The following is a 143,822-nucleotide window of genomic DNA, read 5'->3' as shown; positions in this document are numbered from 1 at the left end:
TATATTTATATTACAAATAGATAAGTACCTTCCTAAGTTATAAAAATAACTTTGTAATTATGCTTACCTACCTACCTAGCTATACCTAAGCACATTACATTATTTGCATTCTTGGCTAAAATTCTTATTATTGAGAAAATGTTTGATCCTACCTTACCTAATAGAACTACTTACAACAAATAACAATAATGATTCATAGTAGCCAGTAGGTATCTAGGTACCTACCTACCTACCTAGAATTTTGATATAAAATAGGTAGGTATAGGTACTGAGGTACGTAAGAATAAGAATAGTTATAATTTGTTTAGTAAAAACTTAAATTATTCTTATGTTAATCTAATTTCCATGACTCTACTAGTAACTAGGACCTACCTACTTATGTTAATACATACCTACCTACCTATGTCTTGCTCGCGACTTCATCAGTGCGATATAAAAATAAGTTGATAGCCTAGGCAAGTAGGTAGGTACCTTTAGCACTCGGGAACAATGTAGATACTTATTTAATAACTTATTTATCTAAGTATCAGTGAAAGGATTTTCGGAATCAGATCATACCTACCTAACTAAGTACCTATTTACCTACTTACCAGAGACTACCTACCTAGGTAGGAATGATTTGGGTAAAGGATTTTTAATAATTACTAGCTGATACCCGCGACTTCGTTCGCGTGGATGTGGGTTTTTTAAAATTCCCGTGGGAACTCTTTGATTTTCCGGGATAAAAAGTAGCCTATGTGCTAATCCAGGGTATAATCTATCTCCATTCTAAATTTCAGCCCAATCCGTCCAGTAGTTTTTGCGTGAAGGAGTAACAAACATACACACACACACACACACACACACACATACACATACACACACACACACACACACACACACACACACACACACACACACACACACACACACACACACACACTTTATAATATTAGTGTGATTTATACCTACCATAGATCTTGACAATCTTTCTTATTGTCAATTTTTCTTTGTTCATTAAGAAAAGTGGAAACAAAATAGAGGCAAAAAAGCGTTGTCCAATTTTATCAATTTCTTATGAAAAAGGTTTTAATTTAGGGTTAGTTAGGTTAGGTTCAAAATTCGACTCTACGTCTACTTGAATCCAAAAAAAATATTATCTTTTATAGACCTCATATTACATTATGTACCTATATATTGATTTAATATGTAAGTAGGTAGGTACCAAGATACTACCTACAGGTACTTAGTACCTATTAAGTACATTGTCATCCTGTTGATAAGTAGGTACTTAGACTGGTAAAGAACCTTGTTTATCTAACAACCTACTTACAAGTACCTAAGTAGGTACTTAGGTATAAGTAAGTAGGAACTTACTTAGTTAAACGTTGGAAATTATGCTATTAATTTCAGTGACTAAGTAACTACTCAAGGTACTTAGATGTCTATAGGTATAACCAAATTCTGTCTCCAACTCGAGAAAATGTGCAGAATTTCATTTTTCACAGTAGGTAAGGTTTAAAAATTAAATGCTAATTTATTATGGATAAGCCAAGGTAAAATATACCTACCTATTTAGGTAGATAAGTACCTAACCTGTCTACTTAGCTACCTTTGTCGCTTGCAATAACACCTAAATAATTATCGCAGCAATTACAAAAATGAAAACAATCTTTGCTCTTACATTGATTTTTGCCGCCTAGGCAAGTGTCCGTAGATCCACTGGTCCACTATCCTTTATTATAAAACTACTAGAAGATGCCCGCGGCTTTACCCGCGTGGATTTCGATTTTTTTAAATCCCGTAGGAACTATTCGATTTTCCGGGATAAAAAGTAGCCTATGCGCTAATCCAGGATATTATCTATCTCCATTCCAAATTTCAGCCAAATCCGTCCAATAGTTTTTGCATGAAAGAGTAACAAACATACGCACATACACACAAACTTTCGCCTTTATAATATTAAGAGGGCACTCTCCGTCACTCGTTTCCACTTTCCACTCGTTTCATACAATCGTAGTTCCCATTTCATTTGAATATTAAGCAACCTAAGTCCATGAAATTTTGCAGACATATTCTAGAAACTAATATCTATGCCTTTATAATATTAAGTGTGATTAGTGTGAAAAATAATAGGTATCTATCAAAACCTTTATTACGGATATACCTTACCTATCCAGGTTACTAATTAGGTAGACACTAGGTACTACCTACTGACCTAGGCAGGTATGTTATAAATTATAATATATTGTTATCAGTAGCTCTATATTTCAGAATCAATGACTGTACGGGTATGATTGTCAAGATAACGTAATTACGGCCCATAGGACTCAACAATAGGGTCGAAAATTCTTTGTACTGTCTCTATACGCGATTTGAACAGAATAAGTGAGGAAAGCGAGAAATCAAATAATTAAGAATATAATTTGAAATATAGCACTAACTGTGAAATGATCGGATCCAATTTGCAATAGCTCAACGGTTATAGGAGCGGACTGAATTTCGAAAGGTCGGCGGTTTAAACCCCACCCGTTGCACTATTGTCGTACCCACTCCTAGCACAAGCTTTACGCTTAGTTGGAGGGGAAAGAGGAATGTTAGTCATGATTAAAATGGCTAATATTCTTTAAAAAAATATTAAAAAAAAAATTTAACTGTTTTACACCTATGGTGAAAGTTACGTCTTTAAGAGCTTTATCATTAAAGAGAAAACCCCAAAAGTCTAAGGTTTTAGACCAAACTTCTGAATTTTTTTCTATCGAGGAAAGATTGTCCAATCATGTTTTTATCGGATCCAATCCTAGGGAATATAACGAAAAATATTGTACTTATATTGATTTCAAATTTTTTGATCCACGCGTTCCGAACTTATTTCGATTTTAGTATCGACGAAAATGGAGACTGCCCCGTTAATGCTAAAATATAAAGGTAGTTTATAAAAACCCGGAGAGTAACATAAGCTACTTTTTATTCCTGACAAGTGTAAATTAAAAAATTATAACACCCCCGACAAGTGAAGGTTACAGTAAGAACTAGAAAAGAGCTGATAACATTCAAACGGCTGAACCGATTTTCTTGGATTATAGCTAAGAACACTCTCGATCAAGCCACCTTTCAAACAAAAAAAAAAAAACTAAATTAAAATCGGTTCAATAGTTTAGGAGCTACGATGCCACACACAGATACACAGATACACACGTCAAACTTATAACACCCCTCTCTTTGGGTCGGGGGTAAAAAATCAGAGAGTTCCCAAGGATTTTTCAAAATCTGAAGTCACGGGTATTATTTAGTTCATAGTTCATACCTAATAGGCACAGCCTGTTCAATTGTAAATGATAACTGTTTAAAAAGCTCGCAAATGACACATTGACATATGTCATGTGTCAAAGAATGACAGCTGCCATTTATGTATGGAGGGCAATAGAATATAATATACGGCAAATTACGAAAGCACTTAATAAATAGACTATTATAAAGTTATCTAGGCACTCAAAGAAATGGTTTTCAATGTAATTTTAATTTTGTTTGTTTTGAGATAATTATAGTGTCATAACATGCTTTTAATGGTTGATATAAAAGGAGTATCAAGACTGATTAATATATTACACTAGATGATGCCCGCGACTTCGTTCGCGTGGAAATAGGTTTTTTAATAATCCCGTAGGAACTCTATAATTTTACTGGATAAAAAGAAGCCGATGTGCTAATCCAGGGTATAATCTATCTCCATTCTAAATTTCAGGCAAATCCGTGAAGGAGTAACAAACATACACACACACACATCCATACACACAAAATTTCGCCTTTTTAATATTAGTGTGAAGTGTGATACGTTACATAGGTATCAAAAGTGTAGATAGACTAAGAGCGATTACGCACTGCATCCGATCCGAATCCGTGAAAATACGTTCCGAAGTAGTCATAGAACTATTTGTATGGTAGCTTACGCACTAGCTCCGACTTCCGTCATCCGAGTTCTCTCCGTCATCCGTGAGAATGTCTCGGATGTGCCTCGGATTCAAATCGGACATAATATGACGTAGATATGTGACAGATGTCCACTGAATAGCTTGGATTCGGATCAGAGATCGGATTAGTGCGTAAGCAATATCCGAGTTCGGAATATTATTGTAAATTGAAGAATTGAAAAGAGCAACCGCCGAGTTTCTTGCTGGTTCTTCTCGGTAGGAACGGCATTCCGAGCCAGTGGTAAATTATTTGACGACTCAAAAGCACTTGTAAAAGTCTATTTGAATAAAAATCTAGTTATTCTATTCTATTCTATTCTATTCTACCGAGTTTTTTATATACGTTTTTCACGGAGTTGGATCGGATATACTTACCGCTCTTAAAACTCGGACACTTGGTTCACATTTGTTCGTATAACTCTATCTCTTCTACACTCATTGCGTTTTTATCTTCTATCTTTCACATCACCGAGCACTAATCTATACTAATAAATAAAATTGGAGTGTCTGTCTGTAATTTCGAAATAACTACCTCATATTAAGCTCATATGGTTATTTGAACGATACCATAACTGAATCACACGTTTTTAAAATTTTTGTCTGTCTGTCTGTCTGTCTGTTTGAAAAGGCTAATCTTTGGAACGGCTGAACCGATTTTGACGGGACTTTCACAGGCAAGTAGAGGATTGACCAGGGCGTAAAATAGGCTACTTTTTTAACCGACTTTCAAAAAGGGAGTTGTGTTTTTCTACCTATGTACACCGAAATCTCCGATATTTCTGAACCGATTTGCGTCATTTCTTTTTTAATCGATAGAGGAACTTTGCGACATTGTTTCATAAAAAATTTGGAGTCCAACTCCTCAATCCTGATGCTGCAGGGGATCTGACCAATCCACGCGGGCGAAGCTGCGGGCATCAGCTAGTTATGAAATATACCATAGAAGCCTCAATAGCTCAACGGTTTTAAAGGAGCGGACTGAAATCCGAAGGTCGGCGGTTCGGATTAGTAGGTACAAAAGCAATATCCGAGTTCGGTCCGAGTTTTTTTATATCCGTATTTTCATGGACTCGGATGAGATGAGTGCATAACCGTTCTTAAAACTCGGACACTTGGTTCACATTTGTTCGTATAACTCTATCTCTTCTACACCTATGCGTTTTAATCTTCTATCTTACACATCACCGAGCACAAATTGTGAAATATACCATAGAAGCCTCCGAGCGGACTGAAATCCGAAGGTCGGCGGTTCAAACCCCACCCGTTGCACTATTGTCGTACCCACTCATTGCACAAGCTTAATTGGAGGGAAAAGGGGAGTATTAGTCATGATTGGCATGGCTAATATTCTTTAAAAAAAAATGACGTAGGTATAGATAACGAAGGTTTCCTCACGAAGTGGTATTTAAGTAAGAAATAACTTTATTATCCACTAAACAGGAATTTATTAGTAACGGTTTATAAATTCATAATCCATACAATAAAATTATTTAGATAGTAAAATTAACTGTAGGTAGGTCGTAACTAAAGTCATGTTTATTTTTAGTTTTGGTTTTAAATCCAATAATTGCAAGGGGACGATACACACTTAACCGTGTCATGTTTAGATTTGCTACTTAGGTACCTATTTATAACCATAAGTTTATATCAATTCATTTGTCTTAATTCTTTATATTGGACACTAACACTGTTTTGTTTGTTGTGCTTTCATAAAAACCCCAAGCATTAATTTAAGCAGTTAAACTATTATAGAATTAAGTATAATTTTCCTTCAAAGTTCAAGACATGGGGTCTGGTAGCTGTTACAGATTCCTGGGTGACTTGATTAGTGCTTAGTGCTTTATTTTGGCCATACCTACAGAGAATGAAGTTAAATCACCTTGTATCTATTCATTCCAATTTTAGGTAGGTATACTAATTGTAGTAAACGTTGTATTACAATTAGTATACCTATGGGTATTATTGAAGCACATATTTATTTGTCAAGTAGTTTATGAAACCGATTGACTCCGTCAAAGTGTGGGTTGACCCTCAAAAACACACAAAAACCCGTCCGTACGAGACGAAATGCTAATACCCGTGACAAATTGATTTATACGTATGAAAACAATTAAAGTCATTATCAATGGCGAAAAATGTATAAAATCATTGATTTTTGTAATAAATCCTGTTTGTAAAAGTAACACGGTACCTACATCAGTAATTCTTTTTTTTTTAATAACTTATATACCTTTTACCTATACTACCTACTTATACATAAAGCGGTCCCTTTCCATATTGGTCCGTGTCTGTCTTAAACTGCATCATCACTTACCACCAGGTGAGATAGTAGTCAAGGGTTAACATTCATTTATGTAAGTACCTATAAGTTATCTTACTTTGAAAATTGAAACACATTTCAATTTTTTTACTTGATGTAACCACAAATTCACGGTTATCGGATTTATTCCTTTACTTGTGCTATAAGACCTACCTATAGGTAGGTAGGTACCTGCCAAACATGATTCTAGGTCAACGGGAAGTAGGTACCCTATAGGTTTTCACGGACGGACAGACAGACAGACAGACACACAGACAACAAAGTGATCCTATAAGGGTTCCGTTTTTCCTTTTGAGCTACGGAACCCTAAAAAATGTGATATCGCAAGTTTTTCCCTGTGCTCTACAATTATATGAGTTTTGCTTATCTAGCTTTATAATACCTTTGCTTTAAACTTTTTTAAATTTTACAGTTATTATACGAGGTTGCGGTCAATAACTAAACACAAGTCAGGATTTTATTACTATTAGTCAATAAACTTCTCTCGGCGCCGGCGCAGTTGATTCATTCCTAGAAACACTAATAGCCATTTTATACGTTTATTGTTTATTTATTTATTCGCCCCTTCTCTGGAAATGTAGTTTATTATAAGAAAATGTAATTAATTTGGATATTAATGAACTAATTGTGAAACGCGTTCTTTTGGGCTTGGTTTATTTTTAATTGGTAAGGGTTTGTTTAATAAAACAATCAATGAATTAGTTCGTTTTGTGTTTTGGTGAAAAAAAGATTTTTTTTTTCATTTTGCGTCTATATTTCAAAATTCTCAAACACTGCTTTCGTGCACACTAGATAATGACAAGGGATACCTAAGTACGTACCTATTATTTTATTTCCTGTTGCAAAATCAAAAACTCTAACTCAAAATCATTTATTCAAAGTAGACTTATTATACACCTTTTGATGGTCAGAATTGTTAGATTTGTAAGATTATATAATGGTGATAATTAATTACCTTTACTTAAAACTAAAGCTATGAGGGTTCCAAACGCGCCCAAGTCTGAGAAGAGCCCACAACGAACTCAGCCGCGTATAAGTAGGTACTTAACAAAATTCGAGAAAAATATGAAATAACTAAAAACTTAATTAAATATTGCAAAGCAACCTGGACAAGATAAGACGAATAGTCCAAAAGATATTTAAAGAAAAACTCGCAACAAATTATAAAGGGTCCCTGTTCACGCCTCATAAAATAGATAAGGAGCCTATTCACCTTACGACCAACAAATAATAAATGTCACAGACTATAAATAAAGTCGGCATAACATGAAATACAACCTTATTTAAGGCTTTATTGACTACCGTTGGGATTTTGACCGAATTCTGTTTTGTGAATTGTAGCGGAGGGGCAGGTAGTCAGATTTCTTATTTGCAATTTATTGCATTATATGTAGGAATAACGATATATATCACACTAATATTATAAAGGAGAAAGTTTGTATATGTGTGTGTGTGTATGTTTGTTACTCCTTCACGCAAAAACTACTGGACGGATTCGGCTGAAATTTAGAATGGAGATAGATTATACCCTGGATTAGCACATAGGCTACTTTTTATCCCGGAAAATAAAAGAGTTCCCACGGGAATTTTAAAAAACCTACATCCACGCGAACGAAGTCGCGGGTATCAGCTAGTATTACAATAAAACTTAAAGCAAGCCTTATCTAATTACTATGCAAATCATGCCCGTGTGGAATGGTGCCAAGAATACTGGCTGCATTTCCGCGCTGGACAGCCAGGCTGATCCGTTGCGCAAAAAATGAGCCAGCCCTGTACGGTGCTATGGGTGACACGAAATCAAAGAAAAAGAGGCTATTCATAGGCTACCTAGCGTCAAATGTAGATAACTTTGACGTCTGCCAGTGAAATCAAATCTTCGACATTTTATTACTGAGTAACTAGGTACCTACCATCTGCCGTAAACTGCGGTAGCATGCAGGTTTTAAAACTTTATTAATTAAGTAGGTAGGTAGGTACCTACTAAAACAATTGAGTTGAGTTCACAGCTAGTCAAATTCAAATTCAAAATATTTTTATTCAATTAGACTTTTACAAGTAAGTAGCTACTTTTGAATCGTCAAGAGCATCTACCACTGGTTCGGAATGCCTTTCCTACGGAGAAGAACCAGCAAGAAACTCGGCGCTTGCTCTTTTCAAAGATTTGATATACAATATTATGCCATGTATAAAAATAATTGCAGTCAAAAGCATACTTACAGATAGGCATAGGTAAGTACTAAGTAGGTACTAGTTAGATTTTCCAACTAAAATGCGGGCAAAGTTAAAGGGCAAAAGCTAGCTGCCAATTTATATTCTTGTGGTGTCTATAGAAAATAATTACTTATGTTTCATAGGTAGGTAAATATTTCTTTAATTACTACACGGATGTATAACATAATTGCTTCTATACAATACCTACGAAGAATATCATAATATGTAATTATGAAATAGAAAAAAAATAAGTTGACATATACGAGTAGGTAGGTATCTATTATATCTAATAATAGTCCACTAATTATGTAAGTTCATGTTTTTGTTACAGAATAGTTTTGCGTTTTTGTTTTTAAATAAGTTAATGTTAATGTTTTTCTTTTGTTTTCCAGAGAAAACAGGAAATGCTTCGTTGTCTGTCTGTTTGTGAGACCCGTCAAAATAACCATACCCTATAGGGTTACTACTCGTTGACCTAGAATCATGAAATTTGGCAGATAACACCGTCTTATAGCATAATATGTATACTTATATGAAAGGAAAAATCTCAAACCGTGAATTTGTGGTTACATCACAAAACACGACGGACGGACGGACGGACGGACAGACAGACAGACAGACAACAAAGTGCTCCTGTACCCCTAACACATGATGGCAGGAGTTCTCTTGGCATTTAATAATGTGGTGGGTTCCCAGATCCTTCCTCATACAACCAACTCACTCAGATTTCGATTCTTAGGTTGTACAGTTATTATCATATGTTTAGTGATAACAACCGAGAAAAGGTCTTTGGTTTTCCAAAGTCGGTCTTCCATCCAGTTACCGACTTGGGTCAACATTGCTTGCCAATCGCAATCGATAGATATGCGTTGTCATAATTATGCCACACGTCCATAATATGGCTATAGTACCTATTTAACCCTCACCTAATTTTACGTACCTATCTACCTTTTTAACCCCCGACCCAAAAAGAGGGGTGTTATAAGTTTGACGTGTGTATCTGTGTGTATCTGCGTATCTGTCTGTGGCATCGTAGCGCCTAAACGAATGAACCGATTTTAATTTACTTTTTTTGTTTGAAAGGTAGCTTAATCGAGAGTGTTCTTAGAGCTATAATCCAAAAAAATTGGTTCAGCCGTTTAAAAGTTATCAGCTCTTTTCTAGTTTTCTTGTAGAAAAGAAGGTTAGATAACCGTTAGGTTCATAATATTATGTCAATTGACAAATGTCAAGCTGTCAAGATCGACGCTGCCTAGATACATGATTATTTATTTGAGAATGAACCGATTTTCTTGGATTATAGCTAAGAACACTCTCGATCAAGCCACCTTTAAAAAAAAAACTAAATTAAAATCGGTTCATCCGTTTAGGAGCTACGATGCCACAGACAGATACCAGTTACACGCGTCAAACTTATAACACCCCTCTTTTGGGTCGGGGGTTAAAAACGAAACGCCATGCGCCTAAAATTAAAAGTTTGTCAACCCAGCGGTACTTTTATCCCATTTAAGGATCTCGAACTATTATTTGCCCGTCAAAACGACAAACGGGATCGCTTTTGCGAATTTTTTCACCCCATATTAACGACGCTATTCATCTATTGTAATGTGGGGTCTATTAGACCCTTGTTGCAATTTTTTTGTACTTTTTCGTTCGACACAGGTGAGTGCGGGTTAGAAGGGTTCTGTAGTGCCCATTGTACCGATTTATTGGAGAATAAACTAATAATGCACTCAATTTTTGTATATTGTACCTACCTAAGTAAGTAGCGCTCTTTTAGTGGCTTTATCTTTTTGTAAGTTCGGTATTTTGCGTCATGTTTTACCATAGATATACCTTGCATCCTAGGAACGGGCATAGACTAAGTAGGTACTTTTTATCCCAAAAATCGAAAAAAAAACCACTGGATTTTGAAAAAAAACACTTATCAACCCAGCGCAAATCCTTGGACCTAAATTACCTGTGTGTGTGTAAGTGTGTTACCTACATTAAAACTACTTAATATCTGTGATTTTGTTTAATAAAAATGTTATCTTAATAAACTTAATTCGACATAACCTTTGTTTTATTTAAAATCCATACTAATATTATAAATGCGAAAGTGTGTCTGTCTGCTACGTATTCACGGCCCAACCGCTGAACCGATTTTAATGTTTAGTACAGACTTGGGATACATCCCGGGGAAGGTCATAGGCTACTTTTTATTCCGGAAAATCAAAGAGTTCCTACGGGATTTAAAAAAAACCGATATCCACGCGGGCGAAGCCGCTAGCATTCTCTAGTAATTGCATATAACTAGCAGAACTCAGTAGATAATATCACAAAATGAAGAGATCTGTAGAAGAACATAATATCATCGGGTTGCAAAACTAAAGTGGCAATGGGCAGGGTACATAGTTCGAATAACCCATAGATATTGGGGTTCCAAGGTGCTAAAATGGTGACCTTGCCCATCGAATTATGCCACTACAGCTTCGCGATCCGTTGAACTATGTCGGTTACTTCGGTTCTCTTATTACGTTGAATTACATGAACAATTATTATTTACAACTAGCTGATGCCCGCAGCTTCGCCCGCGTGGATTGGTCAGATCCCCTGCAGCATCAGGATTGAGGAGTTGGACTCCAAATTTTTTATGAAACAATGTCGCAAAGTTCCTCTATCGATTAAAAAAGAAATGACGCAAATCGGTTCAGAAATCTCGGAGATTTCGGTGTACATAGGTAGAAAAACACAACTCCCCTTTTGAAAGTCGGTTAAAAAAGTAGCCTATTTTACGCCCTGGTCAATCCTCTACTTGCCTGTGAAAGTCCCGTCAAAATCGGTTCAGCCGTTCCAAAGATTAGCCTTTTCAAACAGACAGACAGACAGACAGACAGACAGACAGACAAAAATTTTAAAAACGTGTGATTCAGTTATGGTATCGTTCAAATAACCATATGAGCTTAATATGAGGTAGTTATTTCGAAATTACAGACAGACACTCCAATTTTATTTATTAGTATAGATATATGCCTTGGTTATAATTAAAACTGTGGTAGGAAAACGAGGGCCGGAGCTTGATGCTAGACCGAGGTGTTGCGGTCTTGATGATCTGAAGTGAATTGGTTGAATGCGCTGCCCGGGGTTCGTCCAGCAGGGTTATGCTGTATCTCAGTGGCACACTAATTTCGTGAAAATTTCTAATAATTAAATGTCAAACTCAAATTTTCTATTCGCTAACGTCAGTTTTTAACCAAGATGACGTCATAGACAATGACTCTCGATCATAGCCATTAATGGGATGGAATAGAAACCGGAAATGCTTTTTCACGTATGTTTTCGTATCGATAGTTTTTAAAACTCTATTCACTAAGCAAAAATGACAGTTTGTAATTAGAAACTTTATTAGGTGGCTACGATCGTTTTAACAACTAGTCGGGACCAGTGTTTTACGACTCGCCACTATAATCCGTCCGTTTTATAGAGGTAATAATTTTTTAGCAATCTCAACGAATGTAGAGATGTTTTAATTTCGAAGGATTTTTATTAATTACAAATCGGCTGAATTCCGCTCGGTTTTTCAGAAAAATATATTATAATAAAAAATTGATACCTAGTACCTAGGTACTTACCTATTAGTTGTAAAAAGGTAAGTACTCGTAATATAAAGTAAGGTTGGTTCGTCGGAGTTAAATTATTGTTATTTTGTAAGCAATTTATTTTGTTACTCCTTCACGCAAAAACTACTGGCCGGATTTGGCTGAAATTTGGAATGGAGATAGATAATATCCAGGATTAGCACATGGGCTACTTTTTATCCCGGATAATCAAAGAGTTCCCACGGGATTTCAAAAAACTTAAATCCACGCGGATGAAGTCGCGGGCATCATCTAGTAGATAATAATTTTAAAAAAATATGGCTCGTGCCGTATTGATGGGGCATGCTGAAGAGCAGCGCCAACAAACGGCGCTACGGGTCCACAGGCGCAAGCTGCGCGATATGTATAACCCAATGGAGCTGCCAGAAACAGAGTTCATTGCGAACTTTCGTTTGAGCAAGGCTGGCTACCAGCAGGTGTACTCGGGCCTCACCTCCAAGCCGCTCGACGAAGGACAGCTGTTCGCATTGAACTAAAGGTGTCTCATGTAGGTACTAAAGTACCTATTTTTATCTTTGTACCTATTCTACTCCCTTTACAACCTCTCGCACTGCCAAGGGTCACTGGTAGAGATCTCTTATAGAGTGCTTCCCTGTCCACTTTTACTTTCTTTGTCTCTTAATTGTTACAACTTTCTGGTACAAAATAAAATAACAAATAAAAATAAAATTCTGATATTTATATTGAGGAAGAAAATATTGAGATTAATTTAACACAAAAATTGGATTTTATATTTATTGCAGATCCTAGCAGCTCTGCATTTTTATGCCACGGGTACATATCAGCGCCCAATGGGGACATCTATCTTCAATACGATGTCCCAACCATGTTTGATCCAATGAGATGACCCATCGCAATATCGCGATGGGTCTCTGCAAACTCGACCAAGAGTTCGAATTGGCGCACAGAGACTTTTCTTCTTGGAGGCATCTAAATAGACAAAATATGCTTCATGATTTCGTTCAAATTGTGTGCTGAAGGAATAATTAGGTAGGTACACAATAAAAGCACTCAAGAATACTGTAATTCTATAGTCATTCTATAGTCATAATTCAAAGTTAGGTACTACAAAACACTAATCTATGCAAAACACGAAACCATTTAAATCTTGTTTAAATTCAAGTCAAAGTTCAAACTGATGTAATGTCAATGTCAAATGTCCATAGATAATAATTAAAAACTAGTCGAAGTCGTACAATTTAAAAAGTCTTACATTTCTACTACGCTACCTGTCAGGCAGAGATATTTAATTTGGCCATATAAAGTCGATAAAATACGCTACTATGTTAATGTTGGCCAACTGCCAAGTGTTAGATACTCGTAATTAGTTAGCCACGCATTCGATACGGAATAGAAAAACACGTGACATAAATTTCATGGATTTCTAACTGGACTCAGTGTCTAACGAAAACTTTCAAAGATACAGAATAGCCATGCAGGCCAGCAAGATATTTTGAATCGTTCCGAATTCAAATTGTGTTCTCTAAGTGACAGCTGCAAAGTGTGTTGCTTTCTTCGCAGCTGCCGGTCTTAAAAGAGGCTGCATGCCTCTACACTCTTACGGATCTCCTCATGTCTGATTTGATCACGTAGAGAAACTCCAAGCATAGCTCTCTCCATCCCCGCTGAGTGGCTTTGAGCTTTCTTATGAGACCCATAGTTAGCGATCATGTCTCGGATCAATGTGTTTGGCAACAGGCACTTTTTTTTTTCAAATTATATAGACTAGCGCTTGTCTGCAATCAGACCTGCTAGCAAGTGATGATGCAGCCTAAGATGGAGCGCGCTTGCCTAGAAGTTGCCTATTCACTCTTGACTCTAAGGTACCCATATTATAGGTGGAGGGGAAAACTGATGCCGGAAGGGCGTTCAAAGACTTTTATCTTCAAGCATACAGGAAATGATTAAAAGACATCTCGAAGCTTTCCGAACGCTGCCCAGCTGAGTACCGGATATCAATCATTATTATCATCATCATGATCAACCCAGTGTCGGTTCACTACAGAGCACGGGTCTCCTCTTAGAATGAGAAGGGGTTTGGCCATAGTCTACTGCTGGCCAAATGCCGATTGGCAGGCTTTACACACCTTTGAGAACATGGAGAACTCTCAGGCATGCAGGTTTCCTCACGATGTTTTCCTTCACCGTTCAAAACACACTTCTTCATAGTCGTATTCCTTCATTACTGAAGAGTCGTAACTCCTTTCCATTCATACATACATACATACATATATACATAATGGCAGGAGTTCTCTTGGGATAATAATGCGGTGGGTTCCCATAATCCTTCCGCATACAACTCACTATAAGAGAATGAAATTTCGATTCTTAGGTTTTTACAGTTATTATCAGATGTTAGTGATAATAACCGGGACCGACGGCTTAAAGTGCTCTCCAAGGCACGGAGGAAACGAAAAGGCCAAATACGGACCTCCAAAGTCGGTCACCCATCCAGTTACCGACTTGGGTCAACGTTGCTTAACAATCGCAATCGATTCATATGCGTATTCACAACTAGGCCATGTACGTCTCCTCATAAAACACAGATAACTCCGAAACGTTAGAGGTCATGCCCGGGATCGAACCCCAGACCTCGATACGGATATCATAAGCACATTAAAAAGGTAACAAACTAATCGTCCGATGTCACATAACATTCCCTTGGGTGGTCATAAGATTAAGAAAATCACCGGAAACGTTCAAATATCGAACGCAATTAAAAAAAGATCAGACTAAAATGGCGCTAACATGCCATTTCACAGATTACACAAATGAAAAAACCCATAAAGACGCCGGCCGCTCTACAAAGGATCCCGCTAAGTAAAAAAACAAAATTAACGCTGGTTTAAAAATAATTAAAATTCACCTTGTTAGAAGTCCCTTTCAGGTTTGACATGTTGAAATGAAACATACCTGGGCAATCGGCGTCCTTATACCATAGACTGTAGAGTTTATTTTTAAAGTTGAAATAAAAAAAAAGTTTTGTCTATCACTCTTATTATGGTAGAGCCAAATTGCTTTTATGTTTTATTGTTTATTTGATTGTGTCCGGGAAATATAAATATTTCTTTATTCAAATTTATTTAAATGTAAAGACTTTTGGCTACCTGTTAAACTCAAAATATTGTTATGGTTGTTTAAGCGAAAGCCTAATTTAATAAAGTTTTTAAGATAAAATAAATTATCTTAACACATGACGATTTGTGATCTAAATTAGATATGTTTAAAAAATATGCCAATAAAATATTTTTTTTAATGTTTAATTTTTTTCCTGGAATTTATCTTATTATCAAGTAGTAGAAATTATCCATACCTACTAATATTATTTTTCAAATATAATAAACATGAAAGTGTGTCTGTATGCCCGGCTGTCTGTCTGTCAGCTTTTCATGGCCCATCTGTTTGACCTCTTTTGTCGGGTACAGAATTACAGATACTTATAGCTTATCTATGCTTGTCGTACAAGCCGATTCCGAATCAGTGGTAGATTATCTTGACGATTCAAAAACACTTGTAAAAGTTTTTTTGAAGGAAAAATCTATACTATTCTATTCTATCCCAGGGATGGACATAAGCTACTTTTTGTCCCGGAAATTAAGAGTTCCTATAGAATTTAAAAAAAATCTAAATCCACATGGACGAAGTCGCTCATCACCAGGTATCCACTACTTTCTATTCTTAGCCAACCCATCCGAAGGACCAACGAGTTACGGGACATCTGTCTGTCAGCGGGCTGTATCTCGTGAACTGGAATAGGTAGAGAGTGAGGTAGAGAAAAAAAATTAAAAAAAAAGAAAGAAAACTACTAACCTACTAACAAGATGAATAAATGAATTTTCTTTCTTTCTTTCTTTCACTTCACACTATCACACTTCACATCACACTATCACACTAATATTATAAAGGCGAAAGTTTGTGTGTATGTGCGTGTATGTTTGTTACTCCTTCACGCAAAAACTACTGGACGGATTTGGCTGAAATTTGGAATGAAGATAGATCATACCCTGGATTAACACATAGGCTACTTTTATCCCGGAAAATCAAAGAGTTTCCACGGGATTTCAGGATATTATATATAATATGTATAATACATAGTGTGGTAGTGTGATGATTTGGTACCGAGGTAGCTTGCGTGATGCGTCCCTATAATTGACAGGCAACTTTTTATCCCACGGGATCCTTAAAAACCTAAAACCACGCGGATGAAGTCACGGGCATCCTCCAGTTTTAAATCATACTTATCAAAACCTCTCGCTTTTACGTATTCGCATCGCTTCGCCGGTGCCTGTCCACAGTTTTTCTCGCTGTCGGCTTTCACCACAGGTCGGATCTCGGGTGAAAAGTTCTCCCGCGGTGTCTTGACAGTTGTTATGATTGATGTGCCGTGGCGGTACATCACAGACCACGTAACAAACGAAACGCCGCGAACTAGTTAACGCAGACAGGTTTGTGCGAGGAAGGGAAGCTATGACGATAAGATTTTAAATAAATAAATAAATAAATAAAGGTTTATTCAGCTCATATACAGAATCACACCCAAAAACAAAAAAAAAAAAACAAGAATAACAACAAAGATAAAATCAAACTCGAATATAAATCAAACTCAAAACTAGAAAACACCATTATCCTATTGCTGTGTCTGTGAGCTAAAAGGGCTCTGTCTCAGCAAGATGCTGCAGTATTTGACTACTGCAGCGCTGATTTTCAGGCAGATCTGATTTTTCTGATTTTCAGCATGATTTTCATTTTGTCATTTGCTTTGATTTTCCAGGACAAATATGTAATCACACTATCACATTAATATTATGAAGGCGAAAGTTTTTGTGTATGTGTGTTACTCCTTCACGAAAAAACTACTGGACGGATTTGGCTGAAATTTAGAACAGAGATAGATAATATCCTGGATTAGCACATAGGCTACTTTTTATCCCGGAAAATCAAAGAGTTGCCACGGGATTTCTAAAAACCTAAATCCACGAAGTCGCGGGCATCGGCTAGTAGATAACATAATATATTCTTCCCTGGGATGCATGCTATCTCTGTAACAACTTTCGTCAAAATCGGTTTAAACGGTTTAGGGCGCTAAAAACTAGCAGACAGACAGACAGAGAGACCACACACTTTTGTATTTATAATATTAGTAGATATTGAAGTATGGGTACCTATTCTTTCGTTTTGACCTACTTACTTACTACCTATGGCTATGGTAACCTGCCGGTTCCATAGTTTTTGATATGTTCATATTCAAAACTTTTACCCCCTTAGGGTCGAATTTCCGAAAATCTTTTCTTAGTGGATGTCTATACGGTCCTGGAGTTATAGCTGTGGTTTGATGGATCAGTCAGTCAGTCAGTGAGTCAGCTTTTCCTTATAGGTATAAGCATACTAATTACTATATCTAAGTATACTTAGATTATATGGATAGGTATGGAAGTATGGATTTAGTTTTTTTTTGTACAAAACCTTTAGATACCTACCTGGCTTCACTTGGCGCCACGTGTAGACATATTTAGATGTTTTCATTTGCTAAAACCAAGTGGCAGTAGAATAAGGAACGCAAGTCACTTAATGCATTTAAAACCATCGTCACTATACGATATTGCTGACTCATGCATCCGACAAATGGTAGCGAGTGATGTCTCACTTGGTACCTGTCAAAATATTTTGGAAGATTCATTTCGTCATGATGGATAGTGTACTAAGTCAATAAAGGAAATTTTACAAGTATTTTGAACTCTTCATAAAGAGGGTTCTCTCCGTCACTCGTTTCATACAATCGTAGTTCCGATTTCATTTGAATATTAAGCAACCAAAGTCCATGAAATTTTGCAGACATATTCTAGAAACTAATATCTACGCACATACACACAAACCTTCGCCTTTATAATATTAGTGTGATAGTGTGATGAATGAATGAACGAAAGAAATGAATTATTTTATTTATGACGTTCAAAAAGTGTACATTTGTACCTACTTTGAATAAAACATTTGAATTTGAATTTGATAGTGTGAAGTGTGATGTGATTTCTACTTATATATTCTATTTTCCCATTACTTGTGCTATAAAATATTTGTTACTTGCCAAACTTCATGATTCTAGGTCCTCCAAGTTCCCTAATAGGTTTTGATTCCTTTGGAGGGTCTTGATAGACAGACAGACAACGAAGTGATCCTTTAAGAGTTCCTTTTTCTTCAGAGATACGGAACCCTAAAAACACACACTGTCAGTATGTCACACTAATCACACTAATATTATAAAGGTGAGAGTTTGTATGTGTGTGTGTTTGTTACTCTTTCACGCAATAACTACTGAATGGATTGGGCTGAAATTTGAAATGGAAATAGATGATATCCTGGATTAGCACATAGGCTACTTTTTATCCCGGAAAATCGAAGAGTTCCTACGGGATTCAAAAAAACCGAAATCCATGCGGGGATCTTCTAGTTAAAAAATATAAGTTCTCACGCGCCATTTTATCTTTATATGTCAAATGTCATATCAAAAGTACGATGTTAGTCCTTATTTTAAAGATAACCATAGTTTTGACATGACAGAGTTACAAGTGTAAAGTAACTAGAAAAGAGCTGATAACTTTCAAACGACTGAACCGATTTTCTGAGCTAAGAACACTCTCGATCAAGCCACCTTTCAAACAAAAAAAAAACAAATTAAAATCTGTTCATTAGTTTAGGAGCTACGATGCCACAGACAGATACACAGGTACTCACGTCAAACTTATAACACCCCTCTTTTTGGGTCGGGGGTTAAAAATGGCGCGTGTGAAGTTATTGTGTACGGACTATACCTATTATCTAATATTGTTATCAAGGCAACAACCAATTGACATAATAAATGGCAACAAATAGTTCTAATGTCGGAGCATTGTGATGACAAATGGTTATACAAATCATGTGAAAACGTATTAATAGGGCTCTCTCCGTCACTTACTCCATACAATCGTAGTTCCAATTTCATTTGCAATAAGCAATCAAAGTCCATGAAATGCAGACATATAGGTACATAATTCTAGAAACTAATATATAAAAAACTAAACTAATATATTTACTAATTCCCTGCCTGTGGTGTTTTAGATTTTTCTAAAAATATGTAGTTTTAAAATTACAGGGGCTCAAAGATTTGTATGTGAATTTTTAAGACCGTGTAACTTTGAAACCGAATATTTTAACAGAAATCTGGGAAACCACAGACATAGATATTAATTTCTAGAATATGTCTGCAAAATTTGGTTGCTTAGTATTCAAATGAAATTGGAACTACGATTGTATGAAGCGAGTGACGGAGAGACCCCTCTTAACAGGTATTACTGTTGAATCCAAATAGGTCTAGGTGAATGGCAATTTTTATGCGCTTTTCTGTAATAGGTTCGTATCATGCTATGTTACGGAATCAGTATTGCAACGCGATGGGGAATGAAGATTTTTCTAAAGTTGAGATCTATCGTCAACCCATGTAGTGAACATGGAAGGGAAAATTGGGATGATGCCTTTTTTTTTTTATTCACTAGTGATGTGGTCTAAGATGGGGGACGCGTTTACCTAGAAGGTGCCTTGTAATTGCCTATGTCAAAAATAAATTATTTCTTAGCATGGCCGTAGCCAGAGGGGGGTTTTGGGGGTTCCACACACACAACCCCCCCCCCCCCATTCATAATATTAGTATGGATTATGGAAGTATGAAGTTTGTTTGTAGGAAGTAATCTCTGATTTTGAAAATTCTTTTACCAGTAGAAAGCTACATTATTCCTGAGTAACATAGGCATATATTTTATTTTCAAAAAAATTAGAGATCCTTATGAAAATTGTAATAAGCTACCCGAGCGAGCCCTACATAATAATATTCTAAGTGTGAAAGTTTGTATGTTTGTTACTCCTTTACGCCACAATGCCAGAAACGATTTACCTGAAATTTGCAATAGAGATAGCTTATATCCTGAAATAACAAACAAATCACACGGGAAATCAAATAGTTCCCACAAGATTTTCAAAAACCTAAATTCACATAAAAACCTAAAGTCACAGGCAGGTCTTTATTACAATGTACAAGATAAAAATTCAAATTAGTTAAATTCAGTAGCCCAAACTTGGTCCAAGAATCTTTTACAAAGGCAAACAAAATCATTCAACCCTGCTTTGCTTGTATGGGTTCACCCAACCGCGGGCAAATGTGATTATTGGTTGTTTTCGGATTTTCTATTTGAAGTTATATACCGTTACGGATTACGTATTATAACCGAGTTGGGTTTCAATGTAAAAGATACGTTTCTGTTTATTTATTTTTTGTTTTTATAGAATTTTTGGTACGGTATACAGAAGCAAATATGTCAAAAAGAAAATATCTATTAACTACTAAAGGATGCCCGCAGCTTCACCCGCGTGGATTTCAGTTTTTGAAATCCCGTAGGAACTCTTTGATTTTCCGGGATCAAAGTAGCCTATGTCCTTCCCCGGGATGTATACCATGTCTGTACCAAATTTCATTAAATTCGGTTCAGCGGTTGGACCGTGAAAACGTAACAGACAGACAGACAGACACACTTTTCCATTTATAATATTAGTATGGAAGTATGGATTATATTGTGCCTTCTTATCATTTTAAGATGAGGGACGTACCTACCTACGTACCGTTGATCAAAAAATTTAAAATTAATCTACACTTAAAATAAAACTGCATGAATGAATGAATATACTTTTATTGTACACCATAAAATTAATACAGAAAAAAAAACATACAAAGAAAAACAAAAATATATACTTAGGCATCTATACTAATAAATAAAATTGGAGTGTCTGTCTGTAATATCGAAATAACTACCGCATATTAAGGTCACATGGTTATTTGAACGATACTATAACTGAATCACACGTTTTTAAAATTTTTGTCTGTCTGTCTGTCTGTCTGTCTATCTGTCTGTCTGTCTGTCTGTCTGTCTGTTTGAAAAGGCTAATCTTCGGAACGGCTGAACCGATTTTGACGGGATTTTCACAGACAAGTAGAGAATTGACCAGGGAGTAACATAGGCTACTTTTTTAACCGACTTTCAAAAAGTGTTTTTCTACCTATGTACACCGAAATCTCCGTGATTTCTGAACCGATTTGCGTCATTTCTTTTTTAATCGATAGAGGAACTTTGCGACATTGTTTCATAAAAAATTTGGATTCCAACTCCTCAATCCTGATGCTGCAGGGGATCTGACCAATCCACGCGGGCGAAGCTGCGGGCATCAGCTAGTGTACAATAATAGGTACTATATGATAACTAGATAAAAATTTAATCAGGAAGAAACACTAGCAATATACTTAGACGCCAAAACAATTTCTATTTATGCACGTTTCACGCAGAAACTATTAAACGAATTTGAACTTAACTTGGTATATTATATACTCCAAGTTAACATACCTATCTAGGATAGTTTTTATCCCTAAAAAACACTAAAACGTCTTCGGGATACGGGATCAAAATTTCTACTAATTTTAAAATTTTTCTTTCTTTACAATGGATTGTCAAGTTGCTCTCATGTAAAATTTGATAAATAGTTTAGAAGTAATAAAAGCATACTTAATACATAACACATTTTATTTATTGTATATTTATTAAACTTATTTAAATACAGGGCATAAGGTGCATATATTTTTATACATCTTCATTTCTTCTCTAATAGTAACAGGTTCGATTGCGATACCTTTTTTTTGGTAGAGATTGCTCCAAGCAATAAGGCCGCCGTAGCACACAATTGTTTTTTCTGTTTTCTTCTTTCTGTGTTGTGTTTGTTCCTTTACATGTGTTTTTGTGTGCAATAAAGTGCTCTATTTATCTATCTATCTATCTTTTTGTTTATGAAACTGCTAGGAAGTGTGTAAAGTATCGATTATTTTTATCGAAAATCCTTCTTGAAAAAAAACTTTTCGTGTTAACAGGCTCAATAGATCCAAGCCTTCGCCTTTCGTCTGAAAAAAAAAACAAATGTCAAACTCAAAAATAGGGCGGCAAAGATGGCGTCCGATTTTTTACAATGCCAAAGCCACAAACGGAAAGGAATAATATAAAAAGGCTCGCGTGTCTCTCGACGGGCACATAGCCGGTACATGGCTGGCACATGGCCGGTACATGGCCGGTATAATTGTACATAATACCTATGTATTGTAACGTAATTTGCGTCTGCGCTCCGCGTATAATGACAGGGCGCGTAGCACGCATGCGCGGGGCACACGGGTTGGTTTTTTACTGTGTTTAGATTTGGATTTACATTTTTCAAAATCACGCGGGAACTCCTAGATTATCCGGGTTAAAAGTAGCCTATGTCTTAATTCAGGGTATAATCTATTGTATCTCCATGCCAAATTTCATCCAAATCCTTTTAGTCGTTTTTGCGTGATTGAGTAACAAACATCCAAACATCCACACTTTCACATAAGTATGGATGATGGCAAGAGACCTGATGGATTGACGCTGGTTCTCTGGGAACGGGGACGGGCGCTAATGTGGGACGCAACGTGCGTTGACACATTGGCCCCGTGTCATATCAGGGAGACACAGCATCAAGACTGGGAGCCGCAGCAGAAATGGCTGAAAACGGCAAGCGGCGCAAGTATGCCTCTCTTATCGAGAGTTTCATTTTTGTTCCGTTTGCCGTGGAGGCCCTGGAGCCATAGAGTCAGTACAAAAATCTTTTTTTTATTCACTATAGGCAAGCGCTTGACGACAATCACACCTGTTGGAAAGTGATGATGTGGTCTAAGATGAGACGCGTTTACCTAGAAGGTGCCTATTCACTGTTGTTTTAAAGATACCCGGATTGTAATTGGTAGGAAACACAGATCGCGGAAGAGTATTCCAAACCTTAGCCATGCGTATGAGGAATGAAGTCGCAAAACGTTTCGTGCGTGTAGATGGAATGTCGACGACATAAGGATGGAAACTCGCCCGACGTCTTGCGGTTCGGTGGTAAAATGGTGAAGGGGGGACAAGATCGAACACACATTCCACACACACACTGTCTGTGCACACTCTCCGAAATCTTTTTAACCCCCGACCCAAAAAGAGGGGTGTTATAAGTTTGACGTGTGTATCTGTGTATCTGTGTGTCTGTGTATCTGTGTATCTGTCTGTGGCATCGTAGCGCCTAAACGAATGAACCGATTTTAATTTAGTTTTTTTTGTTTGAAAGGTGGCTTGATCGAGAGTGTTCTTAGCTATAATCTAAAAAAATTGGTTCAGCCGTTTAAGAGTTATCAGCTCTTTTCTAGTTTTCTTGTAGAAAAGAAGGTTAGATAACCGTTAGGTTCATAATATTATGTCAATAGACAAATGTCAAGCTGTCAAGATGGACGTTGCCTAAATACATAATTATTTATTTGAAAATGATGTTTTGGAAAACTCAAATACTTTGGATCGTCGGGGGTGTTATAAATTTTTAATTTACACTTGTTACGAGATGTTTTGATATTTAAACTTCGATTCGCTCCAGCAATGCGCAGGACTTCAATTGCTTTTATACATGGCATAATATTGTATATCAAATCTTTGAAAAGAGCAACCGCCGAGTTTCTTGCTGGTTCTTCTCGGTAGGAAAGGCATTCCGAACCAGTGGTAGATGCTTTTGACGATTCGAAAGAACTTGTAAAAGTCTAATTGAATAAAAACATTTTGAATTTGAATTTGAATTTGAATTTGTTATTTTTATCTCAGCTTGAACAATAAACTGGCAGTGTGTCTCGACGCTTCTGAAAGACGTAAAAACAATCGCGTTTCCTCCCGCAGACGTGATTCAAGTCGTCTATTTAGGTACAGTCGGCCACAAAAGTCGTTATCCCAAAGCCTAAACACGAAAGCACAGTTCATGACATTTTATATTGTAGACTAGAGGATGCCCGCGACTTCGTCCGCGTGGATTTAGGTATTCAAAGATCCCGTGGGAACTGTTTGATTTTCCGGGATAAAAAGTTGCCTATGTCAATTACAGGGACGCAAGCTACCTCGGTACCAAGTTTCATAAAATCGATCAAGCGGATGAGTATTTAGGAATCCCGCAGGAACTGTTTGTTTTTCCGGGATAAAAAGTAGCCTTTGTCCTTCCCCGGAATGTATCCTAAGTCTGTACAAAATTTCATTAAAATCGGTTCAGTGGTTGAGCCGTGAAAGCGTAGCAGACAGACAGACAGACAGACAGACAAACAGAAAGACACACTTTCGCATAAATAATATTAAGTTTCTTAACTCTAGTTCACTGGGACGAGAGTCTTTAATGAATGCATCTTGCCTAGATATTAGTTTCTAGAATATGTCTGCAAAATTTCATGGACTTTGGTTGCTTAATATTCAAATGAAATCGGAACTACGATTGTATGAAACGAGTGACGGAGAGAGCCCTCTTAAATACCTATGAAGACTTCAAAATACTTGTAAAATTTCCTTTATTGACTTAGTACACTATCCATCATGACGAAATGAATCTTCCAAAATATTTTGACAGGTACCAAGTGAGACATCACTCGCTACCATTTGTCGGATGCATATGGACTTTGGTTGCTTAATATTCAAATGATTGTATGAAGCGAGTGACGGAGAAACCCTCTTAAAATAGGTAGGTAGCAGAAATTGGGTGTAAGAGGAACCGTACTACCTGAGATACTGTTCTTTATACGTAGGTACACAATTATTTAATTATTTTTTAACCCACTTTTGATATTACTAAGTACTTAATTAATTCTACTTTTTTTTCCTTAGTATTTAAATATGTATTTAACTCACTCAGACAAATTATCATTATTATTCTTTTCGAGAAAATCTGTAATTAGCCATATTTATGTAACTAGCATTTAAGAAGCTTATTGTTATAATTTCGCTTTAGATTTTCCTGTTATAAATAAAATAAGACTAATGACTTTTGTAGCTCATTGTACCATGGCCAGGCGGCGCCGCAGCTTTCAACTAGTGATGTTCTTATTACTACAATTTTATTTTTACGTGTAGTCGGGAGTCGAAAGTCGTAGTCTTGTTGATGACAAAGAAAGAGACGTTAATACTTACGGTTAGTTAAAAAAAATTATTGAATACTAACTAATTAGATGATAAATACTAATTAGACAACTTCGTCCGCTTCGATTTAGGATTTTACTTAATCCCGTGGAAACTCTTAGATTTTCGGGATATCTTTCACATTTATTACCTGTTATCTCCCAAAGCCACTAGGATCCAAACTTCATAGTCGCTGATCGTTTCTCCCTGTGTTGGGGACAATACGCAGAGAACTTTCAGCTTTTATAAAATAACGAAGGTCTGACACAACGTCCAAATAGTAAATCGTTAAATTAAATGTTATGTGAGTTGTAAATTAAGTAAATTGTAATAATATGATTGCCGAACAAACGAATACCTATTATAAACATGTCAAATAATACAAAATTCACTTACATTCTCTGTAATAAACCTATTCGATTCCAATCTAAATAATGAGGGACGACAAAGAGGGATAAATAAAGAAGAATTTATTTGTCTCAAATAATTAATAATTCTTCTTGAACCTGAAACTAAGAAGAAAATTTTACCTTGTGTTTCTTATTATATAAATTGGAATCGAATATTAGGTATATTAAGCAAATCGAAACCTTATTTTCCGATTTCAATAGAGAAGTAAAAGTAACATCCCTACTTTGAACGCATGCGCATACAGCCCTCTCTTTTGCACACACCTGTCTCTATCTAACGCAATGTCAACTTTTACTTTTACCTTTTCCAGGCACAAGAGATTTTGAAAAAATTCTAATTTTTAGAAAATCAAAAAGTTCCTACAGATTTTTAAATTAAACCTAAATCTACATGACCGAAGCCAGGAGCATCAGCTAATTTCTAATATTAAAAAAAATTACAAAACATTGGCCCAAAATAAAAGTTATAATAATCTAGCCCTAGGGCGATTACTCACTGCATCCGATCCGAATCCTTGAAAATACGTTTCGAAGTAGTCATAGAACTATTATTTGTATGGTAGCTTTCGCATTGGCTCCGACTTCCGTCATCCGAGTTCTCTCCGTCATCTGTGAGAATGTCTCGGATGTGCCTCGGATTCAAATCGGATGTATAACGTGCATATTATGTCAAAGTTGTCCATTGAACAGCTTGGATTTGGATCGGATATTTCAATTCTTATAATATTTTGAATACAGCCGCATGCGCGTTGAATTCTTTTTGACCGACCAAAAATTAGGAGATGCTCGATTTGATCCGTTTAAGAGGGGTCTCTCCGTCACTCGCTCTATACAAACGTAGTTCGTCTCTCATTTGAATACTAACCAATCAAACTCAATGGAATTCTGTAGAAACGATCCGGGAACTATATCTATGCCTGTGGTTTCCAGATTTCCGTTAAAATATTCGGTTTCAAAGTAACGCGGTCTTAAAAATTCACATACAAATCTTTAAGCCCCTGTAATTTTAAAACCACATATTTTTAGAAAAATCCTAAACACCATAGGCACACGTATTGGTTTCTAAAATATGTCTGCAAAATTTCATGGACTTTGGCTGCTAAATATTCAAATGAAATTGGGACTACGATTGTATGGAGTAAGTGACGGAGAGAGCCCTGTTAATTGGGTCCCTACAAATCGTGATAATCACACTACAGTTGTAAGTGCTGTGTTATTAGTGGAAGGTCCCGGCTTCGATTCCCGGCAGGGGTTCGGAATTTTATCATTTCTGGTCTGGTGGGAGGCTTCGGCCGTGCCTAGCTACCAGCCTACCGGCAAATCTGTGCTGCCAAGCGATTAATCGTTCTGGTAGGATGCCGTGTAGAAACCAACGGGGTATGGGTTTAGTAAAAACTGCCATACCCCTTCCAGGTTAGCCCGCTTCCATCTTAGACTGCATCATCACTTACCACCAGGTGAGATTGCAATCAAGACATACGTACGCAATCGCCGCAACTTCACGCAGTGGACGTAACTATGATGGTTATGAAAGCAATTAGTAATGAAGCAACCACTGGTTTTATTATTAACGGCTTCTTTATTGTCTCTTTTTAGGGTTCCGTACGCGAAAGGTGCCAACGGAACCCTATTACTGAGCCTTCGCTGTCGTCCGTCCGTCTGTCTGTCAGCGGACGGTACCTATCTCGTGAACCGTAATAAGCTAATAAGTAGAGAGTTGAAATTTTTCACAGAATGTGTAAGTATTTCTAGTGCCGCTATAAAAACAAAAAAATTTCCAAATGGCCGCCATGAAAATTTAAAAAAAAAATCTGTACCAAATGGTGCGGAACCCTTCTTGTGCGAGACCGACTCGCACTTGGCCGATTTTTAAGAGCATACTACAATACATATTGTACAATACAAAGTAGTCTTTTGACCTCTTCTTGGAATGACGAATCAATAGAGATCTCCGGAGTTAATAAATGATATTAGCACATTTATACAGTTAAAACGACAAGTTAACATGACTGGTCGGTTTCGAGGGCGCCGGTACACTGTGGGACACAAAAATAGGGCCACAGATGATTTATTTTCGAAAATTTCTTTAGCTGCGTTAGACGATTTTTAGAGGGGATAAAAACTTTAAAGTCATATCAAAATGCCCATAGATAAACTAATGTTAATTGTTTTAGTTTACGAATTATGTAATTTTTGATAGGTACTACAAAAAATTTGAGAGTAAATTTCAAAACACTGATTAATTTATTTTTATTTTTACACTATGAAACTCCCTTAATGTTCAGTAAAACTTAAAGCTGGCCTTACCTATATATCGTACAAATCATGCGTACGTGGAATGGTGCCAACAATATTGGCACCAAATTCCTACCACTTGGATTTATATTTCTTGGACAAAAAACAAATCCAAGTGATAGTATCCATGCCCGGTTCGCAAACTATCTCTGTACTAAATTTTATCAAAATCGATTAAGCGGATAGGCCAGCAAAAAGCTATCAGAGAGATAGACACATTTTTGCATTTACAATATTATTATTATTAATGAAATAAAAACTATACAACATAATATATACAACAATAAACGTTAGTAGCAGATGGTATGTAATATGGATGTCAAAAGTACTTAATAAGTACTTAAAAAAATTTTTTTTATTGTAAATATTAATTTATTATATATATTGTAATATATATAATAAAACTTAAAGCTAGCCTTATTCAATTAATTATTGATAATTATTTATATCTAGTTAAAGTTTTAAGAAAAATAATTCATAGAAGGTAACTGACTGGTATAAGCTGACTACTATAATAAAACTTGACATCAGTGCTCCTTTTCTTTGCCCTCAAGTGCACCAACTACACTCGCTGACACAGCATTATACAAACCCCATTGTACTGCAACAATAAAGTATAACACAGACTCTATCGCTCTAACAATAAGGTTGAGATTTGTATAGAAATATTTTTTATTAATTCATTGAAAGATATTAATTAGTGATGTAGGTACATATCTCGGCTACCTGACGTCCAAGTGTTTGTCTTTTCGAAGCCTTTATCTATAGACTAGTTTATTCTCGCGACTTCGTCTTTCATTTTCTGACTGTAAAAATCCCATAGAATAGTATGATATACAGGGTGGTCAAAAAGTCGTGGATCAAACGAAATAGGGAGATAGAGGAGGTCATTTCCAGCAAAAAATATTTCTACAGCATGGCCTTATTTAAATTGCCCTAAGAGTTATGAATATTTTTGAGATTTTTAACAAAATACCAGATTCTCTTACAATTAGACTAATTTAAAAAAAATGAGATAAAAGATAATAAAACAAACGATGCTGTGTCATTACTAGATAATGTATCAGCACTACAAACCTTCTATTGAGGCTCTGGGTGCCAAATTACAAGAGCAATTAATTTTTTTCCAAAACTTTTAAAGCGTTACCAAAAATTTAATGTCACTTTAAAAGCGCACTGTGAAAAAAAAATGTACTACGGAAAAGTGACCCTGTATCAGAAAAACTTGCTGATTTAATGCCAATTAAAATGAGGTATAACACATTACTCTTTGTTTCGTAATTCTGGTATTATAATTGTTTTTTCATATCAAGGTGCAAATTTCAGTAGATTAGTTTAATTCAAAATAATTTTGAAGATTATCATGCTGCTAGTTAAACTGCTAGTTTTTTGTACGTTGGAATGCTAGAAACATCACTGTGCTTGTCACACTTAAAATTTGTGAAAAGAATAGAAACTCTTCACTACCACCTCGTGCCAGAACCACCCAGAACTACCCAGAACGCCCGTCTTGCAAGTAGTTCATCTTTTCTAGGAAACAAAAGGATAAAGAAACTATGCCTCTCGTTCACACTAATCATCATTTCTATTTGCATTGTTGGAATAAGGAAGGATGTGAAAGAGAGGCATAGTTTTTTTATCCTTTTGTTTCCTAGAAAAGAGGGCGTTCTGGGTAGTTCTGGCACGTGGTGGTAGTGAACAGTTTCTGTTCTTTTCACAAATTTTAAGTGTGACAAGCACAGTGATGTTTCTAGCATTCCAACGTACAAAAAACTAGCAGTTTAACTAGCAGCATGATAATCTTCAAAATTATTTTGAATTAAACTAATCTACTGAAATTTGCACCTTGATATGAAAAAACAATTATAATACCAGAATTACGAAACAAAGAGTAATGTGTTATACCTCATTTTAATTGGCATTAAATCAGCAAGTTTTTCTGATACAGGGTCACTTTTCCGTAGTACATTTTTTTTTCACAGTGCGCTTTTAAAGTGACATTAAATTTTTGGTAACGCTTTAAAAGTTTTGGAAAAAAATTAATTGCTCTTGTAATTTGGCACCCAGAGCCTCAATAGAAGGTTTGTAGTGCTGATACATTATCTAGTAATGACACAGCATCGTTTGTTTTATTATCTTTTATCTCATTTTTTTTAAATTAGTCTAATTGTAAGAGAATCTGGTATTTTGTTAAAAATCTCAAAAATATTCATAACTCTTAGGGCAATTTAAATAAGGCCATGCTGTAGAAATATTTTTTGCTGGAAATGACCTCCTCTATCTCCCTATTGCGTTTGATCCACGACTTTTTGACCACCCTGTATATAATAGTATGGAATATCATTGTAAATTGAACAATTGAAAAGAGCAACCGCCGAGTTTCTTGCTGGTTCTTCTCGGTAGGAACAGCATTCCGAACCAGTGGTACATTATTTTGACAATTCAAAAGAACTTGTAAAAGTTTATTTGAATTAAAATATATTCTCTATTCTAATCTATACCTTATAATTGGGAGAATCCTTTTTCCTCTATGGATCCTTAAAACCTGTGTTACTTCAAAGTACAAACAGTTAAAAGGGCTCTCTCCGTCACTTACTCCATACAATCGTAGTCTCAATTTCATTTGAATATTAAGCAACCAAAGTCCATGAAATGCAGACATATTCCAGAAACTAATATCTGCGCCTGTGGTGTTTTAGATTTTTCTAAAAATATATTATAGTTTTTAAATTATAGGGGCTCAAAGATTTGTACGTGAATTTTTAAGACCGCGTAACTTTGAAACCGAATATTTTAACGGAAATCTGGAAAACCACAGGCATAGGATATTAGTTCCCGGAACGTTTCTATAAAATTCCACTGAGTATGATTGGTTAGTATTCCAATGAGAGACGAACTACGTTTGTATGGAGCGCGTGACGGAGAGACCCCTCTTATTGCATTGCCATAAGTAAAATTAATGACACTTTCAAACGTGGGCAAACAAAAACCGTGGAACGGAAGACGGCTAAGATTAATTACATTTTAATTCGCCATTTTGTTTCGGTTTTGTCACGGACGACGCGCGCGGGCACGCGGCGCGGTCTCCTTTGAACCGATTTTGGGTTCCGTACCCAAGTACCAAGGAACCCTAAGCTTTCGCTATCCCTTCGTCCGTGTGTCTATCTGTTAGCAAGCCGTATCTCGTGAACGTTTTCCTAACAACAAAATATATGTAACTAGCTGGTGCCCGCGACTTCGTCCGCGTGGATTTAGGTTCTCCAAAAAACCCCGTAGGAACTCTTTGATTATCCGGGATTAAAAGTTGTCTTTCTCAGTTTCCGGGATGCAAGCTACCTCTGTACCAACATATAAATCAGCTAAACGGATGGGCCTTTAAGAATCCCGTGGGAACTCTGATTTTCCGGGATAAAAGGTAATCTGTCACTCTTAGTACCTTAACTATTCCCGTGCAAAAAACTGGGCAAGTGCGAGTCTGACTTGCAAACGAAGGGTTCCATACCATCGTGCAAGATTAACCTAACACTTTTGTGTAGAACGCTGCAAGTTAATGATGGACAGCACCATCTATGTGTTTAGTAAACTAATTGTTTTTCATTACATTTTAATTTTGATGATAGAACCATAAATTCACGTTTTTCGGATTATTCCCTTTATTTATGCTATAAGACCTACCTACCTGCCAAAATTTTATGATTCTCGGTCAACGGGAAGTAGGTTTATAGGTAGGTTTTCTTGACAGGCACGATAGACGGACAGACAGATAGTCAGTCAACAAAGTGATCCTATACCTAAGGGTTCCGTTTTTCCTTTTGAGGTACGGAATCCGTTGCGGCGTGATTGAAGGACAAACCAACTTCAGCTTCGGTACCCATTGAGCTATGTCGGTTACTCTGGTTCTCCTACGAATCTCATGTTTATTCTACATCATACAATTAATATACAATTCATTGTACACAAAATCATTCAAGGCACGTACGGTTAAGTATAATCCAAGCTATTTTTTTCCGCAACCATTGTCCATTGTTCAACGTTTTCCGCGATGTAATAATTACTTAGTACAATTACATGTTTTTTTGCGTTTGATAGTAAAAGTGGATTAAAAGATGTAACGGTTTACGTACAAGTAGTTGCGTTTGTATCATTGTGTACAAGGAAAATTTTGTTAGGGAAACTGCTGTGAAGTCAAATGAATGTTTTCAACCCCCGACCCAAAAGAGGGGTGTTATAAGTTTGACGTGTGTGTCTGTGTATCTGTCTGTGGCATCGTAGCTCCTAAACTAATGAACCGATTTTAATTTAGTTTTTTTTTTTTTGTTTGAAAGGTGGCTTGATCGAGAGTGTTCTTAGTGAGTGTTCCAAGAAAATTGGTTCAGCCGTTTGAAAGTTATCAGCTCTTTTCTAGTTACTGTAACCTTCACTTGTCGGGGGTGTTATTACACCCACATACATAATTTACACTTGTATTTTGTTTGATTACATATGGCAATGGTAGGTACTTAGTACTTAACATTTTTTTTAACAAGCACTAACTGACCCGCCCAGGCTTCGATCGGAAATTCGAGGAATTCGAAAACCGGCCAAGTGCGAGTCAGACTCGTGCACCGAGGGTTCCGTACTGCAGTCGTATTTTTTAGGGTTCCGTACATCAAAAGGAAAAAACCAGCCAAGTGCGAGTTCTGACTCGAACTTGGCTGGTTTGTGGGCACTTGGCGTACTACGTCGTCAACGATCGTCATTGAACGATGGACGTGTCGTTTTTTTGACATTTTGCACGATAAAACAAAAACTATTATGCATAAAAACAAATAACAATCTGTTTTAGAATGTACAGGTAAAGCCTTTTCATAAGATACCCCACTTGGTATACTAAGTAATCTTAGTTTGAAAGTTTAAAATACTACCTAATTATTTGTTCATGACATTTTAATTTTTTTTTGTGATGTAACCACAAATTCACGGTTTTCGGACTTTTACCCTTAAGTTTGCTTTAAGACCTACCTACCTGTCAAATGATTCTAAGTCAGCGGGAAGTACCCTATAGGTTTCTTGACAGATACGACGATGACAGAAGACGAATTGATCTTATAAAGGTTCTTTTTTACCTTATGAAGTACCTACGGAACCCTAAAAACGTGACTTAGATCTTAGATAATTATGCTTCTTTTTATTCAGATACAAGTTAGCCAATCTCACCTGGTGGTAAGTGATGATGCAGTCTAAGATGGAGGACATTTATACTTATATAGAATCTTATCATTGGATCTGTAATTTGTCGGATTACAAGGTACTCTTTTGTAAAAAAATCCGGACTATAGGGGGTCTTAGGCAGCACTCTATAATCCGAAAAATTTGATAGTTTTAACACTGCCCTGCAAAACGTTTGTCATCTGCAGCTCGCTCCAGCAATGCGCGGGACTTCAATTACTATTAAACATGGCACAATATTGTATATCAAATCTTTGAAAAGAGCATCCGCCGTGTTTCTTGCTGGTGGATTACCGGTGGTCTACTGTATATCTAATCAGTACCTAACCTAACTACCTCAGCATGTTAACAATCATTAATTTCCCCCAAAAGATATTTCGCCAACAAAACATTAAAACCTGTACCGTCCATTAACTAATTAAATTATCGTACGCGCGAACGCCTTTGCCGCGGGCGCCTTGGGAAAAAAAAGTAAAATAAAAAAGTAAAAAGTCAAACGGAAAGCTTTGGCGCCACTGACACTTCGCTTTTGTAGATCAGCCCCGCCCACGGCGCCGTGTGGTTCACTCTACGGAGAGTGTGCGCGGTGCTTATAGATGTCAGATTATATTTTTACCCGACTGCGGCAAAGACAAAAGGAAGGGTTATGATTTTAGCAGTCTATGTATGTTTGTATCCAGATTCTGTGTTACACCGTAGCGCCTAATCTACTGGGCCGATTTTGATGAATGAAGTGTCAATTGATTCGTTGTCAAGGCCCGGGTGACAGGCTATGTTTTTAACCCCCGACCCAAAAAGAGGGGTGTTATAAGTTTGGCGTGTGTATCTGTGTATCTGTCTGTGGCATCGTAGCGCCTAAACGAATGAACCGATTTTAATTTACTTTTTTTGTTTGAAAGGTGGCTTGATCGAGAGTGTTCTTAACTATAATCCAAAAAAATTGGTTCAGCCGTTTAAGAGTTATCAGCTCTTTTCTAGTTTTCTTGTAGAAAAGAAGGTTAGATAACCGTTAGGTTCATAGTATTATGTCAATTGACAAATGTCAAGCTGTCAAGATGGACGTTGCCTTGATACATAATTATTTATTTGAAAATGATGTTTTGGAAAACTCAGATACTTTGGATCGTAGGCGCGGAATGTCCAAGAAAATCGGTCGGCCGTTTGAAAGTTATCAGCTCTTTTCTAGTTACTGTAACCTTCACTTGTCGGGGGTGTTATAAATTTTTAATTTACACTTGTATACGAAAAAAAATGACCTAACGGATGTTATATAAAAAAAAATAGGGGCCTCCAAATTATTTTTTTTGCGTTTGTATCGAGTGGGATGTCAAATGAAAGAGGAAAAAATTCTGAATTGTGACGTTGTGACTAAAGTCAGTTCACGATAGTTAAAGCATAAAGCCTCTTTTATAAACGTCGAGGCTTCGGCGTCACTGGCACGCGTCAAATGACGCTACATTTGACGCTGGGTAGCCTATGAATTGGCTATTTTTCTTTGACTTCACGTTACCCATAACCTAATATTTGATATATCGTCGATTCAGGGTTGAACCGAGCGCGAGAGTTATAAATTATGTATTAATGTCGCAAGGGCGTGACTCCAGTGATTCACTAAGGGCACCGAGTCTGCTTGGTAAACGCTGATGAAGGCCCACGTCTCATTTTTTTCTCACATATTGTTTAAACGTTAGCCATGCTAATCATGACTAATACTCCCCTTTCCCCTCCAATTAAGCACTAAGCTTGTGCTAGGAGCTGGTACGACAATAATGCAACGGGTGGGGTTTGAACCGCCGACCTTTCGGAATTCAGTCTGCGCCTCATCCGTTGAGCTATCGAGGCTCAAATTTTACTTAGGCATACGACAAAAATAAATTAGGCCCTGCCTAATCACACTATAATATTATAAAGGAGAAAGTTTGTATGTGTGTGTGTGTGTGTGTGTGTGTTTGTTACTCCTTCACGCAAAAACTACTGGACGGATTTGGCTGAAATTTGGAATGGAGATAGATAATATCCTGGATTAGCACATAGGCTACTTTTTATCCCGGAAAACCAAAGTGTTCCCACGGGATTTCAAAAAACCTAAATCCACGCGGACGAAGTCGCGGGCGTCAGCTAGTCCCTACTAACCAAACCTGACTCACCAAATATTAGTTACTTTTATCTATTTTTCCCAAAAAAATTAACCTAACGGATGTTACACCAAAAAGTAGTCTCCAAAAATTTTTTTTGCTATTGCGTCGAGTGGAATGTCAAATGAAAGAGGAGAAAATTCTGAGCTCATGAATATATAAATAAACTAGGTACAACATTAAAATATATCAAGCGACAGAAAAACAATTTTACTCTAATATTTTCGGTGTTTATTAAGACTATCGCAGTCGGGTTTTAGTTTTTTATGATAGTGGAAAATTAGTGGTAGGTATATGCCTAAGATCTAAACGATACATAGGTAAACTAAATACCTATAAAATAAAAAAAAAACCCAACATAATATCAGCATCTCCCGGTTTCCGAAAACCCCCAGACGTATCATTACAGGCGTCCCTACACGCAATTTCTTTTTAAAAAACCCTCCAAATCTCTAATTTACCGAAAAAATTGTATCATTCATCCCTTTTTAGGTTTTTTTTCTATTTTTTGTTTCCGAGCGCGTGACTCTTGACTGACTGTTTCAGCCCGAGGCGGTCTCCTATCTTGAACGCAACCGCAAGATTAAAAAAACCGGCCAAGTGCGAGTCAGATTCGTCCACCGAGGGTTCCGTATTCGGGTATTTTTTCCGACATTTTGCACGATAAATCAAAAACTATCACACTAATATTATAAAGGAGAAAGTTTGTATGAGTGTGTGTGTGTTTGTTACTCCTTCACGCAAAAACTACTTGACGGATTGGGCTGAAATTTAGAATGGAGATAGATTATACCCTGGATTAGCACATAGGCTACTTTTTATCCCGGAAAATCAAAGAGTTCCCACGGGAATTTTAAAAACCTACATCCACACGAACGAAGTCGCGGGTATCAGCTAGTTATACTGCATAAAAATATTGAGGGTATACCATTTGGTATAGTTATCTTACTTTGGAAATTGAAACACTTTTTTTTTAATGATATAGTTAACCATTAATTGATTTTCAGATTTATTCCTGTACTTACTTGTACTGTAAGACCTATACCTACCTGCCAAATTTCACGATTCTAGGTGAACGGGAAGTACTCTTTATGCTTCTTGATTCTTTCTAGACAGACAGACAGACAACAAAGTGATCCTATACGAGTTCCGTTTTTCCTTTTGAGGTACGGAACCCTAAAAGTAAACAAAGATGGCCGACAACGCGTGCGTTTCGGCGGGAAGGGCTTTCAAAAAAACATTACTTTAAACCTACCTGGCCAGCGCCGCGCCGCCGGTCGAAACAAAGGTAGATAGGTACCTATTAATAGAGAAATGGTCTGGATTTGAGTTAAGGCGTACTAAATGGGTCTAACCGCGAAATTCAAATTTAATTAATAATAGCCTTAATAGCTCAACCGGTAAAGGAGTGGACTGAAAACCGAAAGGTCGACGGTTCAAACCCCGCCCGTTGCACTATTGTCGTACCTACTCCTAGCACAAGCCTGACGCTTAGTTGGAGAGGAAAGGGGAATATTAGTCATTTAACATGGCTAATATTCTTTTTAAAAAATAAAATGGTTTTTCGCAATTTGTAAACTAATACGACAAAGTAGGCTTATGGCATTCTATTTCATGGCAGTATAACATAAAAATCTTAACTTGAAAGTGTTCAGGAAATTAGTCAAAATAAAGAGTTTGACATGAGTAATTAGTTACTCACAAAATAGTCGATACTATAACTAATTTCTCAAACTGGACCCTTTCTAGTAAAGATTTTTATATAAACCTGTGAGGATGATACTGCCATTGGCGCAATTAAAGTGCCATAAGCCTACTTTGTCGTATTAGTTTACAAATTGCGAAAAACCAAATTAAATTTGAATTTCGCGGGCAGACCCGTCTCATGCACATTTAAATTAATTTTTTTTGGTAGGGAAGTTTCTTTCGCAATAACAGTCTGATTTTTAACCGAATTCAAAAAAGGAAAAGGTTCTCAATTCGTTGGAACCTATTTTTTTAGGAATCCTGACGTTTTGCCTTGCATGAGCTTGCTTTGCCCTCGTGACGATTGCTATCGTATCGGTAGATGACAAATGAAAATCCGGTCAAGTGCGAGTCGGAACCCTCAGTGCGCGAGTGTCACTCGCACTTGGCCGGTTTTTAGATACCTTCTACAATTTCTTCTATAGCAGGAATTCTCAAATCGCTGTGGGAATACGGTTATTGGCTAAATAAAACGAGATTTCATTTATAATACATTAAAATATATAATAATAATACATTACACATCACGTGTGTGTGTGTGTGTGTGTGTGTGTGCGTGCGTGCGTGCGTGCGTGCGTGCATGCGTGCGTGTGTGTGTTTGTTTAACCCCCCACCCAAAAAGATGGGTGTTATAAGTTTGACGTGTGTATCTGTGTATCTGTCTGTGGCATTGTAGCTCCTAAACTAATGAACCGATTTTAAATTAGTTTTTTTTTGTTTGAAAGGTGGCTTGATCGAGGGTGTTCTTAGCTATAATCCAAGAAAATCGATTCAGCCGTTTCAAAGTTATCAGTTCTTTTCTAGTTACTGTAACCTTCACTTGTCGGGGGTGTTGTAAATTTTTAATTTACACTTGTTAGGTGCATGAGACGGGTCTGCCCGCGAAATTCAAATTTAATCTGTTTTTTCGCAATTTGTAAACTAATACGACAACGTAGGCTTATGGCATTTTAATTGCGCCAATGGCAGTATCATCCTCACAGGTTTATATAAAATTCTTTACTTGAAAGGGTCCAGCTTAAGAAATTAGCTCTAGTATCGACTAATTTGTGAGTACCTCATGTCAAATTACTTATTTTGACTAATTTCTTAAACTGAACACTTTCAAGTAAAGATTTTTATGTAATCCTGTGAAGATGATACTGCCATTTGCGGAATTAGAATACCATAAGCCTACTTTGTCGTATTAGTTTACAAATTGCGAAAAACCAAATTAAATTTGAATTTCGCGGACAGCCCCGTCTCATGCACCTTAAGAGTTTTCTCCAGTGTGAGTCCTCATGAGTGTTACTAAAGAATGCTTATGTACACTTTTATACAAGCAATGCTCGCAAGAGAAGAGTTTCTTTCCAATATGAGTCCTTATGTAGACTTTAAGATTATTTTGTTTTACACATTTATAGTTGCAATGGTTGCATAAATAAGATTTTTCTCCAGTGTGAGTTCTTGTGAAATGACTTGTATATGCATTTTTATAGTTGCAGTACTTATGATAGTCTTTTGCCAGTGTGAGTCCTCATGTGGACTTTAAGATAACTTGCATCTGCACATTTATAGTTGCAGTGCTCACAATGATAAGGTTTTTCTCCTGTGTGAGTCCTCATGTGGACTTTAAGATTACTTGCAACTGCACATTTATAGTTGCAGTGCTCACAATGATAAGGTTTTTCTCCAGTATGAGTCCTCATGTGGACTTTAAGGTTATGTGAAATTGAACATTTATAGTTGCAATGGTTGCATGAATAAGGTTTTTCTCCAGTGTGAGCCCTCATGTGGATTTTAAGAGAATTTTGATTTAAACATTTATAGTTGCAATTGTTGCATGAATAAGGTTTTTCTCCAGTATGAGTCCTCATGTGGACTTTAAGGTTATTTGAGATTGAACATTTATAGTTGCAATGGTTGCATGAATAAGGTTTTTCTCCAGTGTGAGTCCTCATGTGGATTTTAAGAGAATTTTGTTTTAAACATTTATAGTTGCAATTGTTGCATGAATAAGGTTTTTCTCTAATGTGAGTCCTCATGTGGACTTTAAGATTACTTTGTTGTAAGGTGCAGCGGGGCAATCTCGACAGCGGGAAATTTCAACTAATCTTAATAACTTCTACATTTTACTTTATTTGAATAAGTGCCATCTATGACCGGATAGCTCAAAAGCAATTTAATAATTTCTACATAGATGACACTGCTAGACCCAATACTGTTTGATCGACACGGCCATTTTGTTTTCTTCTCTTTTTCTTGTTTGCACGTGCTAATTAGTGTCTCATATTTTTGCGAAAAAAAGTGGTAATTAATTTGTTTTTCGAAGATTTTCAAAGGTAAGACATTTAATTAAAGCCTATTTCATGTTTTTAGCTATTTTTTTCTGTTGTAACTTGCGTTTTAACAGCATTTTGGTGTGAGTTTGAATAACCCCACCTGGATTGTAATGGCGGCTAATGTCAACTATTTTGCAGTTGAAATTGCCCCACCAGATTTTATATGGAAATGAACAAACACTAGTGATGTGCATGCTTCGATATGTTTTGTCGATGTAAATACGTTACAAATATTTAACTTGTAGCTATATTATTGTAATCTTTCTATTCGCATGATTGCAACACGATTCAAATCGATGAATTTCGAGAGATTTTTCAATTTCTTACTACTTTATTAATTTATTGCAGATGGTTCGCCACTATAGAAAAAAAAAAAACGGACAAGTCATACACAATGGCAGATTTGCAGCACGCAGTGCAAGATGTCAAAAATAAAGTAATGATGAGTTACCAAGCTGAAGAAATATATGGCATTCCTAGATCAACCATTGCGTAACGTTTATATGACCGATTGTAGATTTAGGACGAGGGGTGCTCTGGTTCTATTTTAAATACATATTCCTTTCTTAAAATTAAGTTTTGATTTATGATTAGTGAGTAGATATAGTACCTTTAGTAGATAGCAGACCAAAATTATTTATTGGTGTATCTATCGACTTATTTTTTATTACGTTCCCATCACTATTAACTATGGCGAGCAGTCGAAATTACCCCGCCTAAACCTTTAACGTGTTTTTATTCAGAAATGAGTCTAGCTGCATAAATGACAAGATTCAATTTAGATTACCATCCCTATAAAGAACTCTGCAACTGACTAACATCAAGCTAAGAGCTCTAGAAGAGAAATTATAATTAATAGTTGAAATTGCCCCACGGAGGGGGAATTACAACTATTTTTGCCTATTTTGACAAAAACACATTTTTAAGCCTATCTATTGAATATTTTTCAAAATGAGTTTGTAAAAATAATACACAGATAATGACTCTGGAGCGTCAATACATTACATTTTTAATAAAACTATATCATCTAATATTTTTATACCTTCAAAGTTGTGGTTTAGGTTTTACCAGTCGAGATTGCCCCGCTGCACCTTACACATTTATAATTGCAATGGTTGCATGAATAAGGTTTTTTCCCAGTGTGAGTCCTCATGTGGACTTTAAAATGACTGGCATTTGCACATTTATAGTTGCAGTGCTCACAATGATAAGGTTTTTCTCCAGTATGAGTCCTCATGTGGACTTTAAGCTGACTTGAAATCGAACATTTATAGTTGCAGTGCTCACAATGATAAGGTTTTTCTCCAGTGTGAGTCCTCATGTGGACTTTAAGATGACTGGCATTTGCACATTTATAGTTGCAGTGCTCACAATGATAAGGTTTTTCTCCAGTATGAGTCCTCATGTGGACTTTAAGATTACTTGCATCCGCACATTTATAGTTGCAGTGCTCACAATGATAAGGTTTTTCTCCAGTGTGAGTCCTCATGTGGACTTTAAGATTACTTGCATCTGCACATTTATAGTTGCAGTGCTCACAATGATAAGGTCTTTCTCCAGTATGAGTCCTCATGTGGACTTTAAGATGACTTTGTTTTACACATTTATAGTTGCAATGGTTGCATGAGTAAGGGTTTTCTCCAGTGTGAGTTCTTGTGTGCTCTTTGAAATGACTTGTATATGCACTTTTATAGTTGCAGTACTTACAATGATAAGGTTTTTCTCCAGTATGAGTCCTCATGTGGACTTTAAGATGACTTGAAATTAAACATTTATAGTTGCAATGGTTGCATGAATAAAGTTTTTTGCCAGTGTGAGTCCTCATGTGTTTCACTAAGGAATACTTATAAGTAGTTTTAAACAGGCAATGTTCACAAGAGAGGAGTTGCTTGCCAGTGGGGGTTATCCTGGCCTTCTTCAACCTACAGCTCAGAGCAGTATCATTCGGATCAGTGACTTTAGCTTTATTTAAAGATTGTTGTGTTTTTGCACTGAAGCACTTCCCTTCCTCTGAAGAGTCTTCATCCATACACATGTCTTCAGTTTCTGTGTGTTTATTCTTCAAAGGTGTGTCTGAAAAATTAAATAAGTAACTGAACCACCAAAGCAAAGTAACACAAAGTTAAATCCATACATCCATCCATACCATTTTTATGAAATTTGGCTCAGAGTTAGCTTACGAGTACATCCTGGGGAAGAAAGTGACTCCATCGAGCGTCTTGTAGGGCAAGGCAAGGTGGAGGGTACCAGAGGGCGAGGAAGGTCGCCAATGCGATGGACCGACCAAATTAAGTCCCCTGTGGGCGGTGCCGTGCACGAGTGCTTCAGACTATCGACCTAGCAGGGAGAAGTGGCTAATACTCGTGAAGCGTATAACATCTGCACTCAAAAACGTCACTTCGTGATGCCCACTACCACTCTGCCAAGAGCGTTGCAACGAAGAACAAGAAGAAGACATTCTTCACACTTACCAAGTGTTTGAGAATTGTTTGCAGATGAACTCACTCCAGCTCGAGAAGGCTCCTGCTGAAAACAAAATATACATAACTATATTATATATATCATAATATTAATATATATCATATAAAATTTGATCAATAAATTTTCATTCCTTCATTCATTCATTCATAATATTAGTTGTTAGCCACCACAGTCTACTACCATAAAATTACAGGCAAGCCTCTACTTTCTTGAAAAGTTACAAAAAGTTGGAAAACTAGCTCCTGGGTCCTGAACGGATAGTTATTGGAGTTTTCCATCAGTCCATCGGAAATCTGGAACAGCTTTACACCGAATACCAAGGTACTGGAATTGGTCCACAAAGAGAGAACTCATGTCCACCATCATTTGAAGAAAGGACGCTTTCTTTGGGCATTTACAGAGAAGGTCAATTCTCATTCCCAAGATTAGTGTTGGAAGGGAGAATTGCAGGCAAAAGAGCTCAAGGTCGCCAAAGACGCAAATGGTTGGATGATATACGCTCCGCCTCAGAAAAGTGGGAAAGTCATTTGTGGGAATGAGTGTAATAATAAAACTAGCTGATGCCCGCAGCTTCGCCCGCGTGGATTGGTCAGATCCCCCGCAGCATCAGGATTGAGGAGTTGGAATCCAAATTTTGTATAAAACAATGTCACAAAGTTCCTCTACATAAAATAAATAAAACAAAGACACACAAAGTTCCTCTATCGATTAAAAAAGAAATGACGCAAATCGGTTCAGAAATTTCGGAGATTTCGGTGTACATAGGTAGAAAAACACAACTCCCTTCTTGAAAGTCGGTTAAAAAAGTAGCCTATGTTAAACCCTGGTCAATCCTCTACTTGTATGTGAAAATCCCGTCAAAATCAGTTCAGCCGTTCCGAAGATTAGCCTTTTCAAACAGACAGATAGACAGACAGACAGTCAGACAGACAAAAATTTTAAAAATGTGTGATTCAGTTATGGTATCGTTCAAATAACCATATGACCTTAATATGTGGTATTTATTTCGAAATTACAGACAGACACTCCAATTTTATTTATTAGTATATAGAGTATAGATTCCAGTCTATATTAGACTTGCCTTTACAAAAGTTAAAAATCGAAGATTATGTAAATGTTAAAAAAAGCATGGATTTAACTCGCTCCAGCAATGCGCGGGGCTGCAATTGCTTGTAGGTATAGTATGGAATATTAGTTTAATAATATTAGGTTGCATAGTATGGAATATTATTGTAAATTGAACTATAGAAAAGAGCAACCGCCGAGTTTCTTGCTGGTTCTTCTCGGTAGGAACGGCATTCCGAACCAGTGGTAAATTATTTGACGATTCAAAAGCACTTGTAAAAGTCTATTTGAATAAAAATTTATTCTATTCTATTCTATTCTATAAGGGGGTGGACAGAGCTTAGTTACTTGAAGTTGAAAGAGGTGGCTTTAAATAGAGAAGCTTTTCGGATGATGATCACCAAACTTCGTTTCCAAGAAAGCTGATCGGAAATCTCAGTAATAGCCCGGAGTTAGCATATTTGTGTATCCCGTCCTGCATCCTGTTATGCCTCTTTGCTGTCTGTATTAGATAACCATGATAAAACTGTCCCATGACGAAACTTAACTAGAGTGAGGGAATACAGCCTTAAGGTAGGCTTCAATTGAGATACAAAGTCTATATAGACGCACTCTATATTCCCTCACTCTCATAGTTCAGTCTCTTCATGTCACAGTAACTATCAGGGTTATCTGATTTGACTCTGGCATCCAAAACAAACCAATCAACTTTCCACAGCTACCATAGAGAAGACCCGCCCAGCTAAGCTCAGGTGGGATTTCTGAAAATCTTTTCAAATTCCCAGGATCTATGGTATAAAAACCTACATGCAAATTCCTGTTTTTCAACCCAGCACTTTCTAAAATACAGTGTGAATTCTTTATTTTCTGACATCTCTTCAGGTTTTTAATCAATAAATCACATCAATCTGTTCTTCCATTGTGGTGTAACTGAAGGACAAACTAAAAAGTTTTTAACCCCTGATCCAAAAAGAGGGGTGTTATAAGTTTGACGTGTGTATCTGTGTATCTGTCTGTGGCATTGTAGGTCCTAAACTAATAAACTGATTTTAATTTAGTTTTTTTTCTTTGAAAGGTGGCTTGATTGAGAGTGTTCTTAGCTATAATCCAAGAAAATCGGTTCAGCCGTTTGAAAGGTATCAGCTCTTTTCTAGTTACTGAAATTTCACTAGTCGGGGGTGTTATAAATTTTTAATTTTTACTTGTATAGGACGGATAGAAGGGATGATATAGATGTACACCAAGAATATTAACTTACTTTACTATCATTGAAAAAGAAATTGTTTATAGTAGCTTCATCATGATTGTATCTCAAATGTTCCATTTCTGAACCATCACATAACTCATGCTTGAACACTTCAAATTGTGAGTCGTAGACATTATAGCAGGTCTCCGTGAAGTCTTGGTCTAAGGTCTCTTTAAACAGTGAAGTTTCATTGTTCTTGCAAAGCATAGTCTCTGGTAGTTCATCTTTTATCACAACATTGCCAGTGACCATTTGTACATCTTGTTCCTCTACATCCATTGACTTCTGGTTTGAATCAGATGATTCCAAATCATTAATAACAAAAGGAACAGCTTCGGGTCGCATTTTCATTAACCCACTTCTTGTTACACTGAAGTCCTCAGCTAGGAAATGCTTTGAGCAAACTGCAGCCCCACGTGGCAAGTGGGACTCCTGTTTACCGAGCGCTTGGAGCCACAACGCCCGGACTTTGCGTGAGCTGGGAAATCTGTAACAATATTGCTACTTAAATATGGGTTGGAGTTGAGTAGAGGCCGTGTCTAGATGAACAGAGTGTAGTGCATCCCAGCAAGGTAGTGACATCAGGAATGTGGTTAGCTTAGTTTGAAGTCAAAGATAATGTTAGCCCTATAAAGAGGTATAGGTACAACAGTGAATGCATATTGGATGCGGATGGTAAGATATGTTTTTATACTTGACACTAATATATCAGATTTGTATAATATCTATATACTAATAAATAAAATTGAAGCCTTTGTCTGTAATTTCCAAATAACAACCTCAACTGTACTTTAACTGAATCACGTTTTTAAAATTTTTGTCTGTCTGTTTGAACAGGCTAATCTTCTAAGCTGTGGGCAGTGGGCACGGGGCAGGTCATGTCTGTCGCAGAACCGATGGCCACTCGAGCAGAAGTGTTCTGGAATGCAAACTGCAGACCGCATAGGTACCGCCTACCGGTTAGCGCACTAGTGTAGTAAAATGAATTCTTACTTGTGAAATGTAATTCCCACAGATTTAGACGCGAGACTTGATTTGTTCTCGCAAAAAGGCACATAACACTGCATCATAAGTTTTTATTTTCTGTGTTTTTTTTCGTTTTGTTGCGACTTGTGCTCCGGAACACCGCTCCGGTAGGAGAGGACCCGTATGTAAAAAGTATCCTGTGGAGAGGACTCAGGACTGAGTTTGGCACCTGGGACTGAGTTTAATATTTACAGACTGTAATTTTTATTTATATGTAAAATGGTAAATATTATATTGTTCTACCTGCTGCTGCTATTTTTAAATCCAAATTCCAAACTAACAATTCAATGCGTGCATGCTTAATTTTTTTTTTTTTTAAATTTATTTTACGGCCCTGGATACCAGTCCTTTAAGCCCTTTCAAAAATTTACAAATACTAAAAATACAAAATTGCTTATAACTAATTAGTCTAACGTTTTTAAACTTTATTTATAGTATTGCATATATAATTAAGTCTATTATAGACTGTGAAATTTCTGTCTTTGTCTGTGTAGTTTGCTTAGTCTGTGAGTATGTAGTTTGGTTTTTTTGATATTATGTCAGACATATCGTCGTAGTTCAAATAAGTAGTGCGAGTTTCCCTCCAGAAACTCGCACTACTTATTTGAACTACTTTTGAGTAGGTTTCTTTTTTGTTCCTCTCCATTCTCGCTGCCTTTACAGGACACTTTTTTGATATTGCAAGATCCCCCACAATTGCTGCACTTCAGTGTATCCGTCGTGCAGTCCTTGTAATGGTGTTCTTCAGCGCACCGTGAGCATATTTGCTGATTTTTACAAATTTTCCCATAATGGTTAAATTTCATACATTTAAAACATTGCATCAAAGGAGGAACATAAGTGAAAACTTTGTATCTCCAGTTGTCCAAATAAATATACTGCGGTAGACTAGTACCGCTGAAAATTACACTGATAGTGGACAGAGGAATTAGCTCCTCTCCGACTTTTTTCAAAAATCTTTTTACACCTATTACTTCACTTTCCGAGGAGAGTTTATTGAATAGTTCCTGATTGCTAGATTCTTTTGGAATAAACCTAACCACCCCCACCCTTTCCACAGAGGACGCCGGGATGAACGCTCGAAGTTTATGAACTGAAAGGCACTCGTGCTTCAAAAAGTCATTAGCCGCTGTTGCTTGTTTGAAGACAAGCATAATTTTAGTAGCGTTTATGCGCCTACTTTCACTTATACCTTTTACTTGTTTAAAATATTTGGATACCACCAGGGGATTTTTGTTTCCTAGTTTGATATCTTCTGTGCTTTCTACGTATACAGGGAATTCAGAATTGGTACTAGTATCGCCGTACGCCCGGCGATACCCTGGTTTTATAAATGGTTTGTATTTTGCACCATCACTTTCAGAGGGTTTCTCCTTTTGCATTTTCTTCCTCTTTTTGCCCGCTGCTGGCTCTAAATCACCGCCGTCACTATCTTATACCACAGTTTAACGAAAACTATTTACAAAATGTACTATTTACACTCAAAAACTATATTTTTTTAACAATTTTCAATTAAAAAGCGCACTTCGCGTTTCCCGCCAAAAACGCAAGTCCGCTTAATTTTTCATTTTGACATTTCCAAAGAGTAATCACTACGTTAATTTCTCTCAACATCACCAATATGACCAATTACTGGGCTGTGGCCGTCACCACCACATCGTCACTAGTCTGTGGTCATCAGAGTCATCACGTAAAGAGTAAAATGTAGGCAGAGACGTGCTACCTAAACATGATTGTGCACTTCAGCTTTAATTCCCTGCAAAAATAAATTCTGTTGCATTAGCATAAAGTCCAATTTCTAATACAATTATGCTAAGCGGAAAAGCGTGCCGAGCGAGAGGTCTCTAAATTGGAGTGTGTCACTGTCTAATGGATTGCAAGCATAAAAAAATATTTTCTATGGTAGGTACGAATTATGATGTAGCTCACAAAGTTCTTAAAACTGACTGAAAAGCGCTGGGGGTGCCGTGCGTATGTCGGCGAGCGCCGGTACAGACGGGGTCCATACTTGTATAGTTTATCTAACTTGTTACAAATAACTACAAACTTGACATTGCCTAATCTTTGTAAAGCATGACGAGAGAAAAAAAAAAAAAATTTGATCACAGTAATCTGTGACAGTAATGTCACTGACCTAAACTATGTGTTATTGAAATCTGTTTTTGGAGTAAATTGCCCGGTTATCTCAAGCAAAGAAACAAAGTAATTATTATAGAAATGGCACGAAATATTCTTAAATTGGGTGCCCTAGAAGCTCAAAGAACCGCGTTCCTACTATGTGATGTGCAAGAGACATTCCGACCTCACGTGAAACATTTCGCCGAGGTGGTCAAAGTTGCAAATAAAATGGTATTTATTTTTATTATTTACTAGAGGATGCCCGCGGATTCGCCTGCTTGGATATTGGTTTTTTCCCGTAGGAACTCTTTGATTTTCCGGGATAAAAATTAGCATATGTCCTTCCCCGGAATGTATCCCAAGTCTACCAAATTTCGTTAAAATCGGTTAAGCGGTTGGGCTGTGAAAACGTAGCAGACAAGACACACTTTCGCATTTATAATATTAGTATAGAAGTATGGATTATTCGTTACGTAATAATTAAACCCCGTTTATATGACGATGACGTCTTGATAAGGGTAGATAGATAAGAATCAAGAATGGCATTGATCTTTTATATAGAAGAAAATTGTAATAATAATGATTGATGCAGGTTTTTCAGAATTGAGCTACAGATTTGACTAGTAATCTTCATACCTATTATAAATTTTTTAACCCTCAACCCAAAAAGAGGGGTGTTATAAGTTTGACATGTGTATCTGTCTGTGGCATCATAGCACCTAAACTAATGAACTGATTTTAATTTAGTTTTTTTTGTTTGAAAGGTGGCTTGATCGAGAGTGTTCCTAGCTATAATCCAAGAAAATCAGTTCAGCCGTTTGAAAGTTATCAGCTCTTTTCTAGTTACTGTAACCTTCACTTGTCGGGGGTGTTATAAATTTTTTATTTACACTTGTAAACAGAAATGTAGCTTTCTTCGAGGACTTTCTTAGCTTAGTTTAGTGAAAGAACTTTTTAAATTCCAGTTAGAAGCAGCAAAACACTTCAACATACCAGTATATGTATCGGAACAGTATCCTAAAGGATTAGGACACACTACAAAAGACATTAAACTAGACAGCGCAAAGCTTGTATATGAAAAGACAAAATTTTCCATGTATACTCCGGAACTACAGGAGAGATTGAAGACGGATGTGCCAAATTTGGGCTCAGTTGTGCTGTTTGGTATTGAGGTAAAAAAAAAAATAGTATTTTTATGGTTCCACACCTCAAAAAGAATAAAGGAACCCTTCTAGGAGCACTTAGTTGATTGTCTGTCAGTCTGTCTGTGTGTCGTATCTGTCAATTTCGGTGAATCAAAAATTGGTTTTCATCAAGCGAAAAAAAATGTTTTTTTCGCTAGCATATAGGGTAACATTGTTTAGAACTTATTGGGTAGAGTAGGTACTGATATATTTTAACTTTTTTTTAAATCTTAAAAATAAGGAAATGGGGGGGGGGGGGTTGTCCCCTTTAAACCATTTTTGTGGTGGGGGCTATCTCAAAAACTGAATTAGTTGGGTAATGTATAGATTTATTTTCCATTACAGGCACACGTATGTATAGAGCAAACTGTGATAGACTTGCTGAATGACGACATCACGGTACACGTTTTGGCCGACGGAGTCTCCTCAAGGTCCCTGATGGACAGGGGATTAGCTTTGCAGGTTGGTGTTGGCGTTGGTTCTCATGTTTTTCTCTACACTAAAGCCAAAGTCAAAGTCAAAATCATTTATTCAAAGTGGGTACAATTGTACTCCTTTTGATGGTCAAAATTGTTTTTGTATGATATAGTGGTGATAATTAATTACGTAACTTAAAACTAAAGCTACGAGGGTTACAAAGGCTAAATTGAGAGCATCTGCATCTTTCTCTTTTTCACTCGACTATGGCAAGGCCAAAAGGAAGGATTATGACGACTTCGTCTGTGTTGGTGTTAGCTGGCGGGCGTGTTTTGCCTTTTTGGAGTGTTTTTTTTGTTAAAACTGACTGGAAAGCGCTCTAAGGGGGTGCCGTGCGTATGTCGGCGAGCGTCGGCACAGACGGGGTCCATGATTGTATAGTTTAACTAACTTGTTACAAATAACTACAAACTTGACATTGGCTAATCTTTGTAAAGCCAGACAAGAGAGAAAAAAAAATGTATGTATTACCCGTGCGCATTAACATGGCACCTGGCTCGAAAACAACCCCTCCTCCCACTTCCCCGCGCGATGCCCCGCTCTCGCCGTGCCGCTACTGGTCTCGCACGGCGCGGCGGCTCGGCGAGAGCGGGACAACGCGCTGGGAAGTGGGAGGAGGGCTGTTTTCGAGCCAGGTGCCATGTTAATGCGCACGAGTTATATGTAATTTTGTAATTATGTGTGTCCCGCCATAGCGCCTAAACTACTGAACCGATTTTGATGAATGAGGTATCAATCGATTCGTTATTATGGTCCGGGTGACATAGGCTACATTTTACATGAAAAAAATCAACCTGACGGATGTTACATCCAAAAAAAGTGGGTGTCACACCAATCGCGGAAGAGTATTCCAAACCTTAGCCATGCATATGAGGAATGAAGACGCAAAACGTTTCGTGCGTGCAGATGGAATGTCGACAACATAAATGCTCTCAAACTAAATTTAACTTAGATTACTTAGTCTAATACTTAGAACTAAATTTAGATTACTATAGTAATCAGACTAAAAGTTAAGGTTTAATAAGTAAATGTTTTTAGCGCATGCAATCGCTGGGCTGTTTCATAGGCACATCGGAAAATGTGCTTTTCAAGCTGCTAAGGAACAAGCAGCATCCAGCATTCAAGCATATTTCCAAGCTATTTAGAGAACCCACTAGCGATGTTTTAAGCTATGACGTTATGTCTAAGCTTTGACTTGTGTATGTGTTTTTATTCTAACTTTTATCATCACACTATATATAACTAGCTGATGCCCGCGACTTCGTTCACGTGGATGTGGGCTTTTTTTAAAATTCTCGTGGGAACTCTTTGATTTTCCGGGATAAAAAGTAGCCTATGTGCTAATCCAGGGTATAATCTATCTCCATTCTAAATTTCAGCCCAATCCGTCCAGTACCTAGTTTTTGCGTGAAGGAGTAACAAACATACACACACACACACACACACACACACACACACACACACACACACACACACACATACACACACACACACACACACACACACACACACAATATTAATAAAGGCGAAAGTTTGTGTGTATGTTTGTTACTCCTTGACGCAAAAACGACTTGACGGATTTGGCTGAAAGGAATAAAGATAGATAATATCTTGGATTAGCGCATAGGCTACATTTTATGCCGGAAAATCAAAGAGTTCCCATAGGATTTCGAAAAACCTAAGTCCAAGCGGACGATGTCGCGGGCATCAGCTGGTACTTAATATTATAAATACGAAAGTGGGTTTCTTTGTTGGTTTGTCCTTCAATTACGCCGCCAGAGAGCAAAGATTGACCTGATTTTAGGGTTGCTTACCTCAAAAGGAAAAACGGAATCCTTATAGGATCACTTTGTTGTCTGTCTGTCCGTCCGTCGTGTCTGTCAAGAAAACCTATAGGGTACTTCCCGTTGATCTAGAATCATGAAATTTGGCAGGTAGGTAGGTCTTATAGCACAATAACTATACCAAGTGGGGTATCAATTTTGATTATCGTGTAATACCCGAATACGGAACCCTCAGTGCGCGAGTCTGACTCGCACTTGGCCGGTTTTCTTTACATCGACATACTTGAAGACCTGGATAACGACATAGGCTACTTTTTATCCTGTAAAAATCCGTTGTTCCAGCAAGATTTTTTTTTAACATATCCGGCGACGATGGATTAAAAATGAAGATGATGATGATAAATGAAAAAAAAGAAAAATTTCCCTGTCCGATGGTACCCACTCTAGGTAATCCTGTGTGGTGGGTACCTAATTCGCACTAACAATATACCGATAGCGTTCACCATAAATATTTGATGAATGAAGTTCCATTCCATCAGCCTGTATGCGTCCACTGCTGGACATAGGCCTTTCCAAGAGCGCGCCACCAAACACGGTCCTCCGCCTTCCTCATCCACCCGCTCCCCGCCACCTTCTTCAGGTCATCGGACCAGCGGGCCGGAGGTCGTCCCACACTGCGCTTACCGGTACGCGGTCTCCACTCCAGAACACGTAACCCCAACGGCCGTTTGACGATGAATGAAATAATGAAGTTAATAATTTTTTACAGCGTTTTCAACACATCGGCTGCTTCGTGGGCACATCAGAAAACGTTCTCTTCAAGTTGCTGAAGGACAAAAACAATCCTGCATTCAAAGCCATATCCAAACTGAATTTAACTCCTACTCCGGATCAATTCGGACACAACGATCAGGGCTACCTTGATAAATTATAAACATTTGTTTTTATTAAAGAATATTAGCCATTTGAATCATGACTAACATTCCCCTTTCCCCTCCAACTAAGCGTAAAGCTTGTGCTAGGTGTGGGTATGACAATAGTGCAACGGGTGGGGTTTGAACCGCCCAACTTCCGGATTTCTGTCCGCTCCTATAACCGTTGAGCTATTGAGGCTTTTAATTTTAATTGTAGCTTTTAATAATTGTAGGTACTTACTAAAGTCATACCAAGGAACGCATAGTCTAAAGTGAATAGGTATCTTCTAGGCAAGCGCGCTCCATCTTAGGCTGCATCATCACTTGCTAGCAGGTCTGATTGCAGCCAAGCGCAGTTTTAAGGTGGATGCGACGGGTCTGCCCGCGAAATTCAAATTCAATTTGGTTTTTCGCAATTTGTAAACTAATACGACAAAGTAGGCTTATGGCATTTTAATCGCGCCAATGGCAATATCATCCTTACAGGTTTATATAAAAATCTTACTTGAAAGTTTAAGAAATTAGTCAAAATAATGAGTTTGATATGAGTTACTCACAAATTAGTCGATACTATAATTAATTTCTTAAACTGGACCCTTTCAAGTAAAGATTTTTATATAAACCTGTGAGGATGATACTGCCATTGGCGCAATTCAAGTGCCATAAGCCTACTTTGTCGTATTAGTTTACAAATTGCGAAAAACCAAATTAAATGAGGTTGGCGAATTTTGACCCAGCATTTTAAAAACAGTTCAGATTCAGAAATCATTTAAAATTAATAGTATTTTTCAGACTATTTTTCTATGTAAGCCTGATACTTTTAGAAGATGGGGATCAAAAATGTAATTATTCACAAGCACACATTATAAATAATCGTTACATGGCAATACAAGTGAATATCTTTTTTCTCCCAACTTTATTTGATAGACTTTGATGAAGTTTTTTGTTAGACTGGTTTATTAGAACAAGCATGAGAAGTTTGATTCGTGAACGTGGGCTTGAGGCTCACGGTTCTGTTAGTTTGGGTCTGAAACTATGGAATTCGCCAATCTCCTTTGAATTTCGCGGGCAGACCCGTGTCATGCACCTTAAAGTTCCCAAAGAGGTCCAGGTCGGAAAATCGGAGTTCACAATTCATAATCAGGGGTCCAAGATTTATCTGCTTTCGATAGTGAAGAACTACAACGTTGGCATGCACCTTAAAGCATTAGTTCCCAAAGAGGTCCAGGTGACCACGGGAGTCGACGGGGGTCTATGTTGGCGTGACAAAAAATCGGAGTTCACAATTCATAATCGGGGGTCCAAGATTTATCTGCTTTCGATAGTGAAGAACTACAACGTTGGCTTGACTTCACCTAGCTATCAATATAGGCAGATATTTTAAGAGGGGTCTCTCCGTCACTCGCTCCATACAAACGTAGTTAGTCTCTCATTGGAATACTAACCAATCATACTCAATGGAATTTTGTAGGAACGTTCCAGATGCCTGTGGTTTTCCAGATTTCTGTTAAAATCTTCTTAAAAATTCACATACAAATCTTTGAGCCCCTGTAATTTTAAAACTACATATTTTTAGAAAAATCTAAAACACCACAGGCACAGATATTAGTTTCTAGAATGTCTGCAAAATTTCATGGACTTTGGTTGCTTAATATTCAAATGAAATTGGAACTACGATTGTATGGAGTAAGTGACGGAGAGAGCCCTGTTAAGAAACTCAGCAACTGTCACTTGTAAAAGCTAATTATATCCTGTATAGAAGCGGGAATAATATAAAGGGGGTAGTAATTATACAATTGTTATTTTGTTGTTATGTAAATACTTTATTCAACTTAAGACATATTATATATTTATAAACATTATACGTAGTTTCATTTCAATAGTGACCACTTGAGTTGTTCCTTGGCCGATTGCAGGACCTGAAAAGTACAGAATCTAAGTATATTAAAGGAAAAGGTGAATGACCGACCTATCAACGCACAGCTCAAACTACTGGACGGATCGGGCTGTGGCATGCAGATAGCTATTATAACGTAGACATAGGTTAAGAAAGGATTTTTGAAAATTCAATCCCTAAAGGGGTAAAACAGGGGTTAGAAATTTGCGTAGTCGACGTGGACGAAGTCGAGGGCATAATCTATCTATCTATACTAATAAATAAAATTGGAGTGTCTGTCTGTAATTTCGAAATAACTACCGCATATTATGGTCATATGGTTATTTGAACGATACCTACTATAAATGAATCACACGTTTTTAAAATTTTTGTCTGTCTGTTTGAAAAGGCTAATCTTGGGAACGGCTGAACCGATTTTGACGGGATTTTCACAGACAAGTAGAGAATTGACCAGGGAGTAACATAGGCTACTTTTTTAACCGACTTTCAAAAAGGGAGTTGTATTTTCTACCTATGTACACTGAAATCTCCGAGATTTCTGAACCGATTTGCGTCATTTCTTTTTTAATCGATAGAGGAACTTTGCGACATTGTTTCATAAAAAATTTGGAGTCCAACTCCTTAATCCTGATGCTGCAGGGGATCTGACCAATCCACGCGGGCGAAGCTGCGGGCATCAGCTAGTTTCAAATATAAATTAATACTAGCATGATTTTTGACCACCTCCCTAGCGTAGTGGTAAGCGCTGTGGTCTTATTAGTGGGAGGTCCCGGGTTCGATTCCCGACAGGGGTTTAGAAATTTATAATTTATGGTCTAGTCTGGTGGGAGGCTTCGGCCGTGGCTAGTTACCGCCCTACCGACAATGCCGTGTCGACAAGCCTTACTCGCTTCCGCGTTCCGATACGATGCGTGCCGTGTAGAAATAAATCAAAGGTTATGGGTTCAATAAAAACTGCCATACTCCTTCCAGGTTATTCTGCTTCCATCTTAGACTACATCACTTACCACCAGGTGAGATTGCAGTCAAGGGCTAACTTGTATCTGAATAAAAAAATAGGATTTTAGCATTGAAGACAACTGTGAATTGGCAACCGGTAGTATCCCAATTTTAAACCCCCGACCCAAAAAGAGGGGTGTTATAAGTTTGACGTGTGTATCTGTCTGTGGCATCGTAGCTCCTAAACTATTGAACCGATTTTAAATTAGTTTTTTTTTTGTTTAAAACGTGGCTTGATCGAGAATTCTTAGTTATAATCCAAGAAAATCGGTTCAGCCGTTTGAAAGTTATGAGCTCTTTTCTAGTTATTGTATGTAACCTTCACTTGTCGGGGGTGTTATAAATTTTTAATTTACACTTGTAACCTTTACAGGAAGAAAAAACCTTGTTTGGTTGTTATAGGGCGTTGTGGCGGTCGTAGCAAATTTTCAGAGGGCTTCGTTTTTGTCAGTAAAAGGCGTTTGAATATTTTAGTATGGACTCTGGCCTACCTACATGTTCGCCATTTTTATTTTTAAAGCTGGCATTAATTTTTTTTTGTTTTTTTGTAAAAGAATATTAGCCATGTTTTTTTTTAATGACTAATATTCCCCTTTCCTCTCCAACTAAGCGTCAGGCTTGTGCTAGGAGTAGGTACGACAATAGTGCAACGGGCGGGGTTTGAACCGTCGACCTTTCGGTTTTCAGTCCACTCCTTTACCGGTTGAGCTATTGAAGCTCTAATTCATACAAGTATTGTGATTTTTTTTTTTTTTAAATTATATAGACTAGCGCTTGGCTGCAATCAGACCTGCTAGCAAGTGATGATGCAGCCTAAGATGGAGCGCGCTTGCCTAGAAGTTGCCTATTCACTCTTGACTTGAAGGTAAGTAGTAGGGGATTCGCCGGTTCTGCCCCAGGCCCTGGCCCCCTCCCATGCCTCGCTGCCTCAGCCCCCTCCGTGCCTCGGTCAAGATCGAAACCTAAAAAAAAAAAAAAAAAAAAAAAAAAAAAAAGGTTTTGGGGTACGCTGAATCGATTGCGCTCACTCCCGACGTCGTATCTCTAACGGTTGCAAAGTTAGCTTTTCGAAAAACTAATCCCTAGTTCGTTATCTAATTGCTTAATCACCTACTAATGACGCTCTATTGTTCGCTGGCTCGTTGCTTCATTCTATGGGTTTTAAAGGAAACGCATGAATCATAACTACTCTTTATTAGCCTTCAAATATTGATTTAAATAACTCACATAAAAATATATCATTCTCTACTGTATTTTCATTGAATAAATCTAAAAAATCTGAACTTGTATAGTAACCTGAAAACATGAAATACAAATACATTATACAATATTCTCCACAAACTGATGTGTAATCATTCTGTATCCGCCTTGTATTGAATTGCCATATTCTTGTATTTCTTTCCAAGAACTGCTTATGATATTTTGGTGGTGCTCGTCCAAATGAATCAAAATATTGTCCAACACCATTTGTATCTATATATATGGCTATCCAATGCGATCCTGGTTTATAATCGGGGTCTAGATTGCTTATTAAATAGGCGGGTGTTTCAACATAAATCGGTAACCGGTTTGCGGCATACACATTGTCTTGCAGACTTGGGTGGATTCTTCTTAAATATGTCTTTATCCCTATTGTATTCATATTACTTCAATACTACTGATCTTATCGCTGCCGAGGATCATACATGAATGGGACGTAAGACCATGTTATTTCAGATATATTATAAATCATCATCATCATCATGATCAACCCATCGCCGGCTCACTACAGAGCACGGGTCTCCTCGTGAGAAGGGTTTTCTGGCCATAGTCTACCACGCTGGCTGAGTGTGGATTGGCAGACTTCGCACACCTTTAAGAACACTATGGAGAACTCTCAAGCATGCAGGTTCCCTCATGATGTTTTCCTTCACCATTAAAACAGTGTTATTTAATTAAGTACTTGAAACGCACAAGACTTCGAAAAGTTAGAGGTGCGTGCCTGGAATTGAACCCCGACCTCCGATTAGAAGGTGGACGTCTTAACCACTAGGCTATCACAGCATAGTCTTATTAAAAATAATGGTCCATAACTTAAATAAAAACAAAAAATATTTCTTGTATCAGTGTTTTATTACAAACCTTAATAATAATGTAGGTACAAATTATAACTTAATCTATTTACAGAAATTAGGTTTCTTAGCTGCTATAGTCCACGCTTACATTACGATTTTTATCAATTTCAATAACATTGTCAAACTCTGCATATACGATGCAGTTTATCGTTTCAGGAATAGCTGAATCAAAGCGAACTTCTAGCCTCACACTACCGTGCTTTATAAGATTCCAATGACTAGAGTGAGCTGATAAATCAGGAGTTAAATCGAATGCTAAGAGACAATAGCCTTTTGCATATTGTTCCCTAGATATTCCGTTCCCTTCATTTAAAAAATGGATTCCCGTGCCTGAGAATAACGTATGATAGGCTGAACTGAAAGTATTATCATCGAATGATGGTTGCAAAGCTTTTGAAGGTATTTGTTGGCCATCAATATATAAACTAAATGTATTCATATGATAATTTTCAAAGTTGAATGGATTTTTCGTAAGAGTTCCATTAAATGCTGCGTTGTTAACAAATCCGACAATACATCTTTTAGGAACTTGACCAAGAAAAATATTATCGAGTGTTTTACCCTGAACCCCTGAAGGAATTGTTAAAACTTTAACTTCCGCTCGAGTTATTGGATATTTTGCAGTAGTAGATGCTAAAACTTTTTGATGTGCAAGTAATACAGTCGGATTGATCCGCGCGCGTCGAACTATGAGGGTTGCATCCGTGATACACACTTTAAGTTTTAAATCATTTGAAGAAGCCATAAGACTGAAAGTTTCCCTTGAGCGAATTAATTTAACACACATCTCAACACCATTAATCAAAAATTTTTCCTGGTTGAATATATCACCATGTAAGTGTCCAATCATTTCTATTTCTTTACTTTCGGCTGCAAGACTCTGTCTTTTAGTAAAACCTGTATTTTTTTCATCTACTGAATCCATATTCCCCGCAGTATCTTCATACCAAAGACCGCAAGTCAGGTGAGATTCTTTTGCTGCTGGCGCATAGTTTAATAATGTCTCAATGTAAGCACGGTAAGCGTATGTATTGTTTGGAGGTGAAATGAGTTTTTGATTCAAGTATACATCCAGCTGACTGAAGACTGAATGTAACCAATTGTTAATTGGAGCTACAACTGCAGATGAACTAAGTTTTGATAAGTCTTGATTCACTATCTTAGCTTTTAAATGGATCAACGTATGAGACAAATCTATGTAGTCTTCGCTCGTTCCAGGTATTTGAAATTCTATCGGTCCATCATCAGCAAGGGATGAAATGGGTTTGTAATGAATCCATAATCCATTTTCTATACTTGTTTGCGTTGATGGCAAAGCAAACAAATCTAACTCTGATTTAATACACTCACATGAATGATTATGTAAAAAAGACATAATTAATTAGAAAATATATCTTTTATTTTATTTTGACTGAGCCTTGATTTTTTAATAGCTTTCACTTTAGCTGTCAGCGGTTGAATGAATGAAGATTGTCGTTTTCTTTTAGTTATATATCCTGAGCCAGACATATTAATTCTGTCTATCTTGTCATGAACTTTCCTTTTTAAGTTTGAACTAGCTTCCTTAAGACGAGTTTTGATAGAATCTTCCAAAGGTCGTGCGCTAACCATATCCGATAGAAGACCAACACCTGCATTTAATGCTTCTTTTCCTACAGCTCGAGCACCACTAGAGAGTAGTGGTAAAATAGACCTAAACAATCCTCCAAGAAAACTCCCAATACCATGACCACGTTGATATGGTACACCTTTATAAATTACTCCAATACCTGACCCAGCCTGATGTGAATAATATTGCTCGTAAGGACAAGTTATCTTTTGATAAGGATCCATTATAATTTTCTAAAGTGAAGTTTAATACACACAGTTCCAAACTGGAATGGGATTTTATTGGCTGTGCTTGACCTTATATCTATTTCAATAGTATCAAACTCCCGCCGCATAACAGGTAAATAGTGAGGTGGTGAGAAAATATGCATTTTATTTGCTCCATATACATATGTTGCCGTATCTAAAGGTACAATTCTGAGAAGAGGAGCCATTACATCCCCCACAATTTGCGGTTCTATTATATCACAATAAACAAACAATTGAGATGGCAACCCTAATTTTAAATTAGAAGGATAGCTCCCAATTTTATTTACTGCAAGATTTTTGTTTGGTTCAAATCCAAGTTGTAAACATAATTTGGTTGACAACTTAAGTGTGTCAATTGAGTTATCCAAAATTGATACTGATACGTGTTTGGTTATTTCATCATAATGAAATACTATTTCTTCAAAAGTATATCTATTTAAAGTTTCTATAACATGTTGAATGCTATCATAGTTCATGGCCGGAATCCGTCCTTTATAGTGCACTAATGAATGTGTGTCATCATCAGGCATCAAAACCCATTTAGATGTGTTAATAACATTTTCATGTTCTTGAACAGTAAATACCGTACAAGGATATTGAATTTCTACAACTCCAACAAACCATTCACCTTCTAATATAAGGGATTTTGGTAACTTCGTTGAAAACATAGTTGTTTTGTTTTCCGGGAAGTATTCCATTGAACTATTACTAAGTAAAGTCAAATAAAAGTTTTCCTTTATCATATTTGATTTAAATTAGACTCTAAAACCCAACTGTTAAATTTATCAGGATAACCTTTCCACTTCACTAACACTTCTTTTCTGTTGCCGGAGTATCGAGAACTAATGATTTTATCTATTTTATAATTTGAGGAGGGGTCATAAAATACTTTTTGTAATTCTTTTTCATAAAAAGTTCCAACTATAGGTTCGTTTTGTAAATCTTTCAATGTGTAAACTACATGTGGGGATCTATCTATTATTGAAGATATAACAAATATTTCATCACTCCAGTTAGATTCATAACCTTTTTGAAAAATGTGTTTATATTTTGAAATTCTAACATTATCACCAACATGAAATGTAGGTAGTGAATTTTGTGATGATGGTTTGTTAGTTGCTTTTCTATCATATAAATTTCTCCAAACAGTCATTATATTGTTAGAACTAACATCACAAGGACACATCTTAATACTAGAATGAAAACTATGGTTATATGAATATACCAAGTCTTGTAAAATATCTATGTATTTATATGTATTTTTGTATGTAAAATAGCGCCACATTTTAGATTTCAGAGTTCTTTGAAACCTTTCTACAATGCTTGCTTTTATATCAGGATTATTTGTAGTGTAATAATTTATATTTTTGCTTTTAAAATACTTTTTAACATCTTTAGAAACAAACTCAGTTCCTTTATCCGATTGTATGTGTGTAGGAGTCGCATTAGATTCATTAAATATACTTTCAAAACATTCGATTATTGTTTTAGAGTTTTTCTTTTTCATCGACCTAGCATAAGCATATTTACTAAAGACATCAATAACACACAATATATAGTTAAAACCATCATTATATTTCGAATAAGTTCTCATATCACTAAGATCAGCCTGCCATAATTCATTGAGATTTGATAATATGTATTTGTTTCGAGAAAACTTTCTGTGAACAGGTTTATGAAGAGTATAGGTTTCTTGTGATTGTAACCATTTCTTTACATCCGTTTTACTCATTTTACCTTTCATGGTCTTTGATAATTTATCAATGCTACTAAACCCAGCTGGGTGTTTTGGATTATAATATATATTATTAATTTCTAATAAGGGGTCCATTTTTCCCAATCAATTTTCTTCCTAATTTTTTTAATATATTTATCACCACTACCTTGTGGAGTATTTAAAGTTCTTTCATCAGATGTAGAGTTCCCTTCGAGTGATTTCATCTGAAGTTGATGAATAAAATCCGACCTCTTAGAATTTCCGATGTAAGTCAATGGTACTTTGATTGCATGTAATGCCTTGGCAAACTTTTCCCAACCTATTGGATCACTTTTTTTTAGTGGTCTCAACGAATCATTAATTAGATCAACAATATTACTTCCAGGGACTTTTTCATTATTAATTATCACTGTACCATCATCATCATCCCAATAAATTGTATTTTTACTCAAAGAAATCAAGTTTAATAACAGCTCACCTTTTTTCAAATATGATTTTGGTATAAGACTTAGTATTTGAGTTGTTGAGTAACGTGGTTGACTATGTTCATTCGAATTTTTATTTTCCTTCACTTCAGCTGTTGGTGACTCGAACGATACTAAGTCTTTATTTTCCATGTTGTTATTTTTATAACTCTTAGTTTCATTTATATTGTCAGTAATGATTGGCAACTCGATAGGTTGTCGTTCTCCTTCGGTAAAATGTAGGTATCTTTGTAGAATTTGTAGATATAAAATACATTTTTTCCGATCTTCGATATTACTATTTAAAATCTTTTGCATTTCTGCATCTAATCGGGACATAGGATTTTCAGTATTGGTATGCTGCTTTAGTTTTTCTATAAAACTAGGCTCAACAAGCAACATTTTTTTAGCATTTTCCATTTTAAACTATAGATGATACTAATCCACTCAAAATAGAACCCAAAATTAAAGGTAAAAATGCTCCTCCTTTTTGAATCAATATCTTTTTTCTTAGTTTATTTTTTCCCTTGCGAACCAAAGTGCGAAGTATACTTTTAAATTTTTTTAACTTTTTCTTTCGTCTATCTTCTAGTGGAACTTTACCTTGTAATACGTTGTGAATGCACTCACAAATGCAATTTATCTCTTCTTCTTCACAGGATTTTAATAATGCTTTTTGATATTTAGGTTTAAGTGTATGCAACGCTTGTAGCAGCTCTTTATGTGTCTTTAGGCTTCGATGCATTATTTGTAAATGATAGGAATTTGATGATTCTTTAAATATTTATAATCTTTTGGTGGGATATATACGACGCAACATTCATCAGAGGGAAATATTTTTGACTTAATTCGACACATGTCATTTGTATCTTGTTTCAGATCAATCATCAAATATCCATGTGCTTCTTTTGTCGCATCCTTATAGGCATCCTCAATGAATTTTGAATTTTCTGGTGACACTTGTCTTGATAGGTATCGTATTTGTGTTTTATCACGAGGATTTTTAAAATAAATAATGTAACTTGAATTCAAAGATATATCTCTTTGTCCTTTTCCCTGATGAAATAAATTTTGAGTAATATAAAAAACACTTAAGTTTCTGTGATGACTACCTTTAGTGAAAATATCTACAATACGACCATCAGATTCTCTCATAAGATCATCAATTATAACAAGGTGAGCATCTTTGCCATCAAACATTGTAAGATCAGGAATTCCTTGATGATAGTTAACATTTGATAAATTATATAGTGGTTGCATTTCATCATAACACCAAGTAATTTCAGCAAAGTCTCTACTGCAAATTTCTTTCACATATTTTATGAAATTTGTAACAAAATTTGATTTTCCACAACCACTTGGACCAGCTACGATTGCAGTAAATGGATGAATAAAACACAACATTGTAACGTGTGTTACTTGAAAGGTTTAAAAAAAGACTGAGACATTTCAGTGACAGTATAACATTTTATTTTACTTAATATACATTATATACAATGGAATAAAAGTTCTATGAAACAAAATAAAAATCAAAAAGAAATAAATCACATTGAACATTTTTTTTTTTTAAATCTATTTACAAAAATGAACTAGAGGAAAGTTGTAATAAAATACATATAAAGACGAAAGTTAAAAACAAATTCCTTAAAACTATATAGTATTTACAAGTAAAAAAATAAAATAAAAGACACATCAAATTACAATAAAAATTCCTTAAAATATTTACAAGTAAAAAATAAATAAATTAAAGACACATCAAATTACATTAAAAATTCCTTACACTACATTTCTTAAAATACCTCATTATTACTAATTTTATAATGACCCCAAGCTAATGTGTCAATATCATTTTGTAAAATATACCGCTTGGTGTCATTATACGACAGACAAGTTTTATTAATGTTTTGTGTGAAAATCGCATGTTTGATGGATCGAAATCTTAGCATATTACAATACTGAATTTTTTTATCAAGTAGACACGATCTGTAATTTTCCATGGTCATATTTTTTGTGACACTTTTATTTACTCCTTTTGCTTTTGCAAAAGTTTTATGGTCCACATCCAGTGCATACATTTTTGATCTTAATCCTACGAATTCTCTTAAAATTTTCCCATTATTTTCATCTTTAAAGAATCCTAACTTTTTTTTATTTATTTTTGGATAGCCGTAAATATTATCTTGTGGATAATCGGATGTATCGAAATAATTAATTAGATCACATTTTATATCTTCATAAAAATTGTCTGTAAAAATTTGATAAATTAAACTATCTGTATCTGTATACAATAACTTAATATTCTTGTTAAATTTTTTTATCATATAATTATAATGGAATTCATACATTAAAGTTTTAGAAATGTCTAAAATACAAAAACCCAAATAAATTGGTTTGTTATAAGTTAATTTGGTTCTGCGCAACTGTATTGCTACCAAGTTATCGTTGAAAACGGCTAAGCTATGGAATTCAGGTTTAGCAATTAAGTCTTGTGCCCCTAAGACTTTACCACGATTTTCCCAATGCGTTAACATTTTAACATTGACTCTCTTTTCGATATTTTCCATAGTCTTGCCGAAAACGGAATTGTTCATTAATTTGTAAAAATCTTTCTCAAAATCTGAAGTAGCCAAAGTTCGCATATTCGTATTTAAATCTATATATGTTTGTAACCAAGGACTTTGGTTAAATTTTAATATTCTATGAATTTTAGTTAACTTTATACCCATACTAAGACATTGTTTTAGATTTCTATAATGAATTTTATATTTCGTTTTATTATTAAGATTGGGTACTAACTTGATATCTTTAGAATTCCCGATACGAAGATTTTCAGGGCATAAAGGTAAGTCGGAATGCAAATCATGAAGTTCATTAGGATACTCCAAATCGACTTCAAGAATAAAGCCAATATCCGATGTGTCTGATACTTTAAAGTTTGTTTCAGTGTTTACCCATTCAAACCCACCTGTTGGAAGATACTGGGACATGGCCCAACCATAAAGATTATTAGCGTCTAAATATGTTAGATACGATTTGGGTTTTTCCTTATCATAATCTTCCATAAACTGATTATTTGCTTTTGCATAACGATTGCTACATTGAGATATGCCTCCTCTGATCCCAGTTTTAATAAAAGCTATTTTATCATAGTCGGTCAATAACTCTAGCTCAATTTGAGTATATTTAAGCATGGCATCCCAACTTAAACCTGGAGCTGTGTAATAATGAGCTGGATCTAATCCGTATGTTTTGATGCAAATATCACGAAAATTTTCATATATATCCGTTAATAACAAAACATCCGTTTGCAAATACAGATTCGAATAATCTAACATGTTTTGACAAGAAAAATGACTCCAAATATCTTTTGCATGATTATAGTCATCATCGGAAACATGGGAATTAGACAGCGAATTGTAAAATTGAGGTTGAGATGGGAGTGATGATGATTTTAAACATTCAATGGAAGTCATGTATTCATACGGATAAATACCTTTTCTTCTTAAACGACTAAAGTCATCATTATGAGGAAAGTTTCTTTTTAACGATCTAAATTGATCGTCATTGAGATTTTTTGCTAATTGATCAAGACTGCACGGCAAAAATTTGAAAGAATCTATGAATCTCAAACTTATCTGTTGGTTATTAACATTTAATATTTTTGAAAACGAAATATATCTTTCTTTATTTTGAGGTATTACTTCGATTTCACCTTCCGTAAAATTTAATGAATGAACAATGAAATGTGCGTCATAATTACTAAGATTATGTAAAATTACAGGAATATGACGGGGAGCGCGATATTTTTCCACACATGATTCATGTGCTACACCTCTTAGATTTCCAGTATGCCAGTCAAAGTCCAGAATGGATTCTCCATTCAGTCTTGATTCGCATATGTGACAGTTATGAGAATTTGCAATAGTTATTTCATCATCTTTTGTTAGTGGGTTTGGGCGTTTTTGAAAACTATTTTTTCTGCATATTAGTTTTATGTCCTCATAGAGTCGTTCCATGAATACTTTAGTGCAATCTGGGCCGCTGTATGTTTCATATTTTGAAAGGCTATCATCGTATGAACATTTAATATAATATCCGAAACTATACACTTCGTGTTTCTGAATATTCTCAGTAAAAGGTTTAGAGGGATCGTTTGAGCATGAATTTATTGGTTTTAAAAACGCTTCGAAATCAGCATATATTACAAATGGTATTCTTAACTTTTTATTAAACTTATCAAACTTTATTTTATTGTTTGATGATGGTTGTCCAAACCAATTTTTTTTAGATAGTTCACTGTTTGGTAATTCTGTAATGATATGAACGCAATCATTTTGTTGGTGGGTTTCTAATCTCTCCTGTGTAGGAAAATGTAAAAGACACCCATCACATAAATAAATGGCATGTTCTTGGTTTGAAATTTGCTTGCTAACTAGTCGTGACATGTTTTTAATATAGCAATAATGCGAGTTTGTTTGATTTGAGATTAATAATAAATTAACATGAGTACTATTTCGAGATTTTGTAAAATAGAGGGGACCTACAATACTATGATTTTTCTTTTCTTTATTATATTCTAAGCCAAAAACATTTACACTTATATTGTTTTGCTTTTCAACTTTAGGTATATCCGTTAATTTGACTGGAAATGATATACCATCAAATTTAAGTTTATCTGAATGCATGCTGTATGACGAGACTCTATCGGTTTTGTTATTAGCAGGAGGATATAAAGCAGAAAGTAATGCCCATTTGAAACACATATAATCAGCATTTTTAACATTTATCACCGCTTTTTTTGCTCTAATATCTTGAGGTAAATCAATATAAGATGTACCACGAAGCGGGTTAAATTTATTTACATTCATATGTAAGCATTTTATGTTTGTTAAACTCCAGCCACTGTCTTTTCTTTCAAAAGAACTAATTTTATTTTTAAAAGTGTCACATAATGATGACAGGAAAATATTTAGATCGTCTCCACGGAAAACTATATAGTTTGATGTTTGAAAGTCAAATGAATTTGTCAATTGTTTGGTTTGTTGTATAAAGTCTGCGTGTAAAATGAAGTTTACCTTAAAAACTGTATGTTCTTTGATCGACTCTTGAACTAGGAATAAAATATCATTTTTTATTGAGTTCAAAAATGATTCAGGAGTCTTAAAAATCGATAAATCATCATTTTTACTATTTATCATGTACGTTATTATTCTTTGTCCAAAAGCTGAATCAATTACAGAAACATTCGATAATGATGGGTGCGACTTTAAATGATTATTTTTATGTAAATTACTTTTTAAATGATTAGAAAAATACCTTTTGGTTATTAAAATATTGCAAATATCACACTTCACTTTATTACCTTCTGAATATGCAGATGGTGTAGTGGAGTTATTTTCTGAGTGTTGAATAGATGAAGTTGAGGCTCCCTCATTATATTTCACTTTTTTCGCAGAGTTGTTCACTGTGGAATCATTGGACCGCTTTAAAGCTCCACCAATTTGAAGTTTCTGTTTAGTTGGGCTAGAAATAAAAAATAGAAGCATATAAAAACAATCAATAATACACATTATATAATTTTAAAAAGAATAATGTTTAAATACTTACATGATTGAATCAATTGCTTCACATATATTATACAATTCATTGTCATATGCTGGATCCAGTAAGTCACAATAATCCAGAGCCTCAATGAGTTCCTCATCATTAATTGAAGTATTGAAAAATGTGCTAACACAGCTGTCAATTGTATCTTCCATTGCTAACAGTTTATAAGACTACAGAGGGAGACTTATTCATTAACAGCACCAGGTGGCTTACTGACATTACTATAGGATTTACAATGTGTTTTTATACTGCTTGTATAAGTGTTACGTCGAATTAATCTCACAAATTAAATTATGGTGAAGTATTTATGTGAGGTAGTTTACTAATGACAGATTAAGTTATTAATTATTAAATGAGTATTTTTTACAACCCTCTGTTTCTGCGATTTCTTTTGTAATATTATAAATTATCTCATTCGTGTTCGCAAAATTTCCATTAGCCTTTTCTGTATAATATTTGATTTTTACATTAGCATGTTTCCAGTGTTGAGACTGAGGTATTTTGGCTAGTTTTTTTAGGTCATACACCTCTAATTTAATGAGATGTGTGGCTGTCGCACCATCGTTGGAGTTCGTAGATATATACGATATGCTGCCATCTTTGTTAGCTCGAGCCACTGTTGAACTAGTTTTGTTTTTATTTTTTGGGGATGACTCGAAAAAAATGTCTATATTTTCAGATTTCCTTTTCATTTTCTTTGATGGCATTTCATGATCTATGAGCAAATTTTGTGTTTCTTCTTCTACCAAATTCGCAGGAAAGTAATATTGTTTATATGTATTGTTTTCTTGACTATTGCAAGGGGAGTACGATATATTCTGTAACAATAAAAATAAACTATCATACTGATATCATAAATATTTACATTAATTTAAAGGGAACTAAAAGAAAATAAATTACACACTCACCTCCATTGTTTATCACACGACACTTCTTAATCACACACTGCTAATAAACACTTGTATGAACACAATATAGATTTAAAGTCAAACTGTACTCTCTCAGTACTCTTCAGTAGAAACAAGGTAGTAAATATGACAGAAATTATTTATTTTGAGCTTATATAGTAAAACCAATGCCATTATCGTTAGTGAAGAATGTATTTGCACCGATAACAACTAGTTAAACAGCATCTTATCGAAAAAGGTTTTGTAATCAATATTTCAAAAAATGTGGTTAGTGATTGTAACAATTATTGAACAAAGCCAAAAGGAACGTGATAAGCTAACTACCTAGATAAAGATGTATTGTTGGAATTTTCTAATGACGAACCTACGGAATTTCAAATACCTGGAATGAATAATGACTAATCGACACGTGCCTGTACTACTTGCTCTGACTGTATTACTTGCACATCAAAAAGTTTTAGCATCTACTACTGCAAAATATCCAATAACTCGAGCGGAAGTTAAAGTTTTAACAATTCCTTCAGGGGTTCAGGGTAAAACACTCGATAATATTTTTCTTGGTCAAGTTCCTAAAAGATGTATTGTCGGATTTGTTAACAACGCAGCATTTAATGGAACTCTTACGAAAAATCCATTCAACTTTGAAAATTATCATATGAATACATTTAGTTTATATATTGATGGCCAACAAATACCTTCAAAAGCTTTGCAACCATCATTCGATGATAATACTTTCAGTTCAGCCTATCATACGTTATTCTCAGGCACGGGAATCCATTTTTTAAATGAAGGGAACGGAATATCTAGGGAACAATATGCAAAAGGCTATTGTCTCTTAGCATTCGATTTAACTCCTGATTTATCAGCTCACTCTAGTCATTGGAATCTTATAAAGCACGGTAGTGTGAGGCTAGAAGTTCGCTTTGATTCAGCTATTCCTGAAACGATAAACTGCATCGTATATGCAGAGTTTGACAATGTTATTGAAATTGATAAAAATCGTAATGTAAGCGTGGACTATAGCAGCTAAGAAACCTAATTTCTGTAAATAGATTAAGTTATAATTTGTACCTACATTATTATTAAGGTTTGTAATAAAACACTGATACAAGAAATATTTTTTGTTTTTATTTAAGTTATGGACCATTATTTTTAATAAGACTATGCTGTGATAGCCTAGTGGTTAAGACGTCCACCTTCTAATCGGAGGTCGGGGTTCAATTCCAGGCACGCACCTCTAACTTTTCGAAGTCTTGTGCGTTTCAAGTACTTAATTAAATAACACTGTTTTAATGGTGAAGGAAAACATCATGAGGGAACCTGCATGCTTGAGAGTTCTCCATAGTGTTCTTAAAGGTGTGCGAAGTCTGCCAATCCACACTCAGCCAGCGTGGTAGACTATGGCCAGAAAACCCTTCTCACGAGGAGACCCGTGCTCTGTAGTGAGCCGGCGATGGGTTGATCATGATGATGATGATGATTTATAATATATCTGAAATAACATGGTCTTACGTCCCATTCATGTATGATCCTCGGCAGCGATAAGATCAGTAGTATTGAAGTAATATGAATACAATAGGGATAAAGACATATTTAAGAAGAATCCACCCAAGTCTGCAAGACAATGTGTATGCCGCAAACCGGTTACCGATTTATGTTGAAACACCCGCCTATTTAATAAGCAATCTAGACCCCGATTATAAACCAGGATCGCATTGGATAGCCATATATATAGATACAAATGGTGTTGGACAATATTTTGATTCATTTGGACGAGCACCACCAAAATATCATAAGCAGTTCTTGGAAAGAAATACAAGAATATGGCAATTCAATACAAGGCGGATACAGAATGATTACACATCAGTTTGTGGAGAATATTGTATAATGTATTTGTATTTCATGTTTTCAGGTTACTATACAAGTTCAGATTTTTTAGATTTATTCAATGAAAATACAGTAGAGAATGATATATTTTTATGTGAGTTATTTAAATCAATATTTGAAGGCTAATAAAGAGTAGTTATGATTCATGCGTTTCCTTTAAAACCCATAGAATGAAGCAACGAGCCAGCGAACAATAGAGCGTCATTAGTAGGTGATTAAGCAATTAGATAACGAACTAGGGATTAGTTTTTCGAAAAGCTAACTTTGCAACCGTTAGAGATACGACGTCGGGAGTGAGCGCAATCGATTCAGCGTACCCCAAAACCTTTTTTTTTTTTTTTTTTTTTTTTTTTTTTTTTTTTTTTTTTTTTTTTTAGGTTTCGATCTTGACCGAGGCACGGAGGGGGCTGAGGCAGCGAGGCATGGGAGGGGGCCAGGGCCTGGGGCAGAACCGGCGAATCCCCTACTACTAAGGTACCCATATTATAGGTGGAAGGGAAAACTGATGTCGGAAGGGCGTTCCATATCCTAGCGGTTCGGATTAGAAAAGAGGAAGCAAATCGCTTCGTACGCGTTCGAGGAATTTCGACTACGTACGGATGCAGACCTTGACGATGCCTGGCAGTACGATGGTAGAAAGGTGAAGGAGGAATAATGATGAAAATGCTATCCATCCATACTATCCATACTAATATTATAATTGCAAAAGTGTGTCTGTCTAGTAGCTTTTTACGGGCCAACAGTTTAACCGATTTTGATGAAAGGTACAGAGTTAGCTTACAACCCGGGGACGGGCATTATCTATCTTATCTAACTTTCATAGGATGATACTGCCATTGGCGCAATTAAAGTGCCATAAGCCTACGTTGTCGTATTAGTTTACAAATTGCGAAAAACCAAATTAAATTTGAATTTCGCGGGCAGACCCGTCTCATCCACCTTAAATAAGCACTTAGGCTGAAATCTATAAAGCGCACTTTGACTTTGCTCTGAGATGGCTCTGACTTAAGATTGAGTTAAAACGAGACAGATTTATGTGAGAGATATAGATAGGTCTGTCTCGTTTTAACTCTGTCTTAAGATTGTCCTTGGATTGATTTGACTTACCGTGAGTGTGAGTTTATTCTGACGAAACATTTACATAGAAACATATTGAAAACTTTGTTTTCTGTAATAATATCGCTGCGTTTTCATCCATACTTACTAATATTATAAATTACACACACGGTGTCTAACTGCTAGCTTGTAACAGCTTTGTTAAACCGATTTTGACGAAATTTGATACAGAGGGGCACAGATACAGATACAGGCTACTTTTGTCCCGGAAATCAAGAGGATTTTTACTAACCGCCGACCCAAAAAGAGGGGTGTTATAAGTTTGACGTGTGTATCTGTCTGCGGCATCGTAGCGCCTAAACTAACGAACCGATTTTAATTTAGTTTTTTTTTGTTTGAAAGGTGGCTTGATCGAGAGTGTTCTTAGCTATAATCCAAGTAAATCGGTTCAGCCGTTTGAAAGTTATCAGCTCTTTTCTAGTTACTGTAACCTTCACTTGTCGGGGGTGTTATAAAGTTTTAATTTACACTTGTTAAAGAACCTAAATCTTCACCAAAGAAGTCGCTGGCATCATATTTATTTTATTTAGTACAGAGACAACTTGTATTCCTGAAACGGACTTGGACACTTTTTAGGGGTCCGCACGGGACCCCTAAAACGGGATCCTATTACTTAAGACTCCGCTGTCCGTCCGTCTGTCTGTCAGCGGGCTTTATCTCGTGAACCGTAATAGGTAGAGTTGAAATTTTCACAGAATGTGTTTTTCTATTGCCCCTATAACAATAAGTCAAAAAAACCCCCGACAAATAAACCTCTATAAGAAAACAAGAAAAGAGCTGATACGGCTGAACCGATTTTCTTCGATAATAGCTAAGAACACTCTCGATCAAGCTACCTTTCAAACAAAAAAAAAACTAAATTAAAATCGGTTCATTCGTTTAGGAGCTACGATGCCACAGACAGATACACAGATACACACGTCAAACTTATAACACCCCTCTTTTCGGGTCGAGGGTTAACAAAATAATAGTAAATAGGCCGAGATTAGGTACACCTGTAAGTTTTACTTACGTAAGTAGCTTATATAATTAACTTACGACTAAGTAATTTATCGTTCCTATATTCTTACAACTTACGCAAGTTGAATAAATTACTTACGTGAGTAAAACTTACAAGTGAAATCGAGGCCTTTTGTTAGTAATATAGTAAGTAAATAAAAATAAATGGCATTCAAAAGGTTGGTTAGAGAAAATAAAATAAACCAAAAAAAATATATTATATTATGTGAACAATAAACTATAAAAAATAAAAATAAAAACAAATAAAGAACGAAACTAACAATACTACTGTAAGTAATTATATTAGACTTTTCCCCTTTTCCTTGATTTTTTGAAAATTAATAATTGTTATTCATTATGTTGTATATTGCCTGAAATATAGAATTAATTTGATAAATTTAGTGAGAAATAAATTGTTATTAGTGGAAAATAAATAAAGTTAAAATAAATGAATACAAGAAAATGCGTATTAATACTGTGCAGTTTAACATGAAATAAAAAAATTGAATGATTTTAAAAATTTATTACAAAATAAATATAAAATATAATAAAAGTGTAACATAATAACAAAAAAAAAAAATTAACAATAATGTAGAATGTACTAGACTTCTAAAAAATTTAAATACTTCTTAAAATATTATATTGCTATATAACAAATTTTCTTTGCTTTTGGTGATTTGATGGATAACAAGAAATAATATTATTAATTGTTAAGTTTTATTTTATTATATTCATTAATAATGATAACTAAAAATAATATAACATTGGTATGGCACAAATAATTAATTATTATGCAATTCCATTGGAAAATATGAATCTGTTTGAGTATATAATTATTATAATATTACAAATTATATTACATTATGTAAACTTTCTTTTTACCCGACTGCGCAAAGCCAAAAGGAAGGGTTATGATTTTAGCAGTCTATGTATGTATGTAAGTATGTGTGTATTTATGTATCCAAATTCTGTGTGTTCCACCGTAGTGCCTAAACTATTACGCCGATTTTGATGAATAAGGTGTCAATTGATTCGTTGTAAAAGTCCGGGTGACATAGGCTATATTTTATACGAAAAAAATTGACCTAAAAATGTTACATCAAAAAAAGTGGAGGTCCCCAAAAAATTTTTTTCCCTATTGTATCAAGTGGGGTGTCAAATGAAAGAGGCGAAAATTTTGAGCTCATGAATATAAATATACAATTACATTATAATATACCAAGCGACAGAAAAACAATTTTACTATAATATTTCAGCGTTTATTAAGACGATCGCAGTCGGGTTTTAGTTTTCAACTTTTTTACCCGACTACGGCAACGCCGAAAGGAAAGGTTATGATTTTAGTTAAATATTCTGAATGAGAATGAAACCTGTATTAAAATTATACCAGTTACTAATAGGGAAGAAATGAAGATATATGATATGATAAAATATTATGCATTGTATAACCATATACCTATTGTTTAGTCTACTTTTTAACCCCCGACCCAAAAAGAGGGGCGTTATAAGTTTGACGTGTGTATCTGTGTATCTGTCTGTGGCATCGTAACTCCTAAACTAATGAACCGATTTTAATTTAGTTTTTTTTTTTTGTTTGAAAGGTGGCTTGATCGAGAGTGTTCTTAGCTATAATTCAAGAAAATCGGTTCAGCCGTTTGAAAGTTATCAGCTCTTTTCTAGTTACTGTAACCTTCACTTGTCGGGGGTGTTATAAATTTTTAATTTACACTTGTCATGGGTTGACTTATGCTGGTTATTAAAGGTATGAAATTTAGTAAGCACTGATCACAATTGATTTGCTGTTACCCATTGACAAGTTGAGTTATCGCTTAAGAGGGCTCTCTCCGTCACTCGTTTCATACAATCGTAGTTCCAATTTCATTTGAATATTAAGCAACCAAAGTCCATGAAATTTTGCAGACATATTCTAGAAACTAATATCTATGTCTGTGGTTTTCCAGATTTCTGTTAAAATATTCGGTTTCAAAGTTACGCAGTCTTAAAAATTTACATACAAATCTTTGAGCCCCTGATTTTAAAACTACATATTTTTAGAAAAATCTAAAACACCACAGACACAGATATTAGTTTCTAGAATAAAATAAATAAATAAAATAAAAATAAAAAATAAAATAAAAAATAAAAATAAAAATAAAAATAAAAAAGCCTTTTATTTATCCTTAATCTAAACAAAGAATTGGTTGACAAAAAAATAATAATTTTCATTTTAATATTAAGGACCTCTTATTGAGTAAAGGCCTCCTCCAGATTTCTCCAGGTCTTCCTGTCTAGGGCCTTTTTTTTCCAGTTAATGCCTCCCGTTTTTTTGATTTCATTTTCCCAGCTTTCGACAGGTCTACCTCTCTTTCGTTTCCCAACTGGGCCACGCCATTCAGTCACAGTCTTTGTCCATCTTTTATCTGTGAGTCGAATAACATGACCAGCCCAATTCCACTTTAACTTCATGGCATGTTTTAATGCATCAATAGCTTTCGTTTTTTTTCTTATAGCTGCATTTTTAGTTTTGTGTATTCTACGCAGACCAAGAATGCTCCGTTCCATTGCCCTCTGAGCAGTTTGGATTTTATTTTTTGTATATTTGTTGAATATCCAGGTTTGGCTAGCATAAGTAAGGCAAGGTAGCAGACATGAATCCATTATTTTTGTTTTTAAATTGAGAGGTAAATCTGACTTGAGTATGTATTTATAGGCCCAGAATTTGTTCCATGTGATTTTTAAGCGTCTTTCAAGTTCATCTCGGTGTCTTGACTTTTTAAACGAAATTTGTTTGCCAAGGTATATATAGTCTTGCACATATTCTAATAGAGTATCTCGAACGTATATAGGTTTTTCTACACTGTTGGTCATGATTTTCGTTTTTGTACTATTTAACTCAAGGCCTATTTTGAGACTTGCAGAATTTAGGTCATTGATCATTTTTTCAAGACCATGTGCCGTTTCGGAAAAGAGGACAATGTCGTCGGCGAATCTTAAGTTGCTTAAATATAGTCCATTAATATATATTCCTTTTTTGGACCAGTCTAGGTCTTTCATTATGCTTTGAAGGACTATTATAAAAATCCTCGGCGAGACTGGGTCACCCTGCCTAACGCCTCTACATATTTTGATCTCAGGTCCTTTTCTCTCCAGCCTGACTCTACTTGTGCTTTTGCTGTAAATATCTTGTATCAGTTCTATGAGTTCTACAGGTGTACTGCATTTTTGTAGAGCCACCCACATACTTTCATGCGAGATAGAGTCGAATGCTTTTGTATAATCGATAAAAGCCAAGTATAATGGGCGTCTTTGATCTTGATATTTCTCTACGACTTGATCTAGTGTGTGTATGTGGTCGGCGGTTGAGAAGCTCTTTCTGAAACCTGCCTGTTCAACTGGTTGATATTTTTCAGTTATTTCTGATAACCGCTGCTCTAAGCAAGTAGCTAGAAGTTTGTAGAGGCACGGTTGAAGGCTGATAGGCCTATAGTTTCCAATATCACATGGGTCGCCTTTCTTGTAGAGCAAGACAATATCAGATTCGGCCCATTCTCTAGGTATTTTTCTTTCTTCTAAAATTTTATTAAAAAGCTGAGTTAGGGGTTTCAATAGTAGAGTTCTCCCAACCTTTAACATCTCATTCGATATTTTATCTGGACCGCTACTTTTGTCAATTTTTAATTTTTCTAACTTTTTTAAAATCTCTACTTCTGTAAATTTTTTTACCTTTTCATCTGTGTGTGATTTATCTCCATTTGCATCTAATATATTATGGGTATCTTCAGGTGGTACAATACGTTTGCTATACAGATTTTGATAGAACTCCGTAGCGATATGTATAATTTCAGATCTAGAATAAGTTTTTTCACGAGACGTATTTAAGCAGGGAATCCAGCATTTACTTGAGTTGAGTTCTTTGTCGCTTTTCTTCAAACTGCCTGAACTGATTAAGTGCTTTTCAATAATTTTAAGTCTGTATTCGTGGTGTTCCCTTTTAATGCGTCTGTGGATGTGTTTATATAAATTTTTTAGTTCCTGTTTTTCATCTTTACTTTTAGAGATTTTGTTTTTTAATGCATTTCTTCTTTGTATCATATTTTTTGTTTCTTGGGTTATAATAGTATGATTCTTGGGGTTTTCGTCCCGGCTTTGCTTTATGCTATTTAAAATTGCTGCTTTTATTTTTAAGTAGAAAGACTCTACACTTTCTGATTTAGACAAATATACATTGCTTATGTTTTCTTTTAAGTTTGCAAGATAATTTGTTTCGTCCTGGGCACTCTTCAATTGAATAATTGAGCTGCCATATTGTGCTCTACTTTTTTTGATTTTTTCTATTTTTACTGTGCTTCTCAAAAGTCTGTGGTCACTGGCGAAGGAGAGTTGATTGAGTACTTCAAAGTTGGTAAACTGGCTCCTCATATTGGATAGTATGTAGTCTATTTGACTTTTCTTACTCTTTGGGGAAATCCAAGTCCAGAGAGATTTTTCCTTTTTGTTAAATATGCTGTTAATTATGGTCAGATTGTTTTCTAGCGCAAAATTGATTAGTTTGCTTCCTCTTTTATCTCTTTTTCCGTAGCAGTTTTGACCTAGGATTTTGTATTCACCTCGTACTTGTTGACCAACACGAGCGTTAAAATCGCCCATTATTATTAGATTTTTGTTGCTAGTTTTTATTGTTTCATACAATGATTCATAAAATTGGTCAATATCTTTGTCTGTAGAGTCGCTAGTTGGTAAATGAACTTGTATAATAGAAATCTCCATTGTTGATAATTTTAGGTTTAATATACATATTCGTTCCGAAATACCTTTGAAACTTTCGATGCAGTTCTTATATTTAGATTTTATTAGAAATCCAACTCCATATTGGCCTTTAGTTTCTCCGTAATAGCAAAAAATATGTTTTGAATCTTCTACTATATTGTATCCAGTTCTTCTGATTTCAGAGAGGCCAATAATATCATACTTAATATGTGATATGGATTCTTTAAACTCGATAAGCCTTTCTTCCGACAGGAGTGATCGAGCATTATAAGTGCAAATGTAGAGCAGGCAAGTATTGGGTTTATAGTTTTGAATTCTGTTTTCTGGAGGGTAGTGGTCTTCTTCCCCCACGGTGACCAACCGGGTTGGGGTGCTTTGTGTTGTTATGTTATGCTTTAGAGATTTTTTTATCAGTGATCTTCCAGTTCCTGGTTTTAGTTTAATTTCTATAAGTGTTTTTGTCGGAGAGTGAGTAGGCTCTTTCGCGCATGAATTGAAATGCATTTTTCCTTTGCATTTTTGGGGTATTTTGTTTTGCATTCGAAGTGCCAGGGCTTGGGGTTTCTGATCTCTTCCGTTTTTCGTTTTCTTTATTGTCCATGTGCCTTTTTTCTTTTTTTAGCTGTAGTTCCGCTTTTGTTAAATCGTGGGTAATATATGTATTTTGTTTCATCTTCTTTTTATTTTTAAGGATTTGTATTTTTTTCTGCAAGGTGGTTGTAGCTAGTAGAATTGGTCTAGTTTTGCTTTCCTCGTTTACTTTTTTCCCCAATCTTTGTAGTCTGTCAATTTCCCCATATTCAAGTTGCACATCAATCTCTTTCATTGTTGAAGTTACTAGTGTAGTTAAGTCCTCATGAGTTTCCTCATTTGACTCTGGGAGCCCGTGGAGTATTATATTCTTCCTCTTGCTGTTTGTTTCGAGATTCTGTATCTTTGTACTTAATTTTTCGATTTCTCCCTTTAGCCTCTTATTTTCCTCTATTATCGGCAAGATTTTTTCATCTACCTTCTGTAAAACGGCTGCCGTGATATTTTCGGTTATAGTGTTTGTTTGAATATGTTCTAGAATATGTCTGCAAAATTTCATGGACTTTGGTTGCTTAATATTCAAATGAAATTGGAACTACGATTGTATGAAACGAGTGGAAACGAGTGACGGAGAGAGCCCTGTTAAACTTATTAGAACTATCAAAGCTGTTAAGGCGACTCATACCTAAGCTTTTTATTCAGATACAAGTTAGCCCTTGACTGCAATCTCATCTGGTGGTAAGTGTTGATGCAGTCCAGGCTTTCTTATTATTTGTATAATTGTTTACATTGTCATAGGATTTTATTTCTTTATAGGTGTGCTTATGTCGAAAGTAAAATGTTTGGAGAAAGAATAATTTGTTAAACTTATTAGAACTATCAAAGCTGTTAAGGCGACTCATAACCCAGCTTTTTCTTTTACTCAGATACAAGTTAGCCCTTGACTGCAATCTCATCTGGTGGTAAGTGTTGATGCAGTCCAGGCTTTCTTATTATTTGTATAATCGTTTACATTGTCATAGGATTTTATTTCTTCATAGGTGTGCTTATGTAAGTAAAAAAAATGTTTGGAGAGAGAATAATTTGTAAACACAGGATGTGACCAAAACGACCTAGTAAAAACTTAGCGTTATTATTATTCTACCTTAACACAATTCAATGCCAATAACTATTATCTTGTAGTTTTAGTGATTTAGTATTTTTCAAACCCGCATTGTATAGCGTGCAAAACTCGGGTCAATGCCCTACTGCATTGACGCGGCATTGACTTGGAGTGACCTATATACGAAACTTTTGTTGACCTCTAGCGTCAGCCAGATGTTTTATTTGCAATATACATATCGTGAACTTTTGAAAAAAATATAGGTTTTTTTTTAATTTTTTTCGTAGTTTCTTTATGGTATCTTATCAGTAATCATCACACTAATATTATAAAGGCGAAAGTTTGTGTGTATGTGTGTATGTTTGTTACTCCTTCACGCAAAAACTACTAATTGGATTTGGCTGAAATTTGGAATGGAGATAGATAACATCCTGGATTAGCACATAAGCTACTTTTTATCCCGGAAAATCAAAGAGTTCCCACGGGATTTCGAAAAACCTAATTCCACACGGGCGAAGTCGCGGGCATAGGCTAGTCAACACTATCACCTATCTTCGTTTTGGCTAGCGTTTCGGTTACACCCTGTATGAATGTACAAAGGAAATCACCAGAAAAGCTTATTAAAGTTGTCCATTACCTGAACTACGGTCTGTTCGCCCAGAGGCACGTCCTCAGTGCGTAGGGCGGCTCGACCCACTATGGAGGTCGGGTCGGAGTCCAGGATGATGCTGAAAGTAAAATTATTTCACCATTAAAAAAAAAAGATTATCAGCCATGCTAATCATGACTAATATTCCCCTTTCCCCTCCAACTAAGCGCAAAGCTGTGTTAGGAGTAGGTACGACAATAGTGCAAGGGGTGGGGTTTGAACCGCCGACCTTTCGGAATTCAGCCCGCTCCTCAACCGTTGAGCTATTGAGGCTCATTAGTCAGGATTTTATTGATTCTTTTTTGAAGTTTGCAAAAACTTTCTTTTGGCCAAAAGCACCGACGCAATGTAGCTCGCTTATCGGTGTTTTATCGGTTACTGATGCCCGCGTGGATTTAATATGTTTTCAAAAATCCCGCGGGACCTCCGATTTTTAGGGTTCCGGCCCTCAAGAGGAAAAAACGGAACCATTATAGGATAACTTTGTTGACTGTCTGTCCGTCCGTCACGACAGACAGACAAAAGAGTGATGCTATTAGTGTTCCGTTGTTTTTTTTGAGGTACGGAACCCTCGATGCGCGAGTCTGACTCGCCCTTGGCCGCTTTTTATATTATGCTTGAATCACTAAGGTCTGAGAAGAGACCCGTGCACAGTAGTAAGCTGTCAATGTGTTGATGATGATAATGATAGCTACTCACCCTCCATCACAGATTTCATCAAACGCCAACATCACAGCATCCAAACTGTCCATAAGTATGCGCTTCTCTACATTTCTTCTGAGCAGAATACTGACTGACTCGTACAGGGCGTTCAGTACTGATTGAAGGATTAACTGAAATTATAATAAGTTTTCTGTAATTTAATAGGATATTTTAACCTTTTTAGGGTTCCTGATTGATCTATTAACACACAGCTTAAACTATTGGACCGATCGGGCTGAAAGGCATGCATATAGGCTATTACGTAATGCTACTAGGTACCTGCTATGATGTTTCAACATATACATTATACATATTATAGCTATCACACTAATATTATAAAGGAGAAAGTTTGTGTGTATGTGTGTGTGTGTGTGTGTGTGTGTGTGTTTGATACTCCACGCAAAAACTACTGGACGGATTGGGCTGAAATATAGAATGGAGATAGATTATACCCTGGATTAGCACATTGGCTACTTTTTATCCCGGAAAATCAAAGAGTCCCCACGGGAATTTTAAAAAACCTTCATCCACGCGAACGAAGTCGCGGGTATCAGCTAGTTACCTATAAATGGTACTAGTTCTCACAAATTAGTCGATACTAGAGCTAATTTCTTAAACTGGACCCTTTCAAGTAAAGATGTTCATATAAACCTGTGAGGATGATACTGCCATTGGCGCAATTCAAATGCAAGAAACAATGCTGTATTGTCTTGACAATACAGCATTGTAAAGTCGAAATCTCCTGAGGATGCTCCGGTGTCGGGGCGAAACGTGCGTCGAGAGTAGTGGAAAAGTCTTGTGTGGTTGTGCATGTGAGTGGTGGTGGCAGTGCTTGCTTGAGAACTTGGCTTTATTGCTTGGTTGGGGAGGTAAGCGGCGCTTAGCTTGTAACTGCATGTTTGACCATACAGATTTTTTCAGCTGGCGGGTTATAGCAAAATAATTTTTAACTGTTTCTTGCTAATCATGAACTTCCGCAAAGTAACGCCTCATTCTATCCAACAATTCAAATGCCATAAGCCTAGGTTGTTGTATTAGTTTACAAATTGCGAATAACCAAATTAAATTTGAATTTCGCGGGCAGGCCGTCGCATCCACCGGTATTTTTTTTGAAGATTATATTTTTTAATTTTAGACTTAAGTACCTATGTTTTACACTAGCATATTAGGTAAGGTTACATGTAGTTAAGTGTTGAAAAAAAATTTTTTTTTTTAATCACCTCATTCTCGTGTGAGCTTCCTATGACATAAAAGAATAAGTCAACATTGCTCTTGTATACACAGGTCATCCCATCCAGTATTATGATCTCCGCATTGGCCCTGGAAATAGCAAAAAGTACAAAAACTCAATATCAGAAAAATATCACATATTTTTTTTTGCTCCCTTGTCTGTCTTTACAAAGATTAGCCAATATCAAGTTTGTAGTTATTTGTAACAAGTTAGGGGAAACTATACAAGTATGGAACCCGTCGGTGCCGGCGCTCGCCGACAAACGCACGGCACCCCCTTAGAGCACTTTCCAGTCAGTTTTAACAAAAAAAAAAAAAAAAACACTCCAAAAAGGCAGAGCACGCCCGCCAGCTAACACCAACACAGAAGAAGTCCAATATCACATATATACAGTATGTTTGATAAATCATAAATGTTGCCTGATATAAATAAATTATAATAATTAACCATTTTAGGCGACTGGGGTTCTGTGGCAGTTCGCTCGAAGCCAAGATGGAAAAAGTGGTTATGCTAGACTCTTTGACTTCCAAATTGATTGAATGAAGACTTTAAGAGGGCTCTCTCCGTCACTCGTTTCATACAATCGTAGTTCCAATTTCATTTGAATATTAAGCAACCAAAGTCCATGAAATTTGCAGACATATTCTAGAAACTAATATCTATGTCTGTGGTTTTCCAGATTTCTGTTAAAATATTCGGTTTCAAAGTTACGCGGTCTTAAAAAATTTCATACAAATCTTTGAGCCCCTCTAATTTTAAAACTAAATATTTTTAGAAAAATCTAAAACACCACAGACACAGATATTAGTTTTTAGAATATGTCTGCAAAATTTCATGGACTTTGGTTGCTTAATATTCAAATGAAATTGGAACTACGATTGTATGAAACGAGTGACGGAGAGAGCCCTGTTAAGAAGCAACAGTGGCCGCAAACAGGATTTTTTGATTGATTGAAATATTTTTTTTATTCTGTGGCAATTTTTTTTTCATGCACATGCATAGTGCACACTGTGGAACTAACTCCCTTCAGTGGTGTTCTCACTAGATTTGAACATCACCATTTCATTCAAGAGACGGATCAACAAATTTCTGAAAGCCTGGCAACACAATGATGGTACCTCTGGTGCTGCAAATGTTCACGGGCAGTGGTAATCACTTACCATCAGTTGACCCCTGTGCTCTTTTACTTATTTTTCATTAAAAATATGTCAGGAGATTACCTTCTATATCCAAACTTTCAAACTGCCTTTTTAATTTATGGACTAGTGCTTGGCTGCAATTGATGATGATAATGGCAGCCTAAGATGGAGCACCCTTGAATTGAAGGACCTCTTTATAATACTTATGTAAAAGACAGATAGATTGTATTTACCTATGTGTTTTATTAAACAAATTCTTCTCAAATGCCTTTTGCTCCTTGGCAGTTGGTAGCACATTTTTGTCATAATACTTAGCCAGTATTCTGTTACCATCATTGTCCAAGATGCACATGCCTTTTACTATGTAGAGTGTGGGTTCCTGAAACATGATATTCCTTAATAATAGAAAAGACATACAGCAGATGTAATTTATAACAACGTCAGTTGTAACAAATTTTTGGCTATAACATTTCTCATTCAACATAACACAAGGAACTTTCCTTGAATTTAAAGCATACTTTTAAAGGAAAATATTTTTGCTATACAAAGATTTTGAGTATATCAACTTGTTTTAATGAATCGTTTGTAACAAGTTCTTAGAAATACTATGCAGATGTTGCGACCGAGTCCACAGAGAAACCATAGGGTTCCATCTTCTGATTTCGTCATCTAAAGTGTGACTGCTAGCCCATTTGACTGACATTGGCAAAAACACTATAAATTCAGCCAACCACATCAATTACTGGCTGTCTTCTGGTTTCGTCATCTAAAGTGTGACTGCTAGCCCATTTGACTGACATTGGCAAAAATACCATAAATTCAGCCAACCACATCAATTACTGGCTGTCTTCTGGTTTCGTCATCTAAAGTGTGACTGCTAGCCCCTTTGACTGACATTGGCAAAAATGCATGAATGTAGCCAAAATCACATCAACTACTGGTATGCTGGCTTGCCATTGCCTTGTATACCAGTACTGCAAACCTGAATCTTTATGCTTACAAGTACCTTTTTGGTTATTTTGATGAAAAAAAATATTGTTATCATAGAAACAAGAAAACTACAAATGTTACATATAACATAGTAATTTACTTACAAATAAAGCCCCTTCCATTGTAGTGTAAACCATTTTAGCGTTAGTTACTTAAATTTCAAGGAATTTTAGTTTTTCACAAGTTTTCAATCTTTTTCACTGATGAGTTTTGCTTTGAGGGCTGTAATGCCGTAGGCGACAACAAATTGATGTGATTTTCTGCAAAATGCAAGAGAATTATGTCAATTTAATCCAGGTTAAAGCATTATTTCTTTAGATTTAGGAAATTGCAATTTATTTACAAAATTACAGCAAGCCGAGTTGACGTGTTCAAGACGTTTGACGTTGTTGTGATTGGCTGAATTTATGGCATTCTAATTCCAACAACGCATTTTAACCAATAGTAAGCGAGCCTTAACCAATCAGAGGTAATTACGATCATGATATTGTAGCTGTCATTCTACCGCAATCTTTTTTTTTTTTTTTTCTTTAAATCTGGCTTTACTCTGATAAGCCAATGTCAAGTTTGTGATATTTTCAAGTTATTGAATTTATACAAGTATGGACTCCGTCTGCGCCGGCGCCCGCCGACATACGTGCGGCGCCCCTTTAGAGCGCTTCCCAGTCAGTTCCACCACCAAAAAACACCAACTAACACAAAAACCAGCCACTCTTAACAAAAAAAAAAAACACTCCAAACAAGCACAGCACGCGCGCCAGCAAACGCCATCACAGACGAAGTCCTACCCCGCAATCCTTCATCCAAGACCGCAATCATGTGTCAAGTGTCAAGTCATATTTTTTTTAATTAACTGGTTTTGTGGCAATTTATTTAATTCAGAAAGTAATAATACAGATTTTCACAAATGTTAAAAATACTTACTTAAATATAAAAATTATAAAACTGGTTTTACGGCTCTGGGTTCTAACCTTTGCTTTTCAAGTCATAAGTCACCACAGACAGTTTTCCGGGTTGTTACTTTGACATGTAGTGGAGGGCAAAAACAGTAAAAATCTGAATTAACATTGGCGGAATTATTGCGGTTATTCTGTCTCGCTCACAATAATTATGTGAACATGCATGATACAGCTTAGCCAACGTTTGAGCCAACTGCCGCGTTTGAGACAAACACAAATGTGCGCTCAGACTCAGAAGTTTCGCTTGAACGCTTTTTTTAAAGCCCCGCTTTTTTAATTTTAACGAATTTTGGAAGTTTCTATTTAATAATTCTTAAGAAATAATTTATTTTTGACATAGGCATCAATGCATCGTCCCAATTAGCCTAGAACATTTATGAAAAGGCACCTAGGTACATTATTAACTTAGAAATAAGAACTTATTTAGATGAACATCAAAGAACTCGAATATATTCACGCCTTTCCTATAATAGAATATCTAATTTTGGGATTAATTATTTTGTGTCATAAATATAGGGAAGGTTATGGCGTGCATAGCATAGGCAAAAGACGCGTTCCTTTGAAGTCACCGAATCAAATTACAAAGGAAAACTTGTACAGCTACCAGCTACCTATCTACGTATTGTTACTATAAATACCTACCTACTTAATTTAGAAACAACAAAGTTTTTATGGATTCTTTCTATTTTTGTTAAAGTAGCAGATATAGGTAAATATATAAATCTCCAAAGGGGCAAAGCCTACAATTCTTGCTTGCTTACAAACTGTGCTTATAAACAAACAAAGCGCTTGGATCGGTGTGCCCTGGCAACATGGTTAACAATTTCTCTTCATGGGATACTGTTAGTCATGGCTAATTGACCTGGCAGGGAGGAGGGTGCTGTCTGCGCGTCCCTCTGAGTGTCCCGAGTAGAGGGCGCAGTAGATGCAGGTATGGGGCATAGCCACAGGAGCGGAGGGTGTAGCTGTGTTGGGTGGTTGGTGATGAGGTTTCATCACCCATCCAGTGGCTGCCCCACCGGTCTCTCATCTGTCCAGTTTGTTGACGAGGGAGATGTTGAGGATGGGAAACGTGGAAAGGGAATTAATTGCCCTCCCCGTGAATCCTAGCCCTCGGGAGGACCTGTGGATGATGGACATGGGGTGGTCCGTCGCTCACAGTGTGGTTCTCGGGTTGGTTGGCCTGCTGTGGTTCCGGCATGCCTCTAACGGTGTTTGGGGGCACGTAGTGTCCCAGTGGTGAGTCTGCTGAGTGGCGGAGTAACGAGGAGTTGTCGGTCCCTTGTGCTCCGTCGTCAGCGGTGGGATGGAACTTCGTGAGATTTTTAGTCGGTAGGAGTCCGACATAGCCACTGTGCTCCCCCGTGGCCGATGGTATCCATGGCTGATTTTCCTCAAGAAAAAAAACTGGCTAAGTGCGAATCAGACTTGCGCACTGAGGGTTCCGTACTCGGGTATTTTTTCCAACATTATAAATCAAAAACTATTATGCATAAAAATAAATAAAAATCTGTTTTAGAATGTACAGGTGATATGATATCCCACTTGATCTTACTTTGAAAATTGACGGACGGACGGACGGACGGACGAACGGACAGACAGACAGACAGACAGGCACGAGATTAAGAAAAAGAAGGATCTCCGAGGAAATTCCTAGAATATAATATTTTACTAATAGGTAAATAGAATAAGAGCCAACAGTAATATATAGCCCTTCCTTATTACGCTCTAATTGATCCTTCCTCGGATTAAATATCGCGTTTCGCCGTCTAATTGCTACCGAAATGTTTCAAAATACAACTTGAAATAGATTCCTGAAGTGTAACGATCTCGGTAAACGATTTACCGACAAAAAAACTAAGGCACGGAGCTTCGGCTGGTATGTGAGAGCTTTATAATTATAACTTTTACTAGCTTTTGCATGTGGCGTTGCTTAAACTTTTCTATAATATTAATATTATGTTCATTTAAGGATGCGTTTTCACTGAAGCGGAGCGGAGCAGAAACGTGTGAATCAGTGTTGCCAGTGGCAGATAGTCAATTGTAACACGAGACATCTCAAAATGTAACATTTTCACGAGAAAAGTAACATTTCCTTATTTTTCGTGGAAAATAAAAGTAATAAGGTACACAGGTTAATATTATGCCACTTTATTATACAAAAATTTAAACAGTTTTCTTGTCCCATTAGTTAAGCTTAAAAAGAATCGTAATAATAATTGTTGATTGAATAAATTGACTGCTGATCCTGAAAAAGAAAAACAAATCAATATGTAAAATAATAATATACCAACGGATCTAAAAATGTCTTTGAATAGCTATAACTTATTTTGTTAGGTAATCAATTTATAATACAAGTGTAAATTAAAAATTTATATCACCCCGACAAGTGAAGGTTACATTAACTAGAAAAGAGCTGATAACTTTCAAACGGCTGAACCGATTTTCTTTAATTATAGCTAAGAACACTCTCCATCAAGCCACCTTTCAAACAAAAAAACTAAATTAAAATCGGTTCATTAGTTTGAGAGCTACGATGCCATAGAGAGATACACAGATACACACGTCAAACTTATAACACCCCTCTTTTTGGATCGGGGGTTAAAAAGATTAAAATCGTCTTATATTGGGCGATCTGGCAACACAGGACTGTTTGAGTTTGAGACATAGAGATATGAGAGGCTACGCACTAGGTGGACTTTGTCTGTGTAGCGTTTCATGGCGCGCGTGTGGTGCCTTTTTGGAGCGTTTTTTTTTTTGTTTAAAGTGGCTGGTTTTTGTGTTTCACTGGCGTTTTTGGTGCTAGAACCATGCTGGAACTAACTGGGAAGCGCTCTAAAGGGGCGAGGGGCGCCGTGCGTATGTCGGCGAGCGCCGGCACAGACGAAGTCCTTACTTATATAGTTTCCCTAACTTGAAAATATCTACAAACTTGACATTGGCTAATCTTTGTAAAGCCAGACGAGAGAATTAAAAAAAAACGCACTAGGTAGGTACGCAGTGAAGAAAATTACGCGGGAATTTCAAATTCGTTTTGTTAACTGAACAATACTAGGTAGGTACCTAACTACTTACCTTGGTCTCAGCAAAGAGATCGATAGATTCGATAGCAAAACTCAAATTTTAAGTTACGCCGGCCGGTATCTACTCAGCTCGCTCTCATTCCTGTAAAAAAAACCGAAGTTACCTACAACAATAACTACCTAAGTAGTAAATAGCTAAATGAACTTCTGGAAACTAATGTGACTTAATAATAAAATGACCGTCAATACAAAAACGAACTGCTTTCAGTTGCAAATACTATGACTTTGTTTTTGCATTACTGATTCCCTAATTAGTTAACTACTTACTTATTTACTTAAAACTACATTGTATACAACGTTTACTTACCAAGCAAGTAGTGTTAGCAACACATATACACAGTCGATAAGGATAACGAACAAACCAATCACTTTCGAATTTTGACGAAATAAAGATACAATTTTTTTTTTGTACTTAGATAGGTACCTACATAACTACAATATCACTACCCCGCAACGAATAACTTTTTTTTTTTTTTTTTCTTTAATCTGGCTTTACTCTGATTAGCCAAAGTCAAGTTTGTGATATTTTCAAGTTATTGAATTTATACAAGTATAGACTCCGTCTGCGCCGGCGCCCGCCGACATACGCGCGGCGCCCCTTTAGAGCGCTTCCCAGTCAGTTCCACCACCAAAAAACACCAACTAACACAAAAACCAGCCACTCTTAACAAAAAAAACACTCCAAACAAGCACAGCACGCGCGCCAGCAAACGCCATCGCAGACGAAGTCCACGAATAACTTTATTATCCAAAACAAAGTTGAGTCACAGAGAAAAACAAACAAAACACTTTTTTAATCACAGAGTAATTACAAAACAAAGTGAACTTAGACCAATAACTTAGAGAAAGTGAAATAAACTAACAAATGGGTCAATACATAGAGATCCTTCATCCAAGGGTCAATACGACAAACGAAAACTGTTTTGGATGCGTTCCGTTTCACGATTATTTTTGGTTTGCTGGGAAAAATTTGAATATTTTTATGAAGTCCTAAAAGTAACGTAAAGTAACATTTTGAGTCGTGTAACATGAAGGAAACATGAGGGGGTCAAAAGTAACGTAAAATGTTACAAAAGTAACATTCTGGCAACGCTGGTGTGAATAGGTCAATCAGCAGCTCGATTGCAATAGAATGACAACTACTGTGTCACGATCGCAATCATCTCTGATTGGTTGATGCTCGCTTATTATGTTACTATTGAGTACAATATTGTTAGAACAAGAATACCATAAATTCAGCCAATCACAACGATTGTGATTGTAATAATGATTGATGCAGTTTTCTCGCAATCGAGCAGCTGGTTATTGTTAGATGAACGAACAGACTCACTGTCTATTGGTTTTTTATATCAATATTATCTGATGCCCGCGACTTCGTCCGCGCGAACTTAGGTTTTTCGAAATCCCGTGGGAACTCTTTGATTTTCTGGGATAAAAAGTAGCCTATGTGCTAAACCGGGATATTATCTATCTCCATTCCAAATTTCAGCCCAATCTGTCCTGTAGTTTTTGCGTGAAGGAGTAACAAACATACACACAAACTTTCACCTTTATAATATTAGTGTGATACAGAAAGATATTTGGAGTCCTAGTTATGATGGCCGGCTATTTTGGGGCGAACATTCATAAATATCAGCGGAGTAGGCTCATCTAAATCATTTTAACGCCAAAACCCGACTTTAAATCGATGTCTGCGGTGATATTTACATCATGCGATACGATATTGTCATGATTATTTTTAATTTGTTTATGATTAACTAGATTATGCTCGTGACTGCATCCGCGTGGTTGAAAGTTTTTTATAAGGTTCCGTACCTCAAAAGGAAAAACGGAACCCTTATAGAATTTTCAAAGTAAGATAACTGATTCATTTGATACCCCACTTGGTAAAGTGGGTTATCAAACGAAAGGGCTTTTGTATAAGAAAGATCTGTTCCTCAAAACAGATTTTTATATAATAGTTTTTGATTTATCGTGCAAAATGTCGGAAAAATACCCGAGTACGGAACCCTCGCTGCGCAAGTCTGACTCGCACTTGGCCGGATTTTTTTTCATGATACAAAGTAGGTATCTCTGCCCGTCTCTAGGATGCGAGCTGTCTTTGTACGCGTCAAAATCGATTAAGCGGACGGGTCGTGAAAATATAACAGATCGGTATAATTTACACGTAGGTAATCTCAGAAAAGATCTGAGTTACTCTCAAGTAATCCCTCAAGTTGCACATATAGAGTTTTACTTCAATAACATAATAATTATAATTATTACAATAATGTTTTTTTTAAACTTTAGTTCTACGCGCATTTAATGAATAAATGATATATCGTGTAGCGTAAAATCCACAGCTGCTGTCAAAAGTGCTGCACTGATACATGTCACGCTGCAAATACTATGACAGCTGTAAATATTGAACATCACTGAACAAACACGCAATTGTTGTCCCAATATTATAGCGTCATAATAGCGTCCAAAGATCCCTGATTTATGACGAAAGACTCTTAAGTGTATATAGTATAAAATCCACGTATATCGTGAGGTATAAAATCCACAGCTTCTGTCAAAAGTGCTGCACTGATACATGTCACACCGCAAATACCGTGACAGCTGGTGAACTAATATTGAACAGCACGGAACACGCACAAATATGTTAACTATCCCAATATCATAGCGTCCAAAGATCCCTGATTTATAACGAAAGACTCTATAGTATAAAATCCACGTATATCGTGAGGTATAAAATCCACAGCTACTGTCAAAACTGCTGCACTGATACATGTCACACCGCAAATACCGTGACAGCTGGTGAACTAATATTGAGCATCACGGAACACGCACAAATATGTTCTTCTTCTTCTTCTAGTGCCGTCTCCTATCGGAGGTTGGCAATCATTAAGGCTAACTGGATCTTGTTCACCGCTGCTCTAAACAGTGACCTCGTACTCATGTTAAACCACTGGCGAAGGTTTTTGAGCCAGGATGTTCGTCTACGGCCAGGTCTACGCCTGCCCTTTATTTTCCCTTGCATTATGAGCTGCAAATATGTTAACTATCCCAATATCATAGCATCCAAAGATCGGATAGATTTATAACGAAACTAACTTTGCCCGAGAACTCTTTGATTTTCCGGGATCAAATGTTATTTAATCCAGGGTATAATCTATCTCCCTTCCAAATTTCACCCACATCCGTCCAATAGTTTTTGCGGTGCGAAATGGTGTGATTCGATTTGATGCGACTCGATGCGATGCGGTGCGGCCTGATGTGGTGTGATGGGATCATAGATATGTATGGGATGCGTTGCGATGCGATGCGATGCGTTGCGTTGCGATGCGATACAATTCGATGTAGTGCGATGTGATGCGATGCGGTGCCATGCGATGCGATTCGTTACGATGCAATGTGATGCGATGCGTTGCGATGCGATGCGACGGATGCCTGCCTACGGATATGACGTACAATATTATTTACGAAGATACGGAACGCAACCGTCAAGCTGACATGTCGCAAAATCAGCTGTTCCTTATATTTAATTTAACTTTAAGTAAATTTAAATAGAAATATGTGAAAAAACCAGTGTGAAACTGTTATTAATGATTAAGTGATTATAAATATTGTAATAAATCGTGACATGCAACTATAAATAAGCGACACAACCAGACAAAGGACTCGAGTACAGAGGGCGGCTGCCGGTGTTTGAAAATTAACTGCTTTAACCGGGGGAGTATTGCTTTTAGTACCTAATTTAATCTTATATTTTATGTATTTGAATGTTGTTTTACATAATTAGGTTAGGTACTACACTCACAACTCTCATTTTCTCGACAACATCGAGCCACGCCCCTCCTCACATTAGGCAAAAACCTTTCTCCACTTACTTGACAAATAGTGGAAGTATAGTTGGAGAATAACGAATGCTGCCTCAGACAACACTAACATTACACAATACTTACTCACAACTCTTCATTTTCTCGATAACATCGAGTCACGTCCATCCTCACAATAGGCAAAAACCTTTCTCCACTTACTTGACAAACAGTGGAAGTATGGTTGGAGAATAACGAATACTGCCTCAGACAAATTACTAACATTACACAACACATAATATATACAAAGTCTATCGCTAAATAATAACTTTTAAAAGTAAATAGGTACAAAGTGCACACCATATTATGATATAATCTTTTGGTGCAGTTAGTGTAGGTGTAGACATACCAAATTATTTATATAAATTTTATCTCTCTAAGTCTGTGAATCTTTGTCCTTTTTTCTCTGTTTTCTAAGACCATTCTGTCTCCATATCCTGTAAACTTTTCTTTCTATTTTCCTTCACTCACATATATTATTTGGTGTGTTTCAGGATTTTATATACACAATGGCACCCACAACCAGGAGGGCAGCAGTAATGGAGGAGCAAGAGAAACTAAGAACTGCCCTCCGGGAACTGAAGTCGCTGAAACAGCTAAATGAACAGTTGTTGAAGGAACAAGAGGACAGTGAAGTTGAGTTAAGAGCCATTATTGCCAAGAACACTCAATTGAAGGCTGAACTAGCTGACTTGAATAAAGTTCATACTCTGGTACTCGAGGAACGGGACCAACTCCAGGATGCAGTTGGCTCATTCAATCAGTGCATCCAAACTTACGATGAGGCTCTTAGCAAGATTTCTATGTTAGAGAATGAATTGAGTAGGGCTCAGAAAACAATTGATGACCTTCAGTCTCAATTGCAAAGTTATGAAGCAAAGGACACAAATAACTTATATGACGAACTGCTCACTTCATCCTCAATAGCGCCAGTAGTGACCATCGATCTGACATGTGACAGTCCTTGTGCTAGTGATACTAATCCACTACGGGAAGATAACTTAGTAAACTTAAATAGCCATAATAAAATAAAAAAATATATTAAACTTAACAAAATTATCAGGAAAACACAAAGATTGACAAAATGTCATAAAACCTATACAAGAAATATTTCATCATTACAAAAGGAACGTTCCCAATTAGTAAATAAGCTTGATGCTTGTTGCATATCCTTAACTGAACTGCAGAATAAATATGATGTGGATGTTCAAACCCTAAATGATGAAATTTCCAAATTGACTCAGTCTCTTCATAAAGTTACCGACCTATACGAGCTGTCACAAAAACAGGTCCATGAGCAAATACTGGCAGCGGACCAATTGTTAACATTAAGTAACTACAACATGGCTCGTTTTGAGTCATTAACAAATAGGTATGATTGTTCTCCAAATGTACCTATAATTTGCCAAAATAGCCCTACAGTGCTCCCTGTGAAAGCAGATACTTGCCCAGAGCAGTGTAGCATAGATGTTACGGTTCCTTCATCAGACAATATGAATCCCTCAACTAAGCCAATAAAACAAACTGTAATTATTTCTGACAGCTTAGGTAGAGGGCTCGGCTCCATGATGAGCTATTACTTAAAGCATTCAGTGATTAATAGATGTTCCCCTGGTGCTACTTTTTACCATTTAATTAATAATTTAAATGAAAAATCATTGGATAGCAATACAAATGTCATATTGTTGTTTGGGGACAGTTTACAAGTCAAAAAACAACAGATTGTAAAATGCATTCAAAAATTACTAATTTTACATGAGAAAACCAAATGTAAATTTGTCTTGTGTGCCTTTCCTTATTCTGGTACATTTAATAAACAACAAAATGAGAATATACATACATTAAATTTGAAAATGTATAATCTGACAAAATATTATAGCGAAGCTATTTCTTACTTTGATATTAATAGTTTTACTAATAAGTTTAGATTGACCGGTGACAGTATGCATCTTCCAAAGAGATGCAAGATGCATATTGCTTCACTATTAGCATATAATTTAAATGATTCAGTTACAAGTGTTGTAACAAAGTCTCTTGACTCTTATACAAACCGTACGTCTAGTACTAATATTTTCTGTATTGACTCGAGTACTTCCAGTACTAATATTTCAATTATTGACTCAAGCAATGGTTTATGTACTATTAGGAACCCTACTGCTTGTTTAAACTAGATAGTAAGACAACGGAGGAGCTCTGTAAAATGAATACTGTACATCAAAACATACAGAGCCTCACCGGCAAGGATGGTAAAAATTTTAAATCAAGTAGTAATACAACAGACAAGCAATGTATGATTAATCTTGTACACCAAAATATACAGGGCTTGTCTGGAAAAGAATATGAAATTGAACTTTTTATAAAAAAATTAGATATCGATATTCTATGCCTTACTGAGCATTGGCTCAATAGTTATCAATTAATTGTCAATCTTGGAAATTATTCATTGTCAAGTGCGTTCACAAGAAAGAAGGCTATTCGCGGAGGATCTATGATAATAACCCGCAACAACATTAATTACAAGGAACGAAAAGACATTCTTAATCTTTCGGTTGAACGCACTATTGAGCTGTCCTGTGTTGAGCTGGAGCGATATATTATAGTTTGCGCATACCGACCTCCTTCGGGTGACTTTTCTCTGTTTGAGGACGTCATGGAGGAGGCACTGAGGCGGATATGTAGGTCATCAAAAAAAATATTGATTTGTGGAGACTTTAATATTGATATTTTACTTCACACCTCCTTTACAGACAGATTACTTAACTTATTTAAAAGTTTTAATTTAGAAAACATTTTTGTTGAGCCCACACGTGTAACTGCAACTTCAGCTACTTGTATTGATAACATTTTTGGTGATTGTAAAATTGTTAAAAAATCCATTATCACCACTCTTAGATCCGACCACTGTGGACAAATGATATCTGTTCCCAGCTCTCAACAAAATATAACAAAAGTTATAAAGTATAGGCCAGTCACCACCAAAAAAGTAAGGCAATTCAAACTTAATATTTTATCTACTTTACCTACAATTGACCTTACACAGGGTGGTCCGGATGAACTCTATAAAGCTTTTTTTAGCTGTATAAACTCCCAATTTAATTGTATTTTTAAAGTCATAGAAAAAAGATTGTTTAAAAATCTTAAATTTAGTGAGTGGGCTACTGCTGGCATTTATAAAAGTAGGAACAAGCTGTTTGACTTGTATGCAGAAAAGCAATATAATTATACTCCAACATTTGTTCAGTATGTAAGAAATTATTCAAAATTATTTAGAAATGTTTGCACACAAGCTAAGTCAATTCACATAAAACAGAAAATTATTAATTCTGATAATAAAATCAAAGCAGCTTGGGATATCATCACAGATGAAACTGGGAAACGTAAAGTGGAAAATAATAAATTGGAACTTAAAATTAACAACCATATTACTGACTCCGACTTAGAAATAGCAAACGTATTTGAGGACTTTTTTCGAAACATTCCAGTTACCACTACCAGTTCCCTTAACTCGTCGCCAACGGAAGCCTACACTCTTCTAAGGAGCAATGTTTCTGAGTGCAGTGTATTATTTAAATTTGAACACGTTACCCCATATGATATTGTTAAAGTATTCAAATCGCTACAGTACAAAAAAACCGGAGACCTATGGGGAATTTCAGTAAAAGTAATCAGCAATATTATTGATATTGTTGCTCCATATCTTGCTCTAATCTTTAATGAGTCCGTAGATTCAGGATCCTTTCCAGATCTTATGAAATACAGTAAATTAATTCCTCTTTTTAAATCGGGTATTAAAACTGACCCAAATAATTACAGGCCAATTTCAATTTTACCGACTTTTAGCAAGATATTTGAAAAAATTATGCTCAACCAACTGCTCCAGCACTTTAATCTGAATAAATTACTTCATTCGGAGCAGTATGGTTTTACTAAAGGTCGATCAACAATCGATGCGGGCGCAATGCTTTTAAAGCATATATTCGATGCATGGGAGAACTCACAGAATGCTATTGGAATTTTCTGTGATTTGTCTAAAGCATTCGATTGCGTTTCGCATGAGACTCTCTTGGCTAAATTGAACCACTATGGAATCAAAGACTCTGCGCTTAGTCTCATTGCGTCCTACCTCAGTGATCGTATACAAACTGTATGTGTAAATGATGTGAAGTCATCCGGATCAGCCTCACTAATGGGTGTTCCACAAGGCTCTATCTTAGGTCCCTTCATGTTTTTGGTATATATAAACGATTTACCATATTTCGTCCAAAATGATTGCGATATTGTACTATTTGCTGATGATACGTCTTTGATTTTTAAAGTCGATAGAAATTATAATAATTTTGACGATGTAAATAGAACCATATCGCAGGTTACTCATTGGTTTACTGTTAATAATTTGCTTTTAAATGCAAAGAAAACTAAGTGTGTCGAATTCGCATTGCCCAATACTAAGACTATAGCTAAGAACACTCTCGATCAAGCCACCTTTCAAACAAAAAAAACTAAATTAAAATCGATTTTAGAGATTCAACTTTAGGAGCTACGATGTCACAGATAGATACACAGATACACACGTCAAACATATAACACCCCTCTTTTTGGGTCGGGGGTTAAAAATTAGCGCTATTATTATACTATTTATTTATTTATTTAGAAGCCTTTATTGCACACACATTTTACAGGAAAACAATACATAGAATACATACAACAATCACAATAATCACATCACACTATCACACTAATATTATAAAGGCGAAAGTTTGTGTGTATGTGTGTGTGTGTGTGTGTGCGTATGTTTGTTACTCCTTCACGCAAAAACTACTCGACGGATTTGGCTGAAATTTGGAATGGAGATAGATAATATTCTGGGTTAGCAGATAGGCTACTTTTTATCCCGGAAAATCAAGGAGTTCCCACGGGATTTCGAAGAACCTAAATCCACGCGGGCGAAGTCGCGGGCATCGGCTAGTAACATAATATCCAAACACAATCTAGTACCAATAACCATTTGCCTTATAGCATTAGTGATTTAGAATTTTTCAAACTCGGGGTCAATGTTCCCCTACGATGCTGCATTGACCCTGTGGCATCTATCTACGCAAAGTTCGTTGACCTCTAGCATCCGTCAGATGTTTTATTTGCAATACATAGCGATTTTAAAGAAGGCCCACTAAAATAAGCGATCTGAGGGAGTCAAACAATACAAATTTTATAACATCGTGAAATTGGGCACCCACAAAATCGGTTCGATGGTAGGATCAAGCCAAGCCCACGATCTTCAGCAATGAAGGATCAATCGGAGATAGAGAGAGAGAGAGAAAGGTTATAATAAAGGCCCCTGCCCGGCTAGCATGGGCAGTAGATAAAAATTATATCCCCCGATTATATCCACTGATGTCATAGAAATCAGTGGATATAATCGGGGATATAATTTTTATCTACTGCCCATGCTAGCCGGGCTGGGTGATTTTAACTGAGGTTTTTATATCATCGCAAGGATCTCTAAATTCTGGCAAATTGACGGGCGTCACAAATCGATTTTCGTCTCAATGACTTCTTAATTGTTAACACGGGCTTTTTATTTGTTGCACCATTATAGTACTTGTCTTTGATTTTGAGTTGATTGTGGGTGCAGTCGTGTGGAAAAGTGTTTTACAAACGAATATAATTAATGGCTGTAGTGAAACTTAACACATATAAAGTTGAAAACTAAAACCCAATTGCGATCGTCTTAATAAACGCTGAATTATTATATTAAAATTGTTTTTTTTTTTTTTTTTTCTGTCCCTTGGTATATTTAAATGTTGTAATAAACTCAGAATTTTCTCCTCTTTCGTTTGACATCCCACTCGATACAATAGCAAAAAAATAATTTGGAGACCCCCACTATTGTTAATGTTATATACGTTAGGGCAATTTTTTTCGTATAAAATGTAGCGTCACCCGGACCTTTACAACGAATCAACTGACACCTCATTCATCAAAATCGGCCCAGTAGTTTAGGCGCCACGGTGGAACACACTGAATCTGGATACAAACATACATACATAAATACATACATACATACATACATACATACATACATACATACATACATACATACTATCCCTGGATTGCATGCTGTCTCTGTATTTTTCGACAAAATCGGTTAAACAGATCGGCCGTGAATAGCTAGCAGATAGACAGACATACACACTTTCGCATCACTATCCATGCAAACGTGTGTTTGTTTGTTGGTTTGTAAAACCTAAATCTACGCTGACGAACTCACAGATCATCTAGTTCGTAATAATTATAATACCTATATGTAATCACTTTTCTTCAGGTGTGTACGATAGCGTGTGATTCGGTCATGGCGAATAGTGTGGGCTGAATCATATCACACCGTGAGATGTTAAAGGATTGTTAATCATTTCTAGGGTTCCGTACCTCAAAAGGAAAAAGGAACCCTTATAGGATCACTTCGTTGTCTGTCTGTCTGTCTGTCAAGAAACCTCTAGGGTACTTACTTCTCGTTGACCTAGAATCATGGGCAGGTAGGTAGGTCTTATAGCACAAGTAAAGGAAAAAACCGTAAATTTATGGTTGCATCACGAAAAAAATATTAAAATGTCTTTTATTTCGTCAATAATTTCATTTTAAATTCTTTTTTAACTGACTTCGAAAAAGAAGGAGGTTCTCAATTCGTCGGAATCTTTTTTTTTAAATACTATATACTAGCTGATGCCCACGACTTCGTCCTCGTGAATTTACGTTTTTCAAAATCCCGCGGGAACTCTTTGATTTTCCGGGATAAAAAGTAGCCTATGTGTTAATCCAGGGTATATAACCTATCTCCATTCCAAATTTCAGCCAAATCAGTCCAGTAGTTTTTGCGTGATTGAGTAACAAACATCCAAGCATCCAAGCATCCAAACATCCACAATTTCACATTTATAATATTATTAGGATTAGGATAAAGAATTGCTAACGAATATTTTATACAGCTTTATTGCTCTCCTGTAAAGTAGACTTTTTTGACTTACGCACTTTACTGACGATAATTCGAACCCGTGCCTTCTTGGTTACTCCTAACTATTACACCACTGCGACCTTTTTACAAAGATCTCACCATAAACAACAAAGAGTGTCTCAGTGAGAATAATCTATAGCCACGACATCTGATAGGTATACCTACCGGTTCTGTACCACCAAGAAAACTTATATCTGACATTTGTGTCACAGTGTGCACACGGCTTTAGTCGCGTAGTACTATGATGGATGACGGCAGAATTATATTAATGTGTACCTTACCTTACCTTGTATACAGGGTGATTTTATTTTATTTTTATTTGTATTGAAAAGGCACAGAAAACAGGTGGTAACTAAAAAGTACTAAATATAAAAACAATGGATTAGGATCTAAGTAACAATCCCTAATATGTGTACACAATATTACCTAATAATTAAATGTATTATATTTTATGGCACCGTGAAAATGTATACACGGTTAAACTACAATCCATCTCACGAGATTGTGATTGTGTGATGTGCACCAAGAAAACTTATAATCTGACATTTGTGTCACAGTGTGCACACGGCTTTAGTCGCGTAGTACTATGATGGATGACGGCAGAATTATATTAATGTGTACCTTACCTTGTATACAGGCTGAATGTGTGATGTGCACACCGTGCACCAACAAAACTTATAATCTGACATTTGTGTCACAGTGTGCACACGGCTTTAGTCGCGTAGTACTATGATGGATGACGGCAGAATTATATTAATGTGTACCTTACCTTGTATACAGGCTGAATGTGTGATGTGCACACCGTGCACCAACAAAACTTATAATCTGACATTTGTATCACAGTGTGCACACGGCTTGAGTCGCCTAGTACTATGATGGATGACGTTAATTTACCTTACCTTGAAGAGCCCATAAGGCGGTGTAATAATTACATTGCTTATATTGTAATGGCTCATAATACGTCAAATAGTACATTGGATATTTACATAAAACCTACCTACCTACAGTAAAATTTTGTTTTTATTCCGGGAACTGAAAACCTACGGAATACGTTTCCACGGAATATTGAAAACCTACATGAAGTCGCGGGTATTATCTAGGTAATCTTATTACATTTGTAGTTTGTGTCTGTTGAAAAGAGCAACCGCCGAGTTTCTTGTTGGTTCTTGTCAGGCATTCTGAACCAGTGGTAGATTCCAAAACACTTATAAAAGTTAATTTGAATAAAAAAACTTTATATTTCTATTTCAAAGCGAGAACGAGTTTATTTAATTTAAAATGCAAATAAAATAGGAACAGCCTGTATATTAAGGCAGTGTCCAAATGATCTATAATGAAATATGGGCGTCCGGTAAAATATAGAGGGCTGACCTTTGGAGACATGTGGAATGTTCACTTGGGATTGTTTTAGTGTAAGTACCTTAGTATATGTACCTACCTGTCTGAGTTAGATGTTTTGGTATCTAACTAAAGGAAGAGTTAATCAATAAAAAAAACATCAGTTAAAAAACGAGTCGGACTCACAAAGGAAGGGTTCCGTATAATGAACCATCGTATAAGAGAGATCGTACAATATGTACCTACCTACTTTTTACCCGACTGCGGCAAAGCCAAAAGGAAGGGTTATGATTTTAGCAGTCTATGTATGTATGTATGTATGTATGTATGTTTGTATCCAGATTCTGTGTGTTCCACCGTAGCGCCTAAACTACTGGGCCGATTTTGATGAATGAGGTGTCAATCGATTCGTTGTAAAGGCCCGGGTGACATAGGCTATATTTTATACGAAAAAAATGACCTAACGGATATTACATGAAAAAAAATGGGGGTCTCCAAAATATTTTTTTTGGCATTGTATCGAGTGGGGTGTCAAGGAGAAAGGAGAAAATTCTGAGTTCATAAATATAAATGTACTACAACATTAATATAAATATACCAAGCGACAGAAAAACAATTTTACTATAATATTTCAGCGTTTATTAAGACGATCGTAATCGGGTTTTAGTTTTTAACTTTATCTTGTTAATCATAAATAGCCTATGCCACCCGGACCATATTAAAGAGTCATCACCTCATTTATCAAAATCGGCTCAGTAGTTTAGGCGCTACGATGGAACACACATACCTAAATACCAAACAAACCTAAATATGACTTCGTCTGTGTTGGTGTTAGCTGGCGGGCGTGCTCTGCCTTTTTGGAGTGTTTTTTTTGTTAAAACTGACTGGAAAGCGTGGCGATAAAGGTGCCTAGGGATGTTGCAACTAAAATGTCTTGCTTTTTATTTTCTTTTGGCAGTAATTCTAAAACTGTGGTTCAAATAGGTAACTTTCCATACTTAATATTTTTTAATGCTTAATTGTGTCTGTCTGACTGCTAGTTTTCACGGCCCATCTGTTTAACCGATTTTGACAGGCACAAAGTTAGTTTGCATCCCAGAGAAGGATATAGGCTACTTTTTATCTCAGAAAATCAAAGAGTTTCCACGGGATTTTTGAAAAATCTTAGTCAAAGGGATGCAGTGGTGGGCGTATCATCTAGTTTTTAGTACATACTACTAACAACTTAAACTTTTTTTTTAAGTGGCATCACGATCTGTGTTTCCTACCAATTACAATCCGAGTATCTTTAAAACAAGAGTGAATAGGCACCTTCTAGGTAAACGCGTCCCATCTTAGACCACAAAATCACTTTCCATCAGGTGTGATTGTGATCAAGCGCTTACCTATAGTACTTAAATAAAAAAAAGTAGTGAAACGAATAGCCAGCCTTTTATTTCCCTATCAATAAGCAATCGTAACAAAGGGCCCTATAAAGGCGCAGTGTTAAAAGATGGCCGCCATTATACGTCAATGAGACGACTGATTGCGTTTCACGTCCGCAGCAGACCTCCGCCGCGAAACAGCAGCGAAACCGCTGCAGTTCCGCCTCGACTTGTGTTGTAAGTAGTGTTGTTATGGATATCCATATCCGTAACCGAAACTATCGGATATCCGAAATAAAAAAATATCCGTAACCGTAACTGAATCCGTAATAAAAGTTTTGGATAGTTTCGGATAGGGCGGAGTCTAACTAAATACTACACTCGTACGAATTAACTGTGCACTCCGCTATAATGCGACACCTTCATCAGTTCACATTTTACAGTTCCTTAAAAAATTAATATCCGTAACCGAAACTATCGGATAATCCGAAATAATTTAATAGCCATAACCGTAACCGAAACCGATATTATTTTTTACCAATATCCGTATCCATATCCGGATCCGAAATTATATATCCATAACATCCCTAGTTGTAAGAACTGCGAAACATCAGCGAAACTGCCTCATATTTGGTGACTAGATAATGCCCGCAGCTCCGCGTGGATTGGTCAGATCCCCTGCAGCATCAGAACTGAGGAGTTGGAATCCAAATTTGTTATGGAACAATTTCGCAAAGTTCCTCTATCGATCAAAAAAAATTATGCAAACCGGTTCAGAAATCTCGGAGATATCAATGCATAGGTAGAAAAACACAACTCCTCCATTTTTAAAGTTAAAAAAGTAGCCTATGTTACTCCTTGGTTAATCCTCTACTTGTCTGTGAAAGTTTCGTCAAAATCGGTTCAGCCGTTCCGAAGATTAGCCTTTTCAAACACCCCTCTTTTTGGGTCGGGGGTTAAAAATGGTCATAATAAAAACTATTGAAAAGAGATTTTCTCTTAAACGCCAACATCAAAGGAAAAATTGTTCGCCGAAGTTTGACGTTTACCGGAAGCGCCCAGCCGGCCATCTTGCCTGCGACCGGAAGAAGCCATTTTGAGGTGTCAGCGATTGATGTAGAGTTGAAAATATATTAGACATACCTAGTTAAACCAGTTACGGCGACTGTCCGGAGCTGGTAGTGAAAGTAGAAATGTTTCTTGGTTGTGAAATAGTTTAGTAAATCGGTTTACATAAAATTAAAGCTAGGTACGTCCGTACGCTCCGATACTGATGGTAAATAACGAAGGCAGCGAGAATATTCTGCATTCGGTATATATGGGCGTTATTTGATTCTGTGTGCCTAGTGGGAGATTTTTAACCTATTCGATCGCGTAAAAGTTAACTGCGTTTTGTATGGAATTGAAACAGCGCCATCTAGTGACAAGAAGATGGCGCTGTTTCAATTCCATACAAAACGCAGTTAACTTTTACGCGATCGAATAGGTTAAAAATCTCCCACTAGGCACCCTGGTGGCACGTTTCCCTGGAAGTGATTCAGCGTAACAAATATTAAGTTTAAATCTTTAATTTATCAATCAATCAGTTACTTGTAATATTTTGTCAATACATAAATAAATTACCAAATACGTTAGTAATTTTCTAAAGTATTTTTGACGTGACAACGTCTTATAATTCGATAGAGCCGGCTGCACGCACGAAAAAACATGACTCATGCGGCGTTACCTCGCTCTGAGGCGTTCCATGTAAGGCTTGAAGTGCAAGCGAGAGCGCGGAACGAGCGACAAAGAAGCACAATCGGCCTTTGTTGTCACGTTCAACTATCGTCAGTAAACCGACTTGACAGACAACCAATTTTTGTTTATAACTTTCATACAAGCGAATGCTTGTTATTTCCTTTACTCATGAAGAAAAATCGCTGTAAGCAGTGCCGTGCACGAGTGTACCAGAATGTCGACCAGCAGGGAGAAGTGGCGAATGCTCGTGAAGCGTGTAACATCTGCCCCCCAAAACGTCACTTCATGATGACCACGACCGCTCTGCCAAGAGTGTTACGACAAAGAAGAAGAAGATGAATAAAAAATAAAAGTTTGCCATGTCTACGACATGTGTAGTTCTATGGCGGCAGTTAGACATGTCCATCGGAAGCGGGCGTGGCACGCTTTTACAAAATTGCCAGATGTCTGTCTGTTTTCGTTTTCCATCAAATAAAAATTGGAAAATGCGATTTATATTTCTCGTAGACAAGGGTTCCGTATACAAGACTAAGGGCCGGTTAGTTCAAAGTTCAAACCACTGGTTAAATGTATTTTAGCATTCGTTAAAATTTAACAGACACGTAGAAACTTTAACGTTTGTTAATTTACTAGCGTTGCCTCACTAGAAATAGAACTAGAAAGATTTTTTATTCAAAATTTAAAGATGACGTATTTATGTAACTTTTTAACGAATTTTCACGTTAACTGGTAGTTACTGACGGTTCGTAAGAGCTCTGACCACGAAAGTTTTTGACCCCGTTAAATTATTAATAACAATATGTTGGTGCAACCGACCTTAATAAGAACAAATTGGGGTAGAAAAAATGGGGTAAAACGTATCCAAAGTAGATGATTTCTTTTGTTTCAATTTAGTAGATTGAAAAGAGTAGAAATAAAGTAGGAAAAGTATTATAGTGATCGAGGCAAAGGTCTATTACGCATTCATCTTAAATTATAATCCGTGAAATTCCAAGGGTTATTTTTAAAGCCAATGACTTTTTTCCAATCAGTCAAGTTAGTTTCTTACTGTTTATAGGATTCCTTAGCTGAAAATGAAAAAGGAAGGGTTCTGTTTTTTCCTTCTTGACAGACAAACAGACAACGACTGATCCTATAAGGCTTCCCTTTTTAAGGTTCAGTACCACAAAAGGAAAAAAAACCCTTGAAGGTGTTCTGTCTGTCGTGTCTGTCAAGACTTGTCAAGGATATCAAAACCTTTTTTTTTCTCTCTCGTCTGGCTTTAGACTGATTAGCCAATGTCAAGTTTGTAGTTATTTACAAGTTAGGGATATTACATGTATAAGTATGGACTTCGTCTGTGCCGGCGCCCACCGACATACACGCGGCGCCCCTTTAGAGCGCTTCCCAGTCAGTTCCACCATTAAAAAACGCTACCACAGACGAAGTCCATCAAAACCTTATAGAATAGGTACTTTCCGTTGACATAGAGTCATGATTAACAACTAGCCAGATCTTATAGCGCAAGTAAATAAAAACAGACATGACAGACACGACAGACAGACAGACAACAAAGTGATCCTATAAGGGTCTGTTTTAGAATCATGAAAATCTGTCTCTCATAGAGTCATAAAAACCGATCTACTGGGCCGTACCTACCTACTATTTGACGTAATAATTCTGAGGCTCGAGAAAAATTAACCAAAAATAGGTACCTACCTATTTATCCGATTTTCCTGGAATCGAATCGGAGAGAAATAATTCCAGAATTCTAAATTTAAATCAAAGGAGTAAATAGGAAGCGGTGATGATGGACGCATCAAAGGTTGCGTTCGTATGAAATCGATTGGCTATTTTGGATCATTGTTTGTTTAAATATCGCTTTGAGCTAATATTATTTCATACCTCCAAAGAAGCTGTGATAGCCTAGTGGTTTTTTTTTTTTTTTTTACTATTTACATTGTTTTCTTAGCGCCCTGAAGTCTTGGCGACTTGTCTGGGCGCTGCACATTCCTCTTTAAAATTAACTATATGAAATACAGGATAGGATGTTAGGATGTCCGCCTTCTAATCGGAGGTCGGGGGTTCGATCCCAGGCAATCTCTAACTTTTCAGAGTTATGTGCGTTTAAAGTAATTAAATATCACTTGCTTTAACGGTGAAAAAAACCTGCATTCCTGAGAGTTCTTCATAATGTTTTCAAAGGTCTGTGAACTTGGTCAGCGTAGAAGTAGTCACCAAACAATCATAAACGAATCTATGTTTTCGAATTGAATTTCCAATGTTTTTTGATACCATATTTCGAATGTTTTTTAACCCCCCACCCAAAAAGAGGGGTGTTATAAGTTTGACGTGTGTATCTGTGTATATGTCTGTGGCATCGTAGCTCCTAAACTAATGAACCGATTTTAATTTCGTTTTTTTTGTTTGAAAGGTGGCTTGATCGAGAGTGTTCTTAGCTATAATCCAAGAAAATAGGTTCAGCCGTTTGAAAGTTATCAGCTCTTTTCTAGTTACTGTAACCTTCACTTGTCGGGGGTGTTATATATTTTTAATTTACACTTGTTGAAAACATGTTTATCGCCCATTGAGATTTTTGTCTCTATCATCTACACATACCATCTACACGCACGAAACGTTTTGCGTCTTCATTCTTCATACGCATGGCTAAGGTTTGGAATACTCTTCCGCGATCTGTGTTTCCTACCAATTACAATCCGGTTATCTTTAAAACAAGAGTGAATAGGCACCTTCTAGGTAAACGCGTCCCATCTTAGACCACATCATCACTTTCCATCAGGTGTGATTGTGGTCAAGCGCTTACCTATAGTGAATTAAAAAAAAATATCATATTTTGCTATTCTAACTTCTTTCCGTGGATAGACTATAGTGAATCATACCTACAGTATAGGTAGGTATATGACTATTATAATGGGTAAAACCGCAGCTAAATTCTTTCTACAATAACTGACTCATTATCCATTAATATTTCTGTTATCTGAACGATCTACAGACAGACGGTACATAACCCATTGCCATAACCTATGGTGACAGTGGGAAAAATTACACAAGCTTACCATAGGATGAGGCGTGTTTCCATTGCCACTTGCATTACTGAACAATCTACAGACAGGCATCGGTACAAAACTCATTGCCATAACCTATGGTGACAGTGGGGAAAATGACACGAGCTTATCATAGGATGGGGCGCGTTTCCATTGTCACTTGTGTTATCGAACAATCTACAGATAGACGTCGGTACAGTACCCATTGCCATAACCTATGGTGACAGTGGGAAAAATTACACGAGCTTACCATAGGGCGGCGCGCGTTTCCATTGCCACTTGCATTATCGGACAATCTACAGATACACGTCGGTACAGTACCCATTGCCATAACCTATGGTGACAGTGGGAAAAATTACACGAGCTTACCATAGGATGGGGCGCGTTTCCATTGCTACTTGCATTATCGGACAATCTACAGATACACGTCGGTACAGTACCCATTGCCATAACCTATGGTGACAGTGGGAAAAATTACACGAGCTTACCATAGGATGGGGCGCGTTTCCATTGCTACTTGCATTATCGGACAATCTACAGACAGACGTCGGTACAGTACCCATTGCCATAACCTATATGGTGACAGTGAGAAAAATGACACGAGCTTACCATAGGGCGGGGCGCATTACGTAAATGCGTAAGCTCTGGGCATCAGCTAGTACTTACACGATATTTTGGAATGTCAAGACCACTGGCACTGATCCAGAGACCAAGTTCAACAAACCGTCCGACAAATTCCCGTATCGTAATATACCAATGGAAGCACACACAAACCGGTCCACCATACAATCCGGCAAGCTTCTATTAGTGTGAAATATTCGTTACATTACCGTAAATTATTACAACCAATCCAATGGTAAGTGACATCTCAATCCCGTTCACGTTGAAATTACCGGTTATTAATTGCAAATAGTCTTATAATAATGTGCTTAGCATTTCTTGAATGCTTAAGGGAATTAGAAATACCTAAGTTGAGGTATGTAGATGACATATGGATTCGAGACATGGTCGCTAACTATGGGCCTCATAAGAAAGCGTATATTTTAATGTTAGGTAAACTCAGATTTTTCTGCGCTTTCATTTGACATCCCACTCGATACAATAGCAAAAAAAAATTTCGGAGACCCCACATTTTTTGATGTAACATCCATTAGGTCTATGTTTTCGTATAAAATATAGTCTATTTTTGGGTAAGGTCTGACGAAATCACAAACACAATCTTTATGATAAATTATTACACTTTTATTTCATATTTAAATTTATTAACTTTTACATTTGTGTCAAATAAATGTTGTTCCTCTTACGTTAGTATATTTTCGAATGTCGTAGTTTTAAAAACCACTCTTACAGGTAACCTCTCCACGTTTATTAGCCACTCCCCTTTTTATCTTATCGTTATCGGCCAATCCAAATTGTACAATGAATAAACTTAGTGACTAATATACAAATCATCAAGCTCGTTTAACAAATCGTCTAAGTAATAAAGATGTTTTCATCTTATATATTGATTACAAATATTATCCTTTATTATGCTACAATTCATCAACTAAAAACTATAAGAATTTTATATACAGTACGTTTATCGATCAGATGTTGAACAACTTCAGCCAATCAATGACGCCTTCTAATATGATGTTATGATTTGTTATGATTTGAGTGGCGCCAAATATTTAATCAGTAACTTGTACACGTTTATAGATAATTAATATGGGCCAAGCTTACAGCTCGGCCATCCTGTTTTAAGCGAGTCTCATCGCTTTTAAAAAAAAAATTAAAACTTAAGTAACATGTAAACTTCACAACCAAAATGACAAATACTTAGTTCAACAAAACAAAAAAAAATTAAGATAGTAATTAATTAAATTAATATTCTTGCTAACCTTAACTAGAAAGAATATACAGTTTTATTGTTACATTGGTATTGACTATGATTGCAACTTAATTTTAGAGCACTCGCAGCAACCCTTTCCATCCGATATAATTAGAAAATAGCAGACAAACTCAATTCAATTCCAAACTATTTACCCTCGCAACTTTACCTGCCAGTCTACAGTAGCACTCAAATTTAGCCTTTAATCTAAAATTCATTTTTCTGTTCTCTTCCGCTAATATTAAAATAAAAAGATGCAGACACTCTAAATTTATAAATAATTTTTCAAAAATCATAAAGATATCAAAAATTGCGAGACCAGTAGCAACTAAAGGAGGCCTCAATTTAATCAAAGAAGGTAGGTATATGCATAAAGTCCGAAGTATCAATTATAACTCACAAGCCAGTATTTTACAGGAACACTCAATAGAGATTTGGGGATGAGCATGTAAAACTAATTACTAAAAACTACTTTAAAGGGTTTCAAGTATCTCAAAATAAATTGTTAAAAGTTCTGTTCCAACTAGACTCTCCTCCCCACTAAAGAATTATATAAGAAAACTGATGAACTATATTATATAAGTCAATTATACAAATTCAAAATATGTCTATTTGTTAGGAAAATACTATTAAAGTCCGTACATACACGCATCACTTTAAAGCTAAATCTCATAAATATGGTACACAAAACGAACATACCTATTATGCTACAATTACATAAAGCTAGGACTAATTATGGTATGAAAACTACCTAGCTCTACTACATAATGTACTTGCCGAAACTCATACTGGAGGAAAAATCTTTTACAAAGTTTAAAGTTTAATCAAACAGTGTCAAACACCATAGATATCTTAGCTAGATGTAGGTATAGTTTGTTAACGAATATAACGTGTTTTGACTTTTTATATTATTGTATAGTCACCATACCTTTAAAGATTATGTTTTCTTCTATATTTATATTTAGAATCGGGAGCGATTCTTAATATGAATACGTGTAAGTGAACTTCTTGTCCTTTTGATAAAATAAACTCTTTAAACTTAAAGTTAATCGCCGCCAGTTCTCGATTTAAATCACAAAACATTTTCATACACTTTCAACGCAATAGTTTTACGCACATATTTTCTTCTTCCCTTCTTATTGGAAAATCGCGGATTCCGAGCCCTGGCGCGTCTCTCTTCTACCGGGATACATATATGATTGTCCTTATTTCCCTCCAGATCCAAATTTTTAATGACCCTTATCCTAGGGTCCACCTCCTTCCTCCTATAGGACTTTTTGTCCATAGCCCGTAACCTCGGGGCTTACTTTTTCGTTCTTTCCTTCCTTGGGACTTTGTGTCCCTGACCCATACCTAGTTTTGGGTCATCCTTTCCCTCATTTGTTCATTTCCAACATCCTTGGATCCTGCAAACATAAAACACTTTGAGTAGACCGTTCATTTAATTTTGTTTCATAAGCATCCATCATAATACAATCCGACCTAAGAGAAGTAATTTTACTTGGTAACCTAAAAAACCTATTATCATTATTATAATTTAGTTTTCTCCAGTTCCGTACCCCTCGAAGGGTGCCTACGAGACCCTATTTTCTAAACCTCTGCTCTCCGTCCGTCTGTCCGTCTGCACGTGCGTCACGGCCTGAACCGTGAACGGCGTATCGTGAACCGTGATAGATAGAGAGTTGAAAGGAACGTGATTACGGATGTATGAAAATCCTATGCCTGGTTGCTTCCAATTCAAACTTTTTCTTTTAATGCAGATTACGCTTCCCATATTTCTTACAATTACCTATTGTTTTTTTTTTTTTTTAGCAAAATCCACATTCTGAAGTACTAATGGACAATGTTAAACAAACGCCAGGGTACAGTAGTTGCGTCACTTGTGCCTCTTAACCATATAATATCTACATGCAAAAAGAATCTTTGATTTATAATTTCACATGATACTTATATATTTTATTTTAGCCATAATATGCACCATATGGCGTACTTTGTCGTTTCGAGTAACATAAGCAGAACTACCAAATTCGACCCTGGGAACGACACAGTCGCGACTCGCCGCCGAATGATACCTATTAGTTTATCATTAATTCCTTTTCATAGAGAAAAGCGATATCAACATAATAGCAGGAAAAAAAATGAAATAAATATTCCGTTCGATACATCTCTATTCTCTACGACATCAAGATCTCTATCACAAGCTGATCGATCATAAAGATTAGAAGAAAGTAGGTACCTTATACATTATTTTATATGTTAACCGTAATGACCTGCATCTGTTCGATTTTCCTTTATATATTTATTATATTTATTTTCATGTACCAAAATTGTAGTTACAAAGTTAAGATAAATTAAGCTATGTACAAAGGAAATGCTTATCTCTAAACAGAGATTTCTTCCAGCTTCCCCGTGCAGGTTGTGAGTAAGGTGCATAAATACGTGGAATAGGTCCCATGGTACTAGATTTATAAAATGGTTAATACAAGTGCTACACAATAATATTTACACAAATATCTTCCAATAAATACCAAAATAAAATACATACAATAATAATATAATAATAAATAGTTATGCATAATATAATAAAATACGAATAAATATAATATATATATATAATATAAATACTCTATTGTAATGATAGGTAATACTGCTTCACTCTGTATTCGTTTCGTAAAAGATTCATCCTCGTACTGTACATAAGGTCACTGTTGAACATAAACCTTCCCTAGTAAGCACCACACGTACTGTCCTCAGCCTTCCTCATTCAACCCCTGGTTCCTATTGATACAAACCACTAAACCCCCCCCCCCCCCCCCATCAAATGTGTACCTATCTACATCCATCCATCATACCCAAATGCCGTGCTGGTTGATGTGGTGAGCGACAAAGTGTTAACCTCTTCAATACGTCATGGAACTGTAGGAATAGCCATGGAAGACTTCCAAACCGAACGTTGATATTTTGTGTAAGTGGTCCCACGAGTCAAAAAAAATATTCTTGTCCATAAAGGAACAAGCCACGATATAGATTCTTCTATCGGAACTTAAATATTCCAATCACTGCATGTATTCCAACTAATCAGTTTGCTACTGTATATTTGAAGTTGATAATAAATAAAAATGTTAGCTTAATTAAATTCCTATGATAATTCGATTTTTGGTGCATCAACCAGCTTCACCTATTATGTAAAATTAAATATATATATATTTTTTTTTAAATTACCGGCTGTACATTTTAAACTAACCTAAGCAAAATATACTTCCTTACTAATAACTTAATCTTAAAAATTTTCAAGAGGATCCTTCCGCCTCAAATTAACTCAATGATAAAAATGAACAGGAAACTTTAAATGTTGTAAAATCCAGCCAATGCTTCGTACCTTGCCTTATTAATCCAATAGGTACTTCTTTGGATTTTGTCAAAACAAAATACTTTTACTTGTTGAGTGTATAATAAATAAATAATGTAATAAATCAATTAACTGTTAAAGCTAATAACTTTTACAGAAAGCGAACCTCATGATATCTCTTATGAGTTTTAAGCGTAAAATTACCACGCCGAAAACAAAACATGAGCTGACAGTATTCTTATTTGATATACGTAATCCAGTAATACTATATCTATCTACATAATTCGTAAATATGTATGTATAGTTTGTAAGTTACTATTTCACTTTATGCTGTTTCAATGCTTTAAGTTATTATTTTTATCTTTGTCTCATTTTTTTTAGTTTAGCCTCATTCTATTTTTAAACTTACTATTTCGCTATAATATTTACAAGTAACCTCATCGAAGACTACACGGTCTTCTGATAACCCAACAAGCATTTATCCAACAGCTATCGCTTTCACCCGAACGGAGGTTCCCTGAAATATACTGATAACAATACCTAGTTGACACATGGATGTACAAGAGCGGCAACAAGCTATGACCCCCTCTAGTCATAACTATATCTTTATGATTGTAACATTTCAAACAGTGAAAGTATGTATAAACGATTTCGTCCATAGGACATGCGCTCTAAAGAATGTTGATATAATTATCAGCAACTAAAAGCTTGAAGAAACTAATAGGTACAACTTGTCTTTGAAGTATGAAAATATGCACATTTATCAAGTATACCAGTTCATCAAACATTAAAGTACGCATTTATAAAATGATAAGTCACTTATTAATCAAGATAACTACCTGTTTATCAAACCTACCCTACCAAATATAAATAACTACTCACCAAATGTAATACTTTATAACTTAAGTAAAAATATGAAACAAATGTGCATCAACCACATACATACACTCTTCAAATTCATCCATTTATCAAAATGTTATATAATATAACCATTCACCAAATCCATTATATACTTAGTTCATTAAATAGTTTAGTCAAACTTTACTCCACTTGCCACGATTGCAAATTTTCCAAAATAATCAGCCGCAAACATTGCAGCTCATCTCACTTGATAATGCATCCCTCCCTCAGAAAAACAGGCATTAGGAATGTCTTTCCAAGACGCGCGAGAGACAGCCACCGTGGCTTTTCGCGAGATATAATCCAAATTGAACTAATGCCTAAATAAATGATTTAATTAGAGGGCGATTGCTTTTGCAACCTCTAACCGTCCAATCAAACACCGAAAGTATTCAATAATCCGAGACGTAAATAAAAACCCGTCAGAACACCGTATTTAAAAAAAAAGGAGACAAGAAAAAGATTCCTCCTCGCAATGAGATCGCGTGACATCCAACAAGTGAATTATCGACTTTATTACACAACTTATCCTCAACATGTTTTACATCATTTCCTACAATTGAAATCCTTCTATTTTAAATACCCTAACTACAACTTCATAATCCAACCAAAAATCACACTAGATTTATCCCTCGGTCCCACATCTTTAATGCTTTTTTTTCTGTTTGGGTAACTAAAACAAAAAAAAATATATACTCATGTTATAAAACGTTGTCAAAGCTTTCCTGAACGCGCTAAATAAGCAAAAACATAAAATCAGGCGAAATGCCAGACCAGCCAAAAAACCTTCAATGCTTAATCAGCCTAAAAAAAATTATGATCAATATTCATATTATTATCATGAGATACTACCGGCGCTCCTAAGCGAAATTTATAAGGCACCGCATTTCGATTTTATCAAATAGACTGATCAATTTCGAGAGCACAACAAACGTGGTTTCCTGAGAGTTTTGTTAACTAAATGCATATCGAAACTGAACTATCGCGAAGCGAGTCAAGCGAGCGTGAATTTTTTTTAAAATATATTTCTGGGATAATGTCATGCCACAAACGCGAGCGTAGTGCAAAGATATTTGCCTAAAATTTCTTTCGTACAACAAAGAAAATAGTATTTTGGTAGTAGGTACTTATTATCGCGCCCTGCCCTAAGGGCAGTACTGTAGGTATATTACCATAAAAAAAAACTTACTCTAATTTTAATAGAACATTTGCCAGGAATTTAACCCGCCAAGCGATGTTAATCCAATAAAAACAAAATCATATTGCATTTAAATGCGGCAGTACACAGTTAATTGCGTGAATACAGGTAAAAAAAAAAACCCCGCTGCCCATATACTATACCTACCTACTACTCGTAGTACTCAAATTATTGTGCCAGTATTAAAAGTAAATTAGCTGTTATCTAGCGTGGTAGACTACGGCCTAAACCCTTCTCATTCTGTGAGGAGACACTTGTTGCTCAGTAGTGGGCCGGCCATGGGTTGTTCATGGTGAGCTGTTATCAGCAAAGTTATGTTTGAAACTCAAACATTACGCGTTTCAAGTGGTAAAAATAGATAAATAAAAACATTTCTCCTCACTTTTGTAAAAAAAACACTTATTTATGCACCCCGTATTTAAAACTATCTGACTACCTACCTACCATAATTTTAAATTTAGTTAAAGAATAACCAGATAAGATAAACCTACTTTTACACCCATTTTAGGATTTATATTTCTCAAAATGCTCAATTTATTAACCCTGGTCACTATCACTTTATTACAACGGATCACCTTCATTTTTATCAATTAACATTTTATATCCCCAATCACTTAGTAACCATTACAAGTAGAGACGGATTATTTCACTGGCAGGCGTAAAACGAAAAGCTATTTCATGTAACTTTTTCTACCTTATCCCAAAGCGGTTTACAAAAAATAATAATTTCACAAAACAACATTCAAGATGCCCAATGAGTGCTGTGTGATAATATCGCGTCACTGTGTGCTAGAAAAAGGAAAACATCTATCTATACAATGAATGCAGCAAACGATTGAACCTAAATCCAGAAATTCACCTTCCGTAAAACAAAACCACTATGTGAAAATAAATCCCTATCGTAACTCTTAACCAAACTAATTCGGCACACGATTACAAGTGTGAAGATTGAAATACCACGTTCCGTGAGATATTTACCTGTGAAATCATTTAATGAGAAATAAAACCCCGGCAGGACATAGTAGATACATCCTGAAAACTATTTAAAAGTAACAATAACGCCCATCATTAAGTAAACCACACTTTTTATATTGTTTAACACTATGTTCACTATCTATTCCATTGTACCCACGATACAGGATAACCTAGTGCGGGTACCACCAGACACAGGAAAATTGTACAAGACTGTATTTTGTAAATAAACATTTTTCATTTTTCATTGTAAAATAAGCCTTCTAAATACCTTAATGTTATTTAAACCACAATTTGAAGGTCGATCGCATTTGTATAACCAATATACAAGATGAATTATAAACATGTGGGTAATTCTAGGTATCATAACGTTATATAATTTCCATTCCAACTCGGAGCAAAGCTTTTTAACAAAATGATAACTAAATGTAGAACAAACAAAACGAAAACCCACACAAATAAAAAAAAATTACCATTAATAGGTATCAATAAAAATAAAATCATGGAAAGATCCTACCCGTTTATCCAGAAATCCTTTGATGCCATGACTAGGTACTTTGATATATTGAGGCCCAAATATTGGCCTTGTGCTCCAAAATGTCTGTGGTCTACTAGACCTCCACTTCTTTCTCGTTCCTCTGTATATTTCCACTTGTTTCTCTGAGTCGTGAGCGTGACAAGAAAATATTATATTTTCTTGATGTCCCTCTTCTGACCTTTTGGGTAAGGTCTGACGAAATCACAAACACAATCTTTATGATAAATTATTACACTTTTATTTCATATTTAAATTTATTAACTTTTACATTTGTGTCAAATAAATGTTGTTCCTCTTACGTTAGTATATTTTCGAATGTCGTAGTTTTAAAAACCACTCTTACAGGTAACCTCTCCACGTTTATTAGCCACTCCCCTTTTTATCTTATCGTTATCGGCCAATCCAAATTGTACAATGAATAAACTTAGTGACTAATATACAAATCATCAAGCTCGTTTAACAAATCGTCTAAGTAATAAAGATGTTTTCATCTTATATATTGATTACAAATATTATCCTTTATTATGCTACAATTCATCAACTAAAAACTATAAGAATTTTATATACAGTACGTTTATCGATCAGATGTTGAACAACTTCAGCCAATCAATGACGCCTTCTAATATGATGTTATGATTTGTTATGATTTGAGTGGCGCCAAATATTTAATCAGTAACTTGTACACGTTTATAGATAATTAATATGGGCCAAGCTTACACTATGTCACCCGGACCTTTACAACGAATCAATTGACACCTCATTCATCAAAATCGGCCCAGTAGTTTAAGCGCTACGATGGAACACACAATCTGCATACAAACACACATAGGTACATACATAGACTGCTAAAATCATAACCCTTCTTTTTGGTTTTGCCGCAGTCGGGTAAAAAAATCATGTTGATGATTCTAGGTGTTACATAACGTGAGTGTCTATATGTGTGTGTGTGTGTGTGTATGTGTGTGTCTGTTGGTTATTTTCATCACAATACACGATGTCCGGCAGTGGTATCGACTCGATATCAGCTCGATATGTTCGATATCTGGGATCAGTATCGACAATAATTGCTATTGTATCGGCGATCGCTTCTCAACGGGCGATTTGGGTATATTGGCTTAGGAATACGATAGAAGCGACAAATATATAAGTACTAATATTATAAGAGGAAAGATTTGTCTGTCTGTTTGTGATCGATCCTAAACTAATTTTAAGCTAGCTTAGCTCTGAAGTTCTTTATGCAGAAGTAAATAAATAAATAAATAAATATATAAATAAATAAATAAATAAATAAATAAATCTTTATTATCTTAGCAGAACATTATTTACAGACTTTGGTGTGAGAAAGACTTTAACATAGACAGGGTATACCGCGGCCGCAGACGAAGTCGCGGGAATATAGCTAGTATACCTACAATAAATTCAAGAGAATGTGTTTAAACGTGTACAATCTGAGGAAAGACTAGCCATATTTTCTGTGTCAACTATTATCTCAAAAGTACGGTAAACCATATTATTTACTTTTGACACGACAGTTCACATATTGTGATGTAAAACAAATATGGCGAGTGAAATGGGAAAGATTCTCAGAGTGTACGCGTTATAAATAATATTATTTACAATAATTTATGATGGTTTAATAAGTCTATTTATCAAAATGTGAATAAATTAATCAAAATTTGATTTGCAAGACAAGGTACTTACTATCACTAAGGTTGTAAGGTCATGGAGACTTAGTGCTAAAAAAAAATATGAGACATTTCACCGAGATTAATAGCCTTATCGGGTGACAGAATGGATGGCTCATTTTTTGCGCAACGGATCAACCGGGCTGTCCAGCGCGGAAATGCAGCCAGTACTCTTGCATTCCACGTGGGCATGATTGTTATAGTAATGAGGGCTAGCTATCTGTTTTATTGAATATTATCTGTAAGGTTGTCGTAAATTACTTTTGCATACAGCCATGTCTGTGAGATGATTATTCTATGGTCGGAATAAGTCCGTCAAGAATGACGCAGCACTAGTGGACGCGTCACTCACTGCAGTCTACAGACATACTAAATTTTATACTGGATGAGGCAAAAAACTTAACTAAATCTAAATCCATCAAACATATTATTAGGGTCCATCATCATGTAAACGTCGAGGCTATCCAGCTCCGTGACAATAGAGACCTCAGACCTAGTACGAAGACTTTGCTAGTCCAATTTAAAGAAGTCAAGAACAGAGAACCTTACCTTAGTTGCCTTAGTTAGTGAACTGAGCATCAAAAATTATTATAATACTACCCGATGCCCGCGACTTCGCCCGCGTGGATTTAGGTTTTAAATTTAGGCTTTTTAGGATAAAAAGTAGCCTATGTGGTAATTCAGGATATTATCTATCTCCATTCTCAATTTCAGCCAAACCCGTCTAGTAGTTTTTGCGTGAAGGAGTAACAAACACACACACACACACACGCACACGCACACGCACACGCACACGCACACGCACACGCACACGCACACGCACACGCACACGCACACGCACACGCACACGCACACGCACACGCACACGCACACGCACACGCACACGCGCACACACACACACACGCACACACACACACACACACACACACACACACACACACACACACACACACACACACACACACACACATCATCATTTCCAAATAAATTATTTTGTATTTAGGCAACGTCCATCTTGACAGCTTGACATTTGAAAACTAGAAAAGAGCTGATAACTCTTAAACGACTGAACCAATTTTTTAAGATTATAGCTAACAACACTCTCGATCAAGCCACCTTTCAAACAAAAAAAAATAAATTAAAATCGGTTCATTCGTTTAGGCGCTACGATGCCACAGACAGATACACAGATACACAGATACACCGATACATAGATACACAGATACACAGACACACAGATACACAGATACACACGTCAAACTTATAACACCCCTCTTTTTGGGTCGGGGGTTAATAAAAACTGATAACTATAAACTAAGTCAGTGGATCGATTCTTAGGTGAATCTTTAGCCGGCCTTACACGGCCAGCTTGAAGCAGCCAGGATTGACAGCTTCAAGCTGCGACTGCACAGTGAGCTACACTTCTTAGTATCATATCTCAGATCAGTATTTGCAGGGGTACATACAATATGGAACCGCTTGAGCAGTTGTAACTGCTCCAGGCAGTCAGTAGCTTCAAGCTGTTGATCAATGACTGCTCGAGTGCTATGTATTTTGATCACTGGCTAACTGCTCGAACTTTCCGTGTAAGGGCTCACATGACAGTTTAGTATTACTTCACTCGTAGGCTAGATTGTAATCTTAGTAGATGCTGTCCGTACTTAACGATTAAACAAGTGTAAATCAAAAATTTATAACACCCCCGACAAGTGAAGGTTACAGTAACTAGAAAAGAGCTGATAACTTTCAAACGGCTGAACCGATTTTCTTGGGTTAAAGCTAAGAACACTCTCGATCAAGCCACCTTACAAACAAAAAAAACTAAATTAAAATCGGTTCATTCGTTTAGGAGCTACGATGCCACAGACAGATACACACGTCAAACTTATAACACCCCTCTTTTTGGGTCGGGGGTTACAAAATACAATTTTGTTACATCTAGCCACTCTACATCAGTGTTACCCAAACTTTTTGTGTGATAGACGGACAAACAATGAATCGCTTGTAATGATAGATCATTATAGATGTAGTTGTAGTTATAATGATAGCGCCAGATTATATCTATTGTTGACAGCGGCTGACCTCTTTCAAGAACTAATATTACGTTTACTAATTAAATATTTTGGACTTTTTTTACTTGTGTTTTGTAGCAAAACTTAGTAATAGTAAAAACAAAAAACTGGCCAAGTGCGAGTCAGACTCACGCGCTGAGGGTTCCGTACTCGGTTAGTTTTTCAAACATTTTACACGATAACTCAAAGCTATTATACATAAAAATAAATAAAAATCTGTTGTAGAATGTACGGATGAAGCCCTTTCATATGATACCCCACTTGGTATAGTTATCGTACTTTGAAAATTGGAACATATTTTAATTTTTTTTCTGTGATGTAGCCACAAATTCACGGTTTTCGGATTTATTCCTGACACGACGGACGGATAGACAGACAGACAGACAACAAAGTTATTTTATAAGGGTTCCGCTTTTCCATTTGAGGCACGGAACCCTAAAAACCTAATTCTACGACAAGAAGTCGCGAGCATCAGTTAGCACCTAAGTAGTCACACTAATCACACTAATATTATAAAGGCCAATGTTTGTGTGTATGTGTATGTGTGTATGTTTGTTACTCCTTCACGCAAAAACCACTGGATGGATTTGGCTGAAATTTGGAATGGAAATAGATAATATCCTGGATTAGCACATAGGCTACTTTTTATCCCAGAAAATCAAAGATTTCCCACAGGATTTCGAAAAACCTAAATCCACGCGGGCGAAGTCGCGTGCATCGGCTAGTAATTAAGTAAAGAACTACCTTATGTTTTTTCAGGTGCCTATTTCGAAATGATATTATTAGCTCTTTTCCTGTAAAAAAAGAAGCTAATAATAATCATAATATCAGGACTGCATAATGTTCGTACGTATGTCTGTGCAAAAGCACTGATAATCCAACTATGAAATGATTTAGAGTGCATGTCAGGCTGACATAGCTAAGTTTGGGGCACACCAAACGGACAATAATATCCTGGAAGTTATTTTTTATATTGTAATTTGTGACATGGTAGTAGTTTCAGGTACTTATTATATTTTCTTGTAAAAGGACTTGAGCTTGAGGTTAGAGAAAGGTAAAACGTCCAATTGCAAATACACAAGTGTAAATTAAAAATTTATAAAACCCCCGACAAGTGAAGTTTACAGTAACTAAAGAAGAGCTGATAACTTTCTAACGGCTGCACCGATTTTCTTGGATTATAGCTAAGAACACTCTCGATCAAGCCACCTTTCAAACAAAAAAAACTAAATTAAAGTTGGTTCCTTAGTTTCGGAGCTACGATGCCACAGACAGATACACAGATAGGTACATATGTCAAACTTATAACACCCCTCTTTTTGGATCGGGGGTTAAAAAGCAAGAAAATCCCGGCGGTGATTGTAATCACTATTGAGATTATTGCATTATTGAACAGAAACTGTTAGGCACGGGCTGAGAATTTACTAAATTTACATCATTCTCTATTCTATTGGCATTCTACGTACCTATGGAATACAAGCCCAATCTTTGCTACAGGTGCTTGTAAGCGAAGCATTCTTTTACTATCACAATTATACGTATAGTAGGTAATGGAGTCATTTGAAAATAACTCTGACCCTTACTATCTAAGTATGCGCCGTGGGAATTTATTAAGATTCCGTACTCGAAAGGTACCAACGGGACTCTTACTAAGCTTCTACTGGCCGTTCGTCACGCCCGTCCGTTACCTGTCTGTAAATAAATAATAAAATAAATGACCAAAAGTAGTCTAGGCATGCAAGCTGTTTCTGTACCAGATTTCGTTAATATTGCCTGAACGGATGGGCCGTGAAAACGGCCCGAGCAGACAGACAGACAAACTTTCACATTTATTGTATGGAAATGGATATTAGGAATAGCATATCATATCGTATGTTTAGGTAATTTGTTTTTAGTTCCCATTGTGCCACCAGCTTTGTAATTCGGGTACACCGCCGCTCGTAGCCGTAGTAACAGACGGACCAGCTTTGACTATCGATCCTGTGTTTAGTGTTGTAACAATACACATAATTAGCTTATCGATATAACTCAGGTACAAGTTATAACGACTTCGATAAATTATAAAATAGGTTTGAATTAAAAGTCCAAACGGATTTGCGCTGCGTTGCGTGACGCGACGCCGCGGCATCATTCAAGTGCACCTTGCTTCATACAAACTCATATAAATTACTAGCTGATGCCCGCGACTTCGTTCGCGTGGATGAAGGTTTTTTAAAATTCCCGTGGGAGCTCTTTGATTCTCCGAGATAAAAAGTAGCCTATGTGCTAATTCAAGGTATAATCTACCTCCATTCTAAATTTCAGCCCAATCCGTTCAGTAGTTTTTGCGTGAAGAAGTAACAAACATACACACACACACACACACACACACACACACATACAAACTTTCTCCTTTATAATATTAGTGTGACTAGTGTGATATTTGCCGTGCCGCATCGCACCATGTCACGTCGCGCAGCGCATAACAATTGCGTTTGGGCCTTAAGGGAGAAGTTGCATATAAAATGGCAGGTAATTTATTTTTGGTTCCTATTGTGCCACTTAGCTTAGCTTAACTTATCGATATAAACCAGAGTTTATAAACCCATGTTATAAACCAACACAGCCCATAGAGAGACCCAGCGCGTGCCAAACCTTCGTTATTTTGTAAAAGGTCCAATTTTCTATGCGTATTATTCCCAACACAAGTAGGAACGATCCGCGACTACGAAGTTTGGATCATGGTGGCTCTGGGAGATAGCAGGTACATAATAAAGGTGTAAAAAAATCTTACGTCAAAGTATGAAGTCTAATTTATTTATATTTACTTCGAAATATGTATTTTAGCGCTATTGAAAAATAAGTTTTTTTTACAGGTACATCGGCCTAACTTACAAAAGTGATAGTACAGTAATATTAAACTATCGATACAAAATCTCAGTTTAGACATAACTGCACATCACTATCACAAAAGTTTGATTCGTTTTTGATAATTAGAGGTTTGAGGAAGAACTAAAATCATTTATTCCCTGTGTAGAGTTCCATAAATCAAAATTCTGTTTTAAACTACTACTTAACTATAATTTAATAATTGTAAAAGGTACAACAAAACGGAATAAAAAAGCGAAAGGGTTGGGCGGAAAGACATACCTACTTTATTCTTTTACTAGCTGACGCCCGCGACTTCGTCCGCGTGGATTTAGGTTTTTCGAAATCCCGTGGAAACTCTTTGATTTTCCGGGATAAAAAGTAACCTATGTGCTAATCCAGGATATTATCTATCTTCATTCTGAATTTCAGCCAAATCTGTCCAGTGGTTTTTGCATTAAGGAGTAACAAACACACACACACACACACACACACACACACACACACACACACACACACACACACACACACACACACACACACACATACAAACTTTCGCCTTTATAATATTAGTGTGATATGGTTGAGTTGAAGGTTTTTAGTATTGTATGACAGATTTTGGGTATTTTCTATTATGGAACCTTTCGTGCGCAAATCCGAATCGCACTTGACCGGTTTTGGCGTTGGAATGCGTCTGCTGTGCCTCATAATTGTATGTTGTTATGGAACCTAATAATAAGAAGCTTTCCCGCAAGTCACAACAACAACTACCCTGTTACCTATTTTGAATTCTTTGGTAACACTCTACGGTAATTGGTTAACAAGTGTAAATTAAAAATTTATTACACCCCCGACAAGTGAAGGCATCTTGACAGCTTGACATAAATTTGTCAATTGACATAATTTAAGAACCTAACGGTTATCTAACCTTCTTTTCTACAAGAAAACTAGAAAAGAGCTGATAACTCTTAAACGGCTGAACCAATTTTTTTGGATTATAGCTAAGAACACTCTCGATCGAGCCACCTTTCAAACAAAAAAAAGTAAATTAAAATCGGTTCATTCGTTTAGGCGCTACGATGCCACAGACAGATACACATATACACAGATACACAGATACACACGTCAAACTTATAACACCCCTCTTTTTGGGTCGGGGGTTAAAAGAGGTCGATTTTTATTTTAGGTCATTTAAATATCACAATAAAGTCAGCCTTTTCCCCGACGACATTTTAAAAGACCATTTTTTTAACAGGGCTCTGTCCGACACTCGCTTCATACAATCGTAGTTCCAATTTCATTTGAATATTAAGCAACCAAAGTCCATGAAATTTTGCAGACATATCCTGGAAACTAATATCTGTGTCTGTGGTGTTTTAGATTTTTCTAAAAATATGTAGTTTTAAAATTACAGGCTCAAAGATTTGTTTGTAAATTTTTAAGACCGCGTAACTTTGAAATCGAATATTTTAACAGAAATCTATATTAGTTTCTAGAATATGTCTGCAAAATTTCATGGACTTTGGTTGCTTAATATTCAAATGAAATTGGAACTACGTTTGTATGAAGCGAGTCACGGAGAGAGCCCTGTTAAAAAAAAGCAAATGCTCAGCCAACTAACTTTTTACTTTATTACTTTAATTAGAGATGTCACAACTTTGTCAAAGCAGAATGGTGAAAGATCTTTGCAAATTTTCAAAAAGGTTAGCGGAAGGTGCGGGTTGCATAATATGACTATTAGGTATGAAAAGATTAAGGTGCAGTTTCTTTAACTAGTCGTTATCGTCGTCATTTTCAGGGTTCCGTAACCCGGGACCCTATTACTGAGCTGTCCGTCCATCCGTCTGTCTGTCAGCGGGCTGCATCTGATGAACCGTTATAGGTAGAGATCACACTTCACACTATCACACTATAATATTATAAAAGCGAAAGTTTGTATTTGTGTGTGTGTGCGTATGTATGTTTGTTACTCTTTCACGCAAAAACCACTGGACGGATTTGGCTGAAATTCGGAATGGAGATAGATAGTGTCCTGGATTAGCACATAGGCTACTTTTTATCCCGGAAAATCAGAGTTCCCACGGGATTTCGAAAAACCTAAATCCACGCGGACGAAGTCGCGGGCGTCTTCTAGTAAATAATAAAAATTTCAAAACGGCCACCATGCAAATTAAATAAGCACATATTGTCTTATATCTTGCACGATGGTACGGGACTCTTCGTGAGCATGACCGGTTTTATTTTACTCTCTTAATTAAGGATAGGGTTCCGCCTGACGGTGCCTAAGTATCAGTTTGCCTAGAAAAGTCACTCTTGACTTAAGTAGGTAGGTACCTATATTAGAAGTGGAGGTTTTCTTTGCATATAACTCAAAATAGCTGATTTTGGAGATCTTCCGAGAGTCCGACCGACGATATAATAGCACACATAATTTCTGGACGAAGTAGCTTTCATACGGTGCAAGAATTATTACTTAAAATTGGTTCTGTAGTTACAGAGTTAGGCCTATTACAAATAAGTAATTTTAACTATCATTTGGTGTACCTATTTGTACCTATTATGTATTTATGATAAATAAATTATGCTCATGAAACTTTCCTTTTTATGATTTAGTACCTATTTTTAATAATAATTATAGATAGATGAGAATGAGCATGTCGCATTACAGAAACCGCCCTTTAAGCGACAAGTTTTATCATTGAAAGGAAAATTCGCGAAAATTGTACAGTTCATAACTAGACTCACTTTCAATTTAAAATTCTTAATACTAAATGAGACTAACTTTACTGTAGTCAAATAAGCTGCGTCGTAAGTATTTTGTTATAGAAAAGTTTTTGTTAGTTCATGAAAATGTATTTTTAACCCCCGACCCAAAAAGAGGGGTGTTATAAGTTTGACGTGTGTATCTGTGTATCTGTGTGTCTGTGTATCTGTGTATCTGTGTATCTGTGTATCTGTGTATCTGTCTGTGGCATCGTAGCGCCTAAACGAATGAACCGATTTTAATTTAGTTTTTTTTGTTTGAAAGGTGGCTTGATCGAGAGTGTTCTTAGCTATAATCCAAAAAAATTGGTTCAGCCGTTTAAGAGTTATCAGCTCTTTTCTAGTTTTCTTGTAGAAAAGAAGGTTACATAACCGTTAGGTTCATAATATTATGTCAATTGACAAATGTCAAGCTGTCAAGATGGACGTTGCCTACATAATTATTTATTTGAAAATGATTTGTCGGGGGTGTTGAAAATTTTTAATTTACACTTGTTTATAGTTAAGTTATTTTTTCTAGGTACCGTGCTTCGTAGGTACTATTGCAATTTGCAGTAAAGAAATAATTTTTAGGGTTCTGTAATTTTTAGGGTAAAAGGAAAAACGAAATCCTCATAGGATCACTTTGTTGTCAGTCTGTCCGTCCGTCCGTCCGTCCGTCCGTCGTGTCTGTCAAGAAACCTATAGAGTTCTTCCCGTTCACCTATAGAATCATGAAAGGCAGGTAGCTAGGTCTTATAGCACAAGCACAGGAATAAATCTGAAAACTGCGAATTTGTGGATATAACATTTTAAAAAATGTGTTTCAATTGTCAAAGTAAGATAACTATACCAAGTGGGGTATCATATGAAAGGGCATTACGTATACGAATAAATACCCGAGTACGGAACCCTAGGTGCGCGAGTCTGACTCTGACTGTACTTATTTTTCAATGAGCCAATAATATTTTAATAGGTAAGTATTTAAAGCTTTGAATTTAAAAGCTTTAATCTTAAAAGCAAATATTAGCTTTAGGAAAACTCTCATAGGCTGAAAATACTAAAAGGTTAGGACCTAAAAAAATAAAACTATCAGATACGGATTTAGGCCTAAAGCCTTTTGGTTAACTTAATGGAAGGCTTTTAACCTTCATCACCCTTCTTTTAGTCGGGTAAAAATAGAAATACTTGTAGTTTTTAGCAGTCGTTTTTCAAAGCCAAGCTATTGACTAGATCGGTCCCAGCCGGACAGCATGATTTAAGCACGGGCCCCGTATGTATAAAATATTGTAATACATTCCACGACTCTGTCCGTCTGTATACCTCTCTGAATTCACAAGTGAACATTGATGTATCTATGAAAATTGTGCACATTGTTCCAATAGCTATTTAGTTATATCTCCTAGGTATTTAGTTGAATGTCTTCATTTCTCATGAATAACTTCTCTTGTAACTGGTTATCTGTTCTGTTTCCTGGTTCGATTCCTGGTGGGTCAGATATGGAAATAATCATTTCTAAAGACTGTTCTAGTATCTATCTACATCTGTGCTATTGTTACTGTGATATCTATAATTGTATATAAATGAACAAGCTGGCTGACTGACTGATTTATCAACGCACAGCTCAAACTAAATACTGGATTTATTTTTGTGATTTAACCACAAATGTCTGACCGTCTGTCCGTCGGTCGTGTTTGACAAGAAAACCTATAGGTTACTTCTCGTTAGACCTAGAATCATGAAATTTGGCAGGTAGGTAGGTCCTTGTAGCACAAGTAAAGGAAAAAATCCGAAAACCGTGAATTTGTGGTTACATCACAAAAGAAATTAAAATGTGTTTCAATTTTCTAAGTAAGATAACTATACCAAGTGGGGTATCATTTGAAAGGACTTTACCTGTACATTCTAAAACAGATTTTTATTTATTTTTATGTATAATAGTTTTTGATTTATCGTACAATATGTCGGGAAAAATACCCGAGTACGGAACCTTCGGTGCGCGAGTCTGACTCGGACTTGGCCGTTTTTTTCCTTTACTTGTGCTGACCTACCTACCTGAAATATGAAATGATTATTCTAGGTCAACGGGAAGTACCCTATAGGTTTTCTTGACAGACAGACGACAGATAGATAGATACGAAGTGATCCTATAAGGGTTCCTTTTTTTCCTATTGAGGTAGGGAACCCTAAAAATAGGCAAAAGTAAGTATGTTAAAACTCAAGTAGACAGAGATTCGAAGTCGCGATAAGCAGCAATATGCCTGAGAAATGAGACCTAATACTGCATGACTAGCGATAGGGGACCTCCTAATGTAAATAGGTAGCTAATAGAGTCACCATGAAGTTAGTTCCTAGCAAATTATATGTAGTTTTCAAAAATAACAAGTGTAAATTAAAAATTTATAACACCCCCGACAAGTGAAGGTTACAGTAACTAGAAAAGAGCTGATAACTTTCAAACGGCTGAACCGATTTTCTCGGATTATAGCTAAGAATACTCTCTATTAAGCCATCTTTAAAACAAAAACAAACTAAATTAAAATCGGTTCATTAGTTTAGGAGCTACGATGCCACAGACAGATACCTACACAGACACACGTCAAACTTATAACACCCCTCTTTTTGGGTCGGGGGTTAAAAAAATCGGCAGTCGACTGCTGATGGCAGTGAAACTTAAAAGTTACGCATACATCCACGCTTTACGCAAGCGGTGTGCCATGTTTCATACAGTTCCATATATTAAAACGCAATGGTACGCGCAACGTCTACGCTTACGCAGCCTGTGTGAACGAGTTACTATCGGTTTTCGATCTATGTGCCCTGTCCATTGCCACTTCAGCTTCACAACCCGTTAAACTCGGTTACTCTGGTCCTCCTACGGATCTCCTCATTTCCTCTCCATCACCCGCTGAGTGATTCTGAGATTTCTTATGAGGCCCATAGTTAGCGACCATGTCTCGGATTCAGTGAAGTTGTGAGTTATAGCCACTTGCAAATACTTGCACATTGCAAGTAGACTGACAACTTTTGACTCCTTTTCCTTTTAACGTACAAAAATAATATCTGTCAAGCGTGAGTCGGTTTTGAAAGTAGGTTCAAATAACGATACATGTTCTTCTGAGTGATGTTAGCCATTGCAAAGGAGAATATACCTAGTGCACAAGTGTAGTACGCAAACAAATGAAAAACACCCGTATTCACAAACGTTACTATGAGGTCTCATAGTGCCCTCGAACGCACAGTGTCCGTTCCCCCAATCAGATGACTGTATCACGTCAATTTACAATGATCTGATTGGTGGAACCTACACTCTGCGTTCGAGCGCACTGTGAGACCTCATAGTAACGTTTGTAAATACGGCCGTTATTCCCTCACTCTCAATAGTCTGATGGGGCGGCAATACGACATGACCGGGGAGAGATTAAGTACAGGGAGAGATTATGTCCTGTGTCCAGTGGTGAGCGCTGAGGTCTTTAAAGTGGCAGATTCTGGGCCCATAAAATTAGAAAGTGTGTTTGTTGGTTAATTGGTTTGTCTTTCAGTCACGTCGCAAAGGACCATGGTGATTTTTGCATGGGTAATGGGTATGGTTAAAGACCTGGAGAGTAACATGGACTTTTTAAACCGGAAAACCACAGAATTCCCGCGGGATTTTTAAAAACCATAATCCTCGTGGGCATCAGTTATTAGGTAAATAAATAAAGAAAGGATCAGTTGAAAAGGGTTGAATTCAAGCACAGAACCCTAAAAAATAAATAAATATTATGTACATAAATAAATAAATAAACAAAACAAATTGTCACCCTACCCATTGAATGCGCGCGCGCAAAATTCCAAATTCAAATCAGTCTCCCTCAGTCACTTGTCTCGGGTAGTCGCATTTACATACACGTTTTGTATGTAAAATCCTTTACATTTATCTTGGGTGCGTTTTGTTTGTATGGGACGGCTTTTTCTGCCTAACGACGTCGTCTCGCCGTGTTTTCTGGCTCTGGGGTTAATGACCTGTGAAGTTCGATGACTTTGCACTTTATTTTACACTAGCCCATGCCCGCGACTTCCCCCGCGTGGATTTAGGTTTTTCGAAATCCCGTGGGAACTCTCTGATTTTCCGGGATAAAAAGTAGCCTATGTGCTAATCCAGGATATTATCTATCTCCATTTTAATTTCAGCCATATCCGTCAAGTAGTTTTTGTGTGACGGAGTAACAAACATACACACACACACATACACATACACATACTAGTGTGATAACTTATGCCTGCGACTTCGTCCGTGTGGATTACACTAATTTCAAACCCCTTTAGGGGTTGAATTTTCAATAATCCTTTCTTAGCGGATGTCTACATCAATAGATATCTGCATGCCTTTCAACCCGATCCGTCCAGTCGTTTGAGCTGTGCCTTGATAGATCCGTCAGTCAGTTAGTCATCTCTACCTTTTTGACGTGACAACGTCTTATAATTCGATAGAGCCGGCTGCACGCACGAAAAAACATGACTCATGCGGCGTTACCTCGCTCTGAGGCGTTCCATGTAAGGCTTGAAGTGCAAGCGAGAGCGCGGAACGAGCGACAAAGAAGCACAATCGGCCTTTGTTGTCACGTTCAACTATCGTCAGTAAACCGACTTTACAGACAACCAATTTTTTTAATATACTAGAGGATGCCCGCGACTTCGTCCGCGTGGATTTAGGTTTTTAAAGATCCCATGGGAACTGTTTGATTTTCCGGGATAAAAAGTAGCCTATGTCCGTCCCCGGGAAATAAGCTAACTCTGTACCAAATTTCGTCAAAATCGGTTAAACTGTTGGTAGCAGACAGACAGACAGATAGACAGACGGACACTTTTTTGCATTTATGATATTAGTATGGATTTAGCAGATATAACTTACGCTTGCGATTTTGTCTGGGTGATAAAATTCATAACACTCGGGGATAATGTAGTTATGTATCAGTGAAAGTATTTTTGGAATTATATCATTAGTTACAACTAGCGACCCGCCCCGGTTCGCACGGGTGGGGTAACCATTTAGGCAGCGTTTGCGAGAATCGTTAATGTACGGTAGTTTTTTCGACGCCTTACTCCACAATTTTCACTACCAAGAAAAATCCTATCTATTTTCCGGGATAAAATATAGCCTATACGGATTCGGAAGAATCACTCTAAGTAATGGTAAAAGAAATTTTGAAATCGGTCCAGTAGTTTTTGAGCCTATTCAATACAAACATACAAAAATACAAAGGTTTCCTCTTTATAATATTAGTATAGATTACAGACAACCCATTGCCGGCCCACTACTGAGCACAGGTTTTCCATTAGCTTTCCGCTGAAGCTAGGGTTACGTCTCTTTAAAAAAAAACCTGTACCAAGTATAATGTGTGCCTGTTTGTCTGTCCATTAGAGACGTTTTAACACCAAATATACTTTGACGCACCGTTGTATACTCTATGCACCCTATTACTCATAGGATAATGAACACACAGAGTTCACATAATTTCGGATTCCATAGAAAAACAAGGTCCTTTCGTCCGGTCTAGAAACGGACAATTTCATAAATAGTTTGAAAAATTATGTGAAAAGCCTTTTCATAAATACTTACAGCTAAAAAATTCTAAGGAAAAGGTAATTTTCAATTTTTAAGTTGCCAAAGAGTACTAACGGGAATCACCAGCCTCTATTCTACGTCCGTCCGTCCATCTGTTTGTCTGTCTGTCTGTTAGCGGGCTATATCTCGTGAGCCGTAATAGTAGAGCGTTGAAATTTTCATAGAATATGTATTGCCGCTATAACGACAAATAATAAAATTTTCAAAATGGCCGCCATGAAATTGTAAAATTTTGTAAAAACTTTATTTCTTGTATGACGGTACGGTACCCTTCGCGTGTGAGTCTGACTCGGATCTGACTGATTTTTTTTTCAAGTTTTAAATAATTTAAATCGATAATTTTGTAATTCTCTATTTATTTATTTTTATTATTTATTATTATTTACATTAAAAATATACAGAGAATTTTTGTTACAGTCAGCGCCACAAAAACCACAGTTGGTTTTACCGGTTTCTATTTTGAACTTATTCTATGGAAGGTACTCCGATTGATATGTATTCTTTAACGAAGTGCTAACAGACGGATGGACAGACGTCGTGTGCGCCTCTTATTAGTGTTCATTCATTACTAGCTGATGCCCGCGGCTTCGTTCGCGTGGATATAGGTTTTTAAAATGCCGTAGGAACTCGTTGATTTTCCGGGACAGAAGCCTATGTGTTAATCCAGGGTATAATCTATCTCCATTCCGCAGCCAAATCCGTCTAGTAGTTTTTGCGTGAAAGGAGTAATAGACATACACACATACAAACAAATTTTCACCTTTATAATATTATTAGTGTGAAGTGTGATTGTAAAGACGATGGGCTTGCCTATAAATGCCCATAAATGAATTTAAAAAAGTGGGCATCTTTCGGTTGACAAAGAATAAAGGTTCCTTTTTTCTTTGGAGATACGGCACCCTAAAAAGAAATAAAAAACCGGCCTAGTGCTAGTCAGACTCGCGCACTGTGGTAGTCAAACTTCCGTACTCGGGTATTTTTTCCAACATATTGCACGATAAATCAAAAAATATTATGCATAAAAATAAACAAAAATCTGTTTTAGAATTTAAAGGTAAAGCCCTTTTATATGATACCCCATTTGGTATAGTTATCTTACTTTGAAAATTGAAACACATTAAATGATGTAACCACAAATTCACGGTTTTCAGATTTATTCCTGTATTTTGTGCTATAAGACCTACCTACCTGCCAAACATGATTCTAGGACAACGGGATGTACCCTATAGGTTTCTTGACAGACAGACAGACAACAAAGTGATCCTATAAGGGTTCCGTTTTTCCTTTTGAGGTACGGAACCCTAAAAATGCGTTAAGATTCCATGTTAAACTGCAGAACCCTAAAATCAGAGGCAAAGGCCGGTGTTTGCTCGTTCTACAATCATACTAAAACCCTTACGGGGCTGTTTGGGGCGTCTAGACTGGCCATTAGCTTGAATTATTTGAAGATTAGTATCAATATTATGAGTGAATAGGCAACTTCTAGGCAGACGCGCTTGTAGACGAAGGCCCGGTTATAATAGTTAGTTAGTTAACATAATATTATTTTAACCATGACGAACTTGTTTGACATTTTTGTTTATACCTCGCCTCAATCTCGGCGAAACCTCACCAAAACCTCACCGAAATCTCACCGAAATTACACCAAAATCTGGCCTCACCAGGACCGCGCCGATATCTCTCTGAAACCTTCGCTCAAATCTCACCGAAACCTTTCCGAAATCTCAAACCTCGCCGAAATCTCACTGCAACCTCACTGAACTCTTACTGAACCCTTTCCGAAATCTCGCTGAAACCTCGCTAAAAACTCTCTAAAACCTTACAGAAACCTCAGTGACACTTCACTGTAACCTCGCCGAACTCTCACCAAAATCTCGCTGAAACTTTACTGAAACCTCAGCGAATCTTTACCGAAATCTCACTAAAACCTCACTGAAACTTCACCGAAATCTCGCTGAAACCTCACCGAAACCTCAACTAAGGTCAGTCACTAAATAAACTTTCAATGTTTGGAGAGTAGTTAAACTCACACCCCATGAATCGAACTGACGGACGACCGCAAACAAAACATTATCTTTACCTAGCTAGGGAGGAAGGTACCTTCATCGCTCAGTCATAAATAAATCCCTAACAACCAAAATCAATACTGAGACGGTGAGGGGGTGACTATAGGGTATGTTCCACTTTGTACACGAGAGTTCGAAACTTACTTTGACTCCTATCTTGTCCTTTTTAACCCCCGATCCAAAAAGAGGGGTGTTATAAGTTTGACGTGTGTATCTGTCTGTGGCATCGTAGCTCCTGAACTAATGAACCGATTTTAATTTAGTTTTTTTTTTGTTTGAAAGGTGGCTTGATCGAGAGTGTTCTTAGCTATAATCCAAGAAAATCGGCTCAGCCGTTTGAAAGTTATCAGCTCTTTTCTAGTTACTGTAACCTTCGCTTGTCGGGGTGTTATAAATTTGATTTTTTAGTAAGAGCTTTGTTGTCTTGTATTGTCGTACTTACTCCTACAAGCTTTACGCTTAGTTGAAGTTATCATGATTAGCATGGCTAGTTTAAAAAAAAATTGTGACCACACCAAGTGAAACGTATCCTTTTCTTCTAGGATGTCATCCCATGTCATTTACCTGTCCTCATTAAAGCCTACTTTGTCTTCTGAATGCGAGACGCGATGTATTATGCGTATTATAATGAAATTTTGCGACCCAACCCGGCTTTGCATGGCTAACTTATTACAATTTTTGTGCGGATCTCTATTTTTTTTCAAATAAGCCTATGTCAGGAATAATGTAGCTTTCTAGTGGTGAAAGAATTTTCAAAATCGGTTCAGTAGTGCCAGAGTGAATAGGCACCTTCTTGGTAAACGCGTCCCATCTTAGACCACATCATCACTTTCCATCAGGTGTGATTGTGGTCAAGCGCTTACCTATAGTGAATAAAAAAAAAAGAGTACTTGTACTTTCTACAAACAAGCTTACAAACTTTAGCTAAAATATTAGTATAGATTAGTGTGTAATATTAGTATAGATATTGTATACCTACAGGGTGGAATTTTGTAATGCCACCTGAAAGGAAAGTAGATAGAAAATTTAACTCAAAGAAAACATTCCATTATTTTTGAGTTGAAAGAGAACTGCATTCAAAGATTTTGGAAAATTCGCTTGCCACACCCTGGAATCGATCCGACTAAAATCTGTAAAAACTACGATCGTAGGATTAATTTTATGGATGAAATCTTTCTAAGAAACTTGATAAATTAAATGAAAGGAAAACCATGTAGACGTAATGAAATTTTTTCGAAAATAAAAAAATTTCATTACGTCTACATGGTAAATCGATAATTTTGTAATTCTCTATTTTGAACTTATTCTATGGAAGGTACTCCGATTGATATGTATTCTTTAACGAAGTGCTAACAGACGGATGGACAGACGTCGTGTGCGCCTCTTATTAGTGTTCATTCATTACTAGCTGATGCCCGCGGCTTCGTTCTCGTGGATGTAGTTTTTTAAAAATCCCGTGGGAACTCTTTGATTTTCCGGGATAAAAAGTAGCCTATGTGCTAATCCAGAGTATAAACTATCTCCATTCTAAACAGCCCAATCCGTCCGGTAGTTTTAGCGTGAAGGAGTAACAAACATACACACACACACACACACAGACACATACAAACTTTCGCCTTTATAAATATTAGTGTGATGTGATGTGATTAAGTCGGATAAAACCCGTTAAGTGCGAGTCAGACTCGCTCAAGAAGGGTTCCGTACCATTGTACAAGATTATGTACTTTTTTTGAACGCAATGTATTGTGGAAATTGTTCCTCTCGCCCTCAAGCTACCCGTGCGAAGCCAAGATGGGTTGCTAGTAAGTATCATCATCAGCCTGTGGACGTCCACTGTTGGACATAGGCCTTCCCTATAGAGCGCCACCACACCCGGTCCTCAGCCTTCCTCATCCAGCCACTTCCCGCCAGCCGCTTTGAGTAGCTAGTAAGTATAAAAGAAAAAAATGTTTTTTCGTTTTCTTTACTAGATTAAATTGAGTTTCCATTACGCTATCGGATCCCCTATAAAAATAAAACTAATGGTTCCTAATTGCTTTCAAAAGGTCCTTAGGTATAATTTTTATTATCTCGACCAAACATACTTATTTTACCATTATTTTCAACAATTTTGGACCCTATGGCTCAAGTTTGAAGGTAGTTTAGGGGTGAAAATATTTGTTTTCGACAATGTTTTTGTAAGGGGTTAGGCTTAATTCGACGGAATAAGGATGTACTTGAAACCTATTGAATAGATAGTACTTGGATGATGTATTTATTACTAGCTGATGCCCGCGACTTCGTCCGCGTGGATTTACATCTTTCAAAATCCCGCGAGAACTCCTTGATTTTCCGGGATAAAAAGTAGCCCATGTGTTAATTCAGGGTATATTCTATCTCCATTCCAAATTTCAGCCAAATCCGTCCAGTGGTTTTTGCGTGAAGGAGTAACAAACATACACACACACACACACACACACACACACACACACATGCACACAAACTTTTGCCTTTATAATATTAGTGTGATATTAGGATGACTCCCAAAAAGAAAACACCTTACCTTATTCTTAGAGTACTCTTAAAAGCTTAGATCATGTTACTTAGCCTTTACCAGTCGCTACTTAACAGGGCTCTCTTCGTCACTTACTCCATACAATCGTAGTTCCAATTTCATTTGAATATTAAGCAGCCAAAGTCCATGAAATTTTGCAGACATATTCTAGAAACTAATATCTGTGCCTGTGGTGTTTTAGATTTTTCTAAAAATATGTAGTTTTAAAATTACAGGGGCCCAAAGATTTGTATGTGAATTTTTAAGACCACGTAATAACTTTGTAACCGAATATTTTAACGGAAATCTGGAAAACCACAGGCATAGATATTAGCTCCCGGAACGTTTCTACAAAATTCGATTGAGTATGATTGGTTAGTATTCAAATGAGAGACGGACTACGTTTGTATGGAGCGAGTGACGGAGAGACTCCTCTAAAACAGAAATGTGGTATAAAGTAGGTAAGTATTTATTATTATCTACCTCTATTTAAAGCGTGATAGATAGATATTTCGTATTCCGAAAGGACCCTATTGTTAGGGTTCCGTTACTGAAAAGGAAAAAGGAACCCTTATAGAAACACTTTGTTGCCTGTCTGTCTGTCCGTTTGTCTGTTGCGTCTGTCAAGAAAATCTATAGGGGACTTCCCGTTGACCTAGAATCATGTTTGGCAGGTAGGTAGGTCTTATAGCACAAGTGAAGGGAAAAAGCCCAAAATCATGAATTTGTGATTACACCACAAAAAAAAATTAAATGTGTTCATAAACTAATAATAATAATTAGAGTATTTTCTATTTTCAAAGTAAGATAACTATACCAAGTGGGGTATCATATCATAAACAGATTTTTATTTATTTTCATGCATATAATTGATTTATCGTGCAATATTTACAAAAATACCGTTTCTGGATAAAAGCTACTCTATATGTTAACCCAGAGTATCAGAGTATATCAACTTGTGATCAAATCTGCACATACATCCACTGTGCACACTACACAGACAGAAGACAGACAAAAATTTTTTTTTTTTTAAATATATTTTTGTATGTAGTATGTCCGTTACTATGTCCGCTCGTAATTAGTCAACGGCTAAGCCGATTTTGATAAATGATACGTCATTAGATTTGCCTAAATGGCGCGAGTGTTTCTGGGCAGGCACATAAAGGTCTTAAAACTAAAATGGCGGATTTTGAGACGCGCTGAAAAAGATGTAGTGCATACGCAGTCGGGATTTTTTGAAAACTTTTCAAATTCATTGACCTTTAATTTGGAACCTGCGATCCTTTTCTACCCTTTACTTATTCATAAAGACACCATAAATACAATCTCTGCCATGCCCCTTGCCATCAGTTAAACAATCTCTTCAAATCCACCATAACTCAAATATGAAATACGCCATAGGGGTTGTGAAAGGGACAAAATGGGACACAAGTGCGTAAAAATTAAAGACCCCCAGCTAGAGATGTGCATTGTCTCATACCTAAACTAAGTACTTAAAGTATTTAGTAAATACTTTTTGTTATCACGTAATAATATCATGATGATATTATTAGGTACGTTACTAGATGATGCCCGCGACTTCGCCCGCGTGGATTTAGGTTTTTCGAAATCCCGTGGGAACTCTTTGATTTTCCGGGATAAAAAGTAGCCTTTGTGCTAATCCAGGATATTATCTATCTCCATTCTAAATTTCAGCCAAATCCGTCCAGTAGTTTTTGCGTGAAGGAGTAACAAACATACACACACACACATACACACTAAATTTCGCCCTTATAATATTGGTGTGAAGTGTGATGTGCATTACGAAATTAAACGTTTACACGTGCAATTGATAATGAAATTCGTATCGTGAAACTAATTTCGTGCCACTAATTTCATAATGTAAATTCCGCTTTATAAATAGCTAAAGGACGCGCACTGCGTTCATGTGCATGCGCACACACACCACACCACAATAACACCTGATGGAAAGTGATGACGTGGCCTAAGATGGGGACGCGTTTACCTAGAAGATGACTATTCATTCTTGTTTTAAAGATACCCGGATTGTAATTGGTAGGAAACACAGATCGCGGAAGAGTATTCCAAACCTTAGCCATGCGTATGAGGAATGAAGACGCAAAACGTTTCGTGCGCGTAGATGGAATGTCGACGACATAAGGATGGAAACTAGCCCGACCTTGTGGACACTCTCGGAAATATCTATATATGTATATATATATCCGAAATATATATATATATATCGATATCCTCTCAATGTCACACTAATATTATAAAGGCGAAAGTTTGTGTGTATGTGTATGTGTGTGTGTATGTGTATGTTTGTTACCTTCACGCAAAAACTACTCGACGGATTTGACTGAAATTTGGAATGGAGATAGATAATATCCTGGATTAGCACATAGGCTACTTTTTATCCCGGAAAATCAGACAGTTCTCACGGGATCTTTAAAAACCTAAATCCACGCGGACGAAGTCGCGGGCATCAGCTAGTACTCAATATTTCTTGCACTCTAGGTTGACGGTTCCTTTGTCTAGCGACCGATGCACATCCCTATTAAAAATTAAAGGTCCCTTACATATAATTACTACGTTACCGTATGATCAAAGCCTGTCTTGAAAGCCCACTCGAACGACAAATTTTATTTAATAACGCCATTTTGTTTAACGTAGCACATGCGTTTATGTCTGTATGTGTACAATAATTCTTTAATGGCTGCCTTTGATATTAGATAATGTACATTTAGGAAGAACATTTAGATAATGGCTCATAATACAAGTGTAAATTAAAAATTTATAACACCCCCGACGAGTGAAGGTTACAGTAACTAGAAAAGAGCTGGGAACTTTCAAACGGCTGAACCGATTTTCTTGGACTATAGCTAAGAACACTCTCGATCAAGCCACCTTTCAAAAAAAAAAAAAACAAAATAGGTTCATTCGTTTAGGAGCTACGGTGCCACAAATACACAGATACACAGGCACACAGATACACACGTCAACCCCTCTTTGAACACCCCTCTTTTTTGGTCGGGGGTTAAAAATAGGATTAGGTACTTTGCAAAGACTTATTCTTGAAAAGTTTCAGTTTTCGCTTCACTTAACTTTTCCTTGAAAAACTTGCTAGTCAAAGAGCGAACATGCATAAAAATCTCCCGACTTGTACATTTTCGTGGCTCCTTCGCTAAAGCCATGAAGAGCGTTGCCATGGCAACCGTATCTCGGTTTCTTCCTGACTGCGCGTCGAATATACCCGGGATAACTGTGATTCCAGCTGGACCACTACCATTGGATTTGTCGAATAAAAATACGTATACCTATTTAATATTGGCTTTATTCGACTTTTTACATGACTGCCCAAAAAAGGTTATCATACTAATATTATAAAGGAGAAAGTTTGTATGTGTGCGTGTGTGTGTGTGTGTGTATGTTTGTTACTCCTTCACGCAAAAACTACTGGACGGATTGGGCTGAAATTTAGAATGGAGATAGATTATACCCTGGATTAGCACACAGGCTACTTTTTATCCCGGAAAATCAAGGAGTTTCGGGATTTCGAAAAACCTAAATCGGCTAGTCTAAATATATGGAAGAGAAAGCTGACTGACTAACTGACTGATCTATCAACGCACAGCTCTACTACTGGACGGATCGGCACTACCAGGCCTTTCGACATACAATTAGCTACTATGACTTAGACAACCGCTAAGAGAGGATTTTTGAAAATTCAACACCTAAGAGGGTAAAATAGGGACCCTTTTCAATAGTTTTTTGATAGGCAGTCGTGATTTTAATTTTATTGGTTACGACTATTTTGATGGATTTTTAATTTATTTTCATTAGAATAGAATAGAATAGATTTTTATTCAAATAAACTTTTACAAGTGCTTTTGAATCGTCAAATAATTTACCTCTGGTACGGAATGCTGTTCCTACCGAGAAGAACCAGCAAGAAACTCGGCGGTTGCTCTTTTCAATTGTTCAATTTACAATAATATTCTATACTATACAAGCAATTGCAGACCCGCGCATTGCTGGAGCGAGTCAAATCCATGCTTTTTTATCATTTACATAATCTTCGATTGTGTAATATGCTTTTGCCAGGAGCATACTTTTAATGGATTTTTTAAACTTTTGTAAAGGCAAGTCTAATATTGACTGTGGAATTTTATTATAAAATATTACACTCATTCCCACAAATGACTTTCCCACTTTTCTGAGGCGGAGCGTAGGAGTTGCGAGCTTATTACGGCTTCTAGTTGGCCTGTCATGGAAATCACTATCATCATACATTTAACAATTACCTACCTATCATCTCAAACCATCATCGGTCTACTACTGAGCATGGATCTGCTTTCAGAATGAGAAGGGTTTAATCTTCAGGCTTCAATCTATTTCAATTCAAAGTTTATATTTTAATAAACATTGAGCGTGAGTTGCGTACGAGTTTCAATCGAGAACAACTGGTAGGCTGCCGTCTTTTCCCTGTCTCACCCGTGTTACCTATTTGACATTTCGGTAATTAGTCGGAGTGGCCCAAATATTGTCGTTATAGTCTAAGAGACGGCTGCAACTTCTACGCAGCTATGTCAATCGAAATCATACCGAATTTTCCAACACCATAAGTATATACACGGATTTGCCTCGTTATTAATAATACGGCAAAGTGCGATTCAGACTCGCGCACCGAGGGTTCCGTACTCGGATATTTTTTCCGACATTTTGCATAAATAAAACTAAATAAAAATCTGTTTTAGAATGTACAGGTAAAACCCTTTTATATAATAGCCCACTTGGTATAGTTATCTTACTTTGAAAACTAAAACAATTTTTTTTTTTGTGATGTAACCATAAAATATAAAGCGGCTGGCGGGAAGTGGCTGGATGAGGAAGGCTGAGGACCGGGTGTGGTGGCGCTGTATAGGGAAGGCCTATGTCCAACAGTGGACGTCCACAGGCTGATGATGATGATGATGAACCATAAAATCATGGTTTTTACCTTTCATAATTCTAGGTCAACGGGAAGTACCCTATAGGTTTTCTTGACAGACACGACGGACGGACAGACAGACAGACAGACAGACTAGATGAAACTACAGAAGGCACTATGGTACGATAACGGGAGTGTCAAGAAATAAAATCCATTCACGAATATTATTAAATGTGTATTTCCAAACCAAAAATTTTACAGCTGTCTCTTAGATTATAAAGTCTCAAGGTAAAGACGATGTGAAATACATAGGTATAATATTTTTTTTTATATTCGCAAGACATTATTTTTATTTAATAAGCGTTAGGCGTTACATTTCTTTGAGAGGGCAATTTTCAAGGATACTTATGATTCCCATTTACTTTTATTAACCCCCGACCTAAAAAGAGGGGTGTTATAAGTTTGACGTGTGTATCTGTGTGTCTGTGTATCTGTGTATCTGTCTGTGGCATCCTAGCTCCTAAACCAATGAACCGATTTTAATTTAGTTTTTTTTGTTTGAAAGGTGACTTGATCGAGTGTTCTTAGCTATAATCCAAGAAAATCGGTTCAGCCGTTTGAAAGTTATCAGCTCTTTTCTAGTTACTGTAACCTTCACTTGTCGGGGGTGTTATAAATTTTTAATTTACACTTGTTGCTCTTCAAGCTGTGTTTTTGATACTTATTAGCATTCAGGTGCCCTAGGGTATCTTTTTTTTTTAATTTACAGACTAGCGCTTGGCTGCAATCAGACCTGCTAGCAAGTGATGATGCAGCCTAAGATGGAGCGCGCTTGCCTAGAAGTTGCCTATTCACTCTTGACTTGAAGTTATTTATATTATAAGTGGAGCGAAAAATGATGCGGGAAGTGCGTTCCATATCCTAGCCACTTAGCGGTTCGAATCAGAAACGAGGAGGCAAATCGCTTCGCGCGTGTCCGTGGAATTTCGCCTACGTACAGGTGCAGACCTTGACGATGCCGTGCGATCACTTTGGATCTCCTACGGATTCCTCGTAACATAATATTATTGTGTCCCTCAAAGAGACACCTAACATAGGTAGGACACACTCATTAGTATTTTCTAGTTTTAAGTTTAATTAATATTTAAGTTTAAATGTATCTTAATTCTTATTTAGTGGAGTAAACGAAGCATTTTCGTCGGAAGTCCTCAGAAACAGCACCGATTTTGATGTTTTTTTTTTTTTAAATTCTTGTTTTTTATACATTATTTAAAATCAGAAACGTTTTGAAGTGGGGAAATAATTTTTTATCCATATGTGCGATATTTATACACGAAGTCCAGAAAAACGCTACCTTCTCTTTGAGAAGTTGTAGAGGAGGTCAAATGCTACAAATGACCTCTAAACACAAATGGGTAAAAAACGCCCGTTTTTGAGTTATTGATCGTTTTCAGAAAAATACGTATTTATTTCTTTTAAAATTCATTTAAAAAAAAGTAAGGCATATTGCCGACTTTTTACTTAATTCCTAAGTACTAGACATCTCAATTAATAATTGTGAATTCTAAAATAAAAATAATCTTTGTAGGTTCCCCGGTTAGGGATCCAAGACTGTACCAGTTTCATAATTTCTATTGGGCTACTATGCCAAAAACGCTATTTTTTTTTAAAGTTACAGAAATTTTTGGCCTGCAAATTATTTGCAAAGTTTTTACACTTTTTCAGCTATCTAATGATGTACAAAACTTTAAAATAAGTTGAAAATTAGCTTAAAAAAATGATAAAATAATAGCACAAGGGAGAAATTTCTTAACGCTTAAATTTTAAACAAATCGTTCCTATCGATCAATTGAGCTATCCCGTGGCCGATTTTATGATCAGACTTGACCAGATCACATATTCACAGTAAACTGTTACCTCTTTCTAAGTAGAGACTACCTCTAAACAAAGAAAAAACGATTTGTTTAAAATTTAAGCGTTAAGAAATTTCTTCCTTGTGCTATTATTTTATCGTTTTTTTAGCTAATTTTCAACTTATTTTAAAGTTTTGTACATTATTAGATAGCTGAAAATGTGTAGAAGCTTTGAAAATAATTTGCAGGCCAAAAACTTTTCTGTAACTGTAAAAAAAAATAGCATTTTTGGCAAAGTAACCCAATAGAAATTATGAAACTGGTACAGTCTTGGATCCCTAACCGGGGAACCTACAAAGATTATTTTTATTTTAGAATTCACAATTATTAATTAAGATGTCTAGTACTTAGAAATTAAATAAAAAGTCGGCAATATGCCTTACTTTTTTTTTAAATGAATTTTAAAAGAAATAAATACGTATTTTTCTGAAAACGATCAATAACTCAAAAACGGGCGGATTTTACCCATAAGTGTTTAGAGGTCATTTGTAGCATTTGACCTCCTCTACAACTTCTCAAAGAGAAGGTAGCGTTTTTCTGGACTTCGTGTATAAATATCGCACATATGGATAAAAAAATTATTTCCCCGCTTCAAAACGTTTCTGATTTTAAATAATGTATAAAAAACAAGAATTTAAAAAAAAATCATCAAAATCGGAGCTGTTTCTGAGGACTTCCTAAGATTGGCTATTTTACGGCTTTATTTACTCCACTAATTCTTGTTTTTTGTGATTGAGCTAAATAAACTTTAAGTTATTTATTTTTATTTTTTAAAAACTTTCGTCTTTAGACTTTGGGGTATCTACGAGTGATCCTATAAGGGTTCTTTTTCCTTTTGTGGCAAGGAACCCTAAAAACATAATTAGGAATTAAAAGTTACGTTTATGGGACGTAATTTAAATAACATAATATTTTGATATCGCATAAAACTAATTTGGAGAGTCATCAAATTTCGCAGAATCGCAATAAAATTTAAGGATTTTTATGATAAAAAAATATTATGTTATCTGATATGAAATCTCGAAGATTTGTGAAAATTTATGCTCTCTAAAGATTATTTAAAGTTCATACAATCATATTTTTCGAAAAACTTGTGGGCGCAGAACATTGACACCATCTCATGATTAACCCATTGCCGGCCCACTATTGAGCACGGGTCCCTTCCCACAATGAGAAGGGCTAAGGCCATAGTCTACCACGCTGGCCCAATGCGGATTGGCAGACTTCACACACTTTTGAGAACATGGAGAACTCTCAGGCATGCAGGTTTCCTCACGATGGTTTTCCTTCACCGTTAAAGCAAGTGATATTATAATTGCTTAAAACGCACATAATTAACTTCAAAAAGTTAGAAGTGCGTGCCCGGGATCGAACCCCCTGACCTCTAATCAAATACGATCGAAATAAAAAACTTTGTATTGCCATTAAGAAAGAACCGGCCAAGTGCGAGTCAGACTCGCGCACTGAAGGTTCCGTACTCGGATATTTTTTCCAACATTTTAAATCAAAAACTATCACACTAATATTATAAAGGAGAAAGTATGTATGTGTGTGTGTGTGTGTGTGTATGTTTGTTACTCCTTCACGCAAAAACTACTGAACGGATTTGGCATTTGGAATGGAGATAGATAATATCTTGGATTAGCACATAGGCTACTTTTTATCCCGGAAAATCAAAGAGTTCCCACGAGATTTCGAAAAACCTAAATCCACGCGGGCGAAGTCGCGGGCATCGGCTAGTTATACATAAAAATTAATAAAAAAAAAACAGATTTATTCCTGTACTTGTGCTATAAGACCTAACCTACCTACCAAATTTCATGATTCTAGGTCAACGGGAAGTACCCTATAAGTTTTCTTGTCAGATACGACGGACTGACTGACGGACAGACAGACAGACAACAAAGTGATCCTATAAGGGTTCCGTTTTTCATTTTGAGGTACGGAACCCTAAAAATGTTACCTTGCGTCCCGCCACCCAAAAAGAGTTGTTTCCCTTTTATTTGTTACACATAAAACTTAATTAGGTATTATTTGTATTGATATAAAACACTTTTCACACAGAATCACAAAACGCGGCGTTTTAACAGGGCTCTCTCCGTCACTCGCTTCATACAATCGTAGTTCCAATTTTATTTGAATATTAAGCAACCAAAGTCCATGAAATTTTGCAGACATATTCTTGAAACTAATATCTGTGTCTGTGGTTTTAGATTTTTCTAAAAATATGTAGTTTTAATATTACAGGCGCTCAAAGATTTGTATGTAAATTTTTAAGACCGCGTAACTTTGAAACCGAATATTTTAACAGAAATCTGGAAAACCACAGACATAGGTATTATTTCTAGAATATGTCTGCAAAATTTCATGGACTTTGGTTGCTTAATACTCAAATGAAATTGGAACTACGTTTGTATGAAGCGAGTGACGGAGAGACCCCTCTTAAATATTGATGTTACTATCTCCCGCCTTGAATTGTCGCTTGTCTATTATGCTACACTTAAAATATAATTAGAGTACCCGGCAGGAATGTACATCGACCTTTAGAAAGAGACAGCAGTTTCGTAGAGCGTTGTCTCTATCGTTGAGACCGACCAGACGTCAATAATAATAATAATAATATATGCATCTTTGCCGCTGCGTTTTTTAACCCCCGACCCAAAAAGAGGGGTGTTATAAGTTTGACGTGTGTAACTGTGTATCGGTATATCTGTCTGTGGCATCGTAGCTCATAAACTAATGAACCGATTTTAATTTTTTTTTTTTTTGTTTGAAAGCTCGCTTGATCGAGAGTGTTCTTAGCTATAATCCAAGAAAATCGATTCAGCCGTTTGAAAGTTATCAGCTCTTTTCTATATACTGTAACCTTCACTTGTCGGGGGTGTTATAAATTAATTTACACTTGTAGAATAGTGTGAAGCGACTTAATCTCCAACATGTCGAACATAATGCAATGAAAATTAAAATCTTTCATTTAACGGCCGTATCGGGTACCAGGCCGTATTGACAGCGGAGCCGAAATTTAAAACAATATGTTTATAGCGGTGTTGCGAGTACGAAACGAAAGACGGTACAGTATCGGATTAAGACGAGTAGGGTGACCATCTATAGACGTCCACCGCTGGACATGGCTAGTGTAATATCACACTAATATTATAATGGCGGAAGATTGTGTGTGTGTCTGTGTATGTTTGTTACTCCTTCACGCAAAAAATACTGGACGGATTTGGCTGGGAATGGAGATAGATTATACCCTGGATTAGCACATAGGCTACTTTTTATCCCGGAAAATCAATGATTTCCCACGAGATTATTAAAAACCTTAATCCGCGGGAACGAAGGGACTCCTTCGCTGACTGACTGACTGTAGTAGATTTTAAGAAATTGTGAAATAGTAATAAGTAAGTATATTTATTTAATTATATTTAACGTTACAGATTAGGCTTAGAATAAAAGTATTGAGCGTTAACTCGCCAACAAACTGCGACGCAGTTTGGCGAGATATATTGTATAAGGCTTTTTTTGTACTTTAAATAAATAAATTAAAAAAAAATTCTCGGGCATCAGCTAGTCAATTTAATATTTATAATCTATTAAAAATATGCTTGGATATGGGCTATTTTGAACCCGGCAGAGCAAAAAATTACCACAAGATTATTGAAAACCCTAAATCCACAGACAGTTTTTTTTATTTAGAAAACTGTTTGTTTTCATGTTTTAGTCAAGTTTTCAACACAAAAGGTTTTTTTTTTGTTTCAAGTTCATCCATAATCAATATTTTAAAAACGAAAGAGTGTATGTCTGTCTGCTAGCTTTTTACGACCCACACTTAACCGAATTTGACGAAATTCGGCACAGAGATAGCTTGCATCCCGGGGAAGGGCATGGACTACTTTTTGTCCCGGATCATCAAAGAGTTACCACCAGTTACTTCAAACATACTTACACCTTTTGATAACA

The 143,822-nt window shown here is 36.3% G+C and overlaps 4 protein-coding genes across 11 annotated transcripts; 2 read left to right on the top strand and 2 right to left on the bottom strand.

Annotated features, from left to right (window-relative positions):
- Positions 1-38,231: 38,231 nt before the first annotated feature.
- LOC123878956 (zinc finger protein 2 homolog) lies at positions 38,232-45,370 on the bottom strand. 2 transcript variants are annotated; one of them, XM_045926350.1, is made up of 5 exons: positions 45,060-45,370; positions 44,079-44,553; positions 41,746-41,800; positions 40,428-41,347; positions 38,232-38,893 (listed from the first exon to the last, which is right to left on the bottom strand). In XM_045926350.1, the coding sequence occupies exons 1-5, from the start codon at positions 45,134-45,136 to the stop codon at positions 38,441-38,443; spliced, it is 1,980 nt and encodes a 659-aa protein (XP_045782306.1). In that variant the 5' UTR covers positions 45,137-45,370; the 3' UTR covers positions 38,232-38,440. The 2 variants fall into 2 exon arrangements, with proteins under 2 accessions (XP_045782306.1, XP_045782307.1); XM_045926351.1 differs by having other exon boundaries at positions 41,746-41,797.
- On the top strand, positions 39,912-51,908 carry LOC123878957 (isochorismatase domain-containing protein 1-like). 5 transcript variants are annotated; one of them, XM_045926354.1, is made up of 5 exons: positions 39,912-39,917; positions 47,261-47,441; positions 48,176-48,382; positions 48,740-48,856; positions 51,425-51,625. In XM_045926354.1, exons 2-5 carry the CDS (start codon positions 47,310-47,312, stop codon positions 51,587-51,589), a joined length of 621 nt encoding a protein of 206 aa, XP_045782310.1. In that variant the 5' UTR covers positions 39,912-39,917; positions 47,261-47,309; the 3' UTR covers positions 51,590-51,625. The 5 variants fall into 5 exon arrangements, with proteins under 5 accessions (XP_045782310.1, XP_045782309.1, XP_045782312.1 ...); XM_045926353.1 differs by lacking the exon at positions 39,912-39,917 and adding an exon at positions 51,803-51,908 and having other exon boundaries at positions 47,217-47,441; positions 51,425-51,607; XM_045926356.1 differs by lacking the exon at positions 39,912-39,917 and adding an exon at positions 49,910-50,032 and having other exon boundaries at positions 47,217-47,441.
- A 1,350-nt stretch (positions 51,909-53,258) lies between these two features.
- LOC123878959 (coatomer subunit zeta-1) lies at positions 53,259-82,756 on the bottom strand. 3 transcript variants are annotated; one of them, XM_045926357.1, is made up of 7 exons: positions 82,350-82,638; positions 81,489-81,634; positions 80,106-80,205; positions 78,883-79,016; positions 78,172-78,262; positions 53,426-53,488; positions 53,259-53,281 (listed from the first exon to the last, which is right to left on the bottom strand). In XM_045926357.1, the coding sequence occupies exons 1-6, from the start codon at positions 82,380-82,382 to the stop codon at positions 53,441-53,443; spliced, it is 552 nt and encodes a 183-aa protein (XP_045782313.1). In that variant the 5' UTR covers positions 82,383-82,638; the 3' UTR covers positions 53,259-53,281; positions 53,426-53,440. The 3 variants fall into 3 exon arrangements, with proteins under 3 accessions (XP_045782313.1, XP_045782314.1, XP_045782315.1); XM_045926358.1 differs by lacking the exon at positions 53,259-53,281 and having other exon boundaries at positions 53,376-53,488; positions 82,350-82,505; positions 82,589-82,756; XM_045926359.1 differs by lacking the exons at positions 53,259-53,281; positions 53,426-53,488 and adding an exon at positions 71,336-71,505.
- Positions 82,757-89,765: 7,009 nt separating this feature from the next.
- Positions 89,766-120,092, top strand: LOC123878938. Its single transcript, XM_045926315.1, has 3 exons — positions 89,766-92,277; positions 107,233-107,238; positions 120,079-120,092. The coding sequence occupies exons 1-3, from the start codon at positions 90,657-90,659 to the stop codon at positions 120,090-120,092; spliced, it is 1,641 nt and encodes a 546-aa protein (XP_045782271.1). The 5' UTR covers positions 89,766-90,656.
- The last annotated feature ends 23,730 nt before the right edge of the window (positions 120,093-143,822 follow it).

Source organism: Maniola jurtina, chromosome 27 (genome assembly GCF_905333055.1).
Source record: "Maniola jurtina chromosome 27, ilManJurt1.1, whole genome shotgun sequence".
Classification (NCBI taxonomy): Eukaryota; Metazoa; Arthropoda; class Insecta; order Lepidoptera; family Nymphalidae; genus Maniola; species Maniola jurtina.
Note: the sequence above shows the minus strand (reverse complement) of the source record. Positions and strands in the feature narration are given on the sequence as shown.

Bases quoted from the DNA above. Each gene is read 5' to 3' on its own strand.
- LOC123878956 (XM_045926350.1), bottom strand. From the start codon at position 45,136: ATGATGCAGTGTTATGTGCCTTTTTGCGAGAACAAATCAAGTCTCGCG. The intron at 41,801-44,078 runs GTAAGTTAATAT...TTTTGTTTTCAG, and splicing joins TCTTTTTCAATGATAGTAAA to CAGGAGCCTTCTCGAGCTGG. The intron at 41,348-41,745 runs GTAAGTGTGAAG...TTAATTTTTCAG, and splicing joins AAACAATTCTCAAACACTTG to ACACACCTTTGAAGAATAAA.
- LOC123878959 (XM_045926358.1), bottom strand. From the start codon at position 82,382: ATGGTTTACACTACAATGGAAGGGGCTTTATTT. The intron at 80,206-81,488 runs GTAAATACAATC...TGCTATTTCCAG, and splicing joins TTGTTTAATAAAACACATAG to GGCCAATGCGGAGATCATAA. The intron at 79,017-80,105 runs GTGATTAAAAAA...TTATAATTTCAG, and splicing joins GAAGCTCACACGAGAATGAG to TTAATCCTTCAATCAGTACT.
- LOC123878957 (XM_045926356.1), top strand. From the start codon at position 47,310: ATGGCACGAAATATTCTTAAATTGGGTGCCCTAGAAGCTCAAAGAACC. The intron at 47,442-48,175 runs GTATTTATTTTT...TTTAAATTCCAG, and splicing joins TCAAAGTTGCAAATAAAATG to TTAGAAGCAGCAAAACACTT. The intron at 48,383-48,739 runs GTAAAAAAAAAA...TTTCCATTACAG, and splicing joins TTGTGCTGTTTGGTATTGAG to GCACACGTATGTATAGAGCA.
- LOC123878938 (XM_045926315.1), top strand. From the start codon at position 90,657: ATGGCACCCACAACCAGGAGGGCAGCAGTAATGGAGGAGCAAGAGAAA.